Genomic DNA, 122,568 nt, shown 5'->3' on the forward strand with positions numbered 1-122,568 from the left:
AAGATCAGCGCAGCTCTGTATCTGTTAGTAGATGAGGTACTGAGGTAGGTACTGAGACCAAGCAGCATAAACTGCAGTTCCTCCAGTGTCCACTAGAGGCTGTCTCATACAGTGAGTCTGGACGGTAACTTATGTTACTCTAGCTCCATCACACTGAGTGTTTCCGCCTCTCTGCAGGTGGCGCTGTTCGTCATGGCGGAGTATCTGTACCGTGCATTTGGAGAAGGCCGCGCTCTGAAACGGACCGATCTGCTGGCTGGCAGAGACCACACCCCCACCGATGACCTGGGGGAGCTGAACTACGCCTACCATGACCAGGTTGGAGCTTACATAGACCCCCATCACCTGCCTTATCACCACGACGACCACGGCCAGGTGTCTGTGGACCAAGTGCAGAGCTACTAACCTGCTGCAAACATTATAGGCTCAGGTTCTGGTTCTGGAAACATGAGCCTCCAACCAGCCTGCGGTCTTTTACCCTCTGTTATCTAACAGACAGCTTCTCAGAATACTCACACACATCTTAGAGCAGGCACAGGCACAATCATACTTCACAGTAACATATCATGGATGAGATCATCGGAGTGACATCACATATATGTCCATAGTAAGACATATGGACAGACTGTCTCCACAAAGTCCAGCAGGCCATGCTGCTGACACAGGTTCCTTCGAGAATTCTTCCAACACAGCCTGTGTTCAGAGGGAAACCAGAGTAAGATGAAGCGTTTAGACAGAAGACTTCTGGTCCATGATTTATTTAAACATCAGAATCAGAATCAGAATCAGAATCATGTTTATTGCCATGTAAGTGAAGGGGGTTCACATTACTAGGAATTTGCCTTAGTGATTGGTGCATACAAAGAACATATAACAATTAACATGCAATAAGATAAAAACTAAGATAAAATTAAGTAAATAAACTACAGTAAGGCTAAATTTACATGACTGACATGGCGTAACAGACATACAATGAACAGAACATAAAATACTGTGCAGATGAAATGGTAAACATAGACCCTTATATGATCGAATGGAACAGTGTAATAATGTAATAATGTAACAGGTACCACATGGATCGGTGAGGTGGTACTCGTGTGCAAGTAGTGCAAGATGGAGTAAACAGTGCAAATAGTCGTCATTGTGCAGTGACTATACTAAAGTGACATTCTGAAGACAGTGCAGAGCAGTGCATTAATTACAGTTTAACAGTCCAACAGCAGAGGGGAAGAAGCTGTTCTTGTGGCGTGAGGTTCTGGTCCGAATGGACCGTAACCTCCTGCCTGAGGGGAGTGGCTCAAAGAGTCCGTGTCCAGGGTGAGAAGGGTCAGCTGTGATCCGACCTGCACGCCTCAGAGTCCTGGAGACGTACAGGTCCTCGATAGATGGCAGGCTGCAGCCGATCACCTTCTCAGCAGAGCGCACAACACGCTGCAGTCTGTGCCTGTCCCTGGCAGTGGCCCCAGCGTACCACACTGTGATGGAGGAGGTGAGGATGGACTCAATGATGGCCGTGTAGAACTGAACCATCATCCTGGCTGGCACCTTGAGTTTCCTCAGCTGCCGCAGGAAGTACATCCTCTGCTGGGCCTTTTTGATGAGGGAGCTGATGGTGAGCTCCCACTTGAGGTCCTGGGTGATGGTGGTACCCAGGAAGCGGAAAGAGTCCACTGTGGAGATGGGGGTGTCTGTCAGGGTGAGGGGGGGTGATGGAGCTGGCACTTTCCGAAAGTCTACCGTCATCTCCACTGTCTTCTGGGCATTCAGCTCCAGGTTGTTGTCAGCACACCAGGACACCAGACGGTCCACCTCCATCCTGTAGGCAGACTCATCCCCGTCTGAGATGAGTCCAATGAGGGTGGTGTCGTCAGCAAACTTAATCAGCTTGACAGACTGGAGGTGCAGCAGTTGGTGTACAGGGAGAAGAGCAGAGGGAAAAGTACACAGCCTTGGGGGGGTACCGGTGCTGATGGTCCTTGTTTCCGAGACATTCGCCCCCAGCCTCACATGCTGTCTCCTGTCTGTCAGGAGGTCAGTGATCCACCGGCAGATGGAGTCTGGAACATGCAGCAGGGACAGCTTGTCTTGGAGGAGAGCTGGGCAGATTGTGTTGAAAGCAGAGCTGAAGTCCACAAACAGGATCCTAGCATAGGTTCCCGGGGAGTCCAGATGCTGCAGGATGTAGTGAAGAGCCAGGTTGAGTTTAGCTGTGAACCAGGGTTTGTCATTGTTATAAGTCACCCTGGTGCGTGTTGGCACAATACTGTCCTCACAGTACTGTATATATGACGTCACAGTGTCTGTATACTCATCAAGACTATCAGTGGCAGCCCTGAACACCTCCCAGTCCGTTGTCTCAAAACAGGAGCGAAGCTCCTCCACAGCCTGGCTGGTCCACTTTTTAGATGTCCTCACCACAGGTTTGGAGAGCTTCAGCCTCTGTCTGTACGCAGGAATCAGATGGACCATCACGTGGTCAGATAGTCCAAGAGCTGCACGGGCCACTGCGCGATATGCCTCGCTTATTGTGGTGTCACAGTGATCCAGTGTGTTCTCCTCTCTGGTCGGGCATTTGATCAGCTGTTTGTACTTCGGGAGTTCTTTGCTCAGGTTTCCTTTATTAAAGTCACCAAGGACAATAATTAAGGAGTCCGGATATGTTTGCTCCAAACACAGGATCTGATCCGCGAGTGCACGCTGAGCCTCGTGCACGTCCGCACCGGGCGAGATGTAAACAGCGGCCAGAATGAATGAAGCAAACTCACGTGGAGAGTAAAACGGCTTACAGTGAATGAATAAGTATTCCAGAGCAGGAGAGCAGTGCTGGGAGATCACAGTCACATCAGTACACCAACCACTGTTGATATAGAAACAGACACCTCCACCTTTGGTTTTACCGGAGAGTTCCCTGTGGCGATCCGCTCGGAGGAGTTGGAATCCCTCCAGCTGCAGCGCGCAGTCCGGTATCTGTTCACAAAGCCAGGTCTCCGTGAAGCACAACACACAAGATGAAGAAAAGTCCCTGTTCCTTCCCATCAACAGTGTCAGCTCGTCCATTTTGTTGCTAAGTGAGCGGACGTTAGAGAGAAAAATCCCAGGTAACGGTGTGCGCGTCCCACGTCTCCGGAGGCGCACCAGCTCTCTTCCCTCTGCGCCGGCGTCTCACCTTTTTAACTAAAACGTGTAGTAAATCGGCAGCAGATGCTAAAAAAACTGGTGATAAGTCCACAGGTATGGTAAATCTTCATGAGCTCTTCTCTGGTGTAAGAGCATGCAGACACACAGTTTGTGCACAAAAACAAACAAAACAGAGCGCACCAAAACACCAGGGCGTCCGTACCCGGCGCCATCTTGATTGATTGATTGAGAACCTGAACATGAACAATATATCATAAGATTACATGGGGTTTATGTATTGTTTTGAAAGGGGGCGTGGCCTTTTGAAAATATGACAGCACGAATTGTGATGCCTTTGAAAGTCACCCTCATGTCATGAAGTGTCCCCCTGAATGTTTATCGGGCGCCCCTGACTACAGAGAGACAGTGTCCGGATTCAGGACAAGTTCCAGGACTTTCAGGATTTTATTCAGAAGAAGACGCAGAAAGAATCTGAAGGCTGATGTGAAGGATTCTCTGAGTTGCTGGAGAATCTGCGCTCTGAACTTCATTTGCTGAAACACAGGTAAGAACTTAGAAAGGTGAAGCTCTTGGCCCGGATTCATTCCGCACGGAGAGCGCGGCGCGGCGCTGTGCGCATGTTCTGTCATATTAAAGCTGCTTCTCTACTTTTCAAACGGAATCGCTGCTCGTACATGTACATCTGCGTCTGTTTGCACCGACTACATCGAGCAGACAGGAAGTCAGTCACCAGAATAAAACTCGCTGATTTCACATCGCTACCGGCGGAGAAACAGCCACAGACATGTACGAGCAGAGATTCCACGCTGCGGTATAAACCGGGGTCATAAGTAGAAAAAGTGCTGCAGCTGAAGCGCTGCTTTACTGCTGATGTGAAGGATTGATCTAAACTGATGGAGAATCAGAGCGGTTCAGAGCTGTGCGTGCCTCTGTGTGTCAGCCTGTCACCATGGTAACAGCAGAGGAGACCTCAAACACCACTCCAACTTTGAGAGCCTGGCGCGTGGAGACGATCCGGAATTAGAAACTTCTGAATACAAGTTTGATAGAGCAGCATGTGATGAGCATTTTAAGACTGAACTGGAGTCTGTAGGAGCAGATACATTTGGCACATGAGCCTCGTTGAAGGGCTCCTAGAGACTCCCATGTTAGAAATGATGCAGAAACTGCTTAATATTTGGAAAACTAATTTTTTGAAAAAAACTATAAGTTGAGCAGGAACGTGCTCTGTGAGATGAACACGGTGAAAGTTGAATGGCTGATTTTTAGAGGGTGTTTTTACATTGGAAATGCATTAGGAGGGGACAGAGAGAGCGGATACAGGTAAACATACCGGTTGCCATGGATATTCAAAGATCAACCTTTGGCCTTTGAAAATCCATGGCAACCTGATCAAAGGCAGGTCCTACTCAGACCGTTGTAGGAGTGAGAGCGCAGCTCAGAGCTTTAGTTGTTGTTCGACTCTGCGCAATAAAGGTGTTTGTGAACAGTTTCAGACACAGCAGGATATTTTGGGGAGTTCCGTGGAAACGAACCTGTCTGAAGTGCAAAGCAATAGGCGTCCTAACGGAGAATAATCTCAAGCTGATTACAGAAGGATCAGAGAGGAAGAAGGAGACACAGCTGCAGAGGAGGCTAACATCTCAGCAACAGGTTTCTTCATACAGTCAGATTCGTGGTGAGTACCAACAGTAGAGAGTGATAAGTGCAACTTCATCGTGTTTATTCACAGAGAGAAGGGAGAGAGAGTCGTGCGCATTTACGCACATGCTGTGTGTGTCTGTGTCTGTGCGTATTGGGGCGAACTCCATTCTGTGTGATAGAGAGACCAGAGAGTGTAAACCCAGGCACTGTAGAGACGGTGGAGCTCTCTGTGTCGTTACATTGATGTTAGACTCAACTTAATATTTGAAAAACTATATTTTTAAAAAAAAACTTGAAGTTGAGCTGGAACGTGCTCTGTGAGATGAACACGGTGAAAGTTGAATGGCTGATTTTTAGAGGGTGTTTCTACATTGGAAATGCATTAGGAGGGGACAGAGAGAGCGGATACAGTTTATAAACATTCAGGTTGCCATGGATACAGGAAGGCTGGGCCGTTACCATGGGGACAGGCTGACACACAGGAAGCATACAAAGCAGCCATGTTTGTAGTCTTTGTCAGACTTTAAGCATTGTATCTGTCATATTGATCGTCCTTCAGCTGTGTGCTACTTTTCCACATTCACATCACACAGCCTGAGCTTCTTATGACTTTAATTAGTTTGATTGCCATTGCTAGGCTATCAAACTATTGTTCTTCACCCTCTTTAGTCTGATTGCAGAGCAAACTTGTATTCTTATATGTTGATGAAGCTTCTCAGTCATCCAGGTCATCATTCGTAGAGCAGGTTGAAGCGAGGCGTCTGGACTTGTAGAGTTTTCTTGAAGACGTTTCTCTGCTCATCCAAGCAGCTTCATCAGTTCTAACTGTTTGGTGGGAAACATGGTTTATCAATACAACAAACAAACAATAGCACTAAATGTTTCCATGGTTACCTGTGATGGTGTGGCTGACTGGGCCAGGTGTGTCTAACGACTATGAGACTACCGGAGGTGGACTGGTGGACAGCCCTTTGTTCTTGCTGTGAGTCTGTGCAGACCTCCTGGGATGGATGGAAGCTGCTGTCTGTGGTAGAAAGATGATGTCTGAGGCCTCCACCTCTGTTAAGGGAAGGTTCTTCCAGCTTCACATAGATGCTTCCTGACTCCTCTTTAGACCATCTGTCCTCTCTGTCTAGGATGTGGACATTGTTGTCCTCAAAGGACTGTCCTCTGTCTCTGAGGTGGAGGTGAACAGCTGAGTCTTGTCCTGAGGAGGTGGCTCTCCTGTGCTGAGCCATTCTTCTGTGGAGTGGTTGTTTAGTTTCTCCAATGTACAGATCAGAGCATTCCTCACTGCACTGGACTGCATATATCACATTGCTGTGTGTCTCCCTGGGAGTCTGATCCTTCAGGTGAACCAGTCTCTGTCTCAGTGTTGTCATGGGTTTGAAATGGACCGGGATGTGATGGTTGTTGAAGATCCTGCGGAGTTTCTCTGATACTCCTGACACATATGGAATGGAGATGTTCTTTCGCCGCCTGGTGTTGTCCTTCTTCTTGTTGTTGGGGGGTCTTGTTTTTGTGGCTTTGATGAGTCCAGGTAGCCACAGGTCTGCAGGGCCTTCCTGATGTGGTGTTGCTCCTTCTTCTTCCCCTCTGAGCTGGTGGCTACAGTTTGTGCTCTGTGCTGCAGGGTCCTGATGACTCCCAGTTTGTGTTCCAGTGGGTGGTGTGAACCAAACAGCAGGTCCTGGTCCCGTGTGTGTGGGTTTCCTGTACACTCCCACACTGAGGCTCCTGTCCTCCTCAATATGTACTGTGCATTATTATATTTTCTTCCGTACAGTTTCTGCGGTTCTATCCTACTGTCACGTCTGCACCTTTTATCTAACAGGGATAACTTTGCCACCAGTTCGAAGGAAAACTTCTCAAAACCTATTTTCTAACTCGCCGCCATTTCCACATCTTTTACCGGATCAACATGAAATTGCAGACATTTGTTGAGCAAGCACTTGTGATACTCACGGTTTTTACATTTTTTGTCTGAGTGCTTTGGTTTGGACACACCAAGCAGCTGTTCAGAGGGTGCAACCCCCATTAAATTACATGATCTGCCCTGAGAGGAGTAACAGGAGGCTGACACACCTCTCTCTCCAACATTAATTAGCCTAATTAGGCAGGCAGAGCTGTTACCATGGTGACTGACAAGAAGCATACAAAGCAGCCATGTTTGTAGTCTTTATCAGACTTTAAGCATTATATCTTTCATATTAGTATTCGGCTACTTCTTTATCCATCATTACACATGATATCTGCCATATTCATTGCTATGGAGCTGTTTGCTACATGTCCACATGTTGTAGAGCAACATCTTGTGATTCTGACTGTGTCCATATTTTATGTCTGAAGGCTTCAGTTTGAACAAAAAGAGAGGTTGTTTAGAGGGTGTTTTTACATTGGAAACTCATTAGGAGGGGGGCAGAGAGAGCTGCAGTTGGGGGCAGTTGATAAACATTCAGGTTGCCATGGATACAGGCAGGTGGGCAGGGCTGTTACCATGGCGACAGGCTGACACATTTTTTCAATAAAGGTGTTTCAAAGACAGACACAGTAGGATATTTTGGGGAGCTCTGTGGAAACAAACCTGCCTGAAGTGCAAAGCAATAGGCGTCCTAACGGAGAATAATCTCAAGCTGATTACTGGACTAAACACAGAACAGAAGGATTTAGAGAGGAAGAAGGAGACACAGCTGCAGAGGAGGCTAACATCTCAGCAACAGGTTTCTTCATACAGTCAGATTCGTGGTGAGTACCAACAGTAGTGAGCGATAAGTGCAACTTCATCGCGTTTATTCAAAGAGAGAGAGGGAGACAGAGTCGTGCGCATTTACGCACATGCCGTGTGTGTGTGTGTGTGCATATTGGGGCGAACTCCATTCTGTGTGATAGCGAGACCAGAGAGTGTAAACCCAGGGACTGTAGAGACGGTGGAGCTCTCTGTGACGTTACATTGATGTTAGACTCAACTTAAAGAAAACGCTGGGAGGAAGCTGTTGTCTACTCAAAGTTACAGTAGATGGTTTTATTTGGCTGATGATCTGTTGTTCGCCATATCTGCGATGGACATGAGGAGAAGGGTTACAGGCTGTAACTAGAAAAGGGCTTTTCCTGAAGAAAATGCAAGTTTGATTGCTGCAGCTGAATTGTTGCTTTGAATGCTGATGTGAAGGATTGCTCTGAATTGCTGGAGAATCAGAGGAATCGCCTAGCAACGGCAATCAAACTAATTAAAAACCAGCCTGTGAATACACCATATGAAAGGTCTGAGGCTGGAATAATACCATAAACTTATAAGAAGCTCAGGCTGCGTGATGTGAATGTGGAAAAGTAGTATACAGCTGAAGGACGATCAATATGACAGATACAATGCTTAAAGTCTGATAAAGACTACAAACATGGCTGCTTTGTGTGCTTCCTGTGTGTCAGCCTGTCACCATGGTAACAGCCCTGCCTGCCTGCCTGTATCCTGGCACCTGAATGGTTATCAACTGTATAGCTCTCTCTGTCCCCCTCCTAATGCATTTCCAATGTTTCCATGCAGGGTGTGTCGTGTCCCCACAGGGTATACCCCACCTCTCACCTCCTCCGCCTCCAGCCCCCCCGTGACCCTGCACTGCAGGACAAGAGGGTTAACAGAAGATGGATGGATGGAAACTGCTGTTTTTGTCCAAACCGAAGCCTTCAGACAGAAAACACGAAGAGAAGCCTGAGAAGAAAGAGCGCCAAGAACGAGAGAAGCGTGACAAGAAAGAGCGCCAAGAACGAGACAAGCGTGAGAAGAAAGAGCGCCAAGAACGAGAGGAAAGAGAGAAGAAAGAGCGCCAAGAACGAGAGGAAAGAGAGAAGAAAGAGCGGCAAGAACAAGACAAGCGCGAGAAGAAAGGACAAACGTTGAAGCAGTTTATTGTGGAATCAGTTGGCTTGATCACTAGACCGAAAAAAGCCAAGGGGACCGTCCTCACAAAAGAAAACGAAAACCTCAGAAAGGCTGCCGAAGAACTTACCCAGTGTGAGGAGCTGGCCAACGAGGTCTGCACTCTGAGGAGTGACCTACAGAAGGCCAACAAGACCGTCCAGGAAAAAAACAGTGAGATAAACCAACTGTCAGAGGACAGGTCCTCCTTAGAAGATCAGCTGAAACGTGAGCAGGAAGCAAGAGAAAGCATTCAGATAGACCTTGATGGGCTCGAGAAACGTAACAGTGAACTTCGTTCAGAGGTGGTTCTTCAGGTGAATTTAATCACTGACCTGTCTGTTGAACACATTGATGTCTGCAACCAACTGGCCAAGAGCAAGGCCAAGGTCGGACAGTTGGAGAAAAAGGACCTGGAGTTTGAGCAAACACTGAAATGTTTACACCAGTCTCTGACGCAGCAGCAAAAGGAGACTCTAGAGTTAGGGGTAAAGTGTGAACAGCTCACAACAGAAAACGAAAACCTCAGAAAGGCTGCCGAAGAACTTACCCAGTGTTCTTCCAAGTGTGAGGAGCTGGCCAACGAGGTCTGCACTCTGAGGAGTGACCTACAGAAGGCCAACAAGACCTTCCAGGAAAAAGACAGTGAGATAAACCAGCTGTCAGAGGACAGGTCCTCCTTTGAAGATCAGCTGAAACGTGAGCAGGAAGCAAGAGAAAGCTTTCAGATATACATTGATGAGCTCGAGAAACGTAACAGTGAACTTCATTCAGAGGTGGTTCGTCAGGCGAATGTCATCACTGACCTGTGTGTTGATATGTGGGCAGCAGTGGCGCAGCGGTATACCAGGGTTGTCCCATAACCGGAAGGTTGGTGGTTCGACTCCACTCTCCATGTGTTTGCTTCATTCTTTCAGTTCCACTCTTTCATATCAGGGTCTATGTTTGCAGCTACAGTCCCCACTCATCTCACCTTGGCTTTTACCACTTTTATGCAGGTTTTATCTTGTTTCCTGTACTTTGATTATTTTACTTTGATGTTATTCATACATGACTGACTCCTGTCTGCAGCACTTTGTTGTTTTTTAAATGTGCTTTATAAATAAACTTGACTTGACCTTGTTTACTTGACCTGATCTTTTTGTTACTCACTTTCAAATTTACAGAACCAAACCATTCAAGAACACATCTTCATTTGTACAAAGTGAGATGTTAAAATATGTGTTTGTAAAAAAATACAAAGTATTATACTTACAGTACAGTGTCATAGATTTCTTTATGGAAACACTGTAACAACCATTTGAATGTGCAGGCTGCACCATGCTTGTGTACGGCTTTTAATAGTTGCAGTGTCAATGAGTGTGTTAATGGGAGGCGCTTACAAAGGTGCACAAACAGCTGCAAAGTTATTGTTATTCACAAGTGAAGTTATCATCTTAAACACACATGTTTGACTATGACTGTATTATTTATTTATGATATACTTCCAATATATATATATTGCCATTTATTCATTCTTTGATATGCTTATTTAAATATACTGAAGCTCTAACCCCAGATCAAATACTGCAACTCAAACTCCACACCAAAAGGGGGCGCTACCTGTTACTACACTACGTTTGTGCAGAAGACGAAGAAGAAATCAAACGCACGGAGGAAACGGTTTGGAGCCTGTGGAGGAACAGAGGGAGGTGGAGACGTCACGGAACTTGTCGAATTAGTATCGCAAGCCATTCATGTCACATTTCGCCAGCACTTAAAACGTTGTTTTTTACGTCATACACATTGACAGTAAAAACTATGGACAGAGCTTTGTGACGTCATCCTTTTGTTTCTGAAGAGCCGTTCTGAGGCTCGGTGGGAGGTTCCAGGTCGTTGATGACCGCCGCCATGTTGGCAGCGTCATGTCCGCCAAAACTCCAAATATGGACAAAAAGGGGGGGCACGAGCGGGGTTTAGGGGGGCGGGCGATCGTGGAAGCAGGAAACTCACGTTGTGATACGTCTGTCACTCAAGCGGCAACGCCCATAATTATTGCGTAATTTTAAGTCAGAATACAACTGAAACCAGTGAGTTGTAAAAAAATTCACCCCCCCTACAACTGACACTAGAAGAGAACCTATCATCTGAGACCAGAGCGGTTTCGGTACCAGGCTGTAAACATGTTTTTTTCTGCTGTGAAGTCGGCCATTTTAACATGGGAGTCTATGGGAAATGACTCGCTGCTGGAGCCAGCCCCCAGTGGTTGCAGCGTGAACTACAGGTTTTGACACTTCCGCATGGGCTTCAGGTCTGAGCCCCGAAGGTTGCCGCTTGGTCATACACCATACGGCGTTTTCTAACGTTCTAATGATCTCCGCCCCATAACTTGCTCAGCCACTAGTTCCCTCTTTATCAGCAGAGAAGAAGGACGGACCGCGCTGATCCAGCACCGACCTCCTTTGCTAATGTGGATCCATTCAAGATTCAAGATCCAAGACGTTCATTGTCAAATGCACAGCAGAGGTCACGCAGAGCACTGACCCTCTGACTGTGCCAGCTCCCTTCACATGACTTTGTCCACAACATAACTAAGATCAAAGAAGACAGAGCAAGAATCAACACAAATAAGAATAAACCAAGAAATCCAATAAGCAAAATGAGCTGATGTGCAGGTCTGTGTACAGAGGGTGAAGTGCTGTCAGTGTTGAAGGTTCATGTGTTGTTGTCAGAGCTCGGACATTCAGAGCGTGCAGATATCTTTGTAAAAAACACACATGTGCAGGTACTGATGTTAAAAAGTACTTCAGTAAAAGTACAGAATACTCTCCCCAAAAAGTACTCAGAGTACTAGTTACTTTCAAGGGTTGACGTAATGATTTATCAACGTCCATCTTCTAGCGCTGGTCCGGGGGCTGGAGTTCTGCTCGGCGGTCTGGAGCACCGTGTTTCTGGTGAGTCCATCTTCACTTCCTTCAATAAGCTCAGAGGCCTTTTTCATCCAGGACGTCCGAGGAAAGATTCCTCTGGATGAATCAGCAGAATCCTTCTGATCATCACTGATACATGTACACACACACACTGACACACACACTGACACACACACACTGACACACACACTGACACACACACACAAAGACACACACACTAACACACACACACTGACACACACACACAAAGACACGCACACACACACACACACACACACACTGACACACACACAGACACACACACTGACACACACACAGACACACACACACAAAGACACACACACACACACACACTGACACACACACAGACACACACACACAAAGACACACACACACACACACACACTGACACACACACACACACACTAACACACACACACACACACACACACACACACACATTCCTATTGCACTCAGAAGCACAAAGCAGTGTCACTCTCTATTATACACACACCTGCATTGATTTTTACCTCTTCTGTTGCTCTTTTCTGAAACAAGACCTAAAGCTAACTGCACTTTAGTGGTCAACAGGTTAAAGTAAAAGAGCAGTGAACTGTGAAACTCACATCAACACAACCTTTAGACAAGGAAAAATGCACATTGAATATCTTCATTTTTTTTCTCTTGTTGTTTGTGTCCATCCTGCAGAGCCATTTTTAGTTAAGCTGAATAACTGGCTTAGAAATTAGTTTAGAAAATGAAAGCATTTGCATTCTTATGATGTGTAGCTTTGTTGTGGTTTCCATCAATTCCTGAGGGAAATGGTTGGTTTGTCTGTGCTAACTAGCTAAATACACTTTAGTTGATGTGTGATGTAATGTTTTGTTTCTGTACAGGAATTACTGGGGTACCACTTTCCGGTAATTAAAGCCAAAGGATGCTAAAAGGTGGGGAGGAAAATGCAAGGTTTATTGTGTAACTGGATGTAACAAGTAACGTGGTGGTTGAATTTTGAATCTGAGGTAACTGGTGTTTGCATAGCTAGCGCCCTCCTGTGGTTTAATATAACAATATCCATCCATTAGCCTCCCAGCTATATATGGGTGAGAGGCGGGGTACACCCTGGACAGGTCACCAGTCTATCACAGGGCAACATACAGACAAACAACCATTGACACTCACACCTATGCCACCCCAACATAAAAATATCGCACATGTTACTAGTGAAAATAAAAGGAATTTAAGCTGACAGTGGACTCTAGCCTTTAAAGTTCCACACACATGCATATGACCTCACTGGCAATTGTTCTGTTTTGCAAGTTATGTGTGACAATCAATTGTTGACAAAAAATATATGATTACACCAGCTTTAAGGATGAACCTCAGACAATGCTGCGTGCCGGTAATCTTATCATTTATGGAAATGAGATGTGTTTAGTCAAACTGAATTTTTGTTTTTTGAGAGGCTTTTGTAAAACAGAAGTAATCCCTGTGAAAATCCCATGTAATCCTTTTTAAGGAGACTGTAACAGCCAGGCAAATGCAAGATGCAGCAAGGATTGCTGAGTGAATTTTTTTTTTTTTTGGAGGAACACATGGTCCCTTTTTTTCTAAAGAATGTGTCTAGAATTCCCTCTCTCTCTCTCTCTGCATGGCTGATGCCCCCCCCCCCCCCCCCCCCCCCCCCCCCCCCCCCGTCTCTGAGCCCTGCCTGGCAACAGCTCCCAGAGGAGCAGCTTTTATATGAGTTATAGTGAAACCTGAGACGGGGGAACATGGGCAGCTATTTGCACAGTAAATCTATTTGTGTGATTCACATAATGGCAGGTGAGCAACACTTTGCTTTGCTTGTCTGCTTTGACCCTGAAAAAAAACCTCAGAAATAATAACTTTGGAGTTCTGAAATAACCGAGGAAGAAATTTGTCAGATTAGTTTGGTATCTGGATAGAAAGTACACTTTATTCTCCTGGTATTTACCTAGCTGATTGTTCCAGCAAAAGGGGGAATGTCACTTTATATTAAAATTTTGTCCTGGCCGTAGGAGCAGCTGGAAATTATTATCACATTTCTGCATAAGCAGTGCATGATTTGAAATGAACTGAAGACTCATAATGATACATGTAATCATAACACAGACACTCTTTATTAGATTTACTGAGATGCTTGGCTGAATCTGACAGCATGAAATGCTTTCAGCTACACACGTAAAGCAGGCAACATCACTGTTCAGCTTTCACATCCATGTTATGGAGGATGCAGAGGAGGACCAACAATACCCACCTAGACTGAGAAGGATGGCTTAATATGGAGAATATGAGATGCTTCATTATGCCAGGTTATAAGAGGCAATAGAGGAGTGTACATTGGTTGACCTTTGGCCTACAGAAGAGGGTAAGGGCCCTCATTTTAGATAACCGATTTTTGCATTTAAATTCATGTTCATTTTTTTTAATTGACTATTTTAAAAGTAAAGTTGGATATTCAGATTTTTTTCTAAGTGAAAAACAAGTTGGAGCTCTGAGTTTAAATTTTAAATTCTGAGAAAACGGAGTTCTTTAAATGTATTTGAAAACAAACAGTTGAAATTCGGAGTTCTGAATTCAGATGAAGAAGAAAATCTAATTTCTTTTTTTATTTAAATTTGAGAGGAAAAAACAACTCAAAAAGTTCTGCATGCGTAATTGATGCTGCGTGGGGTGCGTAGAGAGGGCACCCGGAAACACTTTGGTGCGTCAGAACCACAAACACACTGTAAAAAGTGTCATTAACATCAGTCAACACTTAAAACAGTGTCCATACAGAGAATACATAGAATTCTTTTTAGTTTTTGTACATGTTGTACATGAAATTAGGTCAGTGTGTCATTTGGTTCGATTTTTTTGCAGGATTCCCGCAGAAATATATTTTTTTAAATCAACTAAAAATGTTCAATATATCTTCACGACAGTTAGAAGTCGTCATTCTATTATTCAGAAGATTAAAACGTCTTGTAAACGGGTATCCCACCCAGTTTCTTCCACTTTCCCACGTGTTTAACAGGAGCCTCGCCGCTGTCCGGATGTTTTCTTGCAGTGTGCGGAATGGCACCGCTCTGCCGGCCGAGCTGAACATCTAAATGCGCCCTCCCCTTTTTTCCTTCTTTATTTTCTGACACACGCTGTAGATCTCCTCTAATAGCCTATCGCAGTTTGAGACACACACACACACACACACACACACAGGCTGAACCTAAAAAAGCACACTCCTCAACTCCACCGGTGGGGGGGACACGCACAGATAAGCAGATGAGATTTCTTTCCAAACGCGCACCGATGGCGGTGTGAAGCGCTTGGCTGAGAAGTACGCACGGCACTGTGGATTCTGTGGACGTTTTTTTATTTTTTATTTTGTGCGTCTTCACTCCGTCTGGATTCTGCTTTCATGGGGAAAATAAACAAAGCTATGGATTACTCATTCTCTCTACTCATACTCCTGACAACCATTTCGTCTGTGTCGACCGGGCAATTCCCATCAGCGCAGATGTGAGTACAGCTTCAAAACAGCCTGTTGGCTTTTAAAAGTCCGTGGGTGATTTTTGTGCTTATAAGCACAAAATACATACTGGAGTTGTATCATCGTTGATGGTTGTGATATTTAAAGTAATGTATAAGAAGTTAACAGCTTAAAGTTGATGGATCTCTTTGAAGCAGAGAGCGTTTTTCCTCCTTCCTGAGTGATGGAGGTTGTACATTACTTTGTGAAACGTGATATTTAAAGCTACTGTCCATTTATTCCAGCCTGCAGCAGTGTGACGTGTGGCTGTCTGTCACATCAATCTTCCTAGAAAGGTAGAGAGGGGTCTGAGTGGATGAACCTTTTCATTTGAGCTGATATTTTGTAATAAATTTGATTTATTTCAAGACAAATATAGCACAAAGTCCTCCTATAAAAGGGCTAAAAATTATGGGTTGAGTCATAAAATGATTAAAAACATTATATTATGCTTATGTGGATTTTCGGGCCCTAATAGTTAATAGAACGATCAATAATGAAACAGTTGTGTGTAGCTTTCTTACAGTAGTAAGAAGTAATGATGCCTCCAAGTTGTGTTCTTATTTAGACACTTGACTTCTTTTATAAGCAGGCACTAAATGGCCATGTTCCACAGACTAGCCGACATGAATTATTCTTTAGATTTGTAGTCTGTTGTCCAGTTTTATTCTTTTATTCACTGTAAAAGTAGTCCTTTGTGTGAATAAGTAGTGGAGGAAATGGCAAAGAAGCTTGTTGCAGATGACAGAAGTTGCCATGTAAGGAGGAGTTTTTGTGTCTGAAGCCAACCAACAAATGACAAAAAGTAAAGTGTGGAAATAATGGTACACATCATTTGCTTAGCATGTAGCCATCCATACACAAGTGTTTTGAGTTGAGTTTACCTGCAAACATAGAATCGAAGTGCATAGATTGGCCTTGTGGAACAATTACCTGATCTAAAATGTGACTGGGATTGGTGCATCCCTACCACATGGGCATCTGTGTGAAGATCTACTGACCACTCTATATAAAGGCAGTATCCTACAATGTGTTGGGAACCAGACTAGCTTCTGACTTTGAAAATGTGGTTGTGGCGAGAGCTGCTAGCTGCAGTTTATCATCAAAAACTATAAAGGCAATAAGAGCTACTGTGCATGTTAACAGTTCCAGCAAGTGATCTACCTGAATGTCTGGTCTACTTAAGGTCTGTGGTATCCATGTCTGCAAGAGAGTATAATCATATCTGATTTTCCAGGCCTGTGCACACAACTTGAGTGAACTTGAGACTTGAGTCACTTTAGGACGTGATCCTGAATGGGATGTGCAGCCATGGGGCATGAATGTGAATGGTCAGGATGGACAAATCTGATTAAATCCGAATTAAAAGATGTGGCTCATAATGTGAACATATCCTGTGTTGTTTCACCACTTATATTTTGACCTATTCGTTGGTTTCTGTGTGAGGATGTGCTGTACTTTGGCCTCCAGCTATAAGCTGTAAAGTCCCTGCTTGCCCTGCAGGACTCGGATGATGACTTCAGAGGTATCACTCTCTGTTAAAGTCTAAATATGACTCTGAGCCTCTATATTTGCAGTGTACCATTAATAGATGTAACAGATGATATAGTCTGCAGTCACAGAAATCCAGTTCCAACATCTAAAACAAACATGTCCGGCCTCATATACTGCAGCTCACTCTTTATATCAACAGGTTTATGGTATTCCAGATGGTTCTAAAGGAGCCTGTCCCAGAGAGGTGGTGAGCCATGATGGCACTTAGCCTAATGGCTGACTACAATGATGTCAGACTAGCAGAGTGGCCTGCCCACTCCCTATATTTCATGGGCATTAAGTGGATTGATCTGTGGGTTGTGCACATGATATTCACACACACTTTGTCTCTACAGTCTGTGCTCAAACCGTGAGAAGTCATTTTAAAGAATAGAAAAATCACACTAAAACCGAAGGTGCTGGTTCTCTCACTTCTTTCACTGTGAGCAACCACAGCCTCGGTGCTGGTGATGGAGTGATGTTGATTTTGATTCACGTTGACTCCTAAAGGTTAAAGTCATAGAGAAACTAGCGGGGCAAAGATGGAGAGGCTGACCCGGCGTGTTTTCCTTCAGGACAGTCAGGATAGTGGATGTCTTTAGTAGCTCGGCTAATTTGTGTGTCTTTATTTCCTTTTACTGCCATGTCTCATGGCTGGAAGTGTGACTGAATCGCCATTCTCCAGCTCTGAACTAACATGCCAGCATCTGTCTGTTTCAGCCCCCCGCCCCCCTTGCCGCCCTCGCTTCTCACTCTCCCTCATTGCTTTCCGCCTTGTTCTTTCCCTGTCCATCTTCCTTCCGTCCGGCTTCCTATGTGTCTTTTTACTATCCTCTCCCTCTCCTTCTCCTCTTTTCTTTGTTGCCCTAGGGCAGATGATTAACATCACTGAATCTGGAATGCAAAGTCTGATACCCCCACCCCCCCACACCCCCAGAGATCTCGGCGCCATTGAGCTAGCTGAGAGATCAGGGGAGATAAAAAGGAAAAGATAGAGATGGAGAGGAAAAGACACAACATGAAAAATCCAGCCTGTATATTGACATTTGTGTTACCACTGTCAAAGCAACAAATGGGGAGAAATGTCCACGTCTCATTGCAATGATCATATGCTTCTTTCTGGCTTTCAGATATCTCTATCCTCTTTGTGTGTTTTTTTCCACAGTTCCTGTCACCTCATGCTCAGTTTCTCCCACTCACACTTGCTTTTTTTTCTTTTAAAGGCTAACTAGATTTCATGCTCAACCAGCTAAAGAGCCATGCTTCTCATGTTTGCGGCCTCGTCTCTGGCGATCAGTGGGCATAATGTGAGGAGGTACTTCATCTGAACAGAGAGCAACATGGGGAGCTGTGAGGCTGTCAAGATTATCCACATATAAAGAAAAGATGTTGAATGTGTCTACGCATAACGGGAAGACGACACCTACAACCTTCTGTGTTCTGAAAGCAATAGTTTACATTGTTTGGTTATGTGTCCATTTTCTTTCATAATTTGGAGGATAATCTTTTTTTGGATGTTGTTGAAGCAAAACTGGCTACATTTATTGCATGTCCCTGTCCTTGACTCGTGTCATTTTGTGGAAGATTCGTGCCACAATTTTTGTAGTCAAGTTTTTTAACCTGTAACAAAAAGTGAGTGAAAAGCAAACATGACTTCTTCTTCATCATCATCAGCATTTGGCACAAACTTGTAGTTTCATTTAGCCTATTTATAGCAATTGCCTTTCTTTAAGACACTGAAATGCCTAAAACTTTACTGATGTATTTTGTGTGAGTTCTTGGTGAAGGCATTTTCTCTCATAATGACGCTTGATCCAAAAAGTTTATATCCATATTAATTATTACAATCTTTTTCCAGATGTAAAGTTTATGGTTGTAGAAGGGATAGTTTTGGAACATTGGCTTATTTTTTTAGCTGCTTATGCTATGAACTCACCACCAGCCCTGACCTCTTAACACCACAAAATATGATGATTGATGCATTTTATTAGCTGTACACTGGTATCCTGGACGGGTCGCTGAGGGTACAAATGCCTTAAAATTTCTTGAAAAATGAGATTATTTAGGTGTTATACCTTTTAATAGAGATTCTTTTCCTGCCTTCTTGGTATGATGTGACATCTTTGTTTTTACCTTGACACATGTTTCATCCCCGTGGACAGACACCGACAGTGCCCTGTAATGAATATGGCTCATTTCCCATATGTAGCTCCTCATTATGTGGCAAAATGTCTTCTGGACAATATGTTTATAGTAGCCATAAAAATCTAATATGTTCGAACAATTAAGAAAAACAAATCTAATATATAATTGTGACTTTATTCCATCATGCTGTGTTCAGATGATCACTTTTGAGTCATGGTTTAAAAGTTGGCTTGCAGCAAAGGGAACTTGTTAATGCTTTTACGTTCGCATTTGATTTGCGTCATGATTGTGCTAGGTGATTTGAACCAGAAAATGTGCCTATATCCCTGGAAAATCACGCTGGCTGCAGTCACTGTGTCCAACACATTGGTCTTTTTTATTATTTTTACAAATTCAGTTTTATTTTAGTCAATGGAAAAGGCCTGCAGGCTTTTTGTTTCATGATTGAATCACACAGCCGTGGATTCTTGCTTCTTGCTTTGGCAGAGATGGAAGGATTAAGAATATCTCATATAATTGGGAAAAAACAAAGACATTAGGTTTAATTTCAATATTTATTCCAGTGTCAAATCCAACTCGGATTTTGACAGTGATAATACGGGGGAGATTCGAGGAGGATGAATCAAATGCAATAAGCAGCAGATGGAAATGATCAGCTTGGGGCTGTCTAGGGTTTCCTTGGCTGTGATCTTCAACCTTTGGCCATTGGGGACTCTGCTGCTTATATGTATACTTCAGGAGGCATGCCCAGAAGCAGGCAGCTGATGGGTTATATCTGTTACACATTCAAGGGTGCAAAATCTGTGCCTGTCTTCACTTTCCACCTCTCCTTTACTCTTTTCTCCCACCTCTTATTCTTTTTCTCTCATTCCTCTTCACTTTTTGCTATATTTAGGCAAGCCTCCATCTTTAGGGGAAGGAGTGTTGAGTGTCCTGACTTAAGTTGAAGATACAGGACACGGGGTTGTAGTGTGACAGGGGGCTTCCCATAAATCTCCCTCCACCCGTTCACTGAAATGTTTCCGCCCCCTTGCTTATGTGAGGCCTACCAGTTTGCTTTAGTGTCTGGTTTCTCATCGCAAGTTCCTTTGGAGAATAAAGATACTCACACGTATGTAAGGAGAAAAACTTCCAGTAGTGGGGAATGACAAGCAACCCCCAGTGCTATTATTTCACTCACAATCCTTTGCCATGTGGAAATTCCCAAGAATTTTCCATTGCACCGTTGCCCAGGCAACGTTGGGAATAGCTAACAGCTGTCTGAATGGCAGCCCAGTTTGGCACAGGAAGCACATCTGTATAACAAAATATAAAGCAATGGGAGTAACAGTAGAAACAGTAGAACAGTTTTTTTCTGACAAAAGCGATAAAAATAAAAACAAATTTCCTTTAACAGTATTTTGTTTTAGAGTTAAGGTTATAGTTAAAGTGAAATAAATTATTCATTTATTTATTATATTCATGTTAATTTACACTGTTTTGCAAGTTAGGTATAATATGCCAACAATGCTAACAAGCTGGTTAGCATTTATCTAAGCAGGATTTGCAAGCGTTCAGCTACCTTACAACTTGTTCTAAACTTTAAATGCATCACTTTTGAGTAACACCTCAACACAGGCAGAGTTATGCAGTAAAAACAAGTGTGATAAATTTTTTGTTTGGATGAATCTGAAGTGTACAAGATGCGGCGTAACTGACTGTATATGAATGATTTTAAATCAAAATTTTCTATTAATATCTTGGACTGGTGTGAAGGCCTAGCAAACATGTCCTGATCAGGCGCTTCAGGCTCTAAGTGCGTACCTAAAATGTCTCTCATGACACCTGAAGCCCATCTGATGTGTTATATTTTGAGAAAGGCCCTAGAAAAGTGGACCCACGCCGGCCTGTGATGGCCCCTCTTGAGGCCATTAATGGAGTCGGATTGAGACATAAGAGCTGTTAATGCCAGTGTTCGGATTACACTGGACACTGTGCAGAGGCATCAGGGAGACTAGTGCAGTACTAACAGGTGTCTGTTTGTGTGGGCGTCTAGATTGACATTAATTGGGCATTTGGGCGTTTTGGGGGCTCTCGAACCTCTCTATTTATACACGTTGTCTGAAGTTGTGTGTGCATGTAGTGAGGCTGAAGGGGTTGATGTATGGATGGATGCGTAGAGCGTTTGCTCAGTGTGAAGGTGACAGAGATGTGGAGGTTTAGTCATTTGAGTTCAAAATGACATGTCGCACAGAGAAAGACAGCTGGAGGGGTGAGAACGAGCCACAAGGAAACACAGTGAATTAGCTAGGATAGCATGTCTCATACCAAATGTGTGCACACACTAGAAAGTAATTTAGTTACAGCTGTGTTTTTTTTTTTTGCTAGAATATTAGCAGCAGGTGAAATTGCTCTGCATCAAGTATAAACACTTGCAGGTGTCACAACAGTTCCATTTCCCCCCCTAGTTTAATGTGTCCGGACACCTGCTGTGAGAGGTGATACAAAGGGAGCTGTTAGTTCTGTCAGGGCCTATACGTCATTTGACATGGAGGGTGTGGTGGAGGCCGACTAGGCAATAAAGGGGGACAGCAAGTCAGTCCCAGCTTGTCGTGGTGCAGTGTGAGGTCAAATGTGGGCAAGGGTAGGAAAAAATGTCTGACCCCAGGCCCCACCCTGTGGCAGTTTCATGTTGCCCAGTGCAGAGCAGTGCTCAGATAACCAGAAGAACCAAATGACACTAAACCAGAACACTCAATTATTGTGTCAGATTAATCATCACTGCTGCTATCACATATGTCTGATTTGTCAAATAAGTGACATGAAAACACTCATCCTACCTATCAACCTCATTTTGTCCTTGCATTTAAAGCTAAAGAACCAGCAGTGTTGCTTAAATGTTAAACTGAGCATAACAGGTCAATATGAGGCAGTTTGTGGCTATAATCCAAACTATTAAATCAGTCCAGGGGGAATCGCCTTCCTGTAACCCACACCTGCTTTTTAGATGCATGACTGCCCAGCAACACCTCCCCTATCATGTTAAAATCATTTGTCAAGTTACTTCTCCCACCACTGTGATACACCCTAACATGAGTGCCTAATAGAGCACAGAGACCGCTGTTGTGAAGGCTCACTTAAACACAGCTCTTCAGATCTGTGCAGGGTGCGTTTGCATGTGGTTAAAAAAAAACTGGCTTGCTAAGAGGAAGCTGTAGAGAGGAGGCAGAAACATCAATAATGTCTTGCCATAGAGGATAATGAGGCCGAGAGACATTTACAAAGCCTGCAATTATGGTGTTATTGACCTCAATAAAGGAGAAGATATCATCACTTGTCTCCTTTGTACTTTGTAGTGATACATGTGAGAGGAGGGAGGGGCTGAAAGCAAAGGGTGGAAAATGAGGATATTAATTATGTGGAGTTCATATGAGATTTGAAGGATGTTAACAAAGCAAAAGAAAATTATACACATGGTGCAGATATAAAGAAAAGAGAATGATATAGAACAAAAAATGAAGATGAAAGACAAACATGATGACAAAGTAGTTATTAACTGTTCTGTATTCCAAATACAACCTGGGTCTGTGTAGTGGAACTAAGTCCATTGGTAGGGGAAGTAATTTAAAAAACCAGCATCAAATATATGTAATGTGCGTACCTGCAGACACTGACATGTTGTGTATGTACTCAAGGTGTATTTATATTCAAAACCAAACCGAAAAACTGTGACACACACTTGTGTATCAGCATGTTAAAATATATCTAGTGTTCCCACAATGGTGGGAACCTCACCCATGCACAAAATTAAAGCAAACTACAGCTATTTCCTTATAGAGCGCCTCATCCAAGCTGACTAGAAAGAGGTATCATAGACGCCCAATTGTGGGAAAACTGCAGTTGCAGGATAAAGAGAGTGTGGAAAAGGCAGGAATGGCAAAAAGAGTGTGGAAAAGTGGCAGAAGGTGACTGTCTTTCACAATTTTCTGTCAAGCTCACTGCTTATTAGTTGCTTTGCCTCATAGTCAGAGCTCTTATTTGCTATCCCCCAGCAGCGGCTCAATTACATCCATGCTGACATCCTCAAACATGCCTCTCTCTCTTTCTGCTTCCTGTAAGTCATCCTTGTTTCTCTCTAAGAACACATTAGATGCCCAAATTACTACTATTAGAGGAGGATTTAAGGTTTCCATCTGTCTCCCAGTGCTGGAAGCTTTGACTCCACAACCTGATGAGGCTGAAGGGAGGGCGTTTGCTGTCAGACGCCTCCTCTGTGATGGTTTTTCAATGGAATTAAGAGATCAAATGTGGATCTGCAGACTGAGTTTCTGGTATAAAAACATGGGGATGTTTACAAGGCGACAGGGCACTGGAGTGGAAACTCAGAGATTGGATATTGAGCCCTGGATTCTTGTGGTTGCTCGCACACGGGTGCGTCAGGGGCCCCTGAGCCGGTGTGACTTTTCTGAGATACAGTCAGAATGACGTCCAACATCGCAAGATCAATATTCCTGACTTTCTCTCAGCTCTCAGAGTGTTTACATGGTGTCAGATTTTTTTTCTTCTTGCTTGGTTAAAAATAAAGGACAAACAGATCTATCTAGGAAAATGACACTGATGTACTTTTAAACCTGTGCCGCTGAATGGAAGGTCATGTGGAGGGGAGACTTTTCTTCTTCTTTCTTCTTAAAACATTCTCTTCCATTGTTGATTATGGATGTGACACGCAGGCTGCATGAAACTAGACTATTAATACCACCAGCTTCAGCTGAGATGAGAAGACTTGGCTGCTAGCAAGCTGCTAGTGCCTGCTAACCAGTGAGATGTAAAAAAGTGTTTTATGACAAGCTGTTCTAACGCTTTGACAGCCCACAACATAAGAATACAGTCTGCAAGGTATTTATTTGAAGTTCCCTTGCTGTTTTCTTATAGAAATAAGTTTGTCATAAAAGCGCAATCTATTCTCCATGAACTCCATTTGGGATCTACCTTTTAATGCTGGGTAACAAACTTCTCCAAACTCCTTATTGTGACCTTGTTATATTAACCCTTAATGTAGGTAGATGTGAATTTGAAAGTAAGAAAGGAAGTTATGTTCAAGGACAGTTTCTATATCTACTTTATTACAACTATCTATCTTTGTAGCTCCTCACTGTAGCAGCCTACGTTTAAAACACGCTGATGCAGGTATAAAAAGGGTACAATAAAAACAGGTTTAGAGATGCTGTCCTATTATTTGTGATGTGGAAGCAAAGGGAAATTATTTGGAATACAGTCTATCAATCTAAATGGTGTTGGAGCAATGGTGTTTTACTTCCTGTTAACCTGTTAAAATTGTGTTAAATAGCTTGCTAGACTGCTAGAGGTTGTGGTTTTGAAGTGTACAAACAGAAGGAGACACAAACTGCCTCCTACACAGTGACACATAGCTTGGCCAGAGGGGTTAATGTGGTCAGTAGTAAGCCAGCAGTGTTCTCTGGCTGAGTCATGCCTGTCTATTCTGGGATTGTGTCCACTTTCCCATGTTCACCCCGTGAATTTGCTCCAACAGCCAGAGTGAGGTTGTGTGGTTTCATTAAGGTTGTAATAGTGAGTCAGGAAACAATTGATAAAAAATAATTTTTAAAATATTTTTTCTTCACCTCTCCCTCTCAAAAATAATAGTGGTTTTAGAATAATTATTTTGCATAGTTGAAACTATAGCACTAAACAACAGAGGTAGCTAAACTGGATTTCGTTGATTATTCTTGTGATGCAGATATTTAACATGCAGCTTCTGGTCCTCGTGGATCTAAATCATTTTTATTTTTTTTTTACCCCCAGTCTACTATTTTATGCTAAAGTCGTCTTTTGTTGCTGTTGGCATTATTTGGTCCTGAACAGTGTATATTTGGCTAATCAGATCCCACTTGTTGAAAACAGCTGCCTGCTGCTGCTGATAACAGCAGCTACACCAAAACACTGTGCTGAAAGATGTTAAAAAAAGCGGAAATTCTTTGTCAACATACAGTAAACTGATCTATTGCTTTTATAAATTTATTAATAAACTTAAAAGGTGCTGCTTTTGGCCTGTCCCTCTAATGCTCAAATGTGTCACTTCATTACATTAATGGCTGCACCTGTCCTAGTGACCTTTGAACCCCCTACTGGCCTCTGAAAGAACCAGACAGCTGGCCTAACAGAGGAAGCATCTCTTTCTTACAGTCATTAGAGTCTGAAAGGAGAGGGGGGAGGGGCTGCTTTATTATCTCCCCATCAGCTACTGTACTGATGGCCACAAGGGTCAAACACAAATTAAGACACACAGTCTCTGGTCTGGTCAAAGAATCAGCTCGTTTAGCAGAGAGGAAGTCTCACATGCCCTCTGACATGTATTTTTCTGTTTTTCTGTATTAGTTTGCAGAGATATGTTGTACTACTATCCCTGGCAATATTGACAGTTGGCCAGCACCTCATCCAATTTCACACCGTTTAACTCTCTGGCACATTTCAACATAGAAAGAACTTGATGAAATTTTAATATCACCCTTTCAGAGTTGAAGCCCTCATATGAGATGATCCATTTGTCTAATCTCCAACCAAGTGTGTCTGAAGTCAACTCTGAAGTCGGTGAACCTTGGATGATCTCTACTGTACACACACTGAGTCACATTTCACTACAAAACAACATGAGACAGGTATCAGAGCTTCAAGTAGGAAACTGTTTCATGACCCAAAGTGGGTTCATGTTTAAGTCTGTAGCTCATTTCCAGCTCGGTACAGGAACATTTGCACGTGTGTTATCAGTGATATTTTGAGTACCACAGCTAAACAAAGTGATAGGTCTGATAGGCTTTTCCTGATTGACGTTGAAGGCTGATCTGACAAAGGGTGCAGATGTTACAGAAGTACACACCCTGTTTGCTGTTTTGCAGAAAGTACTTTGGAAGACCACATTAGCACAGAATCTTGAAATTCAATGGAACTTGAAAGTTCCATTCAGGATACTAGAGATGTCCACTGCAGCCCCTAATCAGCCTATTAAATGCATTCTTTTTTTTTCCTCAGTACCCACCCTAGGGAAGGTACTTTCTCCCACAAGAGTGAACCCTACAGTGGAAATACTGGCTGCAGTGAAAAATGTGTTTGCAACATTAAGTGTCTAGTTAGTTCCTGCAAACAAATATTACTTTTAGGTCACACCTATTTTGCACTAGGTTTTGCATAACCATTGTGATCAAGGATGCATCATCACTTGTGGTGATTGCATAATGCACAACATTGTTAGCAAGGGGACATTGATTTCCTGCATGCCTTTATCTTAGATGATTTTAACCTGTAAATGTGACACGCTTATTACAGTCAGTCAAATTCTGTGTTTCTTGTTGCAGACCAAGAAGCACCGATCAATTTAGGTGTACAAATTAGAGTGGAAAAGTGGAGTAGAGTGAGTAACCACAACTGGCAGAAAGAACAAGTGAAGTAAAGCAGGAAAAAAGGGTGTTTCTCAACAGACCATGAAAAACCTTCTGCCTTATAAGTGGCTGATATTAATGTGGCAGTCAGATAAATAGAAGTGAAAGAGGTTTGCAGTCCCAGCAAGTCTCACACTGAGTTTCACAGAGTTCCTTTCGTTTCTACCACTGCACTCTGTAAAGCCAGTCATTGGCTTTCCATACTGAAGCTCACCACCACTGTAGAAGGTTCTTCCCTTTCCTCATCGTGCTCCCTCCTTAAATTTCCCCAGGGAGCAGGGAAGAAAGAGTGGAAGGGGTTAAAGATAATATCTACTTTTTCCATGTCCTGCTCCAAGTTTCTTTCTTAAAACCTGTTTTCAAACTGTGTCTGCTTCTTTTTCGCTCTCTTTAACGTTTAGTAAACTCTTAAGAGGAAGCCACGCATCCTGGTGTTATGCATATTTACTGATAAGGGGAAGATGGTTCTTCGTGGAAGTGGCTAATCAGAACACTGCTTAGTCTCTTAGTTGCTACCCTGGAGATGCTATTAAACCAAGATCAGAGAGATTTCTAAGGAGCTATTACAAGTTTTATTATACATCTGACCTCATGAGAAGAGCTCTGTGTAAGTGAATTTTGCTATAATAATGTGTTTCTAACTACAGGAACTCCATGTATTTGGTGGTCCATTTGTTTACAGGATTGAATCAGCCCTTTCAATCTGTTTTCCTTTGTAGTGTAGAATCCCCTAGATGGAAAAACTGGAGACAAATTATAAGTTCCTGCCATTCAAAATAACATAATGTGTATTTTACATGTCCATGCTGATTGGTCAATACTGTGGTTTCATTGTGGTTTAAGTGGGGATACAATAAATTCAGAAATAAACAGTATGTTCTATAAAGATCTGACAAGAACAAAACAAAGACAAGAACAGCTTTTTTTTTAGCATTGTTAGCTTATTCCTTGCAGAGTTAGTCAAGAGATGTTGATCTGTTGATTCATCATGCAATGAGGTGCATCCTACATATAGCAATGTATTGGTATTGGTTATTGGTGTTGTGCAGAGAAGCTCTGCAATCACAGGGTACACTCACACTTGTTTATAATCAGAGCCGCCTATATATTTGGGAAAGAAATGCTTAACTTGGACTTGCTCTGCAACCCTTAGAGCCTCACACTAAGGGGAGAGCTGCTGAGAACATGTTGTTTTATTAATGTGGTAAATATATGATTGTTTTCTTCTGAAAAATTAAAAATTGAACAGTGTGTTTTGCTCAATTGTGTAATGACAAAGTTGGCACATAATGAAATTCAACACTGTGTTGATGGAGCATAACTACACCCCCTGCATACTTACATGGTTTTCCTAGTAGACACCTGTTATCATGCCCCAGCCTCAAGGCCAACCAGGCTTATTTAGAAAAGTCACGTGGACGACACACCTGCACACTGTGGTCAGTGAACCTTAGCCTGACTCTGGAGATGCAGACAGAACCACTGCAGCTCTAAATATAGGTCGAAGACAAAATGATCGTGTTGTTAAAAACGCTGACACTTCGTCCATCCCATGTCTGCCATCAGTCACCAGCAGCTGTCTCTCATATGGCTAAATATATTATGTGGCTGCAATGCTACACATTTACAGTGTGAGGTAAGCCTGCTCACATTACAGTGTGTTTTTTAAATCAGATAACACAGACGGGGTTCATGTGTCAAACGGCCCCCCTCAGCAATGTGGAAGGTGAAGAGGTTAAGTCACACCATGGGGGCGAAAGCTAATTCTCTTTATGGATTACATCATGTATTTTTAATTTGACTGTTATACGGGTGTGTAGGAGTATTTATCTGCGGGTTCAGAATGCGGAGTTGCATTATGGGTAAAATAGGGATTTTAAAAAATTGTAGATAAGATTAAAATGTGAAAATATTAAGTGAGCAGTTAAAATAAGAAAAAAGTATATAGCATATTTTCTAAAAAAAAAATAAACAAATTATGAAATTAGTAAGTAAAATATAAAATACAGTGAGAGCTGTGTGCAGTTGGGAAATAAATAACCTGTAGTGCATGCAGGGTATAGCTGTGTCACAACTAGCCTGACAACGTAAACGATACATGGGTGTTTCGATAGTTATGGGTATCGTATGGTCTCACCTAGACACCTCTTACATACACATGACCTGAACTGAACTGGATGTCAAGGATATATTCTATATAAGGAAGCTATGTCCCTATGGCTACGTTACAGGGCATACATTTGATTTATAGCAATTTAGACATGCTGATAATTACTGTTCATCTTCATGGGCACACACTGGCATACCACTGAGGTCAAAGAGTTCCACTGGATGTACAACGCAACCAATCTCACATCTTATTCAAGTGTGTCATAGAAAACTATATTGCTTTTTTTTGTCCTCATCAGAAGAATATTAACCAGCATCTCACCCCTGAGGATGTTATACTCTCATGCTGACAACTATGAATAGCTCTTTCCTTAATGCATAGTCCATGTGGAGTAGAGCAATGTATTCACATGGCTAAACATTATAGTTTCATGCTTCTTCTCCTTGATTCTGTTCATATTTTAGTGGACAGTAAAAAACAACATAGTCCATATTAGGTCATACTGGGTGTCCCAAGGATCCAAAACTGGCACACACAATAGCAGGACCTCTCATAAATGACATCATTACTATCGTTAATGTGACAAGTCAAACATATCTGCTAAAATATAGGTAAGATGTGAAATGTGATTGTAGATCCCAAACAGAGGCTGTTGACAAACTGTCACCTTTCTTTTTATCATCTTCACAGGGTAAAAGAATGGGTGGACCAGATGCAAAAAGATTTGATCACATTAACAGACACAGCCAGTGGCATGCAGAACCTAATACAGGTAAGTCTCTCTCTCTGTCTCACACACACACACACACGCACGCACGCACACACACACACACTCTGTGTTATCAAACATATAAACCTATATCTAAAAGTAAAAGACTACTGGGGCACACTTTGTACCATTAAAACTAGCTACCTTTTCAAATTAGCTGGTTATTCCAACAGCAGTATAAGTTATATGGCAAAGTAGCATCCACTATAGCTAGTGTTAGAACTGACACCACCCTTAGGTTGTATTGACTGTTGAATGAGACCATCTTGTGTCAGTGTAACATGTGCTGCTCCTGTTACCTTACAACCTTTGTTTTAAAAGTTGTTAATGTTCTGTTTGCTGAGTCATAAAAAATCCAAACATCACAGATGTACAATGAATCTTGGCATGTAGGGAAAGGTCATCATTGATGTGCTTTGTCATAGCCTGTTAGGCATAATTTATCCTCCATTGGTGTTTGATTGGGTTTAGATGTTTTCTTTTCCCGTCCCCAACAATCTTTTCCTCCATTTTTATAGCTACCATGGGGGTGAACCCAGGTTTTTATTTAACCGCTCCATGACAGATTTATTATTGACAAAAATTGTCTTATTAACCCTCCGTGCACAACCTCAACTGTCACAACACATCTCCAGTCTATGTATAGTAGCTTCTCCTTAGACGTAACGCTGCATCATTTGTGTCTGCCAGCACAATGTACATGCTCAGATAAGATCAGCGTCACAACTATACAGTGATCGCTATAGTCCACACACATACACACACAGACAAAGGAGAAGAAGCTTTTTAGATCCACATTGATTGACATAATGCATCTGGCACTCAGCCTCCCTGTGAGAATAAAAATCAGTCAGCTTTGAAGCATCAGTGAAATCATTACAAAACATGTTTTTATTCGACGTGGCTCTTTACTAGAAATTGAGAGAGATTATTTTGAGCACCTGGATCCCACACTGCTGCTTCTGAGGACACCCTTATTAAAACATTGTAAAACAACATGTAGAGTTTAATTGGAATGCCTTCATGTATAGTAAAATGACACAACAGGTTGTAGTTAAAGACATCTATAGTATGGCATGAGATTGCACAGTTAATAACCAAATTAAAAATGTTACCTTTTAATACTAGAAGTAAAATCCATCTGACGTCAGGAGGAAGAAGACAAACACACGCACATGCTGGAGTTCTGTGGTTTTGAATGCCGGGCAAAGAAATCCCTTTAGGCTGCTAAATAATTGGTTGTTTGGCATTTGTGTTTCATATTTCTCTTTGCTGTAGCACAGTAAATGGTCTTGTTACATAACCTGACATTGCAGTTTAGTCATTGGATGTGTAGCTATCTGCTTTTTAATAACTGCGCTCTGACCATCAAGGTCCAATGAGTAACATTCTTGACTTAAGATACAGTCGACAGTCGGTCTGTGGGTAGAAAATATAAAACTCATGGGACAGATTATAATCCATGCATATTGATGTATCTATTGAAACAATCAATACTGTTTATATATATATAAGCTTTAGCTACAGTTGCGCCTATTTGTTTAGTAAAGCTAGTGTTAGTAAGTGCAAAGATGTTGCCAAAAAGTGGACAAAACTGGAAGAATCTTCTGGTTTGATGTGAACACACAAAAAGTAGTGTCACCAACTCCAGCTTTTATTCAAGATTCAAGAGATTCAAGATTCAAGAAGTTTATTGTCAAATGCACAGCACTTTACAGTTACACTGAGCAATGAAGTTCTTACTTTGCGAATTCCCTTCACATGACTTTGTACACAACTAAACTAAGATAAAAAACAGTAGACTTATTTTAGGCAGAACATTACAATGTTATAGCAAAGTTGTGATTTTGGGTGTGCAGTCCCAATTTATTGTTATTACTTCCATTTATTGTTAGTGCATCTCTGAGTACATAAGATGTAAAATCATGTCCGTCATTTTGATCAGTTCTACTTTTCTCTGCTTTTGCTCCGTTTTAGATATATGAAAAACACAGAACACACTTCAGCGTGGCTTCCAACAATGCTACAGAACTGGTGCTAACAGCTGCTAGGAACATAGAGAAACTGCTAGCAAATCGTTCCCAGGCTCTAAAGGTAAGTGTGATCCTCTGGTGACCCTGCCTCTGTTGTCCCAGTAATGTAATGCTTGTTGTCACTGTGATTTTTGGAGTTAAACTAGAAGTAAAAAAAAAATGGAAGTCCTACATTATTTATGAGATCAGGTTCAGCATCTCTCCTCGGACAGAGAAACTCAGGGCCCAGGGAAACACACAAAAACAATCTGCTTCTCTTCATTTCACGTCAGAATGGAGCCGCTGCTTCGGGCCATGCACTGATCCAATGTAAGCAGACATTCTCCAGATAGGTTACCTAATTCGAAGTTACCCGTCTGTGTTGCTTTATGCCAAAAAATATCTATACTATATATCAGTGTTCATGAATCGTTTGCTGTTTTGACAAAAGACAAATGGCTCTGTTTACTTTGAACTTTACAATCCATATAACAGAATGAAAATGCTATGATGATTGTAGTTAAGTATCCCTGACAAAGGTCACCTTATGTAGATAAACTCTTGGAAGGTTGACCAAACAATTTAAAAACATTGAAAAAGTTGTTAGGTTGTGTCAGATTTGGTTTCCTGGTTTGTGTGAACCACACAGAACAGGGCGACCTTTGACACACTGTACCGTGTAAGCTTCAACATCACATTTTAAGCCAAGTTTGGAGCATTCTTCAAGCTTCTCTAGAAGCTCTTTGTTCCCTAGAGGATCAACCATGGTTATTTTTAGTATTTTTTTATCCACTTGCAGGTTGGACTGGCTTAATAATGTTGATATTGTTATCATCCAAGTATAATTTGACAGTCCTCATTTTAGACAGTTTGAGGGTGACCTCCAATAAACAACTCGATGATTGTTAGTAAATATTAGAAAAAAGATAATTTTTTAATGCCAGCAAACCATTAATCGTTATTGTGAGAACGTTAGCATGCCGATATATCTCTTGATTTCCTTTCCACATGTCATTACAAAGCACATTGAGCTACATTGATCTACACAACCTTTCCCTGCTCCTTACTTTAACAGCATCTGGCCAACTAAATTAGGATCTTGGGACGCTCCCAGTCTCGATCAATCCGACTAAGAAGAAATATCCAATTAAAGCCTGACAGCCTGTTGCCATGGTTACATTCTCATTGATTACACCATCAATCCAGCCAGCCATTTTGCTTTTCTTACATCCTGATAATTGCCAAGGGATGAGGGACAATTAGTTTTGGGTGTTGTTGTGTGGCACCTTGGGAGAGAAACGTAGCTGCTCAGTGGATTGATGGCAGCTGAATAAAGATGTTAAACTCCAGTCTCTCTTCTTACATTTTGTCAACACCATCTGCTGTGTGTTTCACCTGTGCGTGTTGATGACAGTTGTTTAGTTCTCTGCTGTGTGAAAACAGTGACGGAGGGATGATATAACTTTTTTTTTTTTACAAACACCATATGCTGATTCTTTGTTCCTCTCAGGAAATATATGCACTACATTAGCATTGAAGAGTAGATGCCCTGTGGTGGAATGGTAGCTACTTTAAAAACGGTGGTCTGTTTAATGAAGTAGAATCTTGCCAGCTTTATTGCAGTCAGTAAGGGACCATAAATAGTCACAGGAACCACAATTGTAATGTAGGTAGTGAAAGAACGACTGCCGCATCTGTAATGCTCTTGACCTGACCTACGCTAATCTAATAATCTTGTATGAGGTAAAGAATCCCCTCTCTTTGACTCACTATCCTCCCTCCCTTTGTTTCTCATCATCTTATCTTCCTTCTTTCTCTTTCAACTTCACCCATTTTGATGTGCCGATTACACACAGCATGAAGTGATCATGTATGGGAGCATAGCTTTCTGTCTGATTGAGAAATTGAGAGAAAAGACGATGACTGGAAAGAGACAATGATAGGAAGGCTATGAGTGCACCGTGAGGCAGCATACAAAAGACTAGAAGCCACAGGCCAGGCCACCCTTCCATTAGGATCTTAGCCTCTTGGTACCCAATTCAACAGGCAGCACTCTGTGCTCGTTCTTCCGGCACTACTTGAACCCAGTAGACCATTAATGTGACTCATAGAGTTATTAGAAGCTACTACACACAGGTACATAAATAGGCATCTACCTACAGGTACCCACTTTTAACCTAATTCTAGATATTCTGTGGCACAATTAACATGTTTACAGCCTGCTGCAAACAGAAGCTTTGATGTTAATAGATGATTTTAGGATTATTGGTGCAGAGTCAGCAGTACCTGAAGGAGGAGGTGAACCAAACAGTTATATCAAGGGAGAACACTGCTTATTCATTCCCTCCAACTCATGCCAGACCAGGGATCCGAACCAGTGAGCCATACGTGCTTTACCGAAACAAATCCAAGGCGTCACCAGATAATGAACATGGGCATTGTAACTGACTGAATTCTCCCTGAAGCTGGTGAATACAGTAAGACATCACACTTTAAAAACAGCCCCTCCACACCCCCCAGCCATACAGTTGAGAGAGTCTTGTGCTTGAAATAAGCAGAATAGACACCGCCACTCTCACTGGTGGCATTTTCTCTTTACACTAGGCCAAGTTGTCTCCTCTGGCTGTGCTTTGCAAATGTTTATTTGCTTGTGTGTCCCTGGGTTTGTTTGTGAGTGCAAGCAATTGCCCACGAACACAATCCCATTAGAATGATGGCTGCTGTCATTAAGTTAATCAGGGGCCTGCTTGGATTTGCTGTCTGTCAATCTGACATCTGCCCATCCTGTCACCTCAATTCAATCACTACATTTGATGAAGGCGCTCCCTTGACATGCAATCTCTCAAATGTTGGCAGCTGTGGCCGCTTAAGAGAGGATGGGGGGGATATTTCATCGCAGCTCAGATTTATGGCACATATCATGTTTATATCAAATTCATAGAGGGGCACACTTTGTGTTGTGTGACAAAACAAATTACACTTCCAAAAGCCTGATTCACACAGAAAAAACAGACTTTGTTAGTGCTATTGTGTAGGGCTGAACGAGCTGTCGTTTTAGACTGAAAATTGCGATCTCAGATGCGATTTTGAGATCGTCGAAGCCATGGTTTTTTCCACTGCTCCTAATTGAATCAGGTTTTGTTTTGTCAAATGCTATGGCTGAAAACAAAAAGAAAACGGAGGAACTGGTCCCCAAAATGAACTCCACATTTATGTTCGGTACCGTTTAGGAGTTACTTAAGTCTCAATACTGTATTTATTGTTTAACCTTAGGAGGCACACTTCAGTCTGTTTAAATGACCGTTGAATAATACTTTACAGAATTACATTAGTGTTCTTTTTAATCTATTTGAAATAAAGCTTTATTTTGTTCTGTAATCGTTATTTAAATTTTCATGTTTATTGAAAACTAATACTGAGTGCACGTTATCAGAGTTTACTTTTAGATCTACTGATAGTTTTTGAGAAGTGACAGAGTAGGCTACCTGAAGTCATTTACACAGAAACATGCAAATTAGTGTCAATGTAAAAAAAAAGTGATAAAAACGTGATCGTGATTTTATCATTAAAAAATTGTGATATAAAATCGTTGCCATATCGCCCACCCCTAGGTATGATGTAAGTTTCTGTGATCTTTGCAAATGCTCATGTGCACTAAAACTTGATTTGAAAAAAATCGTGGATGAAATCGAAATCGCAATATTTGCCAGAAAAATCGCAATTCAATTTATTCTTAAAATCGTTCAGCCCTACTATTGAACACATGAAATACAGGCATAATAATATAGCACTTTTTTCTACCCACTGTAATCACAATTGAGTGTCTTGCCCAGGGATGCATTGCATGCAGTCAGGGGAACTGGACCACCAACCTTATGGCTAGTAGACAACCACTCTCACCTTCTGAGGGCTGTGCCATTCTTCTGTGGAGTTAGTTTCACCAATATACAGGCCAGAGCATTCCATCTATTACATTGTCTCTGTTTGTCCCTGGGAGTTTTCCCACCCAGTCACCCACATCTTACAGCCTGGCTAGCTCAGACTAGACTCTTAATCTCAGGGTCGTGGGTTCGAGCCCCACGTTGTGTGAAGAAAATTTTGAGCAATTTCCCCCTGGGAACAGTAAAATATTTCTGATTCTGAAATGGACCGGGATGTGGTGGTAGCCACAAAAATAAAAGAACCTACAAACAACAGGAAGAACCACCGCATCCCATTCCATTTAATTGTTATAGCTGCCAGTCCGCTGTGTATGATGTTAATTTTTGCATCCATGGTGCCCAAAGCTGTCCATATATGTGTCTAATTGAGTGCAGGGTCCCAGCAGTTTTAACAACATACTTAACACATGGCACAGTGTCAGAAATGATTTGATTCGTTCAATTGACCACTGTATGTAAAGCTCATGAGCTTCATCAAAAAGAATGGGATTTTACTTGTCTTTGTCAACAAAAGGTTTCATTAGCTTAGAATGGTCTGTTGATATCTATCTGGGGAGTAGGTAATTTTCCTTAGATCCTGCCATAATACTACGGTGGCTCAAAATGGACAAACCAACCTCTGGAAAGTCTGAGGGACATTAACATATAGAGTGTCCGCCACTGTATGTTTACGTAGAAAGGGAGAAGTATTCTATGGGATGTCAATAAATCACATATAAATTCGAACCTGCACCCTCCCCTTTTATTCCTCATGAAGAATCTATTTGTTTAGATTACATGGAAAAATAGTCATTATTTCCTTATGAATATTTTTTTCATGCTAGCTGTCACATTTTGATCTGCCTTACATTTGGACTTTCATTTACTGTGGCTCTGCACCGGTAACCAGAAACTAAAATGACTTTTTGCTGTTTAGTTCGACATAATGACTTCAGAGTGTGGTACAGTTTGATAGATACCACTCACAAAAACTAATGTCTTGTGTTTTCCTGTTTCTCCACTCACTGCATCTTCACATTCCTGCCTACTCTCTGTCTCAGTTTTTTTTCTTACACTTTGCTCAGTTTCCTTCCCTTTGTATCTTATACAGCTGCAACTGTGTATGTTTACATGCTTTGATCATGCCAGGTGCCACTTCACACCTGTGTGTTTCGGCTATTCTAAATGAATGTTCCCTAAGCGTTGGTAATCTGACGGGGGAATTAATTTTGTAACTGCACCACTCATGGGCGATCAAAGAATTTGCCTCTTTCATGTTGCGCCACAGTATTTAGCATTCGGTGTGCGTCGTCTTTAGAAAGATGTTGAGTGAGACTGTAATTCCCAACAGGAAATAAACCACCACGGTGCTGGGAGAACTGCAAAACTTTTTAACTCAAGTCAAAACCCCTAAAAGTCTTGTTGTCATCTGAAGCTGATTATTTCCGTTTTTAAGAGCGGGAGGTATTGGTGTGTGTGTGTGTGTGTGTGTGCGTCTATCAGTCTTAGAGTTTCCTCTCAGATCTCTTTGATACCGTAGATGAGTCAGATTCTTTAGGCAGTTGCTGTCGTAGCTTAGCTTCACTGCAGCCTTGGAGAATACTGCTGATGTATCTTTACATTCAGACACCTCACTGCTTCACCTTTCTTACCTTCAACTCAATCAGTTTTCTCCTCTACATTCTTGTCACACGTTTATTCCTCCTATTCTTTTTCTTTCAGCCCTTCCTCTAAATGTGTCCTTCTGTGTGTATTCTTCGTTATTTCCTGTTAACTTCATATCCCATAACTCTGATTCTCAGTCACGCTTCATTCCCATTTTGTTTTGCCTTGCCTTGCCCTGTGTTCATCTTTTCTCCATTTCTGTCCATTCTTATTGTCTTACTGTTGGGTGTGTGTGTGTGTGTGTGGATGCGTGCTTCCATTTTAGACATTTCCATTCAGTAAAGCTGCTTCAGTCTGTATTACAATCAGCCAGCAGAAAATAATATACAATATAGCTTCTCCTCCTGTGCAGTTGTTTGCATTATTGGTTTGTAAACATAGATATACAGTATAATAAAATACATAGGGAAGCAGGACACATTTGACATTGCAGAAACAAAACTGATTTAAAGTGGGATATTGATTCCCTTCTTCTTTTTGAGAAGATCCTGTGATCTATGCAGTCATAACTGTCCAGTATGAACAGACATAATAGGTTCAGTGTGACTTGTGCTCTTATGTTTCCTTCAGTGTCAATGAGTTGTGATATTTGTTTTTGTCTTATTACATACTTCTGAGGAGTTTTTTAAAAATCATAAGCTAAGAGGTACTGGCCCATGAAAATAAAACTTGAATCCACAGAGACCGAACAAATTCTTAGCACAGAATAGAAAAAAAAACATCAGGATGGTTGACAAGGCTAGGTAATTGCAGACTTTGTGGCTAAACTTGCCTTCAAAAATTTCCACCATTTTTGTTTCTATGCTGCCCCTAGTGGGCATGTTGGTACTACACATGTGACAAACATTGTCATGAATAAACTCAAGTATGTCTCCTGCTTTGGTAGCATGAAAGCACAAAAATGCACCTCAGCATTGTCAAAATACATCCTCATAAGCCTATCATGAATCATCATAATCATTTATCAACAAAAAACAAAACTTAAGCATCACCAATAGTGAAGTTTAGTCGATGTTTAAGTTCACAGTTTAAACTGTAGATGCATTGTTTCCCTTCTCTTAGTCAGATCCTGTCTCTGACTATGACTCAAAGCCTCCTGCACTCTACAGTATATGCTCTAATTACCTCCATCATTACATCCATCCCACATGACTGTGAGCTATGCTATATGTGTGACTTGTTGATTAATCGTGTATAAACTCTCTCTGTCTCTTTCACACACACACACACACACACCCCTTTAGTCCATTTGTTCATTACATTGACCCCGACTTCTTTTTTTAGCCCGCCTTGACAGAAGATCGCCTTTGTCGAATATTCAGGCCACCTCTGACTCCTCTGACTCTGTTCTCATCAATTATTGAATCGTTCCTCTTAACCAATACTCTTTGATGGAGCCTGTGGTTAACTTCCCCCTGCGGAATAGGTCATTTCTCTTCCCACAGCGACGTAGGCAGAGATGTCTTCATTCATCATGAAACACAGGGATATTTTGTGGTGGTTACAAAATGGCTTGCTATAGCTAGCAAAGCAGGGGAAACTGATGATAAAGACAAAACTGCATCACCCAAGGATTTTTTAAAATGTTGTTAGGATATTTAGATATATGTTGTTCAACATTTAGTTCAATCTCACCAGAAAAACAACAGCAATGGTTAAAGTGTTATGGCTAAACAGGTGGTGTTTGCATAGCAGGGTGCCCTCCTGTGGTCATCTAAATATGTGCTGATGTAATTTTGGTGTTTTTCTAAACTTAATCATTGTGATGCATAAGCCAGTTACTGTCAATCAATAACATGTGACACATGATAAGATGTGACATGAGGCACAAATTTCAGAATCCTGTTCTACCACTCAATACCATACTGCCTCGTTCAAACAATATGTCATGATAGAACAATGTAGCACTAGTTTAACTCTATCGGTTCTTTTTGTCCAACATAGTTTTGAGGTTTTGGGTCAATAGAAAAGAGTCAAAAGAAAAGTCAGTTAATTGCAGAGGTGAGGCAGTTGACAGTGTTTAAGTCCCAAGACTTGCTTTTTCACTTTATTCTTATCTTCAAGTTCAGATCAGAGTTTGCATTAAAAGATTCAAACATTCAAAGAATTTTATTGTCAATTCACTCTGTGTGTAGAACATACAATGAACCAAAACACTGTTTCTCTCTCACTTCAGTGATGTGATATAAAGTCATTATATTACAAAACCTGCCCAGCCAATAAATGGTCTTGTAATAACCTAAAATGAATTGAGACAGATATGAGAGGGCAAGAGTCAAAGATGTTCTCTTTAAGATTTATCAAGGAACATGGTCCAATTCTTTGTACCCAACTTGCAGGATGCTTGTTGACAAAAGCACCTGCTTAGGAGGACATGGCAGACTGCCAAGGCCTCCCCCAGACAGACCGCCTGCACAACAAGAGCAGACTTTGGCTGGCTTGCATGCTTTTCTTAAGGAATATATAAAAAAAAGAACTAAAAGAAGTAGCACGAGGGGGAAGAGGAGTACAGAGCAGACAGCTGAGGACTGTGCTATTTGAATATTGATTGGCAAGGGTTATTTCAGACCCAGGATTGCATTAGCACTTTGGCAGCAGATTCAAAAGGCTTTGGCTGCCCACCAGAGTCTGAGCCACAATCGGTGGCCATTTTGGAAACAAAAACAACAGTTGTTTCCCACCCTTGGCCACTTACGCCAATCTAAATCTCTCAGCGTGCTTTTCCATCGATAGGAAACCAAATTTCCTTAATTGCGAGTGGGCTGTTGGCTTTGGCAGAAAGAAGCAAGTTTGAGTCTTAATTGCAGAGGAGAAAGATGGCCTGTGCTACAGTGGGGGAAAAAAAGATAATAAAATGTTTCTGGTGTCTCTGGTGTTGCCATCCACATAGGAGCTTTTGCTCTCCACAGTGCACGGACCCAGAGATGCAGCAGGTAACCATGACACCCTGGTTGCTAGGCAGCATGGGCATCATAAACAGGTTCCTCACTCCCAAAATGAATCACTTCTGTCTGTGTTAAGCTCTTTTATATTTAAACAAAATGAGAAAACTTTTATTCGAGTGCCCTCATCCACCGTAATCTACCATATGCCTGCATTAAACACAAAATTGCCTGTCTCGCGGTGCTCATGTTCATTAAATTGTCCAAGAAGGATGAGAGTGAAAGCTGTGAGCACTTGAACAGAGCTCTTTTAAGTGTTGTGTTATGTAGTGGTGCGTAATTACAGAGGAGTCACGGATCTCTAGTGTCTGCAAGTGCGTTATTAAACCGCCACTGGATGACATGCTGTGAGTCATTAGACACTGCTGTTAGAGCCCTAATCACAGGGTATACACACACACACACACACGCTCACGCTTATTACCCCCCTCATTCACAGGTTATTTTATTAAGTTCTACAGTAAAGCATCCACACATATATCAAATATCAATTGATTTTATTCCAAAAGTCCACTTTATACAATGATGTCTGTATACTACTGCTGAAATTCATCATCTAGAAATTGCTGAATAAACAACATAAATTTCCTGCATGTCACATTCCATGGGGTTATTATTGGTAATTTATGCTAATGGGAACTGGGGCTACTGTCGGCCTTTTAGAGTAACAAGTAAGATCTAAAGGGGTTAGATTAATTTAGTGAGTAGTCCTAACATATATATTCCCCTTGTCTGTAAAGCAAAGGGGGCTTGTTTGAGGAGAAAAAAAATTTCTATATCATCTATATTTGTAGAAAAGAAGAAAAGTAGACCACGTCATTGTTTTTGTTTTTTTTGGGGGCCACCTTTCTTTTATTTCAATGGCACATGTACATCAGAGTGTACTACCGCAGAAAGCAACAACCAGCCTTTACAATGATCTGCTGGATAAGCTAAGCTATCTTGATGCTGGTTGCTAGGAGAACAAATGTTTGAAGGAGGCACCCACAGCAAATCTCAGCCATTGTGGTCACTTTCATTTGTTGACTACCTAACTATCAACATGATTGACATAACGTTAGGGTTATCCTAGTCCTTAACATGGAGGTCAGTATATTGATTATTCATTAGTAAACCTACATCAATGATCCTGAATTGTGCAACACTGATTGCTTAAATGCTTAAGTCACAGTTCCTATATCTCCTGTAAAGCTTAGACTGCTGTGCCTTGAGCCAATATGGCTGCTTTCCTGCTCCACATTTGTGTGCCAGAGGAGTATGCAACATTTTTAAATTTAGAAAACCTAAACAACATATACACAGCTAGCAGTGAGGGGGCAGGTTACAAAAAATGTACTCATTCACAAAAGACAAAAGAGGGAATTGTATACAGTAGTTCTAATTCATTAATGGAAATACATTACTGTGGTATTTGTATGATGTACTATTGTACATAATTATTTCCCTCACCAAAAAAATAATTCATATTTAATATCTATACTGTTGCACAAAATGTTGAATCAGAGAGAGTGAGAGAGAGAGAGAGTGCATTTGTGTGTGATTTTGGTCACAAGTGACTCATATTTTGCCACTTCCTGGAGTGTGTGTCTGGCTGCTTTTGTCAGCCCAGCTGTCTCGCTTTCTGTGTGTCCCTGCTTTTGTGTTCGTCATTTCTGTTTTCGTACATGAAACTTATCAGATGTACAGAGAGGGAGTGTATATTTGATCTCTCTTAGTCCTGTTCAGGTAAAGACAGGAGCAGCTGTGTTTTGTAACTCATAATTATTTTTTTTAATAATGATTAAAGCCACAAAAAAGCCAAATCAAAGATGATAGAAATCATATTATTAAAAAAAACATACACCGTGTGTGTGTACACTGTAGGTGTGTGTGCATGTGCTGAACCACGACGGTGCTGCAGCTGGGTACAGCTGTAATTGGGTGGTGTCTGCAGCCAGCTGGCACACAGATAACATGGAAGGGTTTGCTGCAGGAGAGATGAGCTGTCAAAGAGGAGGACAGCAGTGCAGCCTCCAACACAAACACTTGCAAAGTTGTCGGGCTATTTTCCTGGAGTTGTAGTAGCAGTAGATGGGGTTAACTTGTGCTTACTGTACAGTTGTTATCTTTCTGGTGTTAGTGTGTGTGTAATGCATGCATGTTGCTCCTGTTTTTTTCTCCTCCTGGCTCCCTACAGGCTGAGCAGGATAGATCTGACTAAAGTGCTGCCAGTCACAACAGCAGATGCTCATGTTTCCTCTGCTCTCCCGTGCCTCCCTACACATCAGTGAGATGGCAGGTGTGTGTCTGTGTGTGTGCGCGCATGTGTGTTGTGTCCTGGCAGGACTAGATGCTCTAATCAGGCAGCCAGCTGAGAGCGTGTGTCTGTGTCAGAGAAGTGAGCGGCATGTTTACACAGTATATCTCTGTGTGGCTCTTATAAGGAAATACAGAATCACAGACAGTGGCAGCATATAGTGTTTATTGTAGTCATTACAGACAAATGATGTGTGTGTGTCCAGCAGTGTGTGAAGAGTGAGGAAATTACCAAATACCAAATACTACCAAATACTAATTTATCTTAGAGGAGAGAAACCACAATCATACTATTTCATACATTATTGGTAACTTTGTCTTTTTAATTGTCACATTGGTGGAAAAGTGCTCAGATCTTAATAGTGATACCTGTGGCCTCTTGTTGAACTGCAGTCAGACTCATGTTGCTCATACATGTGTTCACCCTCATGCAAGTAAGCTTCCTCGGGATCATGTGATCAATACCACAGCTGTTTATGGTTGTGCCACACTGATGTGTAACTGTTTTGTATTTAAAATGTCACACTATGGCCGAGAAAATCCTGTTTTCTTCAGGGAAACATGAGGTTGATATTTCAGTCTCCGGCTGCATCTCTCCGGCTGTTCATGGAGGAAGGGACTTAATGCAATAGTAACCAAACATGGTGACCATGCAACAGATGCTGGTTTTCCTTGTCAAATCTTGTTTAATGTTATAAATTTGTTTGTTTTACTGTGATTTTAACCACTTACCCTGTTTTAATGCGCAACTTTAACCAGTTGTTTTATGCTAAATCCAACTTCAATTACATGAAACATAAAACTAGGTGAAAACAAATCAGCCTGTGGTGTCAGGGGGACTTGAACATTGGAGTTTTTTTTAGCTGTTGTATGGTCCCATGGACGGATGATGTCTGATTTTAACACAACACACTGTTGTGTATTAGTAAACAATTGTTTTGTTTATACATTGTTTATTGATGGATAAAATCCATATCATGCTAACTAGTGAAGTAATGTGCATGATTGACTCAGATAGTACTTTGTTGTAGTATTAGCAACCAAGCATGCTAAACCTACCCAGCTAACTGTAATGTAGCTGCAGTGAATCAACAATTTAGGCTAGGATTAGGTTAATTACATGCTGTTGCTGTTGTACTTCGCAGCTAACAATTCATCCACATTAGCAGGCAAGCTAATTTACATAAAAAATAAAGCAATAAATATATACACACTTTAAAGAATAACCTGTGTAGATATCTGTGCATAATATTTCTGTGGATATGTGTTTGTCTGCCTCTCATTCACTTTAGTTTTTGGCTCAATTTTTATACTGGCTTTGGGTTTGTTTACATGTTTAAAAATCAGATTTTTGTAGCATAAATTGTTCCATTTGCATCCTCATCTTGTGACATCAATGGGAGATTTATGGCATTATGCAGGACATGATTCATTTTCTCCAAACAGAAGACAAACACGTGCAAACACACCCACGCTCTGTGTTTGTGTGTCTGTGTACCGTGGATTTATAGGGGATCTGTTATGAAGTGGTCACTTGAAGATTGTTAAACATTTTGCTCATTTTCATCTTGAGTTGTCTCTGCTGTTTCTCTGGCTTCTCTTTTAATATTTTTGTACCCACAGCAGCCTAATAAATGTACATGTTCACTACATCTGACAGTTTAATACAAAAGGTATAGCCCTGCTGATGCTATCTCAATTAGACCCATTCCTGTTGAGATGGGCTTACTACATAGCAACCAGTTCCACGTCTTTATTCTCAGACTTGGAAGTTAACACAGCATCATCCTCATTATCCATTCTGTAACTCAGCAATACGCTCTCATTAGTCATTCTAAAGCAGCATGCTGACATCACCAATTTTTGGGCCAGCTCATTAGAGCATCCACGTTTTTGACATGCTTATTTAGTCTCATTTACCTTGTACTCATTAGTTACTCATGACATCGTTCGTGCCACCTTCTGTTTTCTCTGAGTTTTTATTCGACAGTTGTAAAGTTTTTAAAGGGTGTGGCGACAACACACTGTGCGGCATCATTAAAGAGCAGCTACAAAGTGGAAGAAACCGCAACAGCTGCTGACCTTTGACCCCCATGAACTTCTGATGTGCGCCTGAGATTTCCATTAAAGAGTGCCTGGTCCTCTGTGCATTTGTGTGTGTGTGAGCAGGTGTGTGTATGTGTCCAGCTGCTGGAAATGTAACCCGACAGCTTTAAGTGTTTGGCTGAAAGGAGTCAAAGGCAGGTTGTTAATATTGTTCCTTTTCCAACCTAAACTACAAAGGAAACCCATTGAAAAAGAGGTTAATGCATAATTGGTTAATTATAATGGTTTATTTTTCTCTCATTTGTGTGGAAGCACTGTTTTACAGGATGGTCCTTTAACTCTTGCCCCCACTTTTTTCAACATATACACAATAATGTATATGTAATATATATATAAAAATACATAAAATGACATGAAGTGACTCAGAGTTTGCTGAAGCATATAAGCATGAAGCTAGTTTAATTTTTTTCTATTTTTTTATTTTATTAATGTCTTGTTTTATATTGAACTAGAAAAGCATTTCCTGAAGAAAATGCAAGTTTGATTGCCGCAGCTGAAGCATTGCTTTGAACGCTGATGTGAACGATTGCTCTGAATTGCTGGAGAAACTGCAATCTGAACTTAATTTGCTGAAACACAGTTAAGAATTTAGAAAGATGAAGCTCTTATCTGGAAAAGTAGAAAATGTTTTAATATTATGAAGATATGAAAGAGAAACAGCTGAAGACAAGAACAGTATGAAGTCACGACCTGAAAGAATAGCCTGTGAATATACCATATGAAAGGTCTGAGGGTGGAATAATACCATAAGACTATAAGAAGCTCAGGCTGTGTGATTTGAATGTGGAAAAGTAGTATACAGCTGAAGGATGATCAATGTGACAGATATAATGCTTAAAGTCTGATAAAGACTACAAATATGGCTGCTTTGTATGCTTCTAGTGAGTCAGTCTGTCACCATGGTAACGGCCCTGCCTGCCTGCCTGCCTGCCTGCATCCATGGCAACCGGAATGTTTATCAGCTGCCCCTAACTGCAGCTCTCTTTCCCCCTCCTAATGCATTTCCTATGTAAAACCACCCTCCGAACAACGTCTCATATTCTCCAAACCGAAGACTTTAGACAAAAAATAAGAACACCGTCAGAATCCCAAGAAGTTGCTCTACACCTGGTACGATTTTTATGTCTGGGATGTCGAAGATGTGGAGATGGCGGCGAGTTAGAAAATATGGCAGCTCTGCTTCTCTGTTTTTGGTTTTACATTATGTCTTAATGGAGGAATGACCGGCACTCTCCCTGAACAGCTGGCCTTCAGGGCAAAATGGTTTGGTGTTGAGTTTTAAGACCGACACCAACAGAACCCAGACCATTTTTCCTTCGAACTCGTGGCCAAATTATCCCTGTCAGATAAAAGGTGCAGACGTGACAGCAGGATAGAAACGCAGAAACTGGTTTAATTTTTTTCCCTCCCGCACTCTGAGCGATGACTCACCCACTCTAGCTCCCAACATTCCACGCAATACACACTAATGTTAAACTCAGAAGAGACCTCAAAAACCACTTCATCTTGAATCCCCTATCATTTGAAGACGGAGCTGAACTTCCAAATTCTGAATACAACTTTTGAAGACCAAGACGTTGGAAGTATTTTAAGCCTCGAATGGTTTCTCTAACTTAATATTTGTAGGAGCAGTAGCATTTTGCAAAATGCATGGTTTGAAGGGCTCTCCCATTGACTCCAATGTTAATTTGAGGGTGGAAAATGTTAAATATTTTTAATATTATAATATTTGTAATTATTATTGAAGGTTTCCGGGAATGTCCTGCATGAGCTGAATCTTTTGATGTTTGAATGGTTTGAATCGGCCCATGCATTTTGAAGATATGCTGAGCCAAAAAACGTACGGAAGAATAATAATAATAATAACTAGAAAAGCATTTCCTGAAGAAAATGCAAGTTTGATTGCCGCAGCTGAAGCATTGCTTTGAACGCTGATGTGAGTGATTGCTCTGAATTGCTGGAGAATCTGCAATCTGAACTTAATTTGCTGAAACACAGTTAAGAATTTAGAAAGATGAAGCTCTTATCTGGAAAAGTAGAAAATGTTTTAATATTATGAAGATATGAAAGAGAAACAGCTGAAGACAAGAACAGTATGAAGTCACGACCTTAAAGAATAGCCTGTGAATATACCATATGGAAGGTCTGAGGGTGGAATAATACCATAAGACTATAAGAAGCTCAGGCTGTGTGATTTGAATGTGGAAAAGTAGTATACAGCTGAAGGATGATCAATATGACAGATATAATGCTTAAAGTCTGATAAAGACTACAAATATGGCTGCTTTGTATGCTTCTAGTGAGTCAGTCTGTCACCATGGCAACGGCCCTGCCTGCCTGCCTGCCTGCCTGCATCCATGGCAACCGGAATGTTTATCAGCTGCCCCTAACTGCAGCTCTCTTTCCCCCTCCTAATGCATTTCCTATGTAAAACCACCCTCCGAACAACGTCTCATATTCTCCAAACCGAAGACTTTAGACAAAAAATAAGAACACCGTCAGAATCCCAAGAAGTTGCTCTACACCTGGTACGATTTTTATGTCTGGGATGTCGAAGATGTGGAGATGGCGGCGAGTTAGAAAATATGGCAGCTCTGCTTCTCTGTTTTTGGTTTTACATTATGTCTTAATGGAGGAATGACCGGCACTCTCCCCGAACAGCTCGATCTACAGGCAAAATGGTTTGGTGTTGAGTTTTAAGACCGACACCAACAGAACCCAGACCATTTTTCCTTCGAACTGGTGGCCAAATTATCCCTGTCAGATAAAAGGTGCAGACGTGACAGCAGGATAGAAACGCAGAAACTGGTTTAATTTTTTTCCCTCCCGCACTCTGAGCGATGACTCACCCACTCTAGCTCCCAACATTCCACGCAATACACACTAATGTTAAACTCAGAAGAGACCTCAAAAACCACTTCATCTTTAATCCCCTATCATTTGAAGACGGAGCTGAACTTCCAAATTCTGAATACAACTTTTGAAGACCAAGACATTGGAAGTATTTTAAGCCTCGAATGGTTTCTCTAACTTAATATTTGTAGGAGCAGTAGCATTTTGCAAAATGCATGGTTTGAAGGGCTCTCCCATTGACTCCAATGTTAATTTGAGGGTGGAAAATGTTTAATATTTTTAATATTATAATATTTGTAATTATTATTGAAGGTTTCCGGGAATGTCCTGAATGAGCTGAATCTTTTGATGTTTGAATGGTTTGAATCGGCCCATGCATTCTGAAGATATGCTGAGCCAAAAAACGTACGGAAGAATAATAATAACTAGAAAAGCATTTCCTGAAGAAAATGCAAGTTTGATTGCCGCAGCTGAAGCATTGCTTTGAACGCTGATGTGAAGGATTGCTCTGAATTGCTGGAGAATCTGCAATCTGAACTTAATTTGCTGAAACACAGTTAAGAATTTAGAAAGATGAAGCTCTTATCTGGAAAAGTAGAAAATGTTTTAATATTATGAAGATATGAAAGAGAAACAGCTGAAGACAAGAACAGTATGAAGTCACAACCTTAAAGAATAGCCTGTGAATATACCATATGAAAGGTCTGAGGGTGGAATAATACCATAAGACTATAAGAAGCTCAGGCTGTGTGATTTGAATGTGGAAAAGTAGTATACAGCTGAAGGATGATCAATATGACAGATATAATGCTTAAAGTCTGATAAAGACTACAAATATGGCCGCTTTGTATGCTTCTAGTGTGTCAGCATGTCACCATGGTAACAGCCCTGCCTGCCTGCCTGCCTGCCTGCATCCATGGCAACCGGAATGTTTATCAGCTGCCCCTAACTGCAGCTCTCTTTCCCCCTCCTAATGCATTTCCTATGTAAAACCACCCTCCGAACAACGTCTCATATTCTCCAAACCGAAGACTTTAGACGAAAAATAAGAACACCGTCAGAATCCCAAGAAGTTGCTCTACAACTGGTACGATTTTTATGTCTGGGATGTCGAAGATGTGGAGATGGCGGCGAGTTAGAAAATATGGCAGCTCTGCTTCTCTGTTTTTGGTTTTACATTATGTCTTAATGGAGGAATGACCGGCACTCTCCCCGAACAGCTCGATCTACAGGCAAAACTGTTTGGTGTTGAGTTTTAAGACCGACACCAACAGAACCCAGACCATTTTTCCTTCGAACTGGTGGCCAAATTATCCCTGTCAGACAAAAGGTGCAGACGTGACAGCAGGATAGAAACGCAGAAACTGGTTTAATTTTTTTCCCTCCCGCACTCTGAGCGATGACTCACCCACTCTAGCTCCCAACATTCCACGCAATACACACTAATGTTAAACTCAGAAGAGACCTCAAAAACCACTTCATCTTTAATCCCCTATCATTTGAAGACGGAGCTGAACTTCCAAATTCTGAATACAACTTTTGAAGACCAAGACGTTGGAAGTATTTTAAGCCTCGAATGGTTTCTCTAACTTAATATTTGTAGGAGCAGTAGCATTTTGCAAAATGCATGGTTTGAAGGGCTCTCCCATTGACTCCAATGTTAATTTGAGGGTGGAAAATGTTTAATATTTTTAATATTATAATATTTGTAATTAATATTGAAGGTTTCCGGGAATGTCCTGAATGAGCTGAATCTTTTGATGTTTGAATGATTTGAATCGGCCCATGCATTCTGAAGATATGCTGAGCCAAAAAACGTACGGAAGAATAATAAGAATAATAAAGACGTAGAAGAACAAGAGTTTGATTGCCATGGCAATCAAACTAATAACTAGAAAAGCATTTCCTGAAGAAAATGCAAGTTTGATTGCCGCAGCTGAAGCATTGCTTTGAATGCTGATGTGAACGATTGCTCTGAATTGCTGGAGAATCTGCAATCTGAACTTAATTTGCTGAAACACAGTTAAGAATTTAGAAAGATGAAGCTCTTATCTGGAAAAGTAGAAAATGTTTTAATATTATGAAGATATGAAAGAGAAACAGCTGGAGACAAGAACAGTATGAAGTCACGACCTTAAAGAATAGCCTGTGAATATACCATATGAAAGGTCTGAGGGTGGAATAATACCATAAGACTATAAGAAGCTCAGGCTGTGTGATTTGAATGTGGAAAAGTAGTATACAGCTGAAGGATGATCAATATGACAGATATAATGCTTAAAGTCTGATAAAGACTACAAATATGGCTGCTTTGTATGCTTCTAGTGAGTCAGTCTGTCACCATGGTAACGGCCCTGCCTGCCTGCCTGCCTGCCTGCATCCATGGCAACCGGAATGTTTATCAGCTGCCCCTAACTGCAGCTCTCTTTCCCCCTCCTAATGCATTTCCTATGTAAAACCACCCTCCGAACAACGTCTCATATTCTCCAAACCGAAGACTTTAGACGAAAAATAAGAACACCGTCAGAATCCCAAGAAGTTGCTCTACAACTGGTACGATTTTTATGTCTGGGATGTCGAAGATGTGGAGATGGCGGCGAGTTAGAAAATATGGCAGCTCTGCTTCTCTGTTTTTGGTTTTACATTATGTCTTAATGGAGGAATGACCGGCACTCTCCCCGAACAGCTCGATCTACAGGCAAAACTGTTTGGTGTTGAGTTTTAAGACCGACACCAACAGAACCCAGACCATTTTTCCTTCGAACTGGTGGCCAAATTATCCCTGTCAGATAAAAGGTGCAGACGTGACAGCAGGATAGAAACGCAGAAACTGGTTTAATTTTTTTCCCTCCCGCACTCTGAGCGATGACTCACCCACTCTAGCTCCCAACATTCCACGCAATACACACTAATGTTAAACTCAGAAGAGACCTCAAAAACCACTTCATCTTTAATCCCCTGGCATTTGAAGACGGAGCTGAACTTCCAAATTCTGAATACAACTTTTGAAGACCAAGACGTTGGAAGTATTTTAAGCCTCGAATGGTTTCTCTAACTTAATATTTGTAGGAGCAGTAGCATTTTGCAAAATGCATGGTTTGAAGGGCTCTCCCATTGACTCCAATGTTAATTTGAGGGTGGAAAATGTTTAATATTTTTAATATTATAATATTTGTAATTATTATTGAAGGTTTCCGGGAATGTCCTGAATGAGCTGAATCTTTTGATATTTGAATGGTTTGAATCGGCCCATGCATTCTGAAGATATGCTGAGCCAAAAAACGTACGGAAGAATAATAAGAATAATAAAGACGTAGAAGAACAAGAGTTTGATTGCCTAGCAACGGCAATCAAACTAACTAGAAAAGCATTTCCTGAAGAAAATGCAAGTTTGATTGCCGCAGCTGAAGCATTGCTTTGAACGCTGATGTGAGTGATTGCTCTGAATTGCTGGAGAATCTGCAATCTGAACTTAATTTGCTGAAACACAGTTAAGAATTTAGAAAGATGAAGCTCTTATCTGGAAAAGTAGAAAATGTTTTAATATTATGAAGATATGAAAGAGAAACAGCTGAAGACAAGAACAGTATGAAGTCACGACCTTAAAGAATAGCCTGTGAATATACCATATGAAAGGTCTGAGGGTGGAATAATACCATAAGACTATAAGAAGCTCAGGCTGTGTGATTTGAATGTGGAAAAGTAGTATACAGCTGAAGGATGATCAATATGACAGATATAATGCTTAAAGTCTGATAAAGACTACAAATATGGCTGCTTTGTATGCTTCTAGTGAGTCAGTCTGTCACCATGGTAACGGCCCTGCCTGCCTGCCTGCCTGCCTGCATCCATGGCAACCGGAATGTTTATCAGCTGCCCCTAACTGCAGCTCTCTTTCCCCCTCCTAATGCATTTCCTATGTAAAACCACCCTCCGAACAACGTCTCATATTCTCCAAACCGAAGACTTTAGACAAAAAATAAGAACACCGTCAGAATCCCAAGAAGTTGCTCTACACCTGGTACGATTTTTATGTCTGGGATGTCGAAGATGTGGAGATGGCGGCGAGTTAGAAAATATGGCAGCTCTGCTTCTCTGTTTTTGGTTTTACATTATGTCTTAATGGAGGAATGACCGGCACTCTCCCCGAACAGCTCGATCTACAGGCAAAACTGTTTGGTGTTGAGTTTTAAGACCGACACCAACAGAACCCAGACCATTTTTCCTTCGAACTGGTGGCCAAATTATCCCTGTCAGATAAAAGGTGCAGACGTGACAGCAGGATAGAAACGCAGAAACTGGTTTAATTTTTTTCCCTCCCGCACTCTGAGCGATGACTCACCCACTCTAGCTCCCAACATTCCACGCAATACACACTAATGTTAAACTCAGAAGAGACCTCAAAAACCACTTCATCTTTAATCCCCTGTCATTTGAAGACGGAGCTGAACTTCCAAATTCTGAATACAACTTTTGAAGACCAAGACGTTGGAAGTATTTTAAGCCTCGAATGGTTTCTCTAACTTAATATTTGTAGGAGCAGTAGCATTTTGCAAAATGCATGGTTTGAAGGGCTCTCCCATTGACTCCAATGTTAATTTGAGGGTGGAAAATGTTTAATATTTTTAATATTATAATATTTGTAATTATTATTGAAGGTTTCCGGGAATGTCCTGAATGAGCTGAATCTTTTGATGTTTGAATGGTTTGAATCGGCCCATGCATTCTGAAGATATGCTGAGCCAAAAAACGTACGGAAGAATAATAATAATAATAATAACTAGAAAAGCATTTCCTGAAGAAAATGCAAGTTTGATTGCCGCAGCTGAAGCTTTGCTTTGAACGCTGATGTGAACGATTGCTCTGAATTGCTGGAGAATCTGCAATCTGAACTTAATTTGCTGAAACACAGTTAAGAATTTAGAAAGATGAAGCTCTTATCTGGAAAAGTAGAAAATGTTTTAATATTATGAAGATATGAAAGAGAAACAGCTGAAGACAAGAACAGTATGAAGTCACGACCTTAAAGAATAGCCTGTGAATATACCATATGAAAGGTCTGAGGGTGGAATAATACCATAAGACTATAAGAAGCTCAGGCTGTGTGATTTGAATGTGGAAAAGTAGTATACAGCTGAAGGATGATCAATATGACAGATATAATGCTTAAAGTCTGATAAAGACTACAAATATGGCCGCTTTGTATGCTTCTAGTGTGTCAGCATGTCACCATGGTAACAGCCCTGCCTGCCTGCCTGCCTGCCTGCATCCATGGCAACCGGAATGTTTATCAGCTGCCCCTAACTGCAGCTCTCTTTCCCCCTCCTAATGCATTTCCTATGTAAAACCACCCTCCGAACAACGTCTCATATTCTCCAAACCGAAGACTTTAGACAAAAAATAAGAACACCGTCAGAATCCCAAGAAGTTGCTCTACAACTGGTACGATTTTTATGTCTGGGATGTCGAAGATGTGGAGATGGCGGCGAGTTAGAAAATATGGCAGCTCTGCTTCTCTGTTTTTGGTTTTACATTATGTCTTAATGGAGGAATGACCGGCACTCTCCCCGAACAGCTCGATCTACAGGCAAAACTGTTTGGTGTTGAGTTTTAAGACCGACACCAACAGAACCCAGACCATTTTTCCTTCGAACTGGTGGCCAAATTATCCCTGTCAGATAAAAGGTGCAGACGTGACAGCAGGATAGAAACGCAGAAACTGGTTTAATTTTTTTCCCTCCCGCACTCTGAGCGATGACTCACCCACTCTAGCTCCCAACATTCCACGCAATACACACTAATGTTAAACTCAGAAGAGACCTCAAAAACCACTTCATCTTGAATCCCCTATCATTTGAAGACGGAGCTGAACTTCCAAATTCTGAATACAACTTTTGAAGACCAAGACGTTGGAAGTATTTTAAGCCTCGAATGGTTTCTCTAACTTAATATTTGTAGGAGCAGTAGCATTTTGCAAAATGCATGGTTTGAAGGGCTCTCCCATTGACTCCAATGTTAATTTGAGGGTGGAAAATGTTTAATATTTTTAATATTATAATATTTGTAATTATTATTGAAGGTTTCCGGGAATGTCCTGAATGAGCTGAATCTTTTGATGTTTGAATGGTTTGAATCGGCCCATGCATTCTGAAGATATGCTGAGCCAAAAAACGTACGGAAGAATAATAATAAGAACTAGAAAAGCATTTCCTGAAGAAAATGCAAGTTTGATTGCCGCAGCTGAAGCATTGCTTTGAACGCTGATGTGAACGATTGCTCTGAATTGCTGGAGAATCTGCAATCTGAACTTAATTTGCTGAAACACAGTTAAGAATTTAGAAAGATGAAGCTCTTATCTGGAAAAGTAGAAAATGTTTTAATATTATGAAGATATGAAAGAGAAACAGCTGAAGACAAGAACAGTATGAAGTCACAACCTTAAAGAATAGCCTGTGAATATACCATATGAAAGGTCTGAGGGTGGAATAATACCATAAGACTATAAGAAGCTCAGGCTGTGTGATTTGAATGTGGAAAAGTAGTATACAGCTGAAGGATGATCAATATGACAGATATAATGCTTAAAGTCTGATAAAGACTACAAATATGGCCGCTTTGTATGCTTCTAGTGTGTCAGCATGTCACCATGGTAACAGCCCTGCCTGCCTGCCTGCCTGCCTGCATCCATGGCAACCGGAATGTTTATCAGCTGCCCCTAACTGCAGCTCTCTTTCCCCCTCCTAATGCATTTCCTATGTAAAACCACCCTCCGAACAACGTCTCATATTCTCCAAACCGAAGACTTTAGACGAAAAATAAGAACACCGTCAGAATCCCAAGAAGTTGCTCTACAACTGGTACGATTTTTATGTCTGGGATGTCGAAGATGTGGAGATGGCGGCGAGTTAGGAGAATATGGCAGCTCTGCTTCTCTGTTTTTGGTTTTACATTATGTCTTAATGGAGGAATGACCGGCACTCTCCCCGAACAGCTCGATCTACAGGCAAAACTGTTTGGTGTTGAGTTTTAAGACCGACACCAACAGAACCCAGACCATTTTTCCTTCGAACTGGTGGACAAATTATCCCTGTCAGATAAAAGGTGCAGACGTGACAGCAGGATAGAAACGCTGAAACTGGTTTAATTTTTTTCCCTCCCGCACTCTGAGCGATGACTCACCCACTCTAGCTCCCAACATTCCACGCAATACACACTAATGTTAAACTCAGAAGAGACCTCAAAAACCACTTTATCTTTAATCCCCTATCATTTGAAGACGGAGCTGAACTTCCAAATTCTGAATACAACTTTTGAAGACCAAGACGTTGGAAGTATTTTAAGCCTCGAATGGTTTCTCTAACTTAATATTTGTAGGAGCAGTAGCATTTTGCAAAATGCATGGTTTGAAGGGCTCTCCCATTGACTCCAATGTTAATTTGAGGGTGGAAAATGTTTAATATTTTTAATATTATAATATTTGTAATTATTATTGAAGGTTTCCGGGAATGTCCTTAATGAGCTGAATCTTTTGATGTTTGAATGGTTTGAATCGGCCCATGCATTCTGAAGATATGCTGAGCCAAAAAACGTACGGAAGAATAATAATAATAATAATAATAATAAAGACGTAGAAGAACAAGAGTTTGATTGCTTTGCAGCAATCAAACTAATAATAATAATAAAGACGTAGAAGAACAAGAGTTTGATTGCTTTGCAGCAATCAAACTAATAACTAGAAAAGCATTTCCTGAAGAAAATGCAAGTTTGATTGCCGCAGCTGAAGCATTGCTTTGAATGCTGATGTGAACGATTGCTCTGAATTGCTGGAGAATCTGCAATCTGAACTTAATTTGCTGAAACACAGTTAAGAATTTAGAAAGATGAAGCTCTTATCTGGAAAAGTAGAAAATGTTTTAATATTATGAAGATATGAAAGAGAAACAGCTGAAGACAAGAACAGTATGAAGTCACGACCTTAAAGAATAGCCTGTGAATATACCATATGGAAGGTCTGAGGGTGGAATAATACCATAAGACTATAAGAAGCTCAGGCTGTGTGATTTGAATGTGGAAAAGTAGTATACAGCTGAAGGATGATCAATATGACAGATATAATGCTTAAAGTCTGATAAAGACTACAAATATGGCCGCTTTGTATGCTTCTAGTGTGTCAGCATGTCACCATGGTAACAGCCCTGCCTGCCTGCCTGCCTGCCTGCATCCATGGCAACCGGAATGTTTATCAGCTGCCCCTAACTGCAGCTCTCTTTCCCCCTCCTAATGCATTTCCTATGTAAAACCACCCTCCGAACAACGTCTCATATTCTCCAAACCGAAGACTTTAGACGAAAAATAAGAACACCGTCAGAATCCCAAGAAGTTGCTCTACAACTGGTACGATTTTTATGTCTGGGATGTCGAAGATGTGGAGATGGCGGCGAGTTAGAAAATATGGCAGCTCTGCTTCTCTGTTTTTGGTTTTACATTATGTCTTAATGGAGGAATGACCGGCACTCTCCCCGAACAGCTCGATCTACAGGCAAAATGGTTTGGTGTTGAGTTTTAAGACCGACACCAACAGAACCCAGACCATTTTTCCTTCGAACTGGTGGCCAAATTATCCCTGTCAGATAAAAGGTGCAGACGTGACAGCAGGATCGAAACGCAGAAACTGGTTTAATTTTTTTCCCTCCCGCACTCTGAGCGATGACTCACCCACTCTAGCTCCCAACATTCCACGCAATACACACTAATGTTAAACTCAGAAGAGACCTCAAAAACCACTTCATCTTTAATCCCCTATCATTTGAAGACGGAGCTGAACTTCCAAATTCTGAATACAACTTTTGAAGACCAAGACGTTGGAAGTATTTTAAGCCTCGAATGGTTTCTCTAACTTAATATTTGTAGGAGCAGTAGCATTTTGCAAAATGCATGGTTTGAAGGGCTCTCCCATTGACTCCAATGTTAATTTGAGGGTGGAAAATGTTTAATATTTTTAATATTATAATATTTGTAATTATTATTGAAGGTTTCCGGGAATGTCCTTAATGAGCTGAATCTTTTGATGTTTGAATGGTTTGAATCGGCCCATGCATTCTGAAGATATGCTGAGCCAAAAAACGTACGGAAGAATAATAATAATAATAATAACTAGAAAAGCATTTCCTGAAGAAAATGCAAGTTTGATTGCCGCAGCTGAAGCATTGCTTTGAATGCTGATGTGAACGATTGCTCTGAATTGCTGGAGAATCTGCAATCTGAACTTAATTTGCTGAAACACAGTTAAGAATTTAGAAAGATGAAGCTCTTATCTGGAAAAGTAGAAAATGTTTTAATATTATGAAGATATGAAAGAGAAACAGCTGAAGACAAGAACAGTATGAAGTCACGACCTTAAAGAATAGCCTGTGAATATACCATATGAAAGGTCTGAGGGTGGAATAATACCATAAGACTATAAGAAGCTCAGGCTGTGTGATTTGAATGTGGAAAAGTAGTATACAGCTGAAGGATGATCAATATGACAGATATAATGCTTAAAGTCTGATAAAGACTACAAATATGGCTGCTTTGTATGCTTCTAGTGAGTCAGTCTGTCACCATGGTAACGGCCCTGCCTGCCTGCCTGCCTGCCTGCCTGCATCCATGGCAACCGGAATGTTTATGAGCTGCCCCTAACTGCAGCTCTCTCTTTCCCCCTCCTAATGCATTTCCTATGTAAAACCACCCTCCGAACAACGTCTCATATTCTCCAAACCGAAAAATAAGAACACTGTCAGAATCCCAAGAAGTTGCTCTACAACTGGTACGATTTTTATGTCTGGGATGTCGAAGATGTGGAGATGGCGGCGAGTTAGAAAATATGGCAGCTCTGCTTCTCTGTTTTTGGTTTTACATTATGTCTTAATGGAGGAATGACCGGCACTCTCCCCGAACAGCTCGATCTACAGGCAAAACTGTTTGGTGTTGAGTTTTAAGACCGACACCAACAGAACCCAGACCATTTTTCCTTCGAACTGGTGGCCAAATTATCCCTGTCAGACAAAAGGTGCAGACGTGACAGCAGGATAGAAACGCAGAAACTGGTTTAATTTTTTTCCCTCCCGCACTCTGAGCGATGACTCACCCACTCTAGCTCCCAACATTCCACGCAATACACACTAATGTTAAACTCAGAAGAGACCTCAAAAACCACTTCATCTTTAATCCCCTGTCATTTGAAGACGGAGCTGAACTTCCAAATTCTGAATACAACTTTTGAAGACCAAGACGTTGGAAGTATTTTAAGCCTCGAATGGTTTCTCTAACTTAATATTTGTAGGAGCAGTAGCATTTTGCAAAATGCATGGTTTGAAGGGCTCTCCCATTGACTCCAATGTTAATTTGAGGGTGGAAAATGTTTAATATTTTTAATATTATAATATTTGTAATTATTATTGAAGGTTTCCGGGAATGTCCTGAATGAGCTGAATCTTTTGATGTTTGAATGGTTTGAATCGGCCCATGCATTCTGAAGATATGCTGAGCCAAAAAACGTACGGAAGAATAATAATAATAATAATAAAGACGTAGAAGAACAAGAGTTTGATTGCCATGGCAATCAAACTAATAACTAGAAAAGCATTTCCTGAAGAAAATGCAAGTTTGATTGCCGCAGCTGAAGCATTGCTTTGAACGCTGATGTGAACGATTGCTCTGAATTGCTGGAGAATCTGCAATCTGAACTTAATTTGCTGAAACACAGTTAAGAATTTAGAAAGATGAAGCTCTTATCTGGAAAAGTAGAAAATGTTTTAATATTATGAAGATATGAAAGAGAAACAGCTGAAGACAAGAACAGTATGAAGTCACGACCTTAAAGAATAGCCTGTGAATATACCATATGAAAGGTCTGAGGGTGGAATAATACCATAAGACTATAAGAAGCTCAGGCTGTGTGATTTGAATGTGGAAAAGTAGTATACAGCTGAAGGATGATCAATATGACAGATATAATGCTTAAAGTCTGATAAAGACTACAAATATGGCCGCTTTGTATGCTTCTAGTGTGTCAGCATGTCACCATGGTAACAGCCCTGCCTGCCTGCCTGCCTGCCTGCATCCATGGCAACCGGAATGTTTATCAGCTGCCCCTAACTGCAGCTCTCTTTCCCCCTCCTAATGCATTTCCTATGTAAAACCACCCTCCGAACAACGTCTCATATTCTCCAAACCGAAGACTTTAGACGAAAAATAAGAACACCGTCAGAATCCCAAGAAGTTGCTCTACAACTGGTACGATTTTTATGTCTGGGATGTCGAAGATGTGGAGATGGCGGCGAGTTAGAAAATATGGCAGCTCTGCTTCTCTGTTTTTGGTTTTACATTATGTCTTAATGGAGGAATGACCGGCACTCTCCCCGAACAGCTCGATCTACAGGCAAAACTGTTTGGTGTTGAGTTTTAAGACCGACACCAACAGAACCCAGACCATTTTTCCTTCGAACTGGTGGCCAAATTATCCCTGTCAGATAAAAGGTGCAGACGTGACAGCAGGATAGAAACGCAGAAACTGGTTTAATTTTTTTCCCTCCCGCACTCTGAGCGATGACTCACCCACTCTAGCTCCCAACATTCCACGCAATACACACTAATGTTAAACTCAGAAGAGACCTCAAAAACCACTTCATCTTTAATCCCCTATCATTTGAAGACGGAGCTGAACTTCCAAATTCTGAATACAACTTTTGAAGACCAAGACGTTGGAAGTATTTTAAGCCTCGAATGGTTTCTCTAACTTAATATTTGTAGGAGCAGTAGCATTTTGCAAAATGCATGGTTTGAAGGGCTCTCCCATTGACTCCAATGTTAATTTGAGGGTGGAAAATGTTTAATATTTTTAATATTATAATATTTGTAATTATTATTGAAGGTTTCCGGGAATGTCCTTAATGAGCTGAATCTTTTGATGTTTGAATGGTTTGAATCGGCCCATGCATTCTGAAGATATGCTGAGCCAAAAAACGTACGGAAGAATAATAATAAGAACTAGAAAAGCATTTCCTGAAGAAAATGCAAGTTTGATTGCCGCAGCTGAAGCATTGCTTTGAATGCTGATGTGAACGATTGCTCTGAATTGCTGGAGAATCTGCAATCTGAACTTAATTTGCTGAAACACAGTTAAGAATTTAGAAAGATGAAGCTCTTATCTGGAAAAGTAGAAAATGTTTTAATATTATGAAGATATGAAAGAGAAACAGCTGAAGACAAGAACAGTATGAAGTCACAACCTTAAAGAATAGCCTGTGAATATACCATATGAAAGGTCTGAGGGTGGAATAATACCATAAGACTATAAGAAGCTCAGGCTGTGTGATTTGAATGTGGAAAAGTAGTATACAGCTGAAGGATGATCAATATGACAGATATAATGCTTAAAGTCTGATAAAGACTACAAATATGGCCGCTTTGTATGCTTCTAGTGTGTCAGCATGTCACCATGGTAACGGCCCTGCCTGCCTGCCTGCCTGCCTGCATCCATGGCAACCGGAATGTTTATGAGCTGCCCCTAACTGCAGCTCTCTTTCCCCCTCCTAATGCATTTCCTATGTAAAACCACCCTCCGAACAACGTCTCATATTCTCCAAACCGAAGACTTTAGACGAAAAATAAGAACACCGTCAGAATCCCAAGAAGTTGCTCTACACCTGGTACGATTTTTATGTCTGGGATGTCGAAGATGTGGAGATGGCGGCGAGTTAGAAAATATGGCAGCTCTGCTTCTCTGTTTTTGGTTTTACATTATGTCTTAATGGAGGAATGACCGGCACTCTCCCCGAACAGCTCGATCTACAGGCAAAACTGTTTGGTGTTGAGTTTTAAGACCGACACCAACAGAACCCAGACCATTTTTCCTTCGAACTGGTGGCCAAATTATCCCTGTCAGACAAAAGGTGCAGACGTGACAGCAGGATAGAAATGCAGAAACTGGTTTAATTTTTTTCCCTCCCGCACTCTGAGCGATGACTCACCCACTCTAGCTCCCAACATTCCACGCAATACACACTAATGTTAAACTCAGAAGAGACCTCAAAAACCACTTCATCTTTAATCCCCTATCATTTGAAGACGGAGCTGAACTTCCAAATTCTGAATACAACTTTTGAAGACCAAGACGTTGGAAGTATTTTAAGCCTCGAATGGTTTCTCTAACTTAATATTTGTAGGAGCAGTAGCATTTTGCAAAATGCATGGTTTGAAGGGCTCTCCCATTGACTCCAATGTTAATTTGAGGGTGGAAAATGTTAAATATTTTTAATATTATAATATTTGTAATTATTATTGAAGGTTTCCGGGAATGTCCTTAATGAGCTGAATCTTTTGATGTTTGAATGGTTTGAATCGGCCCATGCATTCTGAAGATATGCTGAGCCAAAAAACGTACGGAAGAATAATAATAATAATAATAATAATAATAATAAAGACGTAGAAGAACAAGAGTTTGATTGCTTTGCAGCAATCAAACTAATAATAAAGACGTAGAATAACAATAGTTTGATTGCTTTGCAGCAATCAAACTAATAAAGACGTAGAAGAACAAGAGTTTGATTGCCTAGCAACGGCAATCAAACTAATAATAATAATAAAGACGTAGAAGAACAAGAGTTTGATTGCCATGGCAATCAAACTAACTAGAAAAGCATTTCCTGAAGAAAATGCAAGTTTGATTGCCGCAGCTGAAGCATTGCTTTGAACGCTGATGTGAACGATTGCTCTGAATTGCTGGAGAAACTGCAATCTGAACTTAATTTGCTGAAACACAGTTAAGAATTTAGAAAGATGAAGCTCTTATCTGGAAAAGTAGAAAATGTTTTAATATTATGAAGATATGAAAGAGAAACAGCTGAAGACAAGAACAGTATGAAGTCACGACCTGAAAGAATAGCCTGTGAATATACCATATGAAAGGTCTGAGGGTGGAATAATACCATAAGACTATAAGAAGCTCAGGCTGTGTGATTTGAATGTGGAAAAGTAGTATACAGCTGAAGGATGGTCAATGTGACAGATATAATGCTTAAAGTCTGATAAAGACTACAAATATGGCTGCTTTGTATGCTTCTAGTGAGTCAGTCTGTCACCATGGTAACGGCCCTGCCTGCCTGCCTGCCTGCCTGCATCCATGGCAACCGGAATGTTTATCAGCTGCCCCTAACTGCAGCTCTCTTTCCCCCTCCTAATGCATTTCCTATGTAAAACCACCCTCCGAACAACGTCTCATATTCTCCAAACCGAAGACTTTAGACAAAAAATAAGAACACCGTCAGAATCCCAAGAAGTTGCTCTACAACTGGTACGATTTTTATGTCTGGGATGTCGAAGATGTGGAGATGGCGGCGAGTTAGAAAATATGGCAGCTCTGCTTCTCTGTTTTTGGTTTTACATTATGTCTTAATGGAGGAATGACCGGCACTCTCCCCGAACAGCTCGATCTACAGGCAAAACTGTTTGGTGTTGAGTTTTAAGAGCTGACACCATCAGAACCCAGACCATTTTTCCTTCGAACTGGTGGCCAAATTATCCCTGTCAGATAAAAGGTGCAGACGTGACAGCAGGATAGAAACGCAGAAACTGGTTTAATTTTTTTCCCTCCCGCACTCTGAGCGATGACTCACCCACTCTAGCTCCCAACATTCCACGCAATACACACTAATGTTAAACTCAGAAGAGACCTCAAAAACCACTTCATCTTTAATCCCCTGTCATTTGAAGACGGAGCTGAACTTCCAAATTCTGAATACAACTTTTGAAGACCAAGACGTTGGAAGTATTTTAAGCCTCGAATGGTTTCTCTAACTTAATATTTGTAGGAGCAGTAGCATTTTGCAAAATGCATGGTTTGAAGGGCTCTCCCATTGACTCCAATGTTAATTTGAGGGTGGAAAATGTTAAATATTTTTAATATTATAATATTTGTAATTATTATTGAAGGTTTCCGGGAATGTCCTTAATGAGCTGAATCTTTTGATGTTTGAATGGTTTGTATCGGCCCATGCATTCTGAAGATATGCTGAGCCAAAAAACGTACGGAAGAATAATAATAACTAGAAAAGCATTTCCTGAAGAAAATGCAAGTTTGATTGCCGCAGCTGAAGCATTGCTTTGAACGCTGATGTGAACGATTGCTCTGAATTGCTGGAGAATCTGCAATCTGAACTTAATTTGCTGAAACACAGTTAAGAATTTAGAAAGATGAAGCTCTTATCTGGAAAAGTAGAAAATGTTTTAATATTATGAAGATATGAAAGAGAAACAGCTGAAGACAAGAACAGTATGAAGTCACAACCTTAAAGAATAGCCTGTGAATATACCATATGAAAGGTCTGAGGGTGGAATAATACCATAAGACTATAAGAAGCTCAGGCTGTGTGATTTGAATGTGGAAAAGTAGTATACAGCTGAAGGATGATCAATATGACAGATATAATGCTTAAAGTCTGATAAAGACTACAAATATGGCCGCTTTGTATGCTTCTAGTGTGTCAGCATGTCACCATGGTAACGGCCCTGCCTGCCTGCCTGCCTGCCTGCATCCATGGCAACCGGAATGTTTATCAGCTGCCCCTAACTGCAGCTCTCTTTCCCCCTCCTAATGCATTTCCTATGTAAAACCACCCTCCGAACAACGTCTCATATTCTCCAAACCGAAGACTTTAGACGAAAAATAAGAACACCGTCAGAATCCCAAGAAGTTGCTCTACACCTGGTACGATTTTTATGTCTGGGATGTCGAAGATGTGGAGATGGCGGCGAGTTAGAAAATATGGCAGCTCTGCTTCTCTGTTTTTGGTTTTACATTATGTCTTAATGGAGGAATGACCGGCACTCTCCCCGAACAGCTCGATCTACAGGCAAAACTGTTTGGTGTTGAGTTTTAAGACCGACACCAACAGAACCCAGACCATTTTTCCTTCGAACTGGTGGCCAAATTATCCCTGTCAGACAAAAGGTGCAGACGTGACAGCAGGATAGAAACGCAGAAACTGGTTTAATTTTTTTCCCTCCCGCACTCTGAGCGATGACTCACCCACTCTAGCTCCCAACATTCCACGCAATACACACTAATGTTAAACTCAGAAGAGACCTCAAAAACCACTTCATCTTTAATCCCCTATCATTTGAAGACGGAGCTGAACTTCCAAATTCTGAATACAACTTTTGAAGACCAAGACGTTGGAAGTATTTTAAGCCTCGAATGGTTTCTCTAACTTAATATTTGTAGGAGCAGTAGCATTTTGCAAAATGCATGGTTTGAAGGGCTCTCCCATTGACTCCAATGTTAATTTGAGGGTGGAAAATGTTAAATATTTTTAATATTATAATATTTGTAATTATTATTGAAGGTTTCCGGGAATGTCCTTAATGAGCTGAATCTTTTGATGTTTGAATGGTTTGAATCGGCCCATGCATTCTGAAGATATGCTGAGCCAAAAAACGTACGGAAGAATAATAAGAATAACTAGAAAAGCATTTCCTGAAGAAAATGCAAGTTTGATTGCCGCAGCTGAAGCATTGCTTTGAATGCTGATGTGAACGATTGCTCTGAATTGCTGGAGAATCTGCAATCTGAACTTAATTTGCTGAAACACAGTTAAGAATTTAGAAAGATGAAGCTCTTATCTGGAAAAGTAGAAAATGTTTTAATATTATGAAGATATGAAAGAGAAACAGCTGAAGACAAGAACAGTATGAAGTCACGACCTTAAAGAATAGCCTGTGAATATACCATATGAAAGGTCTGAGGGTGGAATAATACCATAAGACTATAAGAAGCTCAGGCTGTGTGATTTGAATGTGGAAAAGTAGTATACAGCTGAAGGATGATCAATATGACAGATATAATGCTTAAAGTCTGATAAAGACTACAAATATGGCCGCTTTGTATGCTTCTAGTGTGTCAGCATGTCACCATGGTAACAGCCCTGCCTGCCTGCCTGCCTGCCTGCATCCATGGCAACCGGAATGTTTATCAGCTGCCCCTAACTGCAGCTCTCTTTCCCCCTCCTAATGCATTTCCTATGTAAAACCACCCTCCGAACAACGTCTCATATTCTCCAAACCGAAGACTTTAGACAAAAAATAAGAACACCGTCAGAATCCCAAGAAGTTGCTCTACAACTGGTACGATTTTTATGTCTGGGATGTCGAAGATGTGGAGATGGCGGCGAGTTAGAAAATATGGCAGCTCTGCTTCTCTGTTTTTGGTTTTACATTATGTCTTAATGGAGGAATGACCGGCACTCTCCCCGAACAGCTCGATCTACAGGCAAAACTGTTTGGTGTTGAGTTTTAAGACCGACACCAACAGAACCCAGACCATTTTTCCTTCGAACTGGTGGCCAAATTATCCCTGTCAGATAAAAGGTGCAGACGTGACAGCAGGATAGAAACGCAGAAACTGGTTTAATTTTTTTCCCTCCCGCACTCTGAGCGATGACTCACCCACTCTAGCTCCCAACATTCCACGCAATACACACTAATGTTAAACTCAGAAGAGACCTCAAAAACCACTTCATCTTTAATCCCCTATCATTTGAAGACGGAGCTGAACTTCCAAATTCTGAATACAACTTTTGAAGACCAAGACATTGGAAGTATTTTAAGCCTCGAATGGTTTCTCTAACTTAATATTTGTAGGAGCAGTAGCATTTTGCAAAATGCATGGTTTGAAGGGCTCTCCCATTGACTCCAATGTTAATTTGAGGGTGGAAAATGTTTAATATTTTTAATATTATAATGTTTGTAATTATTATTGAAGGTTTCCGGGAATGTCCTTAATGAGCTGAATCTTTTGATGTTTGAATGGTTTGAATCGGCCCATGCATTCTGAAGATATGCTGAGCCAAAAAACGTACGGAAGAATAATAATAATAACTAGAAAAGCATTTCCTGAAGAAAATGCAAGTTTGATTGCCGCAGCTGAAGCATTGCTTTGAACGCTGATGTGAACGATTGCTCTGAATTGCTGGAGAATCTGCAATCTGAACTTAATTTGCTGAAACACAGTTAAGAATTTAGAAAGATGAAGCTCTTATCTGGAAAAGTAGAAAATGTTTTAATATTATGAAGATATGAAAGAGAAACAGCTGAAGACAAGAACAGTATGAAGTCACGACCTTAAAGAATAGCCTGTGAATATACCATATGAAAGGTCTGAGGGTGGAATAATACCATAAGACTATAAGAAGCTCAGGCTGTGTGATTTGAATGTGGAAAAGTAGTATACAGCTGAAGGATGATCAATATGACAGATATAATGCTTAAAGTCTGATAAAGACTACAAATATGGCCGCTTTGTATGCTTCTAGTGAGTCAGTCTGTCACCATGGTAACGGCCCTGCCTGCCTGCCTGCCTGCCTGCATCCATGGCAACCGGAATGTTTATCAGCTGCCCCTAACTGCAGCTCTCTTTCCCCCTCCTAATGCATTTCCTATGTAAAACCACCCTCCGAACAACGTCTCATATTCTCCAAACCGAAGACTTTAGACGAAAAATAAGAACACCGTCAGAATCCCAAGAAGTTGCTCTACAACTGGTACGATTTTTATGTCTGGGATGTCGAAGATGTGGAGATGGCGGCGAGTTAGAAAATATGGCAGCTCTGCTTCTCTGTTTTTGGTTTTACATTATGTCTTAATGGAGGAATGACCGGCACTCTCCCCGAACAGCTCGATCTACAGGCAAAACTGTTTGGTGTTGAGTTTTAAGACCGACACCAACAGAACCCAGACCATTTTTCCTTCGAACTGGTGGCCAAATTATCCCTGTCAGATAAAAGGTGCAGACGTGACAGCAGGATAGAAACGCAGAAACTGGTTTAATTTTTTTCCCTCCCGCACTCTGAGCGATGACTCACCCACTCTAGCTCCCAACATTCCACGCAATACACACTAATGTTAAACTCAGAAGAGACCTCAAAAACCACTTCATCTTGAATCCCCTATCATTTGAAGACGGAGCTGAACTTCCAAATTCTGAATACAACTTTTGAAGACCAAGACGTTGGAAGTATTTTAAGCCTCGAATGGTTTCTCTAACTTAATATTTGTAGGAGCAGTAGCATTTTGCAAAATGCATGGTTTGAAGGGCTCTCCCATTGACTCCAATGTTAATTTGAGGGTGGAAAATGTTTAATATTTTTAATATTATAATATTTGTAATTATTATTGAAGGTTTCCGGGAATGTCCTGAATGAGCTGAATCTTTTGATGTTTGAATGGTTTGAATCGGCCCATGCATTCTGAAGATATGCTGAGCCAAAAAACGTACGGAAGAATAATAATAACTAGAAAAGCATTTCCTGAAGAAAATGCAAGTTTGATTGCCGCAGCTGAAGCATTGCTTTGAATGCTGATGTGAACGATTGCTCTGAATTGCTGGAGAAACTGCAATCTGAACTTAATTTGCTGAAACACAGTTAAGAATTTAGAAAGATGAAGCTCTTATCTGGAAAAGTAGAAAATGTTTTAATATTATGAAGATATGAAAGAGAAACAGCTGAAGACAAGAACAGTATGAAGTCACGACCTGAAAGAATAGCCTGTGAATATACCATATGAAAGGTCTGAGGGTGGAATAATACCATAAGACTATAAGAAGCTCAGGCTGTGTGATTTGAATGTGGAAAAGTAGTATACAGCTGAAGGATGATCAATATGACAGATATAATGCTTAAAGTCTGATAAAGACTACAAATATGGCTGCTTTGTATGCTTCTAGTGAGTCAGTCTGTCACCATGGTAACGGCCCTGCCTGCCTGCCTGCCTGCCTGCATCCATGGCAACCGGAATGTTTATGAGCTGCCCCTAACTGCAGCTCTCTTTCCCCCTCCTAATGCATTTCCTATGTAAAACCACCCTCCGAACAACGTCTCATATTCTCCAAACCGAAGACTTTAGACAAAAAATAAGAACACCGTCAGAATCCCAAGAAGTTGCTCTACAACTGGTACGATTTTTATGTCTGGGATGTCGAAGATGTGGAGATGGCGGCGAGTTAGAAAATATGGCAGCTCTGCTTCTCTGTTTTTGGTTTTACATTATGTCTTAATGGAGGAATGACCGGCACTCTCCCCGAACAGCTCGATCTACAGGCAAAACTGTTTGGTGTTGAGTTTTAAGACCGACACCAACAGAACCCAGACCATTTTTCCTTCGAACTGGTGGCCAAATTATCCCTGTCAGATAAAAGGTGCAGACGTGACAGCAGGATAGAAACGCAGAAACTGGTTTAATTTTTTTCCCTCCCGCACTCTGAGCGATGACTCACCCACTCTAGCTCCCAACATTCCACGCAATACACACTAATGTTAAACTCAGAAGAGACCTCAAAAACCACTTCATCTTTAATCCCCTGGCATTTGAAGACGGAGCTGAACTTCCAAATTCTGAATACAACTTTTGAAGACCAAGACGTTGGAAGTATTTTAAGCCTCGAATGGTTTCTCTAACTTAATATTTGTAGGAGCAGTAGCATTTTGCAAAATGCATGGTTTGAAGGGCTCTCCCATTGACTCCAATGTTAATTTGAGGGTGGAAAATATTAAATATTTTTAATATTATAATATTTGTAATTATTATTGAAGGTTTCCGGGAATGTCCTTAATGAGCTGAATCTTTTGATGTTTGAATGGTTTGAATCGGCCCATGCATTCTGAAGATATGCTGAGCCAAAAAACGTACGGAAGAATAATAATAATAATAAAGACGTAGAAGAACAAGAGTTTGATTGCCATGGCAATCAAACTAATAATAACTAGAAAAGCATTTCCTGAAGAAAATGCAAGTTTGATTGCCGCAGCTGAAGCATTGCTTTGAATGCTGATGTGAACGATTGCTCTGAATTGCTGGAGAAACTGCAATGTGAACTTAATTTGCTGAAACACAGTTAAGAATTTAGAAAGATGAAGCTCTTATCTGGAAAAGTAGAAAATGTTTTAATATTATGAAGATATGAAAGAGAAACAGCTGAAGACAAGAACAGTATGAAGTCACGACCTTAAAGAATAGCCTGTGAATATACCATATGAAAGGTCTGAGGGTGGAATAATACCATAAGACTATAAGAAGCTCAGGCTGTGTGATTTGAATGTGGAAAAGTAGTATACAGCTGAAGGATGATCAATGTGACAGATATAATGCTTAAAGTCTGATAAAGACTACAAATATGGCCGCTTTGTATGCTTCTAGTGTGTCAGCATGTCACCATGGTAACAGCCCTGCCTGCCTGCCTGCCTGCCTGCATCCATGGCAACCGGAATGTTTATGAGCTGCCCCTAACTGCAGCTCTCTTTCCCCCTCCTAATGCATTTCCTATGTAAAACCACCCTCCGAACAACGTCTCATATTCTCCAAACCGAAGACTTTAGACAAAAAATAAGAACACCGTCAGAATCCCAAGAAGTTGCTCTACAACTGGTACGATTTTTATGTCTGGGATGTCGAAGATGTGGAGATGGCGGCGAGTTAGAAAATATGGCAGCTCTGCTTCTCTGTTTTTGGTTTTACATTATGTCTTAATGGAGGAATGACCGGCACTCTCCCCAAACAGCTCGATCTACAGGCAAAACTGTTTGGTGTTGAGTTTTAAGACCGACACCAACAGAACCCAGACCATTTTTCCTTCGAACTGGTGGCCAAATTATCCCTGTCAGACAAAAGGTGCAGACGTGACAGCAGGATAGAAACGCAGAAACTGGTTTAATTTTTTTCCCTCCCGCACTCTGAGCGATGACTCACCCACTCTAGCTCCCAACATTCCACGCAATACACACTAATGTTAAACTCAGAAGAGACCTCAAAAACCACTTCATCTTTAATCCCCTGTTATTTGAAGACGGAGCTGAACTTCCAAATTCTGAATACAACTTTTGAAGACCAAGACGTTGGAAGTATTTTAAGCCTCGAATGGTTTCTCTAACTTAATATTTGTAGGAGCAGTAGCATTTTGCAAAAGGCATGGTTTGAAGGGCTCTCCCATTGACTCCAATGTTAATTTGAGGGTGGAAAATGTTTAATATTTTTAATATTATAATATTTGTAATTAATATTGAAGGTTTCCGGGAATGTCCTGCATGAGCTGAATCTTTTGATGTTTGAATGGTTTGAATCGGCCCATGCATTCTGAAGATATGCTGAGCCAAAAAACGTACGGAAGAATAATAATAATAATAATAAAGACGTAGAAGAACAAGAGTTTGATTGCCATGGCAATCAAACTAATAATAACTAGAAAAAGCATTTCCTGAAGAAAATGCAAGTTTGATTGCAGAAGCTGAAGCATTGCTTTGAACACTTATTTGAACGATTGCTTTGAACTCTTTGAGAATAAGAAATCTGCATGTAACAGCTGAATTAATCTAAATAATATCTGAAGCAGTCATAAAACAGCTGAATTAATCTGAATAGGAGCTGAATAATTGCTTTGAACAGCAGATGAATTGTCTGATCTTGGAATAATAGCTGAGGCTTAGGGAGACTAAATGATTTTGATGTAGATATGTAGCAAACAGCTCCATAGCAATGAATATGGCACATATCATGCGTAATGATGGATAAAGACTACAAATATGGCTGCTTTGTATGCCAGTTCTGTGTGTCAGCCTGTCACCATGGTAACAGCCCTGCCTGCCTAATTAAGCCCTCTTTAAGACACCTGTGTGGTTCTCCTTTTACTCCTCTCAGGCAGATCCCATGTATTTTAATGGGGGTTGCACCCTCCGAACAACGCCTCGGTGTCTCCAAACCGAAGACTTTAGACAAAAAATAAGAACACCGTCAGAATTCCAAGAAGTTGCTCTACAACTGGTACGATTTTTATGTCTGGGATGTCGAAGATGTGGAGATGGCAGCGAGTTAGAAAATATGGCAGCTCTGCTTCTCTGTTTTTGGTTTTACATTATGTCTTAATGGAAGAATGACCGGCACTCCCCCCGAACAGCTCGATCTACAGGCAAAACTGTTTGGTGTTGAGTTTTAAGAGTGACACCATCAGAACCCAAACCATTTTTCCTTCGAACTGGTGGACAAATTATCCCTGTCAGATAAAAGGTGCAGACATAGCAGCAGGATAGAAACGCAGAAACTGGTTTAATTTTTTTCCCTCCCGCACTCTAAGCGATGACATCACCCACTCTGCCTTTGAAGTCTCCACGCAATACACACTAATGTTAAACTCAGAGGAGACCTCAAAACCACTTGGTATAAAACTGTTAACCATTTGAAAACTAGAAACAGGAGAACTCTGAAAAGTAATAGCTGAAAAGAGCAGAAGAAGCTGAACATTTTGATCTTTGAATGGTTTCTGTAGCTGAAAGTATGCAGGCGCTGAAAACTTTTAAAAGTTGAAGACTCTGAAGGGCTCTCTCATAGACTTCAATGTTAAATTAATTTTATAAAACGCTTAATATTTTAAAAACTATAAATAGCTGAACTCTGAAAAGTAATACCTGAAAAGACCTGAAAAAGCTGAACATTTTGATCTTTGAATGGTTTCTGTAGCTGAAAGTATGCCAACGCTGAAAGCTTTTAAAAGTTGAAAAATCTCTCATAGACTTCAATGTTAAATTAATTTTATAAAACGCTTAATATTTTAAAAACTATAAATAGCTGAAAAAAACTAAAAGTTGACCCATCATGTCCTCAATAAGCTGAACATTTTGACATTTGAACGGTTTCAATAGCACAAAGTATGCCCAAGATACGCTGAGCCAAAAAGTGTACGGAAGAAAATATAATAATAATAAAAATAAAGAAGTAGAAGAACTAAAGTTTGATTGCTCTGCAATCAAACTAATAACTAGAAAAAGCATTTCCTGAAGAAAATGCAAGTTTGATTGCAGAAGCTGAAGCATTGCTTTGAACGCTTATTTGAACGATTGCTTTGAACTCTTTGAGAATAAGAAATCTGCATGTAACAGCTGAATTAATCTAAATAATATCTGAAGCAGTCATAAAACAGCTGAATTAATCTGAATAGGAGGTGAATAATTGCTTTGAACAGCAGATGAATTGTCTGATCTTGGAATAATAGCTGAGGCTTAGGGAGACTAAATGATTTTGATGTAGATATGTAGCAAACAGCTCCATAGCAATGAATATGGCACATATCATGCGTAATGATGGATAAAGACTACAAATATGGCTGCTTTGTATGCCAGTTCTGTGTGTCAGCCTGTCACCATGGTAACAGCCCTGCCTGCCTAATTAAGCCCTCTTTAAGACACCTGTGTGGTTCTCCTTTTACTCCTCTCAGGCAGATCCCATGTATTTTAATGGGGGTTGCACCCTCCGAACAACGCCTCGGTGTCTCCAAACCGAAGACTTTAGACAAAAAATAAGAACACCGTCAGAATTCCAAGAAGTTGCTCTACAACTGGTACGATTTTTATGTCTGGGATGTCGAAGATGTGGAGATGACGGCGAGTTAGAAAATATGGCAGCTCTGCTTCTCTGTTTTTGGTTTTACATTATGTCTTAATGGAAGAATGACCGGCACTCCCCCCGAACAGCTCAATTTACAGGCAAAACTGTTTGGTGTTGAGTTTTAAGAGTGACACCATCAGAACCCAGACCATTTTTCCTTCGAACTGGTGGACAAATTATCCCTGTCAGATAAAAGGTGCAGACATAGCAGCAGGATAGAAACGCAGAAACTGGTTTAATTTTTTTCCCTCCCGCACTCTAAGCGATGACATCACCCACTCTGCCTTTGAAGTCTCCACGCAATACACACTAATGTTAAACTCAGAGGAGACCTCAAAACCACTTGGTATAAAACTGTTAACCATTTGAAAACTAGAAACAGGAGAACTCTGAAAAGTAATAGCTGAAAAGAGCAGAAGAAGCTGAACATTTTGATCTTTGAATGGTTTCTGTAGCTGAAAGTATGCAGGCGCTGAAAACTTTTAAAAGTTGAAGACTCTGAAGGGCTCTCTCATAGACTTCAATGTTAAATTAATTTTATAAAACGCTTAATATTTTAAAAACTATAAATAGCTGAACTCTGAAAAGTAATAGCTGAAAAGACCTGAAAAAGCTGAACATTTTGATCTTTGAATGGTTTCTGTAGCTGAAAGTATGCCAACGCTGAAAGCTTTTAAAAGTTGAAAAATCTCTCATAGACTTCAATGTTAAATTAATTTTATAAAACGCTTAATATTTTAAAAACTATAAATAGCTGAAAAAAACTAAAAGTTGACCCATCATGTCCTCAATAAGCTGCACATTTTGACATTTGAACGGTTTCAATAGCACAAAGTATGCCCAAGATACGCTGAGCCAAAAAGTGTACGGAAGAAAATATAATAATAATAATAATAATAATAATAATAATAATAATAAAAATAAAGAAGTAGAAGAACTAAAGTTTGATTGCTCTGCAATCAAACTAATAATAAAGACGTAGAAGAACAAGAGTTTGATTGCCTAGCAACGGCAATCAAACTAATAATAATAAAGACGTAGAAGAACAAGAGTTTGATTGCCATGGCAATCAAACTAATAAAGACGTAGAAGAACAAGAGTTTGATTGCCATGGCAATCAAACTAATAATAACTAGAAAAGCATTTCCTGAAGAAAATGCAAGTTTGATTGCCGCAGCTGAAGCATTGCTTTGAACGCTGATGTGAGTGATTGCTCTGAATTGCTGGAGAAACTGCAATCTGAACTTAATTTGCTGAAACACAGTTAAGAATTTAGAAAGATGAAGCTCTTATCTGGAAAAGTAGAAAATGTTCTAATATTATGAAGATATGAAAGAGAAACAGCTGAAGACAAGAACAGTATGAAGTTACGACCTTAAAGAATAGCCTGTGAATATACCATATGAAAGGTCTGAGGGTGGAATAATACCATAAGACTATAAGAAGCTCAGGCTGTGTGATTTGAATGTGGAAAAGTAGTATACAGCTGAAGGATGATCAATATGACGGATATAATCCTTAAAGTCTGATAAAGACTACAAATATGGCTGCTTTGTATGCTTCTAGTGAGTCAGTCTGTCACCATGGTAACAGCCCTGCCTGCCTGCCTGCCTGCCTGCATCCATGGCAACCGGAATGTTTATCAGCTGCCCCTAACTGCAGCTCTCTTTCCCCCTCCTAATGCATTTCCTATGTAAAACCACCCTCCGAACAACGTCTCATATTCTCCAAACCGAAGACTTTAGACAAAAAATAAGAACACCGTCAGAATCCCAAGAAGTTGCTCTACAACTGGTACGATTTTTATGTCTGGGATGTCGAAGATGTGGAGATGGCGGCGAGTTAGAAAATATGGCAGCTCTGCTTCTCTGTTTTTGGTTTTACATTATGTCTTAATGGAGGAATGACCGGCACTCTCCCCGAACAGCTCGATCTACAGGCAAAACTGTTTGGTGTTGAGTTTTAAGACCGACACCAACAGAACCCAGACCATTTTTCCTTCGAACTGGTGGCCAAATTATCCCTGTCAGATAAAAGGTGCAGACGTGACAGCAGGATAGAAACGCAGAAACTGGTTTAATTTTTTTCCCTCCCGCACTCTGAGCGATGACTCACCCACTCTAGCTCCCAACATTCCACGCAATACACACTAATGTTAAACTCAGAAGAGACCTCAAAAACCACTTCATCTTTAATCCCCTATCATTTGAAGACGGAGCTGAACTTCCAAATTCTGAATACAACTTTTGAAGACCAAGACGTTGGAAGTATTTTAAGCCTCGAATGGTTTCTCTAACTTAATATTTGTATCAGCAGTAGCATTTTGCAAAATGCATGGTTTGAAGGGCTCTCCCATTGACTCCAATGTTAATTTGAGGGTCGAAAATGTTAAATATTTTTAATATTATAATATTTGTAATTATTATTGAAGGTTTCCGGGAATGTCCTTAATGAGCTGAATCTTTTGATGTTTGAATGGTTTGAATCGGCCCATGCATTTTGAAGATATGCTGAGCCAAAAAACGTACGGAAGAATAATAATAATAATAATAACTAGAAAAGCATTTCCTGAAGAAAATGCAAGTTTGATTGCCGCAGCTGAAGCATTGCTTTGAATGCTGATGTGAACGATTGCTCTGAATTGCTGGAGAAACTGCAATCTGAACTTAATTTGCTGAAACACAGTTAAGAATTTAGAAAGATGAAGCTCTTATCTGGAAAAGTAGAAAATGTTTTAATATTATGAAGATATGAAAGAGAAACAGCTGAAGACAAGAACAGTATGAAGTCACGACCTGAAAGAATAGCCTGTGAATATACCATATGAAATGTCTGAGGGTGGAATAATACCATAAGACTATAAGAAGCTCAGGCTGTGTGATTTGAATGTGGAAAAGTAGTATACAGCTGAAGGATGATCAATATGACAGATATAATGCTTAAAGTCTGATAAAGACTACAAATATGGCTGCTTTGTATGCTTCTAGTGAGTCAGTCTGTCACCATGGTAACGGCCCTGCCTGCCTGCCTGCCTGCCTGCATCCATGGCAACCGGAATGTTTATGAGCTGCCCCTAACTGCAGCTCTCTTTCCCCCTCCTAATGCATTTCCTATGTAAAACCACCCTCCGAACAACGTCTCATATTCTCCAAACCGAAGACTTTAGACAAAAAATAAGAACACCGTGAGAATCCCAAGAAGTTGCTCTACAACTGGTACGATTTTTATGTCTGGGATGTCGAAGATGTGGAGATGGCGGTGAGTTAGAAAATATGGCAGCTCTGCTTCTCTGTTTTTGGTTTTACATTATGTCTTAATGGAGGAATGACCGGCACTCTCCCCGAACAGCTCGATCTACGGGCAAAACTGTTTGGTGTTGAGTTTTAAGACCGACACCAACAGAACCCAGACCATTTTTCCTTCGAACTGGTGGCCAAATTATCCCTGTCAGATAAAAGGTGCAGACGTGACAGCAGGATAGAAACGCAGAAACTGGTTTAATTTTTTTCCCTCCCGCACTCTGAGCGATGACTCACCCACTCTAGCTCCCAACATTCCACGCAATACACACTAATGTTAAACTCAGAAGAGACCTCAAAAACCACTTCATCTTTAATCCCCTATCATTTGAAGACGGAGCTGAACTTCCAAATTCTGAATACAACTTTTGAAGACCAAGACGTTGGAAGTATTTTAAGCCTCGAATGGTTTCTCTAACTTAATATTTGTAGGAGCAGTAGCATTTTGCAAAATGCATGGTTTGAAGGGCTCTCCCATTGACTCCAATGTTAATTTGAGGGTGGAAAATGTTTAATATTTTTAATATTATAATATTTGTAATTATTATTGAAGGTTTCCGGGAATGTCCTGAATGAGCTGAATCTTTTGATGTTTGAATGGTTTGAATCGGCCCATGCATTCTGAAGATATGCTGAGCCAAAAAACGTACGGAAGAATAATAATAATAATAATAATAATAATAATAAAGACGTAGAAGAACAAGAGTTTGATTGCCTAGCAACGGCAATCAAACTAATAATAATAAAGACGTAGAAGAACAAGAGTTTGATTGCTTTGCAGCAATCAAACTAATAATAAAGACGTAGAAGAACAAGAGTTTGATTGCCATGGCAATCAAACTAACTAGAAAAGCATTTCCTGAAGAAAATGCAAGTTTGATTGCCGCAGCTGAAGCATTGCTTTGAATGCTGATGTGAACGATTGCTCTGAATTGCTGGAGAATCTGCAATCTGAACTTAATTTGCTGAAACACAGTTAAGAATTTAGAAAGATGAAGCTCTTATCTGGAAAAGTAGAAAATGTTTTAATGTTATGAAGATATGAAAGAGAAACAGCTGAAGACAAGAACAGTATGAAGTCACGACCTTAAAGAATAGCCTGTGAATATACCATATGAAAGGTCTGAGGGTGGAATAATACCATAAGACTATAAGAAGCTCAGGCTGTGTGATTTGAATGTGGAAAAGTAGTATACAGCTGAAGGATGATCAATATGACAGATATAATGCTTAAAGTCTGATAAAGACTACAAATATGGCCGCTTTGTATGCTTCTAGTGAGTCAGTCTGTCACCATGGTAACGGCCCTGCCTGCCTGCCTGCCTGCCTGCATCCATGGCAACCGGAATGTTTATCAGCTGCCCCTAACTGCAGCTCTCTTTCCCCCTCCTAATGCATTTCCTATGTAAAACCACCCTCCGAACAACGTCTCATATTCTCCAAACCGAAGACTTTAGACGAAAAATAAGAACACCGTCAGAATCCCAAGAAGTTGCTCTACAACTGGTACGATTTTTATGTCTGGGATGTCGAAGATGTGGAGATGGCGGCGAGTTAGAAAATATGGCAGCTCTGCTTCTCTGTTTTTGGTTTTACATTATGTCTTAATGGAGGAATGACCGGCACTCTCCCCGAACAGCTCGATCTACAGGCAAAACTGTTAGGTGTTGAGTTTTAAGACCGACACCAACAGAACCCAGACCATTTTTCCTTCGAACTGGTGGCCAAATTATCCCTGTCAGATAAAAGGTGCAGACGTGACAGCAGGATAGAAACGCAGAAACTGGTTTAATTTTTTTCCCTCCCGCACTCTGAGCGATGACTCACCCACTCTAGCTCCCAACATTCCACGCAATACACACTAATGTTAAACTCAGAAGAGACCTCAAAAACCACTTCATCTTTAATCCCCTATCATTTGAAGACGGAGCTGAACTTCCAAATTCTGAATACAACTTTTGAAGACCAAGACATTGGAAGTATTTTAAGCCTCGAATGGTTTCTCTAACTTAATATTTGTAGGAGCAGTAGCATTTTGCAAAATGCATGGTTTGAAGGGCTCTCCCATTGACTCCAATGTTAATTTGAGGGTGGAAAATGTTTAATATTTTTAATATTATAATATTTGTAATTATTATTGAAGGTTTCCGGGAATGTCCTGCATGAGCTGAATCTTTTGATGTTTGAATGGTTTGAATCGGCCCATGCATTCTGAAGATATGCTGAGCCAAAAAACGTACGGAAGAATAATAATAATAATAATAATAACTAGAAAAGCATTTCCTGAAGAAAATGCAAGTTTGATTGCCGCAGCTGAAGCATTGCTTTGAACGCTGATGTGAGTGATTGCTCTGAATTGCTGGAGAATCTGCAATCTGAACTTAATTTGCTGAAACACAGTTAAGAATTTAGAAAGATGAAGCTCTTATCTGGAAAAGTAGAAAATGTTTTAATATTATGAAGATATGAAAGAGAAACAGCTGAAGACAAGAACAGTATGAAGTCACGACCTTAAAGAATAGCCTGTGAATATACCATATGAAAGGTCTGAGGGTGGAATAATACCATAAGACTATAAGAAGCTCAGGCTGTGTGATTTGAATGTGGAAAAGTAGTATACAGCTGAAGGATGATCAATGTGACAGATATAATGCTTAAAGTCTGATAAAGACTACAAATATGGCCGCTTTGTATGCTTCTAGTGTGTCAGCATGTCACCATGGTAACAGCCCTGCCTGCCTGCCTGCCTGCCTGCATCCATGGCAACCGGAATGTTTATGAGCTGCCCCTAACTGCAGCTCTCTTTCCCCCTCCTAATGCATTTCCTATGTAAAACCACCCTCCGAACAACGTCTCATATTCTCCAAACCGAAGACTTTAGACAAAAAATAAGAACACCGTCAGAATCCCAAGAAGTTGCTCTACAACTGGTACGATTTTTATGTCTGGGATGTCGAAGATGTGGAGATGGCGGCGAGTTAGAAAATATGGCAGCTCTGCTTCTCTGTTTTTGGTTTTACATTATGTCTTAATGGAGGAATGACCGGCACTCTCCCCAAACAGCTCGATCTACAGGCAAAACTGTTTGGTGTTGAGTTTTAAGAGTGACACCAACAGAACCCAGACCATTTTTCCTTCGAACTGGTGGCCAAATTATCCCTGTCAGACAAAAGGTGCAGACGTGACAGCAGGATAGAAACGCAGAAACTGGTTTAATTTTTTTCCCTCCCGCACTCTGAGCGATGACTCACCCACTCTAGCTCCCAACATTCCACGCAATACACACTAATGTTAAACTCAGAAGAGACCTCAAAAACCACTTCATCTTTAATCCCCTGTCATTTGAAGACGGAGCTGAACTTCCAAATTCTGAATACAACTTTTGAAGACCAAGACGTTGGAAGTATTTTAAGCCTCGAATGGTTTCTCTAACTTAATATTTGTAGGAGCAGTAGCATTTTGCAAAAGGCATGGTTTGAAGGGCTCTCCCATTGACTCCAATGTTAATTTGAGGGTGGAAAATGTTTAATATTTTTAATATTATAATATTTGTAATTAATATTGAAGGTTTCCGGGAATGTCCTGCATGAGCTGAATCTTTTGATGTTTGAATGGTTTGAATCGGCCCATGCATTCTGAAGATATGCTGAGCCAAAAAACGTACGGAAGAATAATAATAATAATAAAGACGTAGAAGAACAAGAGTTTGATTGCCATGGCAATCAAACTAATAATAATAATAAAGACGTAGAAGAACAAGAGTTTGATTGCCTAGCAACGGCAATCAAACTAATAATAATAATAAAGACGTAGAAGAACAAGAGTTTGATTGCCTAGCAACGGCAATCAAACTAATTATTAATGAATAATTCAGTTTTGGCATTTTCAGGCCTCCATACACGTGAAGTGTTCTCCACAGCAGTCTAATGGAGAACAGAGAGGAAACAGGTCACTTCTTAGGCCACAAATGAAGTCATTTTGCTGGAAATTCTGCAAAGGCATTGTGTGTTTGTACATGTGCAGTAAAAAAAGACCACCATGACCCAACTGCCAAGACCCATATTCGTCAAAAAGAGGCATCGTGTGCATGCATGGATATTCTAACATAACAATGCTGGAATAGGTGGTCAGCTGGAAAGGATGTGCTCCTGAACTGTAATTAAAATGTCCATTTTACCACACAGCCACATGGCTCTTTTCACCTACTTCCACGCTCACCATGAGGTCTCACCACCACCTCTTGCAGCAGGTGTTAAATATCCCCCCCCCCCCCCCCCATGAGACACACACAACTGTTGACGTGACCGCATTTCAAACAACAAGAGTGTCAACCCTCAGCATGATGCAGCCCACGGCACAATGCAGCAGCATAACGAGTGATCTGAAGCCAGATCTGCAGGGTTTGGGTGGGGCGGGGGGTGGGGATTCTTTATTAATATGTGGCCTCAGCTTTAATTGATAAAAAGAGGAAGTGGATGGTTTTTCTTTTTAAAGAAGAGAATGTGAAAAAAAAACACATTGGCAACTTTTATGGACATTTAGATCACTGTTTGCAGTCAATTATATAATACTAATTTGTAGTTTTAAATTAATAAGTTCCCTGACAGTTTAAAGTAATAGTTAAGATCTGATTTTTACACCCAAATACAGCAATTACATCTCCACATGCGATTCACATCAGACTTTGTTCTGCTGCTCTGATTCTTGCGACTGTCTTGTTTAATTTCACAGCAGAATTAATTCAATAATTGATTGTATCCTCCTCCTCCTCCTCCGCCTCCTCCTCTTCTCATTTCATAAATTAATTTACTCCTTTGCCCCCATCAGATTTCCTCTCTTTCTGCGTGAGTTGAAGCCCTCGCAGTTCCGTACACATAGGAGCTTGGATTTGATATTTCCCTGGGGAAATTAATAGTACAGTGCGTTTTTGGACCAGGTACAGATTAAAAACTAGGCTTATTATAAACCCATTAACCTAGTCATTAGGACCAGATATGGAGAAAAAAAGATGGAATGGGTGGCTGTCTAATTTTAGTGCAACATCATGGTTTTATTTTCTGCCTGCAGGTGATGAGAGGAAATGAGGTATTTTCCCTTGAATGCACCACTCACACTGCATCAGCCACACTCAGTATTATGTGTATTATAATGTGCAAGGGTTCATGTGATGTAGATATGTGCACATATGACCACATGCTCACCTGTGCAGAAGTACAGACTCTAGTAGTAAACACCCACTTTAGTATGACGTCAGGATTCTGGCTCAGATATTTCATGTTTAATGTAAGCTTTACAGGCCTGGCCTTGCATACTGTAACCCTCTGTGTCTTCTTTCAGAGGCTTGCAACAGAAGCAGAGAAGTTTCAAATGGAACACGTTTGGCAGGAAAACAGCGAGGTGAGTAAGCGGCCCGAGCACGATCTGATATGTTCATTATCAACACACTTCGGCACTGCATGCAGACCAAGTGGTGCCGTGAACTCCATATGTGGAGCGGACGGAGGGACGTGTTACTCATGATCTAATATGATTGTAATAATTGGACGGCAAATCTCATTATAGTGACAGTAGCGCTCTAATGACTCTATAAAAGATGGAATTTCATTATTTTACATAATAGACAGAAACAACCAGGCGTGGTCACGATGAACACGCACACAGGCTGCTAACTCTCTGATGCTGTCCATTAATCATGGTATTAATAATAATATGAAAATGTACAGCAAATTGTAGGGACACACTATTATTTTATTCATTCCACTATTCAGTGCCTGTGATGGAAAAAATTCAGCTTTGGCATCCATCCCATTAGCTTTAAAAACTCTTCAGTGTCATTCACTAAATCTTCATTAAATGTTTTGCCATTATTCACTGTCATGTCATTCTTATGTGAAAAAAACAGGGAGGAAAATCCCTGCGGTAGATCTGTTTATCCACTATGTTAGTTTGATTTTCATTGGCCCAGCATTCTTGACTGGGAAATCCAATAAGTTCCTAGTTAATGTGATAGGTATCCCTGCACAACTGAATTAAATCAATAATTTTTTTTAGCATTTTTTCCTCCATTTTATTTTTACAACCGAAAGAAGCATTAGCTGCTAGCTGCTCTAGATTAGCTTGGAGTTAGGTGGAGTCAGGTACTTCCAACATGGCACCAATTATTCCCATACTGACCTTCATGATTTCCAGTCACAGTCAAACCATCTAAACAGCCCTTTTGTGTGTTTTAAAAGTGGCGACCATGGTGAGGGGTTTTGATTTAGTTGCAGCCTCCAATCTAGATATCACCTGATCCTACACACTGGTTCTTTGAGACTGGCTAATATTTGATTACTGGCTAATATTTGATTACACTTTATAATATGTGCCACATATATATAAAATTATATATGTGGCCTATTCTGGTGTAATTGTGTCTCCTCACCATGTAGAGATCTGGCACTGTTGGTCTCATGCCAGACAGTGAACGTGATGATCTTGTATGTGTCAGCCCAGCTGTGGTGTAACTTCAGACTGTGCTGCAACTGCCTCAGGATATTTTCTGACATCCAGCTTTTAGCCCCACATTACCCTGGGTGTACTTTCAATGCACACAGATCATGCGTGCCTTTTTATGTCTGACTTCAGTTTTAAAACGTGCATGTCCATACTGTCTCTGTGTAGTTTTACAGCACATTGTCCTGCTTGATTTGGTAATGTTTGTCACAAGCTATTACCATAACTGTCTTTAGAAATACCAAGTGGGGCACGCTGCGTGTGTTTTTGCGCATGCGTCTGTTGCCTGTCACCTTTGATAACTGGGCCGGTACTACTGGGCACCTCTCCCTGCTGGCTTTAAACACTTAAAAGCTGTGACAGCTGCAATAATAACACACACACGGTTGCGTGTGTGTGTTCTATATCATAATGACCCTATTTACAAAAACCTGCTCCACATAGATCAGCTTGAATTGGCTGTACATGCTTACACAGGCCATCTTTTTCAACACACTTAAACAGACCAGTGTAATGGATCCTCACCGTTTTAACTGGTGATTTGGCAGTGTGCATCACTCCCACCACTAAATGCAAAACAAATCTATTTTTCTGTACTTCATCCACTTTCTCCATCTGTCACACCTCTCACAGTCACCTCCCTTGAGGGCTGTAATGGTGTGACCTTGGTGTGATTGTCACCTCTTAAGGTGCACATCGGTGACATTAACCCAAGCTGACAGACAACATCATGACACACTCCTATCAGCTGTTTTATATGTGCATTGTTGTATGTACACGTACATCAGACCACACTTTGCATATGCAGTCAAAGCAGTTAAACAGAGAGGAGATGCTGCTCGCTCAGCTAAATCACCTGTTTTTGAGTTGATTTCAAACTCTTAAAGCTAACGTAACAGCAGTAGTTGTCGTCCTGTTGGTGTGCCGCTCCAGAGGTGGTAGGCAGGTAGTGGGAGTCAGTGAACCAGCTCTGTGGCTCCAGGGTATCCTTATGTCAGCAGCTAGGCTAGCTCGTTAGCGCCCTGCTATCCTGTGTACTGACAGAAAGCCCAGCAGTGCAAGAGCCAAACAACACCACTTATTTCATTGATGCTCAGTGTCAAACACAGACCACACTGCACTGTGAGGAAGTGAAAAATAGAAAACAAAGATGCAAATATAACTTGTGTAAAGTAATATGTGGGAATAGCTTCAGCATTTTTGGTATCTCAAAAACAAATGGCAGATTTTTTTTTTGTCTCACCCCTCACTCTTTCCTCTAGTTCTGGTCTATGAAGAAAATAATGTTTATTTTTGTAGCACATTCATGCTGCCAGTGATAGGTTTCCTTTCCATTTCTGACACTCAAGTACATATATGTGAAACAACAAATTATTTATTATTATAATAATAATAAATAATAATAATTATTAAATATTATTATTATTTTGTCACTCACCTGTTTCTCTTTTGATCTCTTCGCAGATTGACAAAATTGTTTACTACAATGCCAAAGATGATGTAAGTATGACTTTGTGTGATACACATTCTCCAAAAAAAAAAGCCACCATCAACCCTGATACAGTATAGCCCTCCAGAGATTATTACTATGGCAGCAAACATGATAGGAGGTTTGATTGATGGACGGTAAAAAAAACAAAAATCATCCAATCATTCGGTGTACAGTTGGTACATGATGTGTGTGCTGCCGCTCCCATTGTGTTTTATCCTTACAAGAGTTTATGCATTGCATGACCTGTGCATGTTTTAGACCCCCATATTCAAATAAGTGAGTATGCGTGAGGCACTGAGTGCCTCCACTAGCCTCAGACGTCATCTCTCTGCTCTGATAAACAGGATTCGTAATTCCTCTACACTGTCCCACTGTGAGAGAAGCACACACTCACAGCACATTAATGTCACTCTGTATTTGACTGACAGGCGCTCTGTCTCTTCATGGATTTATCTTTTACTGCCTAAAATTTTTTAGAAATTTTATCTTCATGTTTAACTGAATCCTCATTTGTGTCAGTAATGTTTACAAACCAAAGGTAGTCGCTTTAAATGATTGTTTTTTACAGCTTAATCAGACGGAGATGAAGAACAGATACGTTCCAGACGACTTCCACTTTGACCCAGACTTCAAACGCTCCGTCTCCTACAACACCACAGCCGTCCACATCCCCACTGATATCTACGAAGGCTGTAAGTTGAAATGTGCAAAGCTCTCTCAGCCTGCCACCCTGCTTCCTGTCTCTCCCTGTCCCTGTCATCACTATGTCTACTATCTACAGTACTCTGTCCCATGATTGTGAGCTCAGCCTCCCAGCACTGTCCGCACTGTGAACAGTTCCACACCAAGCCATTCTAGTCTGTATTCTATATATAACCCAAATGCCAGCTACCCGGTGGTCAGCATGCTTCTCCTAGCCCCCTCTTTGCCCTGGTCACCAGCTGCTCCTTTCCCTCACATCCTCTACCAACCCTGCTCGTTCACACTGTTTACAGTAATTTTGGTGCATTCTTCGGACTCATACTCTCAAATAGCAGATATATGGAGGTTTTCTACATGTAGGTGCTACAAATAGTTTTGTTTGTGGTTGTGGGCACCACTGGGAACAGTCTAGGTTGACATTCGTAGGATCTGGGGTTGAAGCACGCAACCAGAACTGGCAGAGGTGGCAAATGTCTGTGTCTTGAGCTGCAGTTTTATTGTTGTCCACTGATCCTACACTTAATTTCTCTAACTAAACACACAAGCTGCTACCTGGAGACATGCTTTCCTCTGCTCTGTTCACTTGCTCTCACACACACACTCACTCTAGATAAGCACACCCACAGTGCATAACATGACAGCATGCTATAACAAACGTTTTGCTGTCTTCCAAAAGGCTCCAACAGTTAGGGGCAGTCTGTTGTGTAACGTAATGACAGTAATTCAAATGATAATTTATGTGCTAGTGCATCACTCAGAACACACGTGGCAGTGCACAACTAATCCAGTGCAAATGCTACAAAAGAGTCTCTGAGTGTACCAACTAAATGTTGTACTTGTTGTAGCATTGAGAAAAGCTAGATGTTAGTGGGTTTTCTTTGTCCAGTGTGAAAGGAGCAACACATGCGTGTTTTTTTTCTTACCTTTCACTGTATTTACATAACTTTCTGGGCAGTAATTGAACTGTTTTCCTTTGGTATTTATTATTTTAGTCAATCCCAGGAGCTCGTGTATGCTAACACACTTGTCACTGTTCTGGACAAACATATCCCTGCAACTACTGAATGGTTTGTATTTTGCACAGACATTCACCATGACAGCCCCTGACCTTCCCTCAGGGCTGCAAACAATATTTAGATTTTTTTTTTTTTTTTTTCTTCCGTCAGTGATGTGCGACGTCCTTTCCTCACACATACATGTTCATCCTCCCTGCCCTCTTGCCTATGTGTATTCTTGACATAGAGGTTCCTCTCAAAATCTAGATTATAAAAAGGGTCGTCATCTCCTACTATTCTAAGCATCTTAGCAGTATCTTCACAGGGATAGTTTTCCATTTCTGCATTGATAGCAGGAAAACAAACAGCATCTAATAACAAATAGTTGTTACCATTCAGACAAATCAGGAGCTTCATAATTGAAGGTTTATCCACTGTGACCTCACAGCGTCAAATTGGAGACAGGCATTACTGTAAAATGAATGTCAGCACCCAGTTAATGACTTCTGCAGTCTTTGTGAAGCATTATTGTTTGAAAATGTGTCAGATCAGACCAGTGCATGGTCATTCGACTACACACATGCATGCACACACAGAGACATATCCTCTGGGTATCCTCTATGGTCTTATTCTAGGGCACTGACGACTACAATGCAAGGACACTCTGACACACACACAAACACACAAGATATGTAGCAATAGAGGCATGTCAGGATACACACTTTGATATCAATAGGAAAGCACAGGTGCAGCCTCAGAAAATGATGAGAAGCCTACAGTTATAGTATAGTAACACTCTGCTTAACACGACACTTTCTACACACCATAGCATAATTTCATGTTGCATACTTCATTTCACTACACATGAACGCAGCAGGCATGAAAGAAAAAGTCCTCACACAGGCGTACAGCATTGATGGGCATTGATTGAGCATTCAATTTCAATTTCGGTAATGATCTTCAGTGGCTCTGCTAAATGTGGTGGACTCAGTCACGTGACTCTAATGCCCTTATACAGCGAGTCACTTCGCATAAGTCGTACTATAAATGTGCAGAGTGACGGGCCTCTGAGGCCTCTGACTGTGCAGACATTTTTGTCATTGCTAAATGGCCAAATGCTTAGTCCTTAGTTATTTTTACAAGCAGCAGTTATAATGATGAAAGGGCAGGAAGGTGGTGGGGGGTGGTAGGGGTTGTTCCAAGTCTGATTCATCAGTCCGTCCTTCTGTTTTTTTTTGTTTTACAACCCTTGAGTTTTGATTAGTTTATTCCTTCTTTGTTTTGTAATTTTAAGTGAATTATTCTTATTTTCTCAGGAAAGATACCAATGCACAGTGAAAGCTGCATCTGCAGTCATTATTTAAGCACAAAACAACATTTTACTAGGTTAGCTGTTAATCTCAGTTTTCGATCTTAAACCATTTTTCTAGGTGAGAGTGTGTAGTGTAAGGAAAAAGGAAAGAAAATGAGGAGGCAGTGCTTTCATGGTGCTAATTACTGAACTTTGAAGTCCTGACATTTCTGAACTTTATAGAGAGCTGTGTGAGCTGTTTCCTCTTACTTCCAGTATTTCTTCTCAGTTACAGTAAGTCGATGGACTTAGCTGTATTGTACCCACCAAAGCTACGTGTCAATTCAGAAACCACTTTCAGCAAAGGATTTGAAAAGGAATGTATTTTATTGATGTGACAGGTCTGGGCTCCCCTCCCCTCCTTCTGTATGAGAGGATGGATAGGATAGGTTATCATCATGTCCACCTTGGTCTCAAGTTTACATTGCTGCTGAATAGAGCTGAGCCGATACAGCTGGACAAAAGCACCCCTTTATGACAAATAGGAAACTTTTTTGTAGGCAGCAAGGCAAGTCTAATACAGAAAACATTCAAAAACCCTACCTTTTTTGGGCTGTTGTTGGGGTGGTACTTAAGCAACCCTTATAATTGACTTTAGTGCATACACCAGACCATCATTGGGCCATCAATGAGTGTCTGCATTTACATTTTTAAAATGTGTCACACACTGTTGCCACAGGTTAGATATTTTATGGTGACGTTGTGGTCAACTGAGCATACAGTCGCAGTAGTTCCCTGTTAGCTGTAGTCTTTGTGATGTGATAAAGTACAACTTTGACCCAGGCAAATTGCGCAACAAATAAATAAAGTTCCTGCATGGCATTCAAACTTTAGCTGTTCTGGACAACGACACCGCTTCGTAGGTGGAGTCTGGGTGAAGTTCTTGTTAGTAAAGCTGTACTGGTGGTGTTGTCTCCCCCCTCTCTCTCTTTCTCCCACTCTCTCTACATTTCTTTCTCCAAGGACAGGCTGCCACACTGCTGCCTCTCTGGCTGGCCAACACTGTCAGTGTTGCCATAGCAATGATGTGTATCTGAGTGTGTCTGTGTGTGTGTGTGTGTGTGTGTGTATGCGTAAAAGGGAGACACACACACTCTTAGACACGCCCTGGTGTTCTGTCTTGTTGCACTGCTAACTTGATTAGGGGACTTTGTCTAGACGAGGCTGGCGTCCTTGTGGCTTTTACTGATGCTGAAGGGGAGATGTATCGTCCTCCTCTTTAATCGTGGTACACATTCTCCACAAACCCACGCACCTCATCCTTTTCTTTTTTTCTCTTCCTTTTCTTTGTTGTGTTTGTGTTTTTTTCATACTTTTCACCTTCGCCCTCTATCATTCCATCCTTTCTTCATCACTCCACTTTATTAAGCATATTAATAGTGTGCTGTGTGAAGACAAATGTGCCACCGTCTCTCTCCCCCGCATTAGTCCTGCTGATTGGAATCTATTTTCTCTGCTGATCCAGTGTGGGTGGTCAGACTGGGATTCATTATCATGTTTGTGAGCATACCAGAGATGAATCAGTTTTTGTGTGTGTGAGAGTTTGAAAGAGAAGAAGAGGAAACACTCAGGGTGTGAGAGTTGCCGTGTGTGTGTGTGTGTGTCACATCACATGCACCTACTGTACTACATGCGGATCTTGTGGCTGCATGTGCATGTCTTCTCTCTCATTAGGCAGACTGGCATGGACGCGATGAGAGGAGATGAGAGCGGAGCAGAGCGTTGAGGCCTTGGCGAGAGATCCGAGGCTTGTCTGATGCATGTTTGCATCAACGCTGTGTGGCACCTGTCAGCCTGAGACATGCACACACTGTGACGTGCTGAGATACTCTGACACCGTGTGTGTGTGTGTTTGCGCTATAGTCAGGGTCCCCTTGGCAGAGCTCACAGCAGATAAACTGATTTCCTTTTCTTTTTGAACTCTTGTGGCACTCGATATGCGTCCTGTCTTATTTGCGCCACTGGAAGCCGAACTCTGAGGTATCCGTCTGTCCTCTTCTCATGTCTCACTTTCGTTCCCGTCTGCGACCTCTGTTGGATGCCTTCCCTACAAGATCCTAATCAGCTGATTGGGATTCACATTTGGATTCCCCTCCATTTCAGCTTTCCATAAAACTTCTAAGAAATGTCAGTACATCTCTACATGTTGCGTAACCTTAGGACATTTTCTCAAGTTCATGACCTACTCAAAGACAAATATCAAGTATGTGTGTCCGTGTCTCTTCATCTGCTCCCCCTGGCTATAGCAGCTTTGTGTGTCTCTCCATCCTCACAATCTCCTTGAGCATTTTTTTGTTTTTGCACATCCTGATTGTTTGACAGCCCAGGTCATTAAATGATCTGTCAGATAGTAAATACACACTTCAACTCCTCTTCCTCTCTTTCCTCTGCCTTTCCATTTTTCCATTGTTCCATTTTTATTGTAAAGGCATCATGGCTAAACAGCTTTTTGGCTGTTTTTAGGCCTTTCAGTGACTGGTGGTCTTGCTAGTGTTAATATGGCCACCAGTCACTGCATGATATATCCCAATCAGACTTCTTCAGTCTTGCCTCTTCCTCTTTCTTCATCCTTTACTTTCTTTAGTCGCATTCCTTTTTTTCTGTCCCTTTCTTCCACTTTTGTCTTTGTATTCTTCAAGGGTGTAGTTTTAGCATGGACAGAGGTAACGCGTCCCCATCAATGTCCAGCGATTACCAAATCGTCCCCACCAATAATTAAAGATTCCCATTGGGTGCTGGAAGGGTTAAATTCCCTTATTTTCTGGCATCCTACCAATAGATATCCTCCTGTCTAAAAGCCCTTGATATTCTGATTGGGTTATATGAAGGGCTCTGGTCCTACCGTAACACATATGGCCATGTGATTGGCTGAGCCTTTCCCTGCTGTCACATGTGTAGCTACGTTCTTTTTGTCTTCCTTCCTTCCTTCCTTCCTTCTATCCTTCCTTCCTTCCTTCCTTCCAGCTCCTTTGTGTCTTCACCATTCTAGTTCTGCCTCTTGGTTCTCCCTCCTCCTTCTCTCTTGTCTCCTCTTCTCCATCCACTCCTCCTCTTTTTCTTATCCTCTAATCCTTCTCTGCTTTCCCTTGCTTCAGCCAGGTCTGTTTTAGAACAGATGGACAGATACCGTGGGTGACAGTGAGGATACATTTGCTGAATGTGTCCCTCAGTGTATCAGATGAGGAGGCCTTTCTCTTACTACAAGTGTGGCACGCATTGAAAAGCACCATCACGGATTGTATCATGCATTTTTTTTCTCATCATGGGTCCAGATGTCAAAGAAAAAAGAATATCAGTGTGTCCCAGGTCTAAATATTCTTTGTTTTCACTGAGTTAATCTTTTTTTTCAAGGCAATAAAAAGATCATCCCAGTGTGTGTAAGCAGTGTGCTGGATTTCCATTTCTGCCTGCAGAAGGATGCTTCGGTGTTCACGTCACAATCTGCAGTGAGTGGCAGAGTATCATTGAGTAGAGGACCCCTTCTGATATGATGATTGCAGGTTCTCACCACTTCAGCACCCACCATGTAATTACTTTCAAATGCACACAGGCGGTGTTCAGCCACCAGCGAGCTGATGACAGGAAAAACCGCCGGGCATCGCTTGGCATGGCACCATGCAGTTTCCCCTCCCTTTTCCTCGTCACCTCCCACGGCCATCACCCTCATCACCCTCATCACTCACAGCCAGAATCCCATTTGATTTGTTTTTTAAAGCATCTTCATGCCTCTCGGGGAATATTTTGCTATCTGCTTTTCCATACTCGGCTCCTATGAATCACACGTTACACTACTGCTATTTGAACTGTGTGATTTATGAGGCTGTTTTCTGTTTTCAGTCCTTTTCCTGGGTTATTAATTCTTGACCCTTTAGAGTATCAAAGGCCGAGTTAAATCAGATGGTGGAATGCAAATAGGTCCAGCTGAGCTTTACAATATACAGCTAGCAGGTGCTAATTTCCTACTTTTACTATGTCTGAATCAAATCAGTGATAGTTCTCATTTCTTCCTCTCACCACGGTGACCTTGAGCAGACACATCCATCTCCATAGAGATGCACCAAAACTGTGATTTGTTCCAGTTTGTGCATTGCAAAGTATTGTTGCTGAGGCCTCACCGGTGATGCCTGACGCACCCATTTAGAGTGTGTGTTTGTGTGTGTGCAAAATTCCCATGGGTGAATATAATTGGTTTGTCAATTTTACACAGGAGGAGTAAGGACACACTCTCTGTAGACACAAATCATGTAATGGGTCACTTCATTTACTTCCTGCAGTGGCAGCTGGTGGGCAAAATACTGAAAGAGCTCTTTCCTTGTTATTTCGGTGTTCACTATGAGCAGCACATAAGGGGAAAATACCAGTGCTTCCTGTATGTGGTCTTGTTTCCACTGAGACTTCTTGTTACTGATGTCAGAAAAAACCAGCAGGACTAATCCATTAAGGGCGCACACAGATCAGGCCTGGACAAATTGTCACCACTTATCATTGGGGGACACTTTTCTTTACAATACCACAGGGACCCATCTAGGGTCTGGCCTAAACTCTCTCTTTATCTTACAAATGATGGAAGTAGAACCATGGTAAGGACAGGAAAGAAAAGAGCTGGATCAGGCGTGAGAGCAGAGAAAACAAAACAGGAAGTGGGAGGGTCAGACAGAAACAATATTTTTCTATGCTTTATCATCATCCCTTCAGTATTTACATGGTGGTACCTCACTTTGGTGCATGTTAGCATGCACGAAAGATGCACAACTGGTAAATAAGTTAAGCTTTTTATTTCCTTAAAAAGCATTAAGGAAGCATTTAGAATACAGCACCTCTTTGCTTGATATAGATCATATCACACAGCTTGGCATTTAGCTTGGATTTAGTATAGCTTATGCTAGTTTGTAGCTTCACACAGAATAAAATAGCCTGTAGATGCTGTAGATCTTTAACCACCTTTTTGTTATTGACATTAGCTTAGCATTTGGTTGAAAGAATCATATATAGCCACAGGCTTTTGCTAACATACACAAAGCCTCACAGAGCTCGTAGCTGTTGGATCTTGTCGTTGACTCATTGATGATGATGGATGTGAGTTTCCTGCCAGTCAGTAGTGATAGTGCTGTGTTTTGACTTGACTGATTAATGGCAGAAAATAGGGTGTGTGTGTTTCAGGCAAATACATCAATAAAATGCAGAGTGTTATTCCCTCTCTCACCCTGTTTCTTAGTTACAGAAACAGGTGCATCGCAGTTCTCTCTCTCTCTTTCTGTCACAGGAGCTGTTGTCATATGACCCTCAGTTAACCCCTTTTTTCATCCTACACTATGTGTTTTTCATGTACCTTTAATCTGGTTGCTCAGACAGAGACATACGTGAGTCATTTTGACACGCAGCTTCCCTTACTCTCCCAAGCAAGAGCGCTGCTTTTTTGGATCAAACTTGATTATTGGAGCATTAAGCTAGTAAGAGCCTCTGCAAGACAAACCGGTAAACCAAATGTTTACTGTACATCTGGCCACTGAGGAAGCTGGGAAGAAGATTCTGGTCTTATTTGAGAGAGATCAAATCGAATCATTCTCTTCCATTTCGCTCTCTTTTGATCACAATCCTCTGCCGTAGAGTTCGGTGTGTGGAAACGTCTCCTCACAGCAGATTGACGTCCGTTTCGATATGTGTGAGGAGGCTTCCTCTCAGCCATCAGTGTCACTGTCTGAGTCAAATCTGTCTGTGTGTGTTTGACTTTAAAGTGTTCCCTCTTTTTACAGAACTGCTTTTTTTTCCAACGATTATGGCTTTTGAAAGGCCTTGACATTTTGTGCTCATGTGATTTTTATGATTTTATACGTCAGTACAAATATGAGTCATTTACGTAATCTTTCTGTGTGTGTGTGTGTGTGTGTGTGTGTGTTCCAGCTACTATCATTTTGAATGAGCTAAATTGGACAGAAGCCTTGGAGGATGTCTTCCGGAAGAACAAAGAGGAAGACCCATCACTCCTCTGGCAAGTGTTTGGCTCTGCCACTGGTCTGGCTCGCTATTACCCAGGTAAGCTGACAGTGGGTCAGTGGTCAGCCATTGGACATGAAATAACAACCTAAGGGCCATTTTATTATGTTACTGAGAGATGAATGAAAAAACTCATACAGACCTATCTAAAATCATGACTATATTTAACTTTAAATGATGCTTAATTTAACCCCAAAAGCTTAAGGATGCCATATTAGGAAGTCAGATTTGTGTGTGTGTGTGTACACACAGGATGTATCATGTTGAAAAAGGGAGCACTGTTTGCCTCCAGTATTTATGCAAAACTACAGAGGGGTGATTGATAATTTCATGACTATAATAATAAAGTTGTTGTTGTTGTTATATCAAATGAAATTAAGTTTAATTAAAGGAGCTGCATATGAAGTAAAGACATATTTTTACTCCTCTCACTTCCCAGCATCCCCTTGGATTGACACAAGCAATTCTGCCAACAAGATCGACCTCTATGATGTACGAAGGCGGCCATGGTGAGTGAGACTGCTCATCATTATTATTATCATGTCATGTTTCTGTTGTGTTTGTCAGCTCATTCAGTCTACCTGTGGAGTGGCCATATTACACATTTATTATCAAACAATATTTGCAGGGACTGATTACACATAAGAGGCTGTGCACACACACACACAGGTTTAAAACAATCAAATCCACATGTCTGCAGATCAAAGGGTACCAACACAAAACCTTCATTAGTCTCCTAAAAATGATTCAAATCTGGCTGCAAGCCACCGGTATTCTTTTAAGCACGTTATTAAATTTCATTAGTTTCCGACACCCCAAGCACAACAAGGACACACCGCTCCATGTTTATGTAAGAAATGAGAGATGAGAGGTTAATTTAAGCACACAGAGGTCTGATTGATTTCACATGCTGATGATAAGTGATATGTGTGTACTCGAGCCTCTTTACATGTCTGTTTCTCCTCATGTGCTCATGCATGTTTGTCCAATGTATCTCTTATTACTCACCAGGTACATTCAGGGGGCGGCCTCACCCAAGGACATGCTGATCCTGGTGGATGCGTGAGTGACGACCTCATGATTCATCCATTACAGTCAGATTTTATTTTCCCTTGTGCACCAGAAGGCCCCGATGCTAACTCAGTGACTGGCCTCGTCCCGCTGGGCACTGCTGCTCTGCAGTCATGTGTGACACAGAAAAAGAAAAAACAGCCAGTGTACCAGGAAACTCACTGACTTCAATGTTAAACTTTAGACTGACTTTCTGACTGCCAATGATCCGTCATCATCATTACAGAACAAGAAGCTCTGTGATCTTCTCTCTGGTGTTTCATATTAATGACACTCACATTGTGCAGCCGCACTACATAACCAGGCAGCATGATGAATAAAAAACTACGTGTCCACGTGTCCACAAATCGTAACACAGCACTGGTTATTGATGAGGTTCATTAGCGTTATGCTTGAAAAGAACATTAGGAGAATGCCACTCCTCATTTTTAATTTCTCTGTTCTTTCACCTGAAAGGACTTATTAACTGCAGTATTTATAGACCCATCAGTGCAGGATCCCATCTCACTTTAGTAACAAATGTGAAATAAAGATTATTATAAAAGAAATCTAACACAGAGATTATGTGCATGCCATTAGCTAAGACATGGTGCTCAGTTTATGTCATTATAGATTACTAATGATAGTCTTTAATAATGTGACAAAAACAGACAGTATAGTCATGTGGTTTGGTAGCTAGGGGCCATGAGGTTTTTAATTACTTACTATATATAAGAAATGTGTTAGTATTTCTCACTTGAATGTTTGTTTGAAACTAACATCTTGCAGACTTTTCACTACAGGCACATGTTTTGCAAAAAAACTCCTGCTAGCCAGTGTTAGCATTCTTGCTACCTTATATAGCAACAGTGACAAGTGATTTAATAATGACTTTGTCAGCTCGCTGTACTCTGAGCATTACAAGGAGTGAACCTTGTTCTGTTTTATAGAATGTATGAATCTAGTTTTTAAAAATTCATTTAATATGATTGGTTTCTTGCCATAATAACGAATGTTGCTTTGTGCTACCTTTGAGTGATAAAAAGCAGAAGCTGAGCTACATGTTAAAAGATACACCTTAGTTACTGCTTGTGTATTAGTCATCTAACTGCCATTTGACCACATATTCAAGACTTTTATGATTTCTAAGCTGGCTGCCTGAACATGCTGAAATTAAACATGTAGACCAATATGTAAGAAAGTGTTGTCTTTGTTTTGAAACTGCAGGAGTGGAAGCGTATCAGGCCTCACACTTAAACTCATCAAAACCTCGGTCAGCAAGATGCTGGAGACACTCTCGGACGACGACTATGTCAATGTGGTATATGTAAGTATCTTTTCACACAGCTAACTGTCACTCTGTCTACGCAAACCTTGCTGATTCTGTTCATGTATCAAGGGCACATTGATGAATGTCAATTCAGACATATTTGTAGCTTAAAGTATCTTTAGCTGCTTTGAGTCATTGGTTAATACAGGGCTGTGACCTTTTCAGTGACTTAATGTGTCACACATGGATGGATCTTCTATTGTGGCTGCATATGGGTGCATACAAGCATGTGTGCTCATTCATTTATGTCCTCATACACATATGCAGTGTGTATGTTTATGTATAGTTAATCACATGCATGCAAGTATGTGTGACTAATCGAGCAGGCAGTGAAATGCCACGAGATATGTTTGACCGATGAGTGTGCTTTCCATCAGTGTCAAGGTTAAGAGTTTTAAGTTTATAGCAGTTATGTCCTTCAGATGAAGAGGTCAATACACGTCTCCAAGATGTGTGGAGACAGTCGTGTTTGGATTGGAAGTGTTTGTAATTTTGAATGTGAGCTTTTAATGCTGATATTATCCTGTTTATACTGTGGGCACGATTAACGACAGCTAATGCTATTTGCACTCAGAAGAACACTGAATGTACCAAATCAAAGAACGTTCTCCACATGTTAGACTGAATAGAGGAGAGTACGTGTTTACACTCTTATATAAAACATATGTTGTGTTTTCTGGCTTGTGGTGTAAAGGGATGATTGATGCAAGAGGTCCTGGGTTCGAAACCAGGATGAGCTGTCTTTTAGGTCGATGTGGAGGAAATGTTGGTCCAGACTGTATGAGAACCGTGCAGAGTCAACAGTAATGTGCTTCGGGCAGATGTGGGAATGAGCGGACACACGCACACTATTTTTTACAAGGAAAAAAACACATGAGCCCAGGGCTTCGGCCCAAGATTTTCAGCTTTATATATTAAAGCGGCAGCCAATTAGCGGTCCAAAGTCCAAATTTCCTTGATTAATTGGTATTTTTTCTTAATAAACACAATTTAGAGTAACTAGGAGTAACTAGGATGTTTGACTAGCTTGTCAGACTCTAGCTGTTGTCTGGTCTTTAAGCTAAGCTAGCAAAAACTCTATTTTTACCTCTGATTATGACATTAGCGGTCTGTTTTTATCACAGGTGATTTACTACATTCAAATGTATCACTCCAGTTACTCTTGCACAGCATCCATCATGTACTCCATCTAAAATCTCCTACATTCTTGTTTGCCTCCTCTTTGTCATTCCTCAGACTTCTTTCCTCCTAATGGCAGGGAATAATAAATGACTGTTTCAGTTTGCCTTTCTAATTAACCATTAATTTCATTTTCTTTCACTTCCCTTATTAAAGCAGCAGTTTGTTGTTTTTTGTTCAGGGGCTTTTAAATCAGCTAAGTGAAAGGGCTTTTGAAGCTAATGAAATCAGGCACGGTCGTAATATAATGTAAGTATATTGATGGCATCCAGCACAGTTTGTAGATCGTCCAGGTGCATTTAGAAACATTTTAAAGGTGCACAGTTTCATCATGAAATACATAACAATAAGCTGCTCCACTTACATTTAAATGATGCTTCAGGATTTCTTGTTGGGGGTGTAACATAAACTCACACACCTCATTAAGTGAGAGAAGGTGAGTACAGCACACTGGCTAATTTCCGTCTTTGTTACCTTTATTTTTTACTCATATTATATATGTGTATTATATATTCATATTCTAAGACAGCATAGTTTCACAAATGATTAATATTAAATGATTTAATAGTTCCTCTAAAAGGTTTATGTAAATTATATTAAAATTTGTATTTAGTCTACACTAATATCTTAAAATTATATGAAAGGTAGTTGAATTCTGTCTTACAATGTTGATTTTCATTCATTTAAGAGCTATATTATAAGTTAGATGAAACTCACCGTTGTTTAAAGTGTGTGTGTGTAGTTGTGACTCTTTTAGAGCACCAATGTCTTGGCAGTGTACGCCTCTGACAACTTCTGCCAACATGTTGAATATTTGGAAGCAATCTAATGGCAGCAACTTTTAGTGTGCAAAAAAAAACCCAAGAAATTATGTGTATCCAATTTTTGTTTAAAATGTGTTCAACAGTTTGTTGTGTTCAGCGTGTGAATCGGGTTGTTATAATTGCAGAAACCTTTCTACTTGCTTCACTGACTAATGCCGCTCTTATGCGCCTTGCATATTTATGAACGTTGCTTTTATTACTCTCACTGCTGTTTTGACAACTCACTTAAAGTGCCCGTCAGCTCCATATGACTTCTCTTTGTAGTCGCCCTTGTTGCTGTAAGTTCAGATTCCAAGGTTTACTTTTTTGTCAGCCATTTTTGAGTATTGTGTGTGTGTGTGTGTGTGTGTTTTGTGCCTGATCATGATTGGAGGGGTGCAGCTGAGCCCAAAACAGATGTTAGGTATTAATGAGGCATGTCCCAGCCCTCCATTGATGCTGTGTGTGGCGTGTATGAATTGATTGGGTTCCATCTGTTCCTCCACATTAACTATTCACCAGTATTAACCTGCAGATACTTCACATGTAGAGCTGTGTAAATGTAATTTAACCATAATCAAGTTCTTTTTTTCTTCTTTTTTTACATCCTTATGCCACTTTGTCCTACCTTCCTTCCTTCTCTCCTTCCAATCCTTCCTTTTGCTCCTCCAGCTTCCTTCGGTCTGTGCAGATATGATTAAAACTGATTTCATTTCACATGTGTTCTTAACGTTACTAGTTTTATTTCAAATGGAATCACTTTAATCTCTGAATTATAATCTTTTCCTAAATGTGCATGCATGACTTGAGACGAAGGGGAAAAAAAGGCCACATATTTAACAGAAAATATGTGCAGATGCCTTCCCTCCACTCCCCCTCATCCCTCCTTCCCTCTTCCCTCTCCAGTTCAACGAGAAGGCCTCGTATGTGGCATGCTTTCAGAACTTGGTGCAGGCCAACGTGAGAAACAAGAGGATTTTAAAAGACGCCGTGCAGAACATCACCGCCAAGGGTATGACCAACTACAAAGGTGGCTTCAAGCTGGCCTTCGAGCAGCTCACACAGGTAAACTCACTGTGGTCAAAAGTCCAAATGTGAAAACAGTGATGGAACACACTGAATCTAAGTGTTGTTCTCATGAAGAGTGAGTATGTGTGGACCTCTGCTGGTAGTTCTAGATATTGCAGCTCATTTTTTGCAGCCTCTTTTTCTAACTAAAACATGTGCCTTTGTGTGCTAGATGAATGTGTCGAGGGCCAACTGTAACAAAATCATCATGCTCTTCACTGACGGAGGGGAGGAGAGAGCAGAGGAGATCTTTGAGAAGTACAATCCAAAGCAAGCGGTGAGACTGGAAACACACCGTCACAATGCAACGGACCTTGTCTTTTCCTCATAATAACTGTCATTTCTTCCTCCTCCTGTCCTCACAGGTGCGCATCTTCACTTTTTCAGTCGGTCAGCACAACTACGACAAACTACCAATAAAGTGGATGGCCTGCAAAAACAAAGGTATAAGGTGGAATTAGAGAACAAATGGGATCTAACAGACAATAATACACATAAATGTGCTAAAACTAGACTATGTTTATTATTTATAATCAGTTTACAAACACTGATAAAATCATGTTATCGCAACTAAAACACTAAAGCAACTGTGAGTGTGCAAATGCCCAGTTAGTCTTTGAGAAAGGCGTTGGGATCTGAACATCTCCAGCAGGTTTTATGAGGATGTGGGCAAAAGTGGTGTAAACACGGACAGTCAGTAAACCAGCCACAGGGTCATGGGTGCCTAGGGTTACTGTGTGTGTATGTGTGTGTGGTTTACCATGGGCAGCGTGCATTATGGGAAGAAGCATGCAATGGGAAATATTCTGCTGACACTCATGTAGATGTTACTTTGGCACCATCTGGTGGTTGGTACTACAGAATGGTCCTTTTATATAAAATGATGTGTGTTCTCAACATGCTGGCTAACACAGCCTCTTGTTAAGTTAGTATAGTATATGGTGTAGTATATATATATATATATATATATCTTATCATTATATCTGTTAACTTTTCTGTGAAACCATCATCTAAATACACATTTTCACTAACCATAATAATCTCACTCAGGCTATTACTACGAGATCCCCTCCATTGGTGCCATCAGGATAAACACTCAGGTAAATCATACCCTCTTCTCACTTTAAAAGGTTGTGTATTGTGCCCTATTGTGGTTGAATGGCTGATTTGCAGGCAGCAAAATAAATAAATAAATAAAATAATGAAACCTCCTCCTCCTCCTCTCGCCCTCTACTCTTGGCAGGAGTACCTGGATGTTCTGGGCAGGCCCATGGTTAAAGCTGACAAAAGGGCCAAGCAGGTTCAATGGACCAACGTCTACCTAGACGCACTGGTAAGCTTCGTCCAAACACACCAGTGGAGTTTTTTTTTTTTTTTTCATGAGAAGAAATGAGAAGTAATCTGTTTTATGTCCCTGACTGAAGAATTACAAAAAAAGCTGCATGGAGTCATTTTTTGTCTCGTGTCAAGATTTCCTTTTAGACAGATAAGAAAGCAGACTGATAAAGTGAGCCGAATGGTGTGGATACTGTCAGATGCTGACAACTTCTGTAACCGTGTTGACCTCATGAGCACTAGAAGTGTCTGCCTTCTGTCACAAGAAAGAATTTTAAGATTCCATTTTTATTAATTTTTTTAAATAATATGTGTGGTAGTGGACTAATTGGTTTAAATGTGTATGTCTGATCTTATAGGAACTTGGCCTGGTGATTACAGGAACTATGCCTGTCTTCAACAAGACCAGCACTGGCTCAAAGGTCCCTGATTTTTTACTTAACTCATTTATGCTTCTCTACTGTCTCTTGCCTGACTTAACTCTTTTACATCTGCCTTGTTGCACTGAATTTATGGTTCATCTGACACTTTGACCTCATGGTTTAGGTCTGTGGTTCTAGGATGCATCATAATGTTTACCAGACCGCAAAAATAATAAAAGAAAGACACAATATAAACACTCCCTATTATCATCCCATCCTTTACTTTTATCATCTGCCTCTTTCTTGTGGCTCTTCCTCACATCCTCTGGCGATGCAGAGGTCCCCTTTCCTCCGCAAGAAGACGCAGAAATCAAGATGAGATCAAACCTGCAGATCAGAGTGAGAAACGATCCAGTAGTTGTAAGTGCTTCAAGATGAGCGGCTACCTCGAAGAGTTACCTCCTCAACCACGGTTGAGAAGGAGCCTGGAAATGCCTTGTCAGTGACTCACTGCGGCAGATGAAGCTTTTTGGGAATGAAGCTGTCCAGATTTCTAGTGCACCCCATTTCCTTGAAATCGCTCAGAATGCACGGAGGGACCTGACTCATCCAGAAAGAACAACAGGACTTACTGTAGTGAGACTCCTCTGCTGACTTTGTTTGTTTTTTTCCCTCTCTTAGAAATCTCAGAACCAGCTTATCTTGGGGGTTATGGCTATTGATGTCTCCCTGGAAGACATCAAAAGACTGACACCTCGGTTTACAGTAAGCGCACACACACACAAACACACACCCCTCCATCACTAAACATGCATACTTACACAGTAATTGACACATTTGAGCTTCTTATTTCTTCCTCATGCATACATTCTCTCTGTTTCCTCTTCAGTTTGGACCGAATGGTTACTACTTTGCCATTGATCCCAATGGATATGTGTTGCTCCACCCTAACCTTCAGCCGCTGGTAGGTTAAATCACTCAACTGTAATGTGGAACAACATTTGCTTTCTCTGTGGACTGTCCAGTCTTATTTTCACAATTGATCATTAAGTCATTCAGTAAGAAAAACATCATTCTCTTGATGATAAACAGACACATTCTCATTGATTTGCGGCCAATATGAATTTTCTAATACACTGTGCAGATGAGACACATAATGTTAGCATGAACCCTGTCCACAGTGGAGAGCCCTGTAATGAGACCAGGCTGGTTGTGCAAAGGCAGAGCCAGAGAGGTCTTTTAATGAGGTGACCAGGGTTAAACAATTACTCACACTGTCTTGCTAGGTATTTATTGATTTGGTCACTCATCATTTACCTTAATTGCAGGATTGCCATGTGTATAAGTGTGCACAGGGCAGCCAGTGTAGCAGTGGTTTACCTTTTTGCTGCCTAGGGCCTTTCTGTGTGAAGTTTGCTTGTTCTCCCTGTGCCTGTGTGGGTTTTCTCTGGGTACTCCGGTTTCCTCCCGCAAACCTAAGAACTGCAAGTTAGGGTAACTAGTAACTAGTCTGTCTCTTTTTGTTAGCCCTACGATAGACTGGGCTGTCCAGATTGAACCCTGCCTCTTGCCTATTGACAGCTGGGCTATGCTGCTGCCCCCAGTGACCCTGTAGTACAGAACTAAGCGGGTTCAGAAAATGAATGGATTATAAATAACCCATCAGCTCCTGCTCCGACATGGCAGATGGCGCTATTGCACCTTAACACTACTTGCCAGTAAAATAAAAAGAAGAAGCCTTCATACAGTTATCCATCGTCCTACTCTGGTCTTTAGAAACTGACACAACAGTCAGTCGTCTTTTTTGTGGGGAAATTAAATAATTAATTTGATTAAATTATCGCAAGCCATCTCTTGGTATCACCACTTCATCCAGGTGTGTTACATTCCCTGCCTTGTGCCACCATGACATAAAGGGATGTTGTTTGTGCTTCATTCTTTTTCCACCAGATTGGAACTCAGACTCATTGATACTTTGATCATGCTTTTTCTAAGACTGGGTCAGAACCCACAGGTGGACTGTTTGGGTTTGTTTATGAGAGGAAACAAATGAGAGCCTGTTAACTCCCTCTAAATGCTTTTATTTGCTCTCACATGTTTTTAACACATGTATAAAACGATTTATCAATCGTTCTGATTTGGGTGGCGATGGTGTGTCAGTGTTTAAGGGCAGTTGTTACAAGTATCTTTTTTAAAGTTGGCTTTCTTATTCTAAGATCAAACACTTAACTGTTTTTCAACTGAAACTTGAAATATCACAGGATCTAAGGGCAGCTTGTTGGTTAACAACATGTCTGTTGACAGTTCAATGTTCCACAGAACTACTTACACTGATTGTGTTTGTATCATTTGGCTGACATTTGGTCTTTTTGAAAACGTCTTAGTCATGTGTCTGCAGGATGGTGATCGTTCATGTGAGGCAATGTGCCTCTCATCAACCTTTAACATATTTGTTTCCTTGTAAATCTTAAATGCACAGATTGGTCACAGATGATGCAAAAGATAACAGACAAAGTTCCTTTTCCCTCAAGGCTGTATTTGTTTGGAAACAGAAGTTCACTCATGTGCTTCTGACTAATTGCTTTGCATTTTCTGCACAGACTGCCAAGTTTCATGAACCTGTGACGCTGGACTTTCTGGATGCAGAGATGGAGAATGAGATCAAAGTGGAGGTTCGGACAAGAGAGTATGACTCTATGAGCTCATGTCATAATTCATAGCACTGTGATGATTATTTATTTGTTTTATTTGGACAACAGATAAGGAAAAAAATGATCGACGGTCTAACCGGAAATTACACTATATCCACATTAGTGAAATCTCAGGATGAGGTAATGTAACTTTGTGATATTAAAGATGTCTTGTGTTGAGAAATTCTTGTGTACTGACGATTCTCTCGCCCTCAAAGCGCTACATGGATGAAGGTCAGAGGTCATACACATTTGCGCCAGTGAAGGGGACAGACTACAGGTACAAACCTTGATTGATCTTTAAAAAAATTCCAGATTAGCATCAAACACACCCTGTTTTGTTCTCTTGTTTCCATCTGTCCTCATTCAGCCTGGCCCTGGTCCTTCCTGAGTACAGTATCCACTACATCCGTGCCACAATCGGTGACACAATCACCCAGGCTAAATGTAAGTGTCACTCTAAATCACTTAAATCCCCAGCGTTTTTCCACACAGTTGCATTAACCCTCCTCTCATACAGACAATAGACAAATGGTGCTGGGTGGAAAATGGCTGCTAATGTTCTCCAGTGATGTGATGCTCACCATGTAAGGACTGAGAAACACTTGTGCTTCAGCTTATGGTTCCTATCCCTCACTTACATACTCACACAATGTACATCTATACCACCCCTGCAGGCCCTGGCCACTTGTGTCGCTGTGGTAAAACACACACCCTCAGTTGTGGTGCTGTTTAAAGGTTTTGTCAGCAGACAGCGGGACGAGTGGCTCCAGTGTCCCCTTTCACACTCAAACAGTGTGTGTGTGTGTGTGTGTGTGTACAATAGTATATAGTACAGACTTGATCAGAGGGTCCATATGTGTCGTCTCATGTCTCATTTATGCTCTGTCTGTTCCCACTAGTAAAAGATGTCATTGAGTTACTCAAAGAATAGTTTTAGTGTGTGTGTGTGTGTGTGTGTGTGTGTGGAGCCATGCCTGATTAGTCTGTCTTTCAACACATACTATATGTGGATTTTTGTAACGACACCGTAGTTTCTGAACAGAATCAGAGACTTGATACTGGTCATCAATTACTAATATCATTTCACCACCTTTGTTTTCATTAAGTGCATTTGTGAGCAGTTAAAAAAAACCTTCATTGGAGAGGCTTTAAAGGTTTTACCTGACATCTGGAGTTTCAGTGTTGGCTGAAGGGACTGCATGACGATATGCAAAATAACAAGAAAATATATATATTTAAAGTTGTTTTATCCAAATTAAACTAAAAAGCAAACACAAAGGAAATGTGGATGTTTTTAACGAAATAATTACATTTTAGAGGGGCTAAAAGAAATAATCAGTCTCACAGGCTGCTGTCAAACTGTTAAACTTAACCTTTTAAGTGTCACAAATATATTTTATTTGTATTTTTTTCGAGCCTGTAAACATGTTTACTTCTGTTGTACATTTTAACATGGAGGTCTGCAGGGATTGACTCATTTTTGGAGCCTTCTAGGTAGATGGTTCTGCTTTGGCACGTCACATTAAAAAGCACTGTAACCTTTTTCTGAAAATAAAATTAAGTAAGATTTCAGGTCTCTGCCCGTTAAATGATCTCCTAAGGGCTGCTGCAGTGGTGCTGTAGATGTAAATTAATTATTATTAATTAATGAAGTTAAATCACCAAAAACGGGATCAGCGTCGTCCTTTTTAATATTGTGCTGTTAAAAATGCACCCACATGCACATAAAAGAAAACACTCACCCAAGCTGACCCCTCGTATTTTTCCACCAGTTGCTTACTTAAAGTGTTTCCTACTTTTGTATACAATATTCTTATTCAGCTGAATAAAATATTGTGTAACCCTGTTTCCTTATGTCCTTTCCTCCTCTTTTCCTCTGATCCTCCCTCCTTCCTTCTGTTCTCCTGCCCTCCTCTCAACTCTTGACCATTCCTGGTTATGTCGGACCCCCTGCAGCATTTTTGGGCAAGTATTTTCCTCCTGTGCTTTACCTCATCATGACCTCCGTTGTCTTAGTATATTTTCACACTTTGGATGTAACTGCAGGTCTTTCTGTGTGTGGTGCTGTAGACTCAGAAAAACACAGCAGCATTTTCACCTGTGTGTTTTTTTTCCCTTTACTGGCTCCTGATTAACAATGACAACTGAATGGAGCCCACCGTTTTTGCTCTTAGAAACCAGAGCTTCGCATGCAATGTGTGCCCACAGCACGTCGCAGACAGCTTGTGTGTGTGTGTGTGTGTTTCTTTGGGTGCATGTATGTACTTAACCCCCCACCTGTTCCACCATCCTTCAGATGTGGTTTTGGCACTGCAGCGGGCAGAACAGAGGACAGGATGTTTGCATTACTTAAAGGTGAAACCATAAAGGAGAAAGCTGTGACTCTGTACCCAAAAACATGAGTCTTTGTTTTCTCCCATTTTTGACTCACTTTGAGTTTTACAACCTTGTTAAATAACTCCTAATGAAAGACAGGATTGAGCATCGTCTCTTCTGTCTGTCCTCCTGTGTGCTTTGTCATCACTTTTGTTTGTGGGAATCAGAAATCTCAGTCGTTAAGCTCTGCGGTTTATCTGAAACTGAAGCCTGACTTGTGTCTGTTTTCATTCTCTGTCAGAGAGCGGCTGTACTGTGAATGTCAATTTAAAAACTCAAGCGAGGTTGAAAACATATTATGTCCTAATTCCCACATCTATTTGTCATGCATTTGTTAAGTCAGCACAGGTTTTCATCTTGCATGTCTGTGTGTGTGTGTGTGTGTGTGAGGCTGATACGTGTTGAGGCCTGCTCCTATTTTGAATGAATTTTTGCATATTGGACTCCGTTAAGTCATCATCCGTGTGAAAATACATTCTCTCGTCACTCCCCAAACCTCCGTGCTATCCATCATTACTAGATACTTTTCTGGATTAGTAAGCAGCGACTGATTATCAAAGGAGAAGCACATGGGTGCAATTATTTTCCAACCATGACCACCAGAGAGGACGAGGAGTAGCCATGTCGTCATGAGAAATTTTGCTGCACAGTATAATCAGCAGTCGACTTAACTGTGGTTAATATTCCCCCGGTCCGTTCAGAGGTGCTGTATTATAATGCAAATACATCACATTTACTGTTATGCTAATACTAATGCTAAAAACACAACTGTCCAACCACATTTTAAGCCTCTCTTTGTGTTCTCCATCAGCACTGTCTCCATTTACATCCAAAGGGCTATATCCTTTTGTTCGGAATGCAATATTTCTATTCAGGACTCGCTCTGTGAATAAAATATTGTCACCTTTGACCCCTGTGGTTTTTTTACCCTGTCTTTTTTTCCCCCTTTCTTTTCCCTCTCGTCTTTACCTCCCCGGGGATGATTCTCTCGTTCACTCACTTTCTGTCTGCTGGGATTTTTTCCACTCCAGGGAAAGATGGCAAGTATTTATTTCTTTACTTTCATCTCTCTCCTCTTGTTCTTGAGCCTTGTCCTTTTACCCAGCACGTCTGGCCAAGTGTATTCTGGACATTCTTACTCATACCTGACTATATTCTTTATAGTGTAAACTGTCTACGATGTTTGTGTCAGCCCAGATTCAGGAGTTATGTGGTAATAATACAAGGAATACAGTTGTCTATAAACAAAAATATGGGCCCTATGAAACCCTGAATGCTCCAAACTTGTTTTGTGGCTGTGGTATTTTAGGGTGTGTTCACACCTGGGAGGTTTGTTTTGATTAAGAATGTACAAGTATAAACACTGCCACTCCGATGGTTGTCTTGCTTGGTGTGCACCAGTCAAGCAGGACAACTATCAACATTTGGGTCTTGGTTTGCTTCCAAGCAACCTGTGGTGAATTTTTGGCTAAAACAAAAACCAGAACAGAGCTCATGGTCTTATAAACGTTTTGTTTGACAATTATATTTCAATTATTTTGGACATTCGGTTGCAGAATTCTGTATCAATTTGTCCAATGTGTTACAATTAGATGCAGCCATAATCACAAAGCGACAGCCGTTTACTTCTTATTTTCTTAGCGAGACAGCATCTCTGACTCTGCACTCACACAATTTCATTCTAAATGGATATATTGCACTGCAGACCACAGGAAAAGTATCACATTTAAGTCTTTAATATGTCTTATTTTCCCCTTCAGTAGAAGGAAAACTCATTTAATTTCTCCCTTCAGTTTCTGAAAGCCTGATGGCAGACAAGTTTGACGAATACGGTTACACATTCATCGCACCAAGGTAAGATGTCGTCCAGTAACATTTAAGTCAACACTTTATAAATACTTTTGATTAAAATGTTTCTTTTGTTTTCTGCAGGGTCTACTGTAAGGATTTAAAGCCACCTGACAAGGAAACGAACAACACCGAATTCCTCATGGAGTTCAACAACTACATTGACACAAAGACTCCAAACGACCCCATGTGTAAGTATCCAAATACAAAGGAATGTTTTCCCTCTATGTTACATGCTCCCGGTGCCTATGATAAAGTTTTTTATACAGGATCTTGTTGCACTCTTGGACCTTGTTTTCACTACAGATTTCCATTTTGTTTTTTTTAGGGTATTTGCCTTAGTGTGTTTATATGAATAAATCTCAGCCATCTGGCTTAGCATTAAGGTGTGCATTGAACATTTAATGGAAGAGCGCCAACTGAAAATCTATTCCCAAAGGTCTCCCTTTTCCAGTGAAATACAGGTCTGGCTTGGACGGTTTGGTGTGCATGACCAGGCAAAGCTTTGTAATGTGGAACCCCTGTGTTCGTGTTACCCATTTGATGCTAACTCTGAAAGTCTGACCATCACACGCCTGACTGCACATGTGTGAGGCACGTCGGCTTAGATGTGACACACACACACAAGCAGACTCACACACACAATATTCAGCAGTAATATGCCTTCCACACCCCACCTATAGCCGCTCGACCCCATCCAATTACTGTGTGTTTGTGAGAAAGAGCAGGACACGTCAAGCCAAGAGCGCGAGCGGAGCAATAAAACACAAATCAGGGGCTGGTGGACCTTCTCCCTCACATCTGACCAACACATTACCATCCTCACCATTTCTTGCATTGATATGAATCACCCTTTATTTTTTTTTAAATACAACAAAGGCTCCCTGGGTATTTATGAAAGAGCACTTTTATTGTGTTTCAGCATGTAATTTGATGGTTTCTCAGTTCAAACATCTCACAGTGATCAATCCAATAAAACTTCTCACTCAATTGAAATATTACTTTCACCATTATTAGCTGCTAGTTTAATGGAGTCCGTAGAGAGCACAGAGGGAGAGAGAGAAGAGTAAGGCCCATGTGGACTCTTGGCGGCTTGAGCATCGTTACACGCTTTACTTGGTTAAGCCACTGCAGTGGCGAAGAAGTACATTACGAATTCCTGGGCTGCGTTCAATAAAGGATCCCTAATGAAAACCACTGCACTGGGAAGGAAGGTGGAGTAGGAGGGGAAATAAAGTGTTACACCAGCTGTTTTCTCTGATGTGTGTGGTGTGTCATAAAGGTTGGAGGAGGTGGTGGTAAGGAGGGGTTTGTATCGACGAGCCTCGATGTTAATGGACTGAAGCGGGTCGTCGGAGGGTTCAAAGAGGCGGGTGCAGCAAAAAAAAAAAAAAAAGGGTGTGCAGCTTTTATCGCCTGTTGTGTTTGTCATGTGGTCAGGTTGGATGTCTAATTTTTTTTTTTTTACATCTATGCCAACACACAGCACAGCACTAATGAAAATTTCACTGCCTCTGTGATTTTAAGACACAATCCTGTTGCCTAATTAGATGCCAAAATGAGATGTGCATCAACCCCATTGATCCGATATCTGATGTCAGACACATACTCAGTCACACATTGTGACCCAGGTGGTATTTTTTTGTCCTTTAGGTAATGTAGAGCTGGTGAACCGATTGCTTCTGGATGCCGGCATCACCTCAGACCTGATCAAGATCTGGAGAGCAAACGAGCTGCAGTGAGTGAAGCGCCAATATTTGGTATTTAGTAATGAAGCGGACAAAATTGAATACAGATGGTCCAAGTATTTCAGCATCACCAGTAAATGTCAAGCAGGCATAAAAGCACATTCCAGATTTTTGTAACTGTATGTTTTATAGCTTTATTTTCTCTGCTTGTCAGGTCTGGTGTCTTGGCTAGATTTGTTGCCACTGATGGAGGGATCACACGGGTCTACCCCAAAAGGTATTTGTCAAATGATTTAGGGGCATGGGAAGGAGTAGATAATGTGTTTGGGATTATCTGATAAAGAGTAATGATGCGGTCTGCTAAGAGAGCTGCAACATGTAGTGCTTTATATTATCAGTACAGGACATAAAATGAGATCTAAGCTAAGTCTTGAGCAAAGTGGCTCGTTGGACTTGTTCCTCCTGGGAAATCCTCAGGGAATCCCCAGGTCAGAGTGAGAAAGAATCAAAGGGTTGTGATATAATACACAAGGCTGACAGCATAGACTCATGCAGAGCAGGAAAATGAGTGTAATTATACAAGCCATCTTCACATTTGGAAACATGAGCTACTATTCCTAAAGCTTTAAAAGTGAAGCTAGACTTGGGGTAAAAGAGACAGGCAATATAAAAATGAAGGCGAGAGGTTTAATGTGTGTGTGTGTGTGTGTGTGTGTGTGTGTGTGTGTGTGTGTGTGTGTGTGTGTGTCTCAACAGCGCTGGGCTGAACTGGAAAGATTCAGAGACCTACGAGTCAAGTTTCTATAAACGAAGTTTGGACAATGATCTGTACATCTTCACTCCAACCCTCTACGTTCCTAATGAGAACCTCAGTGAGTTACAGCCACAGTGGACCTTTGCTAAGCCTTGCCCCTGTATTACCCATCAAGCACTGTTGTATAGGGTTGCATTCTGTTTAGCATGCAGTATATCTGATAAACTGTTTAGCAGTAAATCACAAGCTATTATTGAGTGAGTCTTGAAATGAAAAAGTCTGTGTGTACCTTTTACATACAGTGTTTCTTGTTCTCGCAGCAAGAGATGATGCAGTCCTTGTTAGCAGAGCAGTAAACCTCAAGATTGACAATATCACACTAAAACCAGCTGGTAAGGACACATACACACACACACATGCACGCTCGCATTTAAAACTTTTTACTGTGCCACCTACACATAAACTTGCTCATCATCGTATTTACACACCTACCGTTTCTGTCACCACGATCCTGCTTCTGCAGACACGCTTGCAGCCTCTCATTTAACTGCCGTTACTGCTCATTTGTCTGCTGCACCCCCCCCTTGACATACACACACAAACACACATACACAAACCACACATCAAATTGTCTGCTCTTCTGTGATCTTTAGCCAAGTGTGCATTTTCCAAGTTCAGAGTGTAAAGTTGACACAAAGGTCCAGCATGATGTAAGATGTCTGGGGTATGTGTTTTATCCCAGTGGTCGGCGTAAAGCTGGACATCAACTCGTGGATGGTGAGCTTCATCAACACCACCTACAGGGCGAATGTGAGTAGACGCCGTCTGGCTGACACGTTGTACCCACCATGGACACATGTTTAAATCTCTGCTTTTCTCCTCTATTTAAAGTGCAATGATGAGATCTGTGGCTGTCAGAGGAATGATAGGGTAATTGCATATTTTTACAGATCTTGTTTTGGCTCAGACTCGTAAGAATGACACGATAGTTTAATCATATCTTTGTGCCTTCAGTTCGTGGACTGTGTCATTCTGGATGATGGTGGCTTCCTGGTGATGTCCAATCAAGAAAGATACATCGATGAGGTGGGCCTCTTCATTTTACTCTGTATAACAATATGTCTTATTAGTGCATCTGTTTTAAACGAAATTACCACGATTGGCTGCTGTATATACTTCAAGCCCTTTTTTAAACAGTCATATTGGTATTTATTTAAATTAATTTCTTCACTTCAAACACTGTTTTGATCACTGCACCAGTTTGTCCCTTAAGAATTAAATTGAAATGAATTTTCTGTTATTTGTAAGAAGTACTGTAATACATTAAAAAAGGCTTCAGATTCTTTGAACAAATTAGCTGAACACAGCTGCAATTACCACTTATAACCACAGGTGGCACCAAAGAGAATAAAACTGGTTATTTTGAGTGAGAGGATTTAAACATTAATTGTGGTCACCTAAATTAAAAATAAAATATGAACATGTTTTTACGCATCTCTTCCATTAAACACACACAAAAACAGAAAGCATATGCATTTCTGCCCTGCCGTTGTCCTATGCTGAGTGCTAACAGTAGGCCCCAGCTGTCGTCTGAGCAAATGTTTTTTCATGTGACCTCAGCTCCCTCCTCATCAGGCCTGGGTGTGTGCTGGATAAATCAGCTACCCTCTGAAGTTTGGCAGCAGCACTAAAATCCAGAGACCTTGTTTGGAAAAGGCTGTGTGCCCTCAATCATATTTCCTACCGGAGCAAAGTTTCTCTCTCTCTCTCTTTTCTATAAGCTTCTCACTTCTTTTTTATACCTTTCCCTCTCCAGCTCATTCTTTTTCTTACTACAAAAACCCTTGGGGGAGTCTGCAGCCGGCAGGGCTTTGACTGTTAATTCATTATTTGTGTTATTGCATGGGGAAACAAGAGAAGGCTCCCTTTACCTTATAGATTGGGAGATTTATATATCCTTTGGCTGACTAGAGAGGAATGGATACGTGGAGGACGGCTTGTTAAGGGTGACCTTACAAAGTGGAAGGAAAAGGATAGTTTGCATTTCCTAAAGCACACACACACACACACAGATGGGCACTTCTTACTGTACACGCTCCTCCTGCTGGACAGTACTTAAACACTTCCATGCACACCTCTGAAATACTGAAACAAACTACTTCCTCTGAGTGGAGATTTACGGCTGCTAGGTGGACTGTGTTAATCAGATTATACTGGCGTCCATCATCCTGGTTTGTGGGTGATTTACTGTGTGTGTTGTAGATTGTATTGTTGAAAGTATAAAACCACTGTGTGAATAAGAAGCAATGCATCTGAATTGTGCATTTTAAAAGGTTCAGATATTCCTCAGTGGGCCCTTGTTCTTGAAATCATTTCCTCTATGAAGTTGTGAGGTCAGACAGGAGGCTGGTAGATTTTGCCTCTGGCCAGCATATGTTCTTTTACCATGAAGTTGTGTTTTTTTTGTCCTTTTTAACATTAGATTGGTCGTTTCTTTGGCGTCATCGACCCGGTCCTCATGAGAACACTGGTCAACTCGTCCCTTTTCACCTCCAAGAGCACCTACGACTACCAGTCCCTCTGTGACCCTGAGAGGGAGAGCAAGGCGGCTGCAGGCCTGCGATCCGTCTATGTGGTGAGTTACATAAGCCAGAGGCTGTGCACACGCTTATATGTTCACACCTTCTGATATCCATACATTTACTCAATGCCTCTGTATTAACAGGATGCAAATACATATGCAGCCATTTGTACTCTTGGCTCTTTCAAATGGTCACTAATGTGCACATGCACACACACACACACACACACACACTGTTACTCCCAAGAGAGTCATAAATCTGGATAGAGCAGATGAGAAGGGAAGCAGAGGGTATGGTGAAAGCGTTAGAGTGGGAGTTGCAGCAACAGTAACAGGATTAGGTGGTCTAGCGTGCTTGGCTAACACAGTGAGTGATGTAGAACAGGCGCTGTTTGTCATCACTTACAAAATGTACAACTTACAGTGAAATGATGCTAATTATGTGCAGGCATTACAGCGAGGCCAATGAATATCACTGGATGCAGAAAGGTTTTGGGCTGATTTGTGAAATTGTTTATACATTGGGTAAATGTTTTAGGTAATTGTAAGTTATTAAGTCAGCGTTGTCTGAGACCAGACAATCAGCCTAGGTGCAGTCTCGTGGAGGTCCACGAGGACATACTGTAATCACCAGTGGAAGGTTGCAGAGAGAGCCTAGAAGATAACCACCATCCTGGAAGACCGTCCACCATCACTACTCAGAAGTCAACAGACAAGATCCATGATAGGTGCTCTCTGGAACTCCTAATGGAAGCAGAAGATTTTGAGGTGGATCCTGAGAGATTTTTTCAGCAGTTTGTAAGCATGGATGAGAAACTGGACGAGTCTCCACATCAGTGAGGTCTGCATCAAAGTGATGGCCTCTATTTCCCGGTCATGCTTCTGGTGGTCTACCTGAAATAGGGTCATGCTACAGATTTAGGATTCGGTCTGGGAAAGTGACGTGAGGTGTGCTCCTCTATCAGGACTGCACTCCTATGCCCCAAAGTTTTAATGGCTGCCTTCTGCAGGCCTAAGACTGCTATTGATGGTTTTACAAAGCTGACCCTGTCTACCTTCAGGTCACACACTTTCAGCCACCCCTGATATTCAAGTATTTACTGTTGCAAAAATTCCCCGAAGTGACAGACAAACGAAATCACATCATTTCCCGCCTGTGCAGAACACGCTTCAGCGACCAAGGTGAGATGAAAAATGCAGATACACCTGATCAAAGACGCTGCTGACAGGCAGTGACACCTCCCAACACGGTTAGTTTTAAGTCTCCTTGATGACTCAAGCCGCCATCCACTGAAGAGACAGAATACAGCACTGATTCACCAAAACAAGGCGCTCGCATGCTAACCATAATCAAAACAACATGTCGGGCCTTTTATTCAAACCGTGTGCTACTCTGTTTTCTCACTGCTTCTTTGTTTACATATTTATGCTTACATCTGTTGAGGAGGATTGTGTTGTGTAATTTCCTCAGTAAGGGAAGAATAGGAAACTCTCTGGCTGGCCCTTTTTGGTCTTTGGCAAAAGTGGACCAGTCTGCAGCCACTGTGTACACAAACAGGATGTTCAGAGTGGCTCAACCAGCCTAAAGTGATTTGTTAAACTATTTAGTTGCTCTTTTGTGATATTAATTCTTATTTTTTCTGTCCCCCTCAGCCCACAATAGCAGATATTTTGAACTTAGGATGGTGGGCCACAGCTGCAGCTTGGTGAGTTCATTCTTTTTCATATATAAAGAAGAAAAATATATAATATATAAGCCTGTGTTATAAGTGCTTAAACCCGGATTGTAATGGAAAACAGGCACGGATTTGTTCCTCCAAATGGACATACAGTATAGCATCTGTTTAATAGCTAGAATTGTTCCCAAGACAGTCAACATTCCACAAAATCTTCTTCTTGATTTATGCCTTCTCTCACTGTCCTGATGTCATTCACATCTTGTTTTACAATAACTCCAAATAAAAATGGATTTTCAGGCCACCGACGATGTGGCCAATCCTCAGCAAACAAAGCAAAACAATAAGACGTTTTAAACGCTAAAATTAGACACGCCTTTAAGTCACACACACATACACATGTTGGTTTGGTCTCGGTTTGAGGATTTATGATATATTATGTTCCAATGCATGCAGACATTTTTCAACGCTGGGATTTTGTTTTTGCTCTTAGGTCAATACTGCAACAGTTATTGGTCAGCATCACATTCCCCAATTTCCTGGACGCAGGTGAGCTCTCATGAATTTCACACATAGAAAAAAGCAGAGCTATAAGGTCTTTCTTTTGTAAAGTTGCGATGAAAAGTCATATTGGAGAGCAATAAATGCTTGGTTCAGATAGACCAACATCTGTGTTTATGCGAGAATGTGGCAACGCCCGTTTAGCATATAATGCATTTTCTTCCATGTGGCTGGTCATTGGTGAGTCAAGCACAAATATTACTACTAGCTTTCAAATCTATTGGTTTAGACTATTCGATAGAGGTGTCAATCATCCTAATCAACCCGTCCATTGCAAAGTTATGAGCCTGCATATTTGTCGAGGTATTAGCTGCAATATCGGGGCATAGTATATCTGCTATATACATATATTATAATCTATAGATGTGTAATAATATATGTATACAAGTAAAAAGTGATGTAGATTGAAGTGATGAACACCAATAATGACTTAAATGTGAAATATATAGTTTGGTTCATCAAAACATTCAAATTCAAAGGCCCTAAAAAAATGTTTTTTTTTGCCATCTTGAAAATTATATTTACATAGGTTGGCCTAAACAATCTGTAATTTTGTTTTCTTTCATTACAATGAAATTAAATGTGGCAGAGATAATGTCCACAATCTTAGCTACAGCTTGATATAACTTGGGTGCTGCATCGTTTCAAGAAGATATTCATGTAAAAGTGTGAATTTTCAACAGATGAGAAAGAAATTGTTCATTTTTGCTGTGTGCCATCTTAATTTACAAAGTGCCAGAGGCGTACAAACTAATACTTACACATCTGAGTAAATCTCCCAGGTGTTCCCTTTGTTATGACACTAAACGTATTCAAATACACCTCATGGTTGCTGATACTCACTTATATAAAAAATAGGGTTGGGGTAGAAAGGGTTAAGGCGGTTTGTAACAGCCCAAATGTCCTCCATGAGGAGGTTTAAGTAAAATAAATGCTTATTTTTAGTTACTTTGAAAAGGCCTTAGAAGATATTGACCACACTATTATCAGCCTTAAACTGTGGTGCAGTGCTTGCCACATGGCAGGAACACACAGTGACTAACAATATGATTTGATGGAAAAGTTGATGTTTGGAGGATTTCAGATGTTACACGTGTGGACCAGACCATGCAAATTTGGAGTTGTGTGTGTTTTTTGTGTGTGACAAATGTGATGTATTAGACAATACAAATTACCAACAGCTTCAAAACAAGATGAAGATGTTCCTTTTAACTCCAAACCCCTTTTGTAAGGCCATATGGATGGAGTTTAAATGTAATTTAACAAAGTTTTGATATGTCAAACTCTGACATGTCTTCTGACATCTTTATACAACGTGACAACTGAATTCATTTTCTAGCACATCTTTCTGGAAATAAACACTTTTTTTTTGTTTTTGCATCAGACCCCCATGTTGACCACAGCAGTGGCCCGGAGGCGTCATGTGTTCGGGTTATACGAACGCACTTGCGTACATCTGTCCCACTCTTGTCAACACAATATCTCAGGAATCCCTTGTGGAACATCTTTGGTGCAAATGTTGGCTGGAATCAGGGATGAACTGATTTCATTTTGGTGGCTGAAGTTCACAGTGACCTCAAAAAACAGTTTTTTCATCTATATAATTTCACAAAAATGTCAAAAAGGGTAGTGATCCAAAAGGTCAATTTCACTCTGAGACAAAATGTTCTGCAGAAACACTTATAAAACCACTTCAGAGACTTACAAAATTTGTGCGTCAATAGAAATGTGGTGAATCTAGTTTAAAATGGTGGTTTTACTGCTGTAAACATCCAATTCAAAGTAAAAAAACTCATTTGCCATATTTGACTTTCTAAACTAATAAGAAATCTTTATTTTCTTTATTCAGTAACTTTTCTGATTAACGCCCCAAGACAAGAATTGTTGGCTTTTTTGTAATATTAGTGTCTTTACAGGTCACCGTTGCTTAATTATTTGTAACCTTTTCTGTCTGTTTGGTTGACTCTTTTGTTATTATGGCAATACAAACAATTTTCTACCAGAAGGATAGTAATCTGGTAATCCTACTTAGAATCAAGGGTGTAGTTTTAGCATGGACAGAGGTGACACATCCCCACCAATGTCCAGCGAATTGTTCCCATCAATACTTCGATCCCCTCCAAAAAAATAGATTCTCATTGGGTGCAGGAAGGGTTAAATTCCATTCTTTTCTGGCGTCCTACCAATAGATATTCTCCTGTCATTGGTCCTACCCAAAGTCCTTAATAGTCTGATTCAGATTGGAATATAACAAGGGCTCCGGTCCTACTGTAACACATATGGCCATGTGATTGGCTGTCCCTGCTGTCACATGTGTAGCTACGTTGGTTGGCAGCACCAAAACACATGCGAGTGCGAGATAGTTGTTGGAATCTTAGGTCCTCACCAGTGTCAAAAGCAAATCTATGCCGTTGCTTAGAATCATCTGTAATTATCTCTGAGCATATTGTCAAAGAAAGAGAGTCAAAGCACTGGACTGAGACCAGGTCTGTGTAACCAGGGTCAGAGTGGTGTAAATTTAGTCCAAGTCTATAAGGGTCACAAGCAAAAAATACCTCTATATTGATGAGTCACCAGACATTGTAGCTATGTGTTTGAGTCAGGTTTACAGTGTCCTGCGTGTGGTGCTGATGCATAACATTTTCAGTCCCATTATCGGATACCTAAACTAGCTAATTAATCAATGTCCAATGAGCCAATAGGGTGAAACCGGGGGCAATTTAAACCATGTGCATGGCTGAATGTTTCTTCATGCTCGTCAAAACAGGCCGTTGTTTACTAAGGGACGTAATTATACAGTTTTTAAATGTGTGTTTATATTGATTGGCCTGAATGTGATTGCATGTCTGTTCTGCAGCTGAAATGGAGGACGAAGTATCCGACGCCATGCGCAAGGAGGTCTGCATCACAGAGCAAACTCAGTACTTCTTCGAGACCAACAACTTGTCTTTCAGAGGCTCGGTGGACTGCGAAAACTGCTCCAGGTAAAACTATCCACCAAAAAAACCCCACATAGCAGGCGTTTACAAGCAGCGTGACTCTCTGTGGCATCTATGAGATACAAATGAAGTCCCCAGCGATGCCACTAAGAGAGAGAGGGGCTGTAAAAAAAACCCACATGCCATAAAGGTGAAGTCAAGAGACTAGCAAGGACCACCGTCCAAACTGGCATGTTTGGTGTGTGTGATTTGTGTTCATGTGGGTGCGTGTATGGTGTTTTAAGGCCCCCTCGTGCCGGCTAATGGAGTGCCTGCCCGCATGCCGCTCGGCGTTCCTGCACATTAGCCGCACACACGTTTCTTTTTAACGACCTCCATAAAAAAAAGCAGAGAAAATCATTTGTGCACCAGCGACATGTGGGTTTCAGTAAAGTATTTGGAGGACAGTGGGGTGGCACAGCAGGTTTATGTCCCCTTAGGAATAAAAGTAGTTAAGGGAGCAATCCACAGTGTGTTTTTCATTGTGTTTTAAAGAGTTAAACGTACTAAGGAGTACTGCTTTATCATGTAAGAGGGACAATTAAAGCAGCAGCACAGTCGCTCCGCTGTCCTTTCACTGCTTTCTGGATAAATATTTAACTTCTTGCATCTGTCTAAGCATGTTTCAGTGAAATTGTATCTTTCCTGGATTTGAGCCCGTATGTCAAACTGCTCCAGTGTCTCCTGTGTGTCCCCTCTTCTCCAGGCTCTACCATGCTGAAAAACTGCCCAAGACGAACCTGGTCTTCATCATTGCTGATGGGAAACACACCTGCCCCTCATGTGTCGATAAGCCGTTAATACAGGATGAAAAGCAATGTATCCTTTTAACCCAACACAGCTATCATCTGGCAGAGAATGTGTACACTTGAACAGATGTTTGTGGTAGTAATGTTGAATAGACGACTATTAGCAGATATTTTCACCACCCTTTGCGCTTTTAAAGGGAACAACACAATGTTCTTGTCTGCAAACTTATTTTCCTCCACCCATATCTCAGCACTCACCATCTTCTAAATTCCACAGAGCGTTTCCGCTGTAATTGACATTTACAAATTGGCTCGGCACTCAGATTTGACTCGAGTCTGTGTGGCAGATGGTAGTCTGCTGCGATGTTTTCTCAAACACACAGGGCTGTGGTCAATTATAGACTAAGTCTGTTTTGTAAAACACAATGCTGAATAATGACTGCCACATCACTGAGGTGTTGCTCAAACCTTGTTCTTACATTTGATTTATCGTTGGATGTACTCAATTTGGCTGCAATTATTAATGATTTTCTTGCTACCAATGCACAAGCTGTGTCATGTTCCTGACTTCACTCATCCAGCTAATGGGCCTGATCCTTGTGAAATGGCTCTCAATCCTCGTTACAGGAAAGGGCCGACAGATTGTTTTGATAACAACGAGCATGTAAGTTTGTTTTCCACACGCCTTGGATTGTTTCTGGTTCAGATAACTGCACTTTATTCCCAGATTGGGTGATAGCAGGTGATAGATGCTTCTCTTTTGCTAGCATTAGCATTCATTTGGTCTTCATTACCCTTATTTTTAGCTGCTTGATGCTCCACTATGTTTACCTAAATTAGATAAACAGATGATTGATAAGTTTGTAGCATCAAGTAGAAGGAGAGGAGTTGTTCACCTCACCAAAGGAGGGTCCACCAGAACATCTCCTCATTGTCATGTTCTGAGTTGTCAAGGCAAGAGGATGGCGTCTGTGATACTGTTCAGAAGAATCCAGAAGATGCACCATAGGAAGCTGACAAGACAGGCATTCTTCAGCCAACAAGTCCACAGTGCTGACAGCCGCCACCGACGCCTAATTTGACCCCTCAGACTACTCTTTCCTAAGATGAAGGTGGAGCTCAGTCGTTGCCTTTTGATGACCTCATTGCTGCTGAGAAATACTTTCTGGTGCATCAAGACAGCGATTTCTACAATGAATGGATCTATGTATCTCAAGTTGACTCCTTAGGCCACAAACTTCTCCACAATAGAATGAGCTGAACTGCAAAATATTTAAGCTGCATCTCTGATACGGAAACCATACATCAGCGGAGAAATCCATCACTAATATCTTTACATGGTGCATGTCCTTCTTCTTCTTCTTCTTCTTTCTTTTTTTTAATCCCTCAAAAGCTGTATGTGCGTAGGTTTCCCATGCAAAGATAAACAGTCGGTTGTAACTGGACTTATGAATAACTAAGCCAAACAAACATCTTTATGAGCTGCACAGAATCTTTGCGTGTGAAACCTCTGTGATTGGATGCTCTGTTTGTTTTTACTCTATAGTCCAATGTTAAGGTTTCTTAAAAATGAACAACACTGTCTCTCTCACACACACATTTACGCTGCCTCTCACACTCTTTGTGTCTCAGGGGAATGCATCTGTCCTGTACTTCTCTTTGTCTACTTAATCAGAATTTTTATATTTGCTTTCTAACTTGCTAACCTTGTGGACCGTTTGCTGCATGACTCTCTTTCTCTCTGTTTTCTCTGTTTCCTGCCTTGTGATTGGCTGTTGATGGTTAGGATGAGGCCATGTGCCGAAGGAGCGCAGGCTCCCCATTGGCTTCCTCTCTACTCATGTTACTGCTGCCACTGTTCATGTGCTGTCTCGGGTCAGTCCCATAACGCTAGCTCTCTTTCTCTCTCTCTCATTAACATTGTGTCATTATCTAATGCTCCATCTAAAAGTCTTTTGGCTTGCTCTCTCTCCTGTGATGTTTCACTTCTCAGTTTGTTTTCCTCCATCTCTGCTGTGTTCCACTACATGTCTTTTTCCATTGATTTCCCACACTTATCCTTCTCACCTGTCACTCTCTCCACCACCGTCTGACTTCTCCTCACCGTCTCTTGTCAGCGTTTTCTCCATCTCACCTTACTTTGAACTTCTAGCCATGCTCTTTGTAACTTTCCCCATCTATCATGATCCGTCTCAGGCTATAGACTCTAGTTCATCTCCTGATTACTGACGAATGCAGACACTAGCAAAACAGACCTCTCACTTCTTATTTGCATCCAGATTTCCATGTGTTTTTCAACTTTTTTTTAACAAAAGAAATTTCAAGGCAAGACATTCCTTTCCTTGTACCAGCAGAGGTTGAGCATGCAGAGAATATCAGAACAGTTCAAAGTTTTCCAGTCAAGTATAAAAAAGTGCTTTTGAAGCTTTTTTATATTCTCTAACCTCGTGTTTGATCCCCATTTCCTGAAGGTGAAAACTGTTTGCTAAACTGTCACATTTGTTTATATTTATTATATTTATATTAACTCATTAAGTACACATTAAGTACCAATCAGTACAAATTAAACAACTAATGTTAAAGCCACTGTTGAACAAATACAAAATCAAGCAGTCGATATGGCTTGTTAGCTTGTTTTTGCACCTTGATCTACGCTCAAGTGCTTATTTTTTGATTAAGGGGTGTGTGTGTTGAAAGAAGAATTGGGTGGGTGTTAGGTGGCCTCTACTCCGAGGTCCATGATGGCATTTTTTCCAACATGGTAGCACCTTTAAGTGAGGTATTTTGGAAAGGTAAAATTGTGTCAGACAGTCTAAGGTAGCTGTGGTAGGAAGGAGCATGCATGCACATACTAAAAAGATCTATATGTTATGGTTCAGTTAACACAAGCTAGCAATTCTTATACAGCAGACACACACCCCCACCAGAGCCACTATTTCTATGAGGACTTTAGCTGATGGCCAGATAAACAGTATTTTTGTGTTGCCTTTAACAAACACTAACATCACTTCTTTTTCTCCCTGCTCGGCACCAGGAGGAGGACCCTGACTGTGGCGGCGTGTCCGGCCTGAGTCCATCACTTTGGCTGATGGTGGCCCTTCAGCTGGCGCTGCTCTGGGTTGTGACGGACTCCAGACACCACGCCATCCCATCATGACCTCTGAACAGCCTGATTGAATCCTGTATCTCACTCCCTGCCTCTGTTTTTCCAACATGGCAACCAGTATGCGGTGCTGCCACTGAAACGATGAATGCCCGATGAGAAGCGCTTGTGACAAACCACAAAAAAAACAAAACAATCTGTGAGCCCCACATTCTGCCTGTATCTCCTTTTTTCCATTGTGATTTTACCAGGGTACAAATGACGAATGAAATGTATTTGAGAGTGATTTGAAGTAACCCTTATCCCTTCAGTGGTCCCCAACAGCTGAGATTAGACGAATTCAGAGATTCATTTTGATTGGCAACTTTTGAACTTTATCTGGCTCGATGTCATTGAAGAAAGAGTTTGGACTGCCTTATAGTATCAGAGAGATTTAGATGACGATGTTGTGGGACGGGTTTATTGAAGCAGTTTTATTCACCACTGCCAGGAACAGTGCTGCCATTTTGCAGGAGTGTACTTTATTTTTAATGGATTTGCAGTGGTTAGTTGTTAGATATTTATTGTTTTTCCAGTTGAGAATTTGGCGTGTTAGTGAGAGATACCAAATTGTCACATCATAATCTCTTACCTTGCATTTGCATCATCTGGGTTTCTGATAATAATGTTGTCTCAGTCTGATTTATTTTTAATACTACCCAGAACATTTTCAGTGTCTTCGAGGGCGTTGTCTTCACACATGTAGATACTGTATTTGCAGTGTGGAAATTATGTTCATCTTTATGTTTATGCACAAAAAAAGCCAACCCTTTTACTGCCAGAGAGCGCTTGTTTCTGAGTGAACTTCAGCCCCTGATAATAAGCGGTTATTGTTGTCGGGATTCTATGCCTTGGTGTCGGATCGCTCCTGTGAAAACCTTTGCTGCCATAGAGCGCGTTGACCAATCAGGATGAAGCCTGGCTGATATCCCAAAAAGCGCTCAGTGGACAAAAAAACCTCTCTTGTGCCATGTGGACTGCGTGATTTGGACGAAAACCTTTTTAGACTGCGGCTGCTGGATTGAAAGAAGCGTGGTATTTAATAATGACTATTTATTTGAATGATGTGTAAGGCGTTCTACTGTTACAGGGGTTACAGGAGAATTCTTTTTGCTCAAAATAAATAGGTAAAATGGCACATTTTTATTCACTGCTGTCACTTTTTAAATTAAATGACTACTATCTGCACTGCTTTTCAATGTGCAGCTGTTATTTGTCTTGGAAGTTGATGAACAGCCTGTGTTCTGGGTAGTAGTGTCATACACTTTTGCAGTTTATTAAGCCAGATTTATACTTCCCGCGTCCCCTGGGGGTTCCTGTTATCCAGGTTTAAGGTCACATTTGCTTGTCTGTGCTTGCTTTTAACAGATATTGTACAGAGGCGTGTTGGAAGTAGCTTCACACAGAAGCCAGCATGGACATCGGACATCCACCTAGAGGCTGATTTAATGTCAAAATTGACACCACGTTGATTTTTGTGAACACAGAAAATATAAATCTTGGCTTATTACTGCAACATCACTTTATTATTCTTTTTTCTCCTGCTTAACATTGTCTTATTTCATTTTGTGTGCCTTCTCTCTATCTCTATCTCTATACATATACATATACACACACCTTTATGTGTGTGTGTGTGTGTGAAACCTGAAGTAATCCACACAATGTGCTGATACTACTGTAGATAGGTTAAGCGATAGGTTTGCCACAGGCCACAACAGAGATGTTTTCTTGAATGCACTAATCAATTAAATCACTGCTTCAAATCAAACTGAATCTGCCAACAGATTACACTTCACAGGACCAAACAACTGGACTCTTAAAGCAGCTAAACTTCGGTGTCAAAGAATTAGGAAGAATTAGGAGAAACGGACAGCAAGAGGGGACAAGTCTTTCCTGTGTGTGTGTGTTTCCTGTGTTTCCATGAAAATAATAAGACTGCTCTGTTTGGTGCTGACTGATCACGCAAGTTGGTTATAAGTCTGTCAGAGAGCTGTTAATCATAGGGTTTATACTATGTAGGCTACATGTGATACTGGTTTATTGCCTTATCTTAACCTTCGATCAGTAGCCTGATGTTGTCAAACCAGTGTGAACTCACCTGAAGTCTCCCTGTTATTTAGTTATTTGATTTAGCAGGCAAATTGATCAACAAAAGACTCACTAGGTTTAGACCGTAGACTGTAAATGAAAGATGGACGACATGACAACTCCCCAAAAGTGAGGCCAAAACATCTTGATTGCCCGATTGCCCCCTGGTGGCTGGCTGTAGTGTAGGCGATAAAGTGGCAGGAGCCCCCCCCCCCCCCCCCCCCCCCCCCCCCCCACTCTCAGCAGTGATCACAAGTGAGACATTTTGGCCTCACTTTTGTACAGTGGACAGAGGCAGAGTTGCGTCCTCCATCAATATATACATAGTTTGCATTTTCTTTAGCATTATCGTTGAGCAGTACATAGCACTAACTGTAACATGACATTTACTGTCCGTGTATATGTGTATGGGGGGTAAAGGCTGCATTAGTCTGTGTCTGCTATGGCTTTACAGCAGTGGTAGGGCTTTTTAGAGGATGGCAGATTCTTACGTTTATCATAAAAATTAGGTGAATTAGGTGAATACATTTCCAGTATGTCTTGCCAGAGCCCTCCTGTGAGCAGTGTATCTTCCTCAGCTGTTGAACATGGCCGC

The 122,568-nt window shown here is 40.9% G+C and overlaps 1 protein-coding gene across 2 annotated transcripts; it reads left to right on the forward strand.

The window, feature by feature from the left end:
- Positions 1-14,775: 14,775 nt before the first annotated feature.
- LOC114447199 (voltage-dependent calcium channel subunit alpha-2/delta-1-like) lies at positions 14,776-121,653 on the forward strand. 2 transcript variants are annotated; one of them, XM_028423336.1, is made up of 40 exons: positions 14,776-15,126; positions 29,048-29,129; positions 31,104-31,220; positions 80,021-80,080; positions 82,643-82,678; positions 83,239-83,362; positions 91,620-91,751; positions 92,152-92,221; positions 92,724-92,774; positions 93,990-94,089; positions 96,981-97,139; positions 97,315-97,419; positions 97,508-97,586; positions 98,193-98,242; positions 98,386-98,475; positions 98,837-98,899; positions 99,521-99,604; positions 99,729-99,803; positions 101,440-101,511; positions 101,599-101,670; positions 101,748-101,809; positions 101,900-101,976; positions 103,489-103,497; positions 104,940-104,948; positions 105,702-105,762; positions 105,841-105,947; positions 107,410-107,494; positions 107,659-107,721; positions 108,201-108,316; positions 108,519-108,590; positions 108,941-109,008; positions 109,090-109,128; positions 109,213-109,284; positions 110,681-110,833; positions 112,433-112,485; positions 112,949-113,004; positions 115,874-116,000; positions 116,701-116,813; positions 117,325-117,407; positions 119,778-121,653. In XM_028423336.1, the coding sequence occupies exons 1-40, from the start codon at positions 15,026-15,028 to the stop codon at positions 119,898-119,900; spliced, it is 3,270 nt and encodes a 1,089-aa protein (XP_028279137.1). In that variant the 5' UTR covers positions 14,776-15,025; the 3' UTR covers positions 119,901-121,653. The 2 variants fall into 2 exon arrangements, with proteins under 2 accessions (XP_028279137.1, XP_028279145.1); XM_028423344.1 differs by lacking the exons at positions 103,489-103,497; positions 104,940-104,948.
- Positions 121,654-122,568: the final 915 nt, after the last annotated feature.

Source organism: Parambassis ranga, chromosome 2, assembly GCF_900634625.1.
Source record: "Parambassis ranga chromosome 2, fParRan2.1, whole genome shotgun sequence".
NCBI lineage: Eukaryota > Metazoa > Chordata > Actinopteri > Ambassidae > Parambassis > Parambassis ranga.

What these genes read in the sequence shown, in the direction of transcription:
- LOC114447199 (XM_028423336.1), top strand. Translation starts at nt 15,026, where the DNA reads ATGGGGAAAATAAACAAAGCTATGGATTACTCATTCTCTCTACTCATA. An exon ending in TCTGGCTCGCTATTACCCAG is followed by an intron (nt 91,752 to 92,151) that starts GTAAGCTGACAG and finishes CTCACTTCCCAG; the next exon opens with CATCCCCTTGGATTGACACA. An exon ending in ACTATGTCAATGTGGTATAT is followed by an intron (nt 94,090 to 96,980) that starts GTAAGTATCTTT and finishes TTCCCTCTCCAG; the next exon opens with TTCAACGAGAAGGCCTCGTA.